At 41.2% G+C, this 139,441-nt stretch overlaps 11 protein-coding genes across 35 annotated transcripts; 7 read left to right on the top strand and 4 right to left on the bottom strand.

The window, feature by feature from the left end:
* Positions 1-581: 581 nt before the first annotated feature.
* On the bottom strand, positions 582-19,562 carry slc43a1a (solute carrier family 43 member 1a). Of its 4 annotated transcripts, none has more exons than XM_026999317.3 (15): positions 19,483-19,562; positions 16,849-17,003; positions 16,270-16,453; positions 15,881-15,936; positions 15,287-15,363; positions 13,214-13,306; positions 12,615-12,751; positions 11,320-11,441; positions 10,394-10,540; positions 10,242-10,277; positions 9,878-9,995; positions 9,644-9,776; positions 4,097-4,170; positions 2,211-2,334; positions 582-1,870 (listed from the first exon to the last, which is right to left on the bottom strand). In XM_026999317.3, exons 2-15 carry the CDS (start codon positions 17,000-17,002, stop codon positions 1,667-1,669), a joined length of 1,659 nt encoding a protein of 552 aa, XP_026855118.2. In that variant the 5' UTR covers position 17,003; positions 19,483-19,562; the 3' UTR covers positions 582-1,666. The 4 variants fall into 4 exon arrangements, with proteins under 4 accessions (XP_026855118.2, XP_026855115.2, XP_026855117.2 ...); XM_026999314.3 differs by having other exon boundaries at positions 19,286-19,558; XM_026999316.3 differs by having other exon boundaries at positions 12,621-12,751; positions 19,286-19,557.
* A 23,022-nt stretch (positions 19,563-42,584) lies between these two features.
* Positions 42,585-56,586, bottom strand: clcf1 (cardiotrophin-like cytokine factor 1). Its single transcript, XM_081698737.1, has 3 exons — positions 56,230-56,586; positions 47,065-47,225; positions 42,585-46,763 (listed from the first exon to the last, which is right to left on the bottom strand). The coding sequence occupies exons 1-3, from the start codon at positions 56,243-56,245 to the stop codon at positions 45,615-45,617; spliced, it is 1,326 nt and encodes a 441-aa protein (XP_081554863.1). The 5' UTR covers positions 56,246-56,586; the 3' UTR covers positions 42,585-45,614.
* A 1,125-nt stretch (positions 56,587-57,711) lies between these two features.
* Positions 57,712-67,678, top strand: ssrp1a (structure specific recognition protein 1a). 4 transcript variants are annotated; one of them, XM_026999308.3, is made up of 18 exons: positions 57,712-57,762; positions 58,290-58,352; positions 58,583-58,768; positions 60,080-60,185; positions 60,317-60,510; positions 61,105-61,205; positions 61,303-61,432; positions 62,156-62,259; positions 62,501-62,629; positions 63,053-63,274; positions 63,386-63,458; positions 63,878-63,995; positions 64,237-64,282; positions 64,411-64,546; positions 65,849-66,013; positions 66,685-66,782; positions 66,886-67,045; positions 67,154-67,678. In XM_026999308.3, exons 2-18 carry the CDS (start codon positions 58,299-58,301, stop codon positions 67,232-67,234), a joined length of 2,103 nt encoding a protein of 700 aa, XP_026855109.2. In that variant the 5' UTR covers positions 57,712-57,762; positions 58,290-58,298; the 3' UTR covers positions 67,235-67,678. The 4 variants fall into 4 exon arrangements, with proteins under 4 accessions (XP_026855109.2, XP_026855107.2, XP_081554851.1 ...); XM_026999306.3 differs by having other exon boundaries at positions 65,846-66,013; XM_081698725.1 differs by lacking the exon at positions 66,886-67,045 and having other exon boundaries at positions 65,846-66,013.
* Positions 67,679-67,828: 150 nt separating this feature from the next.
* On the top strand, positions 67,829-75,540 carry p2rx3a (purinergic receptor P2X, ligand-gated ion channel, 3a). The gene is made up of 12 exons (XM_026999326.3): positions 67,829-70,489; positions 71,442-71,577; positions 71,783-71,854; positions 72,013-72,082; positions 72,208-72,292; positions 72,440-72,517; positions 72,707-72,848; positions 73,155-73,291; positions 73,411-73,501; positions 73,579-73,644; positions 73,737-73,814; positions 74,316-75,540. The coding sequence occupies exons 1-12, from the start codon at positions 70,368-70,370 to the stop codon at positions 74,430-74,432; spliced, it is 1,194 nt and encodes a 397-aa protein (XP_026855127.1). The 5' UTR covers positions 67,829-70,367; the 3' UTR covers positions 74,433-75,540.
* On the bottom strand, positions 75,311-79,871 carry LOC145651671 (uncharacterized). Its single transcript, XM_081698724.1, has 5 exons — positions 78,716-79,871; positions 78,411-78,547; positions 77,550-78,141; positions 76,377-76,682; positions 75,311-76,202 (listed from the first exon to the last, which is right to left on the bottom strand). The coding sequence occupies exons 1-5, from the start codon at positions 79,478-79,480 to the stop codon at positions 75,891-75,893; spliced, it is 2,112 nt and encodes a 703-aa protein (XP_081554850.1). The 5' UTR covers positions 79,481-79,871; the 3' UTR covers positions 75,311-75,890.
* A 4,902-nt stretch (positions 79,872-84,773) lies between these two features.
* Positions 84,774-89,074, top strand: rad9a (RAD9 checkpoint clamp component A). Of its 4 annotated transcripts, XM_026999327.3 has the most exons (11): positions 84,784-85,149; positions 85,547-85,617; positions 85,833-85,955; positions 86,101-86,215; positions 86,360-86,459; positions 86,599-86,705; positions 87,475-87,581; positions 87,685-87,749; positions 87,861-87,968; positions 88,388-88,598; positions 88,700-89,074. In XM_026999327.3, the coding sequence occupies exons 1-11, from the start codon at positions 85,116-85,118 to the stop codon at positions 88,814-88,816; spliced, it is 1,158 nt and encodes a 385-aa protein (XP_026855128.2). In that variant the 5' UTR covers positions 84,784-85,115; the 3' UTR covers positions 88,817-89,074. The 4 variants fall into 4 exon arrangements, with proteins under 4 accessions (XP_081554865.1, XP_081554866.1, XP_081554864.1 ...); XM_081698739.1 differs by having other exon boundaries at positions 84,774-85,149; positions 87,685-87,968; positions 88,388-88,590; XM_081698740.1 differs by having other exon boundaries at positions 84,779-85,149; positions 85,905-85,955; positions 87,685-87,968.
* tbc1d10c (TBC1 domain family, member 10C) lies at positions 88,944-95,777 on the bottom strand. The gene is made up of 10 exons (XM_026999304.3): positions 95,713-95,777; positions 95,312-95,436; positions 93,877-93,973; positions 93,618-93,725; positions 93,400-93,506; positions 93,136-93,250; positions 92,929-92,994; positions 92,654-92,843; positions 92,394-92,554; positions 88,944-91,985 (listed from the first exon to the last, which is right to left on the bottom strand). The coding sequence occupies exons 2-10, from the start codon at positions 95,431-95,433 to the stop codon at positions 89,115-89,117; spliced, it is 3,837 nt and encodes a 1,278-aa protein (XP_026855105.3). The 5' UTR covers positions 95,434-95,436; positions 95,713-95,777; the 3' UTR covers positions 88,944-89,114.
* Positions 95,778-97,382: 1,605 nt separating this feature from the next.
* On the top strand, positions 97,383-100,399 carry ran (RAN, member RAS oncogene family). The gene is made up of 7 exons (XM_026999343.3): positions 97,383-97,486; positions 98,335-98,403; positions 98,586-98,670; positions 98,923-99,048; positions 99,253-99,440; positions 99,655-99,825; positions 99,979-100,399. The coding sequence occupies exons 2-7, from the start codon at positions 98,371-98,373 to the stop codon at positions 100,021-100,023; spliced, it is 648 nt and encodes a 215-aa protein (XP_026855144.1). The 5' UTR covers positions 97,383-97,486; positions 98,335-98,370; the 3' UTR covers positions 100,024-100,399.
* Positions 100,400-102,009: 1,610 nt separating this feature from the next.
* Positions 102,010-115,986, top strand: stx3b (syntaxin 3b). 11 transcript variants are annotated; one of them, XM_081698744.1, is made up of 11 exons: positions 102,010-102,413; positions 105,178-105,252; positions 105,475-105,574; positions 106,930-107,004; positions 107,122-107,192; positions 107,359-107,467; positions 109,568-109,641; positions 110,032-110,166; positions 111,166-111,276; positions 115,149-115,228; positions 115,546-115,682. In XM_081698744.1, exons 1-10 carry the CDS (start codon positions 102,384-102,386, stop codon positions 115,224-115,226), a joined length of 858 nt encoding a protein of 285 aa, XP_081554870.1. In that variant the 5' UTR covers positions 102,010-102,383; the 3' UTR covers positions 115,227-115,228; positions 115,546-115,682. The 11 variants fall into 11 exon arrangements, 8 of the variants coding, with proteins under 8 accessions (XP_081554870.1, XP_026855136.1, XP_081554868.1 ...); XM_081698742.1 differs by lacking the exons at positions 115,149-115,228; positions 115,546-115,682 and adding exons at positions 112,168-112,292; positions 112,941-114,535 and having other exon boundaries at positions 102,011-102,413; XR_014117480.1 differs by lacking the exons at positions 115,149-115,228; positions 115,546-115,682 and adding exons at positions 110,934-111,022; positions 112,168-112,182 and having other exon boundaries at positions 102,014-102,413.
* Positions 115,987-116,500: 514 nt separating this feature from the next.
* Positions 116,501-128,154, top strand: kdm2ab (lysine (K)-specific demethylase 2Ab). Of its 5 annotated transcripts, none has more exons than XM_035532227.2 (23): positions 116,501-116,568; positions 117,733-117,771; positions 118,323-118,461; positions 118,569-118,647; positions 118,832-118,878; positions 119,053-119,231; positions 119,321-119,427; positions 119,610-119,703; positions 119,991-120,144; positions 120,349-120,464; positions 120,556-120,682; positions 120,780-121,075; positions 121,292-121,369; positions 121,711-121,977; positions 122,076-122,207; positions 122,341-122,421; positions 123,467-123,730; positions 123,854-123,886; positions 124,041-124,996; positions 125,116-125,279; positions 125,390-125,536; positions 125,774-125,986; positions 127,244-128,154. In XM_035532227.2, the coding sequence occupies exons 2-23, from the start codon at positions 117,736-117,738 to the stop codon at positions 127,423-127,425; spliced, it is 3,891 nt and encodes a 1,296-aa protein (XP_035388120.1). In that variant the 5' UTR covers positions 116,501-116,568; positions 117,733-117,735; the 3' UTR covers positions 127,426-128,154. The 5 variants fall into 5 exon arrangements, with proteins under 5 accessions (XP_035388120.1, XP_035388121.1, XP_026855102.2 ...); XM_035532228.2 differs by having other exon boundaries at positions 116,507-116,674; positions 124,071-124,996; XM_026999301.3 differs by having other exon boundaries at positions 116,507-116,674.
* A 266-nt stretch (positions 128,155-128,420) lies between these two features.
* Positions 128,421-135,773, top strand: ankrd13d (ankyrin repeat domain 13 family, member D). Of its 2 annotated transcripts, none has more exons than XM_026999310.3 (16): positions 128,421-129,587; positions 129,711-129,846; positions 130,082-130,206; positions 130,323-130,368; positions 130,599-130,742; positions 131,011-131,200; positions 131,506-131,572; positions 131,923-132,004; positions 132,169-132,230; positions 133,086-133,210; positions 133,362-133,519; positions 133,620-133,733; positions 134,149-134,321; positions 134,660-134,742; positions 134,905-135,138; positions 135,237-135,773. In XM_026999310.3, the coding sequence occupies exons 1-16, from the start codon at positions 129,414-129,416 to the stop codon at positions 135,298-135,300; spliced, it is 1,977 nt and encodes a 658-aa protein (XP_026855111.1). In that variant the 5' UTR covers positions 128,421-129,413; the 3' UTR covers positions 135,301-135,773. The 2 variants fall into 2 exon arrangements, with proteins under 2 accessions (XP_026855111.1, XP_026855110.1); XM_026999309.3 differs by having other exon boundaries at positions 133,080-133,210.
* The last annotated feature ends 3,668 nt before the right edge of the window (positions 135,774-139,441 follow it).

Below are 139,441 nucleotides of genomic sequence, written 5' to 3'. Positions count from 1 at the left end.
AACATGGTTTAAAAAAAGAAGTAAACAAACAAAACCCCAAAGAACTTCTCTTAAACAAGACAGAGTTTAGATATTTGTATTTCCTAAAGGTGAAATGGTGTCAAACAGTACTCACAGCAGCTTGTGTAGAACTGCAATTGTGTTTGGAAAATCAGTGTGAACCTCTTCAAACTGTAAGGGTTTTGAATGTATGGGATAATCCTACCAAATGATGGCTGCTACAATGTGAATTTTCTTTTTTTTTTTACTAGAAATTAAATGTTATGCCATAACACAAATATACTTTGCTTGCACAAATTTCAAACAAAAGCCTTAAAGCACAAGGACTGTGCTTTTAATTGCCAAGATAAGCAACTTAATGTGAAACATAATGGCTGTACTCTTAGTGATATAAAAACATCTAAAAACTCCCATTTCACCACGCTCGACTTAACCAACTATTTTCTAGCCTCTGGTAGCACAAAAATGTTAATGACTAATTAAATGAACACACTAATACAAAGCAAACTGTGACTGGTACTTTTTCCTGTACTTTCTGTGGTGCACGTTGTGCTGACAGACACGGAGACATTACACACTGGGCATTTTCAGCTCATTTATTTGGGACATTCCATCATATTCCACATTTCCCAAATGGCTTTATAAGAGACATGGCTTTTCAACACAGGTTAGAATTGCTTTGGTTGTACAGATCAGTCTGTGAGCTTCTATGAACATCCCATGATTCAAAAGCAATCAACCCCACACAAAAGACAACATAGAAATTTGGCTCCAAACACTTAACATGACATGACATATCAGCAGTGGTTGAGTCATACTGTATCTTTTAACAACCAGGGGCTGATAATCACCCAAATCTTTTTAAGCGAGCAAGCAATAAGTAAATATAATGAGTAAATACTGACATTGCCTTTCATACAGCAGCAGTAGCAGAGAGCTCACACAGTTGAGTAACAAAATATTACAATAATAGTATGCATAGAGTAGAAACAAATGTTCCCTTTCAATGGCTAGGCAATGTACAAAAATGAAATACACACAAAAAAAAGCTGCTCAAGGTTTCTGCCCATTACTGTTAAAATTATATGCATATTTTTTACATGCTTTTAAAAGTGTCTTTGGTCTTTCTTGAAATAATTGTGTTGTCCTCATCATTTTTAGGAAACAACCAAAAGGTTTATAACACGGTGTTTGTCTATATTGACTCTTTGGTGAATTGAAACAGGACACAGACAAACCAACTGACCCATAGGTCAGTCTGACAGGGATCACAATCAGCTGAGGTAGCTTGTCCAAACAGTCCAGTGAAGCCTCCTTGATGTGTGACTTGTGTGAATATCAGGGGACTGGGAATATGAGTTTCATTCAATAGTAATCAAACCACAGAATAAATACAAGTTTTTTAAAAAGCAAATATCAGAATTACATAATTCAAACCCTATCCAAAAGATGACAACAAAAAGCAAAACAGATTAATCTTCAGTTTGTATATTTTTAAGTCCTTGTATGAAATCTCATTGCTTTAATGAAATGACACCAAAAAGTGAAGCTATTAAAATGTGCATAAAACTCACTGAAAACATGCCAGCTAACATCTGGATTGCCATATTTGGTGCTGACTTTGCAGTTTTTGTAAAAAAGGGTACAAAAAGATCCTTCATAGGCTCTAGGCATTCTCTGGGACATGAACATTGTTAATGTGATTAATGCCATTGGGTTCCGATTGGTTGACAGCTTGACTCTTCAAGGTAGCCTGTCCAGTTTCCTTGTCTAGTTTTGCTTTCTCTTGCACAAGGTGTCTGCGATGATAAAAAAGGTATCCTGGCAACAGGAAGCCAGCCAATGAGAAGATCAGTAGTCCCATATTGATCTGATTGGAGGACAAAACAAATTTGTTATGCATTAGTTATAAACACATTAATAGACAACCCAGATATGAGCAATATAGCCTGAAAGTCTAAAAAGTCTAAATAAAAGAAATATATAGTTGAATAATCATACATCTAACATCCATCTAGTATCCTTGAATACCAAGCTGCCAAAACATTTTGCTTGTATTACCACATTGTTATATTTAAACTTCAGATCCCTAACTTCATATTGTAATGTAATAGAGCTGTTATACTGTCCAGTCTGAAAATAAACAGTGTATAACAGCATATAAAGTCTTGTAAATTGGATGTGAAATTGTCTGCTTGCATGTGCCTTACCCAGTAGGGATCACCATTCAGAGGTCCCAACATTGCAATAAACAGGGGCTGCTGAAGCAAGGCAAATATGGCACTGATAAGAGACTGCAGCCCCGTCAGAGTACCAAAGTGGTTAGAGGGGTAACTGTGTGAGAAACAGAGACAGAAAATGAATCATCTGAAATAAAATCACCTATCTGAATGTCTCTTGCAACACAAAGTTTTGATGACAAATTGACATGAAATATATGAAACAAGCTGTATGTCAGTGAAAAGTAAGAAGGTCTCATCAAAAGCTAGCTATGCCTAGAAGGTTATGAATACAAGAAGTACTTATAAAAACAGAAATATGACTACCAAGTTAACTTATCATCTTAAAAGATACATGGTCATGGGCAAAAGTTGAGACTAGCACAAATTTTGGTTTTCACAAAGTTTGCTGCTTCAGTTATGGTGGCTATTTGCATTAACTCTAGATTTTGAAGAGAATAGTCATTCCTTGCCATAACGAACTAATCACAAAAATTACTGCATTCCAGTCACTGCATTTCAGCCTGGCCACAAAATGGCCTGCTAACAATTTCAGTGATCTTGTTAGCTCAAGAGAAAGTGTTAAAGAGGATAAGGCAGCTGATATCACTCTGTCATGCTGATTAGAAGAGCAGACTGGTTGATTTAAAGAGGGTGGTTGTGCTTGAAGTTTTCTTCTGTCAACCATGATTACCTCCAAGGAAACGTGCAGTCATCATTGCATTGCATCAAAAGGGCTTCACAGGCAAGGATATTGCTACTTGTAAGATGGCACCTAAATCAACCATTTATCAAGAACTTCAAGGAGAGAGGATCAATTGCAGTAAAGAAGGCTTCAGGGCTTACAAGAAAGACAAGCAAGTGACGGGGCCATCTCCTAAAGAAGATGCAGCTACGGGATCAGATCACTATCAGTGCAGAGCTTGCTGAGGAATGTCAGAAGGCATGTTTGAGTGCATCTGCATGCACAGTGAGGCGAAGGCTTTTGGAGGATGGCTTGGTGTCAAGAAGGGCAGCAAAAAGCCACTTCTCTCAAAGAAAAACATCAAGGACAGACTGACATTCTTGAAGTAAGGGGATTAGAATGCAGAGGAATGGGGTAAAGTTGTTTTTTTTTCTCCGATGAAACCCCCTTCAGACTGTTTGGGTTATCTGGACAAATGACTGTCCGGAAAAGAAAAGGCGAGCGCTACCATGAGTCCTGTGTCATGCCAACAGTGAGGCATCCTGAGACCATTCGTGTGTGGGGTTGCTTCTCATCCAAGGGAGTGGGTTTGCTCAAAATTTTGCCCAAGAACACTGCCATGAATAAGGAATGGTATCAAAACATCCTCCAAGAACAACTTCTCCCAACAATCCAGGAGCAATCTGATGATGAACAATGCTTTTTCCTACAAGACAGAACACAATGCCACAAGGAAAAAGTGATAACCAAGGGGCTCTGAACCAAACATTGAAATTTTGGGTCCATGGCCAGGAAACTCCCCAGATCTCAATCCCATTGAGAAACTGTGGTCAAGCCTCAAAAAGAGGGTGGACAAACTCCAAGCACTGATTAGGCAAGAAGGGGTTGCCATTAGTCATGAATTTGCCCAGAAACTGATGTACAGCATTCCAAGGCAAATTGCAGAAGTCTTAAAAATGAAGGGTCAACACTGTAAATATTAAGTCTTTACTTAAACTGGATGTATTTGTCAATAAAAGGTTTATAAAAAGCCTTATGAAATGGTTATAATTTGTACTTTACTATAGCATAAAAATATCTGACAAAAGGAGCTAAAATTTAAAAAAAAGGGGCAGTAAACTTTGTGAAAGCTAAAATGTGCATCAGTCTCAAAACATTTGACCAAGACTGTAGACTGTGTGTGTACACTTACACTGCAGCATACAGTCCTCCACAGCAAGAGTGGATGAATCCTCTGACCATGGTGTGCAAGATGAATGACAAAATCTAGACCCAAAACACAAAATGTATAGTCTATATTAAATATAGTACAGTGTCCAGCTGTATTGCAACTTTGGGAAGAAAACAAGAAGATTAATACATATAATATAAAAGTTCAAAACATGAAGCTTCATACATTCTATTATACAATGCAAACATGATTATTTTAGTCTGCTAAAATTGTACATGTTGGAGCAAATGTCTGTTGAAATACTATGGCTTTCAAAATGTCATGTCACTGCAATAGTACTGAATATCATTTATTATTTACAATGGTAACTTTTGCTGGTGATCAAAGGAAAAAATAAAGCTTGCAAATTCTGCATGCACAGTATGTTTCAGTTTGGGTTAAGGGTCCAAGAACATATTTACATTAATCCTTGGATTCTGGTGAATTCCACTAGACACCTTTTATTCATTACTGCTATAGTGAATTTACTGTTCATTTACTGATGACATGCATTATATGGAAAAGCTACTTTTGCCAACTAGTCAACCTGATCTGCATGAAATTGGTGTCAATATTCGCAAAAGGTCAAAAACATTTTGACATTTGCAAATAATAGGACTGTCATAAGCCATCAGCAGTCAAAGGTCCAACAGCTATAGTTTCTGGTACAATTTCCATGAAATTTTTTCACCACTTGGCCAGGATCATTTTGGAAAGTAGATGTATTACAATAAAAATAGCAAAGAAAAAAACATACCTGTGTATTCTTATCTCTACAGCAAACAGGTTTTGGGCAGTAGGACACTAGCATTGCTGCCACTCCAGCAGTCAGCTCACCAATCAGCACTCGGTAGCAGAAATGCTAGGCATCCTATTGCCGAAAACCTGTTTGCTGTAGGAAAAAAAAAGGACTCGATGGTCTATACTGTTGACATGCAGTTTTCGATGCAACTGCAGGGGTGATCAAGTTAAATTTTTGCATAAATGTTTCTGTGGGCATACACTGTTTAAAGTGAAGATAGATTACAAGTTATCCCTCTGATGAAACTTTGATCTCGTCACAGTGGGCTTACTCTCAGCCCAAACCTACTCAAAGCAACCAGGTCCCCTCTGGCGGCATGATGCTCAGCAACAAAGCCATAAAATGGCCTAGCTGATGGCTCATCATGCTGGCCTGGCTTTCTGAACCTTCCCCCTCTTCCTACGTGTCAAAGCCACAGATTAGAATACAAGAACCTCTTGCCATAAATTCCTTCAAACTCAAACCCTTACCAGGATGACCAACTTTTCTCATCTCACAGAAAATGTTCACAGATGTTTCACTTTCCCACAGACTCACAAAGTACTACTTTACTATTTTCCTAAGGGCAGTAGTAGCTCAGTGGTTAAGGTACTTGACTATTAATCAGAAAGCTGCCAGTTGAAGCACCACCATTGCCAGGTTGCCACTGTTGGGTCCTTAAGCAAGTCCCTTAATTGTTCAAGTTGTGTTCAGTCAGAATTGTAAATCGCTTTGGATAAACGTGTCAGCTAAATTCCATAAATGAAATGTAAATGTACTACTACTTTACTATGATGTCAAATCAGCTAGTAATATATGGCTATTTTAATATAATCTAATTGTGATGTTTGCTTCTATTATTTGATGTGTCCCATTTTTCCATTCTTTTCATAACTTATTTCTTATTAATTTGCATTCATCCTGATCAATTCACCTGAAGGTTGCTTACCTCATGTTTATTGTAAACACATTGTTAACCACTCCTAATTGTGTTAACTAGAACTCCAAGAATCAATTAGACAAAATGTACTGAAGTCAGTAGTTTGCAACTCAAGAAAAGTGGAAATTAAACTGACAATTGCTTCACTCATCCTAGGGTTTTATAGTGTGTTTACAACCTTTATTCTAAGACCATGAGGTAGAAATCGGTAGAAAATGTATGGATTTTCTTTGTTTAATTGATGAATGGATCTTACTAGAATGTTTTACAGGAATTCCTTTCCCCCCACCATGAAAACAAAGGCTACTGAATATACATGAACCAGGGCACCCCCCCCACATATACCTGGAAAGTTCAACCAACTACTCAGTCTGGCCACATCAGCAAAAAAAGGAATGCTTTATCTAATGTTCACAAATCTTAATACACTTGTCCTTGCGTTCTTGTTGAATCCGTCTACAGACTAGTGCCTTTGGCCTCATTTGCATAATCATAACCTTCATCCTTGCAATCACTTTCATTGCTGCTTGTACTTATATTTGAAATGTTCCAGTTATTAGGGTGCTGGCTAGTGATTAAAGTAGAGAAATGTACTATTAAACCTAGTAATTGAATCAGAAGTGTGCAGGTAGGTGAACGCACCCTGATGCATGATTAGCCTACAGAATAAACATTATCTACCATTATTGACTGATCTAAATGATATTGATACCAAGGCCATTAATTTATGGTGTCGACAGAGGTCACATACTAACCACTAGCATGTGGTTTTGGACACTGATACAGTTGATGTATAGAGGGGGTATGCACCGACGTCACTTTTCCATCAGAATATGCCCCCTTAGTCAGACTGACCAGCAAAATATTCTGAAACATGGCTTTGTTTTTTAGGGGAAATCGGTGAAATCAGGAAATAAAAAATTGACTATGTGCTTTTTATTGATAGCAACATCAGTGCCACTGTCAAGGGCTCTTTTTCAAACTACTGCTGTAGCTCAGAACTGAAAGTGACCAAATGGATAATTGTTAGCAAATACTCTCATCTCACATATATTGTCAATCAAGACCATACTTTTTACCCACCAATATTAACTGCCATTAAATCAGCACTGTGACATATGGAGCCTAAACTGTTCCAAACCATTTATATAAGGTATGCAAACATAATACAGGGCAAACTAATATTGACAGGCCAATTAATTTCCTGCTCTGAAATATACACCAGTCCTTTCCTACAGAAAAAAAACCCCCAAAAAACCTGACGTTCAGTCCTAGGACCAGTTTAATATTGTAATCTAGATCATATAACTAGGGATTGTTACACTACAACCGTTTTTTCCCCTCAAAATGATTACAAATATTACTCAGTTGCTCTCTCTGTCATTGAGAGTTATGGTTAAATAAGGTACTTTTCGATTAAGAGCGCATGCCATCATGTGTTTTATTACGCTACCTTTGCACTGGCACTGCACTTAAACGGCCTAAATGGACAAATTTCTACATCCATGTACCTCCACTTGGTCCTCGACATCCAGTGCTTTGATTCAGTGGGACAACAGTCAAGAAAATTAACACAATCAATATTCAGGAAGTGTTTCTGCATATATTTTCCAGCACAATGAATAGAAACCAAAAAGAAGTGTGTGGCATTGCACATCTGCTCCACACTACACTGACTCACCTGGACGAAGGGAGGGGAAATTATGTTAAAATGCTATTTGTCGACTGCAGTTCAGCATTTAACACCGTCATCCCCTCCCTACTCACTACTAAGTTGGGGGATCTAGGAGTGCATACATCCCTGTGCGACTGGATCTCCAACTTCCTAACAGACAGGCCACAATCAGTACGGGTGGGCAACTGCGCCTCATCCACCCTCACCCTCAGCACTGGAGCTCCTCAGGGTGTGTCCTAAGCCCCCTGCTCAACTCACTGTACACCTACGACTGCACAGCCACTTCCAGCTCCACCATCATTGTCAAGTTTGCTGACGACACCATTGTCATGGGTCTGATCTCGGACAACGACGAGAGGGCCTACCTGGAGGAGATTAAACACCTGGAAAACTGGTGCCAGGAAAATCTCCTCCTAAACGTCAGTAAGACAAAGGAGCTGATCGTGGATTGCAGCAAGAAGCAGGAGCGACACTACCAACCTGTGAGGATCAGTGGAACCACGGTGGAGAGAGTAGATAGTTTCAGGTACCTTGGTGTTCACATCTCGCAGGACCTGTCCTGGTCCCGCCATACCAACTCCCTGGCAAAGAAGGCTCGTCAGCGTCTTTACCACCTCAGACGCCTAAGAGACTTCAGACTGCCCTCCAAAGTACTACGGAACTTCTACACCTGCACTATCGAGAGCATCCTCACGGGGAACATCACAGTCTGGTTTGGGAATAGCACCAAGCAGGACAGACAAGCACTCCAAAGGGTAGTGCGTTCAAGCAGAGCGCATCACTCACACGGAACTTCCTGACCTGCAGACCATCTACTACAAGCGGTGCCAGACCAAGGCCAGGAGAATTGTGAAGGACCCCACCCATCCCAACAATAGACTCTTCTCTCTGTTGAGGTCAGGGAGGCGCTTTCACTCCCTGAAGACCAAGACAGAGAGGCTGAAGAGGAGCTTCTTCCCACAGGCCATTCGGGCCCTGAATCAGGGAAACTGATAAACTGTGGGGACCACCACCACCATGTAACATAACTGTATATCTGAATATATATATATATTTATATTCAATTACCTTGTTACACAACAACTGTAGATATGTTATTATACAAAATGGATCTGTACATTCTGTAGATTGTGTACATATATACACAACCATATACATTGTACATTGTGTATATAATCATAATATACATATATTGTACATACATTGTTAATATATTTTGTATTTCACATATAGAGAACATCTATATTTCTCCATGCACCCCTGTTTTCTTTTCCTCAGTTTGGACAGAGCACTCTCCACCATTTCACTGTGAGTTATACTGTGTATGACTATGTATGTGACGAATAAACCAAACTTGAAACTTAACAACAACAACAACAACAACAAAAAAATCAAGCCAAACAAGCCAAGAAGGAATTTATAGACCAATTATAATGAACAGGCCAACAAACCAAAATTTAAAATGCAAAGTCCTAAATTATACATTTGCAATAACAAATGTAGGGTGATTGAAAAGGCTAGGGGTCCACAAAAATTAATGTCGTCTATTCAGGGTCACGCAAAAGGTTTGGGAACCCTGATCTAGGTACCAACTGACACCAGGGTATTTATGATTAACATAGTGAATATTTTGGCTAGATCACACTTGCACAGAGTGTGGAGATTTTCTGGTCACAGGAACACCCTGTTCTGTGTTTAGCCGAAGGGCTCAGTAATGAACAAATGAGCTGCAATAAATTCAGTTGGTTTCACTAGCAACAATCCCACACCCACAAATGCATTCTGCATGTCAAAAAATGCAAATAGAAGATCTCATAGGGTGTGACCGAGTTACAGGTGATGCAGAGCAGTATGATGTAATGACTGGGGATTTAGATATCTCTCTCATTAACAAATATTAGAAGGACAAGAGAACACATTAGGCCAGGTATTGAACCCGACAATAAAAGCTCTGTGTTGGACCACATATTGATACTGCCTACTGACTTTTTATCTCCATGATCTGACAACTCCTAAGTGAAATATTAACACATTCCTACTCTGGCCCAGGTTTGAGGCAAGTGCTGACTGGGTCAACGATCTAGCACAGCAACTGCCGCTGGCTTACATACGGCTCCAGGGAGCTATACTTACCTGCAGTGGCAGGTTGTCAATGAGCGAGGTGACACCAAACAGGAAGAGCAGCAGGTTAGTGAGGCTGAAGGCTTTCAAAGCGTTCGTCAATTTCTGGATGTTTCGGTCACGCTTGGGCTTGAGGGGAGTGCCACTGTTGGACAAGATGAATGGAAGAATTCACATAGCTGAGAATAAATAGCAATTTATGAGTTTATAAAGAACAAAAAAAAAAAGTGTGCTGATGTGCCCCACCAATGGTCAGTCTTTTCCTCACACTCCTTCATCTTCCAGTCCATGATGTAGCCAATCAGAGGGCAGGTGAGCAGGCACAGGAGCTGCAGTGTGCCAAAGATGGAGGAGTAGAAGCCCACTGCAAAAGCACCATGCACAGAGCCACATCAGCATACACAAAAACTGCATGGTTCATTGTGTATAATCTTGTTCTGGTGGGTTGAAATGGGATGAATATGCACTATATCTGATTTAAGACAAAAAGGTGTCACTGTCTGTATACTTTTCTAGCTCATTCAGCTGGGTACATGGTATGCTCTGAGAATCAGGCATAGTTTAAAGAATTCCCTCTTTAACAAATTTGAATGTGTTACACACATCTCACCTTTCTCCTCAGCCTTTTTCAGAATTTCCTCAGGTACTGCAAAATTGAAAAGAAACAATTAAATGGACCATGACAATAGAAACCAGATAACATTTTTCAGCTGTATGTGTGTACACTCGTGTGCGCTTGTGGCTGCACGTGCGGACACTTACAATGAGGATCATCATGTGTGATAATGAACTCAAGCATTTTGTTCATGGCTCCCATGAAGAACATGATGCGCAGTTGAGTCATTCCCATGGTAATCAGACTCCACAGGAAGATCGGGGAGAAGACTGAGCGCCGAAATGGAATGGAGGCTGAGGAGGAGGAAGGGCAAGGAGGGCAGCAGTCACATTCAAAGCTCAAAGCCTGGGTCATGATGCTGTGATGGTGGTCCTCATCACAACAAACTCACAGGACATTGACAGAAGATCACAGCTTTATAAGCTCTGGGAACAGGTCTTGCATGTTAACATCCAGTCCCCATTGGGAATGCCATTTAATAAAAATAACAGCAATTTATTTTAACAGTGTTCATTGGGATGTCAACACTTATTTGACTCCTAAGAGAGGCTGTAACATGTAAGCCCAAAGGAACTTAAAATGAAAATGTACCGAATAATGTTTGGAATTCAGATATTAAAAATCTGGTTTAGAGGACTAGGTCAGGCTTTTTTTGTCCCCAATGAGGAAGTTATGTCACCGTCTCAGTTGCTTAAGAACTTCATTAGATGTGTATGAACTCTGTGGCTCTGTGACCTACATTGGTCTGCTGCTTTTCTGCAAGCATCTTTCAGAACATTAGACAGACCGGACGACCCTCGCCAAAGTCTACTCTAACCACAACTGTAGTAGCTATTCCCTTGGCAGACGATTTTATGCCGAGCAACTTGCACCTGAGACTAAGTGTAATACAAGCACACCCGAGATGCAGGAGTCGATTGCAGACTCTAGCAAGAAGCACAACTACTCCTTGTTGTTTCTTTCTCTGTCTGGTAGAGGCAGACCACAATCTAGTCAGGTGGGATCAAAGTCTTTGAGTAAAAGCAAGTTGTGTTTTAGTGTGAGTGGGATTGGGCTGATGTGGGCGACTCACGTGGGGCAGCTGGGCCTGTACCCGTCAGCGGCTCAGTCACTTGGTATGGTTTCTCTTCTAGCTTCTCCCCTGATGAGGTAAGCGTGGGATTTTGAGGGGCCTGACCTGAACACACTCTCCTTCTGGAAGGCCAAGAACGAAAGTAAGAGACACAGATAACGAGAGAAATGATAGCTATGTAAACACCTTTCTTTATGACCATGACTGTTTTAAACAGTAAACATATTGGCATAACAAAGCTTATTAATGAAGCATTTGTGGACTGGGCATTGTTCTTGAATCTAAACTTCAGTCCTGTAATTACTGGGGTAGCTTTCTCTCACAGAATGTGAATATTCAAATCATAATCTTCCAGATCCAGTTATTAGATTGTCCACCCTCCCTTTATTTAGAGGTGATGGCTAAATGGTCAATCAGCTTCATTAACACAAGTTCCATGCATAAAATTGCAACCCTTTCTGCATGTGATCCATCATCATTGCTTGGATTCCAAAATACAGCTCAGCAGTCCTCAATATGCAGCTACAGTTGACAAAACAAAAATGGGATGTATGATGCAGGCTAGCTGTTGGCCAGGCATACCTTTTAAAGTTCGTCTTTGCTCTTTGGCCAGGATTTATAGATATCATTGCTAAACCTCGCTGAATTATTATGGGATTTCCACTGAAGGGTAGCCCTGAAAACGGCTTTTACTTAGATACCTCACATATAGTTAGCATTAGAAGTTAGCAGGTGAAGGTAGCATGTACATGGACAGTGACATTTTACTAATAATACCATAGCCCCTTCACAATGCTGAGAAGGGCCAAGGCCAGCCCCATAGTGAAAACCATACAATCCATTGGTCAGATTTCTTGTCACTTTGCTAATAGACTTGCATTACAGAACCCTTCAATATATCACATGAAGGGGTATGTAGGTATGTACACGGCAAGATTACATTTTGTTCATTAAAAATTCAGCATTTCAAAAATACATTTTTTAAAAAAGGTTTTTGGGTTTTTTTTTATATATAAACATAAATGATATCTGGATCTACTGCTATTTCACTCAAAGGCAACCTCAGAATCCCCACTGGTTCCAAGCACCAAAAAGGAGCAGGAAATAGCACTGATACTCATGCTCAAAATCCTACCTGGGCAGATTGCAGAATTAATTAACCTCACCTTATCCTCAACCCTCCCCTATAACAGGTCCTTTTTTTTTTTAAATGTTTAAAAAAAGGCCCTTTTGTTCCTAGTGGCAACCTTGACTATGGCTGTGCCTTGGAAATGAACTTAATAAAAAGGATTTACACTGACATCTCCATCTCTTCTGGTGTGGGGAAGGGCTCAACCGGCCAGTTCAGAAAACAGTTGATGAAGACCAGGACAGCGAGGACTGCCCAGACCCACATTATCACAGTGAATGACACCCCAGCACCATATATCAACTAGAGAGAGAGAGAGAAAACACGAGACAGATAAAGACACAGATATAGAGGGATAAGATGGATCGCATTTCTGTGGTTGACAATTATACAGGTACACCCATTTGTCTGAGGTTTTGCATGACAGCCAACATGATCCTCCCCCACTGCCTCAAAGCACTGAATGACCTCATTTAACTTCCATGATCACCTAAAAATCTTTCAAAGTAAATAAATATATTTGTTTGCAAAGACTGTTTAAGTGATCATGTTTTCCCTTATTTTTTTTATTTTGCGGTTTTGTTAAATAAAAACTTTTACAGTTTAAATATTATTAAGGAAATACATTTATAAAAGCTGATATAATTGTGCGCAGTGTTCTTAAATAAGTGTTGCTTCTTAATGCAAATATAGAGTGCAAATAATGACTCCTTATATATTCTTATACTGATGCCGATATAAGATTGATGTCACATGACCTCATACCTTAACTCCAGGGAAGGTGACAGCAGATGACGCATATGAGCCGATCATCAGTGACATCACTGTGGAACTGAGACTTCCAAACATATTTGGTAACTACAACAGAGGGGACAGCCACGGCATTAACACTACTGAATGCATGCAGGACTGAATAACTTTGGCCCTAGTCCAAACAAATGATTGCACAAAAACATCCAATCACAATTTTTCTGACCAATATTCTGAGTGCAGTTGCAATTAAAATGTATTAATTTAACTCCAGCTGCATATTGATGAGCCATACGGTACCAAATCTACCAAGCATAACCTCAAAGTTAGATGAGGCAGTTACCACTAATGTTCATTTAAAAATATCACACTATAGAACTACTATAATTGTCAAATAACAGTGTACAAGACTTGAAATAAAAATTTAAATATCTTGTATTTCTTGTTGGAATGTTGAGATTATTGTTAATCTATAATTAAAATTACATCCAAAAGTTGGCAAGTTACACTTTAAAAAAAAAAAAATCTCAATTCTGTTCGGAAATCAATTAGTCATTCTGCCCTAACCTAGTCAGTGCTGTTAGGTTTCTCCTTGACATTCCACAGTGTAAACTGTAAAGTTTCACTCTGGCACCGTTTTGCTTTTACTACAGATATTCCAGGAGTTCGCCAAGACCACACATAGGAGTGTCACATAACGACAAGGTGAGAGGTTAGTGCCAAGTAGGTGTGAATGGGTTTGTCCTGCTTTCTGAGGCTACAGCCAGCCACACACACACACACACACACACACACACACTTCCTTCCATCATTTACGCAAACGCATTACTGAAGGAATATAACAGTAAGTACATTTAAATCAGTATAGCCATGGTATCTTCTGACAGTTGTCAGTATGACGTATAGGCTAAACAAACCTGCCAATAAAATAGAAAGTAATCACACACCCTCAGGATTCTTAAAACAATCCCATGTGTGGCTTAACGAATACAAGCCAGGAGTGCATAACAAGTGCTAGAGGAAATGTCTGATTCTATTCATAAAGGGTTCTGCTAATTAGCTAATCATTCAACTTCTCTATGGCATACACTAAACAGCATTCTCCTCACCCACATGCAATCACCCTACAAGATTCACAAGGACATCTTTTTTCCAGTCCCGGCCCAACATTTAAAACATTCCCCTTCGGCTCCAGGTTAGGTATGGTATTAGTCACAAGGCAAAAACAATGCCGTTACACTTTATTTACTGCAGAGCTGTGTGTGTGCGCGCGCGTGCATGCGTGGGAGAGAGACATAAAAAGGCAGAGACAGAAGGTGTCTAAGGTCATAACCTTCAACAACAAAACAGCATGGTGCAATTCTCTCCATACTGGCACAAACCCACATACACAGAGAGAGATAGTGAGAATGAGTGAGAGGTAGAGGGTGAGGGGGAGAGAGGAGGAAGAGAATTGTGTGTTACATTCACCTTCTTAGAAAGGCAGGACACTGTCACTGGACGCAAAGGGCTAATTGTGTTCAGCACGGTGCCTGGGCGCGTGCTTTTCCACTGATCACAATGGAATGTGTGAGGGTTTATAGATGGTGGGAGTGTGTGCCTGCCTGCCAGCAACTGGAGTGTGTATGTGTGCGTGCACATACATAAACTGTCAGCTAATAAATATATCCTCTCATGCCAAATGATCTCAGACATCACACACTTTGTAAATAAAAACATGTCAGATAAAAGGCATCTCTTTTTATGCCAGTCAGGAATACGTAAAGTTCATTACCATAAATAACATTTGGGTATAAGGTGCCTAATGTGTACATGATAGCAAGAAACCAGGGGTGTGTCCTCTTGTGTGTTTTAGTTAAAGGAGTGTGGGTGGCAGTTTGCTGAGAAGGTGTGTACCAAGGTCTGGCTTTGATTGGTTTCCTTTGCAGGTCATCTGCGCCCATCCCAACTCACAAAGACGTGTGCATGCACACACACGTACCTGACTAAACGCACATGGAAATATGCAGAGGACCCCACAACAAAACAAATCTGACATGCCCCCTGTGGTATTCTCCCTAGCCAGCCCCTTCCCTTCCTGGGACTTACCATGAGAGACGTGAAGGTCAGACAGATTCCACCGAAACCGTTGAGTGACAGAGCAAGAAATATAAGGGCAGAGAGGACTGGAAAGAGGAGCAGGGGAATGAGGGTAGGGGAGAGGGCAAAGAAAATACAGTCAGGCACCATTTAACATAAAAGGTTCTTGCAAATAAAGGGGTTGGGGGCCTTTATGCTTGGTTCATTAGGTTGTGTTTCACAGTTAAATAGCAAGTACACAATCACTACCCACTTGACTAGGGAACGTTCTCCTTCCATGCACAGGTTAGAGGTCTGATGAGAAAGTCTCTTGCTAAGAAAGCTTAGCAAGTCTAAATTATATTCTTTTCCCAAGCAACTATTAAACATCTACCAAATCAAGTAGCCAGTACAAGGAAAACATTCCTACTTATGGGGTGCTGAGTGTACACGTGTAATGACTTATGGCTACATAGCAGGGTGATGTTAACAAACCATGTTAATAAGGTTAAGAAATCCGATGCCTTGGGTGTAAATGACAGATCTGTGACTTAGAATGTACAACATCCACTGCTGTATTTAATGCTTTTATGCACTATACTCCTCATGGGTATAAGATCTCACCTTTAGGCTGATATGCTGACACAGATATAACTGCACAGGAGAATGCAAAACACGCACTGAGAGAGAGAGAGAGAGAGAGAGAGAGAGATTGTGGGTTAAAGATGAGTCCAAAGGGCCTAAATTGCAATTCTGTCTTTCACAAGTAAAGTTTCACTCTGGCATTTTAATTGTAAAATTAATGATTTTATAAGCCTAATCTAAAATCAGTTATGCTACATGTTTTATGTATGTCAATACACATCCAACTGGTTTAGCCTTACCGACAACACATTCACAGCACGATATCCACCAGGCTCAAAGACACATGCAGATCCCCATTCATTCATAGAAGGGTTTTGCGGCACTGGTTTCTCCTCACTGTGTGTGCACGTGTCTCTGTGTGTGTGTACCTCCCCAACAGGCGCAGGGGTCTGGGACCATATCGATCCATGAGGATGCCAAGTGGTAGAGTGGCAGCACTGAGTAAGAAGGAGCCAATGGTGAAGCCCAGGTTCAGCATCTCATCCTGGGCCACACAGCTCTGCCAGCCCTCTGTATCATCAGAACTAGCATTAGCCACCTCCAACTCATTCTCTACAATGGGAAGCGAGAAGGAAGATAGAGGCAGGCAGTGACTGAGGGACAAAGAAGAGATGGTGGGACACAAAATACAGGAGAGCGGAAAGAGTGAAGTGCTCAGTTCATAGTTTATTAATGTCTCTGGACAACTGAACAACTCAGGTTGCTCAGAGCCCCTAGGTCATGTTTCAGGGTTTTCCAGCTGTGAATGGCCTGTCTGGCTGTGTTAGTTTTGTAGTGTCTGGTTATGCAACCTCCTAATTGGCTGGACCATGCTTCCAGGAATATTTTAAACCCTTTCATTTCGCCAAGGTTTTTATTCTTCGTTTTATTTTTACCTGTAGCACAGCACGTGATATTGGCACCATGTTAACCAGTTTCTGCGGTCACGGGATTCTGGGGGAATATACCTGTGCAGAGGTGCGAGTAGAAGCCTTCCTTCTTTAGCATGATAAGCAGAGACCCCCAGCCAAGCAGCACAGCCGAAAACCCAAGGTTCTCCACCACAGCCGTGCAGGCCATCCACCACCGCCTTCGAAACGCCACAGAGACCGGCGGGGCCATCCTTCGATCAGACATGACACGGGACAGCGCCAGACATAAAACAGACATAAATCATTTAAGAATGTGTCATTAGCCATGCACAACAGCATAAAAAAAAAAATAAAAAATAAAAAAAAAGATTTCAATTGCTGAATGTCATCATTTCAAAATGGATTTGTACACGCCCCACTCACATTTGGCACACCCGTATGTCCTTGTAAGTGAGAATCCAAGTAATTGGGGAATGGTTTACATAAGAGTGAACATAAGACCATTTTATTTCACCATGTAATTTTATTTGCCGAACCTTACAAATCATTTTGAGGACGACACGCCTGAAAACACACCTCCTGCTCCTGTTAAAAGCGCCTGTGTTTCTGCTCCAGACAGCTGTGTCAGAAGAAGGGCATGTCTAAATACCCAAGAGAAGCACATTACATGTCCTGCAGTACTGGACTCCTACTATCGTTCATCGAAGACATAAATCCAGACCAACATTTCTTAGTCTGTGCTACATTTGCAACACTGCACCATTCAGTTTACGGAGAATAATAGCGCGGAGAATTCTCAGAAACCTCATCCGAAAGAACTCTTCACAAAACAAGACAAGACTCTTTTTTCTTCTCTACCTTACAATTTCATTTTTCCAAATATTTTGTAAAGTGACCTTGAGTGATAGAGAGGTGCCATTTTAAAAGGACAAAGCAATAAAATAACTTAACTACTGCCACCATGTCTCTGCTCTGTGTCTTAGCTGTTCTAGTTGGACATGACAGTTTAGTGAGGTCATTCCAAAACTTCTGGCTAGTTGTTATGGAAACAAAAGCACAGAAAGCGGCAGATCAGAAGACTACAAAAAAAATGTCTTCACTTGAACTAAAGTAAGGTGACAAGGAGAATGTGGAGGTAATCCAGTCAGTGTTGGGACACATTTGTGTTTAACGTGATTAGATGCAGTTCACTGGACTGCTTTGCCCTCAGCTGTCTGGCTTATGAAGGGATTTCTATTGTAATTTACACCATTAGCATACTCACTGTTGTGCCCCAGGACACCCCCCCCCCCCACTGGTACCCCTTAAGCACTAGGCAATAGAGGGCATCTTAAACCCAAAACAAAACATGTCTAACACTTTTTTTAATCTCAGTTCCAGTGTAATGTGTAAAACATGAGAGCATTCCAAAGTTTAGTGGATAAAACTTTGTATCTAGCCTCAGCAGGACTGTATGGCAATTAGGAATCTGGATGTATAGCAGGTAAAGGGTGTGCATGAGTGCAACATTTATGCATTTGTAAAATGTATGCGCAATCTGTCAACGGTTTTTTAACCGTACTGAACACAAACACTTCCACGTGCTACTAACATCTGTAAGCAAGTCTCACTGCCTTGTGATAATAAATCAATGCGTGGATACACTTGTGAGCAAAGGAACTCTCAAGCCGTTTCTACTGACAGAGCACTAGCTACACACCTTTCCTATTACTTTCAGGGTAGTTACTGAATAATTCACAGTCGTAACAGAATAGTGTGCTGTTAGAATGAAGTAACTGAATAATAAGACGGGACTATAAAGACTTCAGAGGTAAAACATGCTCTGTCTGATCACAGATGAGTGTGTCAGCATCCAGCTGTTTAAAGCCAAATGGTTGTGACCTCGCAGTCAGCTCCGGATACCGCAAGAACAAAAAGATACACCACCCCCCAACCTTGGGGAGCAACTTTTTTCGACGAGTTAGGAGACCAGACACTCATACACGTGGTGGGTCGCTTTCTCTAACAGAGATGCCAGGCGAATTATTTTCAGAAAAAAAGCTAGCTAGAATACAGCTGCCTTAAACTTTATTTCTCACAAACGCAACCAAATTATTTTATACCGGCAAACTTCACTTCTGTCTTAGGTAGTCACGTTAGCTCATTCAAATGCCTCCACGTTTAAGTAGCTGCGTGAACAATTACTACGACGATAGAACTTCCAAGTTAAAACTCAGATGATGAACTTAAGTTATCCATTTGGCAAAAAAAAATAAAAATTAAGAGGTTCTGATGTGGTAAAACTCGGCTGATGAAATGGGTGATAGCTAATTTAGTATTTTTCCTAGCTAGTTAACCTAGCCAACAACTTACAGCGCATGTTGGAAGCTTATAAGTGCCACGTGTGTGCTAATGGACCTATAGGTTACTTTGGCTAGTCAACACAGCATCTGTTTAACTGGATAACGCTAGCTAGCCGAGTTTTACTTTTCTAATGTTCGCGCCATTGTTTCACACTTCGTAGCTATGTTTTATAATAAAGACAATAACTTACATCATTGCGTCTTCCCAGTTGTCAGTAGCGCCTATCGTTGCTGAATTCCCGCTTTTATTTTTTTCTAATTAGTGAATAAACTTTGACAATATAATTTTATCCCAGGCGACGCTCAATGTTCGATGTTGCACCCCGCCAAAACAACTTAAAATACATCTCAGGTCGGCGTGGTGGACAGTTTTACTTTTTAGGCCTACCTGATTGCTATTCTCTCACTCCTCCCAAATTCTGACTTACTCGAGTAGTACCAGTCAACTACAAGTCGAAAACTCGGAGCTCTACTTGCGGGCAATGGGATATGCAAATGAGCAGTTTATGACTATAGGGCAAATATTGCCGGAAAAAATAAAACAATCAAATCGATAAGACAGTTGCTTTGCATACATTTTATATAGGATAAATAGCTATTAAACTTGTGACTGAACCTCGTGGTCCCTTAGCTCAGAGATGTACTTAGGAAATAGGCCTATAATCAAGTTTCTATCGGGTCCTGTACGTAGCCCTACAAACACTCACTTTATCGCAAGTAATTGATAAAAACAAAGGTTGAACTGGCCGCCAAAATACGGTTAACTTACCGGTAATTATATAACAAGGAGAGAATAGACTCCTTACTGCATATAGGAAAGACGAAATTCAGACGATACAAAAGGAGATTATAAAATAGTCATTTCAAATAAGTAGTCCATGAAAAGATCAGTACCCACTGTATTAGTCAGTTTAATATGACATTTAGGAAAGATGTTTGTGTTAATATAGCATAACAACTTGAAAGGATTGGTCTTGTTACAACAAACAAAAGGACAGGTGTGAGTGTGCTGACATATGTTCTTGTCCCTTAGGTCAGAATGTGATAGCTACACGAGTGCTTTCACATCTGAACATGTCGAAAATGTGGAACACATTACTCTGAAATTTCATAAATTGATTAATTTTAAAAGCTTGGTGAACATGTATATTAGGAACATGATCTGTTCTCGGTAACCCTCACAGTCACAATACATTTCATTATAGAAAGAAAATACCCAAAACGCTTCATATCAGCATTAATGTGAATAGTAGGCTATCGACATGACCCAACATATTTTAAATCCTTTTTATCCATTTTGTTGCAACCTGCTGCCCAAATAGAGCACTCTCATACGTTGTCATCTGCTGGCTAAATGGAGAACTGCAACTGGAAATATATAGGTGCTTTGACGTCTATGGTGTACGACTTGTCTTGTAGAATTTTCACTGACGTAGATGGAGAACATCTACATCTGTGAAAATATCAGTGTGCATCAGTTAGCATAAGGCAGGAAGACATCCCCTGGGCATCCCCTCAGTTAACTAAGAACATACACTACATTGCCAAAAGTATTCACTTCTCTGCCTTTGTAAGCATTTGAATTTGAGTGACATCCCAATCTTAATCCATAGGGATTAATATGATATTGGTCCACCGTTTGCAGCTATAACAGCTTCAACTCTTCTGGCAAGGCTTTCCACAAGATTTAGGAGTGTGTGTTAGGGAATTTTTGACCATTCTTCCAGAAGCACAGTTGTGAACCCCACACCATAATCCCCCCTCCACTAAACTTTACACTTGGCACAATGCAGTCAGACAAGTACCGTTCACCCGGCAACCGCAAAACTTGGACTCGTCCATCGGATTACCAGACAGAGAAGCATGATTCATCACTCCATAGAACACATCTCCACTACTCTGGAGTCCAGTGGCGGCTTGCTTTACACCACTGCATCCGACGCATTGCATTGCACTTGGTGATGTAAGGCTTGGATGCAGCTGCTCAGCCATGGAAGCTTTCTATACTGTTCTTGAACTAATCTGAAGGTCACATGGAGTTTGGAGGTTTATAGCGATTGACTCTGCAGAAAGTTGCCAACCTCTCTGCACTATGCGCATCAGCATCTGCTGATCCCGTGCTGTCATTGTACGTGGCCCACCACTTTGTGGCCAAGTTGCTGTCATTCCCAATCGCTTCCATTTTGTTATAATAATATCACTGACAGTTGACTGTGGAATATTTAGTAGCAAGTAAATTTCACGACTGGACTTGTTGCACAGGTGGCATCCTATCATGGTACCATGCTGGAAATCAGTGAGCTCCTGAGATTCACCCATTCTTTCACAAATGTTTGTAGAAGCAGTCTGCCTTGCACAGGTGTTTTATACACCTGTGGCCATGGAAGGGATTGGAATACCTGAAATCAATGATTTGGATGGGTGAGCGAATACTTTTGACAATGTAGTGTAGCTACTGGATACCAATATTGGTGAAATAAAAGATAAAGCTAAAAAAAGTTACACAAACCTAAGCTACATTTTCATTCAAGTAGTTTTTTACGAAAACTTCTTTAATGCTTAAAATGTTTGTAGATATATTGGCAATAGGAACTAAAAATCGGTAAAATTCTACTTGTTGACAAAACGTTTTTCTGTTCAAATTTAGCAGAAATTATTTGTACATACCCAAGAGTTTGCAGAAAAACTGCATTGCAAATGTTTGTGTCAATTAAAATAACATTTTGCATAGGCCTAACTGTAGTGTGACAGTTCATTCATGAGCTCAAAAAAAAAAAATAAATATTATATTACTTCTGTCAAAGAAAAAACATCTTTGGTGCCGTGACCCAGTTGTGGTGTGAAGATTGGGTGCTACTTCTATAGACAGCATTGTTTCTCTTGGACTGAATAGCCTTCATTTCACCTTCTAAAGCCTTTAAAAAAATTCTATGGGTGAAGCTGTGCCATAAGGGAACTACTTTCTGGTGCCTAAGTGTTAGAGATTAACGCTGAAGGTCTCATACACTTTGTGGAAAGTGAAGGCTGAAAAATAGTTTGTATAGTGAGTCAGTAACAGTCACTTTTGTTCAGTAGCTGATTGGTTCCTACAAATTCTACCAGGAATTTATAATCTTATTTTTAAATCTTTTTCTTTTGAGATATCTACTCAAACTAACTCTCGTATTGGGCATAGTTTCGTTAGAGATTTGTTGCAGCCTAGCCCATAAACTACACCTTCCTCACACATACACACACACACACACACACACACAACAGGATATTGAAAGCTAACAGAAGTGTTTAGCTACGTAAAGAATAAAAAGGGGGGAGACAAAAGAATAATGTGGGGTGCTCCTCAAATAACCAGGGACAGGGTTCAATTGTGGGAGCTAGCTGAGGGAGAGTTGTCATGGGACTCAGCCAGAATCCCTCAATGGCAAAGTCGACAGAGTACCAGCCACATAGTGGAGATCAAGGTGGAAGAAAATGCCGCAGATGCCAGTATGGGCATTTGATGAGCTGAGCGCTGAATATAGTGATGCCCAGACATCTGTGGACCCCCCTGCAGACTTCTTGTGAGTCACCTTGCTCATATGCTACTGCACTGGAATGAAGGTTACCCTTTCCCAGACCGTGATGTTAAGTTGATTCATCAGTTCTTTCGGGGATTAAATGAGGACCTTTACCTAAAAATGGTGCCAATGAAGTCAAGATTTTCCTCATTTAGAGAGCTCAAGGCAGGAGGTACGTTGCCTAGCCTGTGAAACTATGGAGGTTCCAGACCAAGCCCAAGAAAGCAGTCAGATGCATGCACACAGATCATGGCCCAAAACCTGAGCACACTGGCAAACAAAACCCAGATTTGTCAGAACCTGGTGTTTATGCAACCACCACTCAGAACTGTTATGGCACACCCCTTGTGGGCCCTAGTAATGAAGGGCATGTTGTGGTGAATGGAACTGTGTTGTGACCTGAGATCCTGAATCAATGGGGGCCCAACAATCACTAATATGTTTTGGAAGAAACACCCCCAGCTTTGTTCAATGAGTCTCAGACCCAATGAGGTGCCCATAGAAGGTGTAGCAGGACAGCAGGTTCCATATCATGGTGTGCTGAACATTGTCCCAGCATTTGTTGTTCCAGAAACAGAATTCAGAGAAAGTGTTCCCATACTCATAGGTACCAATGACATTTGTGCTTCAAAGGAGCATTTGCAGACCTCATATGGTGAGCAGTTCATCTGCTGAGTGAAGCAAAGTCACCCTGAATGGTACTCAGCATTGATAGCTGTAGTGAAAATCAACAAGAAAGAAAACAGAAGATAAAACTGGCACTGTAAGGTTTGCAGGACACAAAGCATGTGATTCCCCCAGTAAAGAAATGAGATGCAAGATATAGGGTGTGCCATGTAAAGCATTAGTTGATAGTTTGCCTTCCCAAAAGCTTCCAGATGGGTTGATTGTTGCTCATGTTCTGGCCAATGTAGAAGAGGGATTTGTTCCTGTTAGGGTAATGAACCTTTCAACAAAGCCCATTACTGTTAGGCCACATACCACTATTACAGATGCTATTGTTGTGGAAGATGTGTCCGAGGCTGCTGGTGAGGTGAGTAAGATGAGTGATTCCAAGCATGAAAGTGACACCTGTTTTCCAGAGAGACATAGTACTGAAATGCAAAAAGGAGGTGGGACAGGCCATGGAGGGAGAGGTGAGCGTTCCACGACAAAACGGTTTTGAGGCAAAGTGTACGCCTTTTGGTTTACAGAATGCACCTTCTACCTTTCGAAAGATAGATGACTTTTTGGTGACCTGAATTTTGAGAACTTGCTCATCTATCTAGATGACATCATTGACTTCTCTAAAATGTTTGATGAGCACCTAAAATGGCTGCAGGTGGTGTTCAAGAGGCAGTAAGAGCAGGGTTTGAAATTGAAGCCTCAGAAATGTCAGTTGGTGAGGAAGGAAGTACAGTATTTTAGCCATGTGGTATCAGCTGATGCTATCACGACAGACCCGGGGGGGGGGGGGGGGGGGGAAGCAGCAAAGAGAAAGACTGGCCACTGCCGACAAACCGCAAAGAACTCGAAGTTCCTTGGCTTCTCCCGGTATGCCTCCATAGCAGCCCTTCTTTACTATCTTAGAGTTGATCATACATTTGCACTAGAGAGCTCTTTTATTGACTGCATACGTTTCATGACGTTAAAGTGTGGTGTGAGCAGTGTAAAAGATGTTGCCTCAGGAAAACACCCCTTGCAGGGCTGAGGGCTCCACTGAACAATATTCATATTAGTGTACCCACAGAGTTACTTTGTACAGACTCTCAAACTTGAGAAATCAAAAGGTTGTAGTAGAAATTGTATTGGTGGTGACTGATCATTTCTCTCGGTTCGCTCAAGCCTACTTCACGAAAAAAAACAAAAGGCAAATACAGTAGCAAAACTGTTGTGGAGAAACTTTTCTAGGTTTGGATTTCCAGTCAGTTTATTATCAGATCAAGGGAGAAATTTCAAAACAGCTGTGGTGAAGGAACTGTCACATTGGAGGGGTAAAGAATGTCCGCACAACTATCACCCACAAGGGAATGACACCACTGAAAGGTTCAAAAGAACACTGATGAATATGTTAAGCACACTGCCACCCCACCTGAAGTCCCAATGGCATGAATATGTTGATGAAATGACATGCATACAATTGCACCATCTATAGCTACCGGTTACAGCCCTATTTTCCTAATGTTCTGCAGATATCCACAGCTGCCATTTGATCTGATGTTTGGCCTGTCACCGACTACAGGTGCTTGTGAGTACACAGAGTATGCCGGAGACCTCCGGGAGTGCCTGGCTCATGCATATGATCAGGCCAAATACATGAAAAGACGACAAAAGAAGCACTATGATCGAAAGGCCAGAGCAAGACACTTTGAGCCTGGGGACAGTGCTCTTGATAAGGCATGTCACACTCAGTCTAGGCATAAGCTGGGTGACTGCTGGGAACCCCATCCATATCTGGTAGTAAAAAAAAAAAAAAAAAAAAAAACACAAGCTGGGACGCCAGTGCATGTTGTCCGCTCTGAGGAGGATAGAAGAGAAAGGGTGCTTCATGAGAAGCAAACACAGTGCATGTTTCTCCCAGCCACAGACAAAGAGACACTAGACACCAATGAGTCTGAAGATGTTGCTTAAACAGATGAAAGCGGCATACTTACCGGTTCGGGTGATGGAGGCCAGGTTAAGGTTGACAGTGAGTTGGGAGGAAGAGGAACAAGCCGAGGGGTCAGTGGATGCTATAGACTCTCCATCAAGAGCTGATGACAAGGAGGGGGAAAGAAACGATATGGAGCATGGTTCCCAGGTAGAGACTGATGTGACCCAGACAGACAATTCTGGAGGCATTCTAACCACAGAGCACATTCCTAGTTCTCTAGCAGTGTCTCAGACAGAATCCTGTCAGGATATCATTCAGTTCAAATTTACTTGTATAGTACCTTTTATTATAGGTGTCATCACTAACCAGCTGTACAGACAGAGTCCAATTACAAGGCAACATTAATAAAGAAAAATGTCTTTCAGATCATGAAGAAACCTTGAGAGCAACCAAGAATCAAGTGTATCCCATCCTCGGGTAGACACCAGATATCACAAGCAATGCAAAAAAAGCAATGGGAGTTAGGAACCAATTAAAAAAAAAAAGATGGAAGCATACAGTAATTAGTAATGTATTAGAAAAGATAGATAGCTTAGTCATTAAACAAATCTTAAGATTAATCAGAAGAAACCAATGAATAATGTGTGAGGTTACCTAAAAAGACTGACAATGAGAATTAAGTCCATCATGGCCATGTCAGAGGGTGAAACTGCTGTAGTTGGAGTGCACAGAGGACACAGTCACCACACTAGACAGAATAAAGCTGCTGCTGCTCTAACTACTAAGGTCTCCAGCCCAGTCTTTCAGTCTCTTCAGCAGGGTGAGTGATCATACAGAGGAGGCCTTTGTTTTCAAGTACAGCAGGAGTGTCTCTGACATGCAGGTGACTCCACTGTGGTTAAGGACTTACCTAACCAAGAACACACACATGAATAGCACATAGAATGGGAGACAAAAGCACACCAAACAAACTTTTTTTTTTAATCCACTGTAATGTTTTATAACTTAGAAAAAGAACAGACAAGCCAAATTGACTAGAATGGATGGAGAAAGGACATTTTATATAGATTCTCTCAACAAACATCACAAGGCTTGTACCAATAATTTTAACCATAAGAAAAATCTGAAGTCAGCAACTGCTGTAACAACACTACAAAAACGGACCTCTGATAGCTAGCTAGCCATCAAGTTCGACACAAACGTGCATTTGTTCCTGCAAGAAAAATTTGCTGTCAGTCTAGCGCTAGAAACAACTCATTACTGGCCAACTACAGCTACCTTTGGGTGAGCCTTGTTTTGCAGCCAATTATCAGTTAGCTAGTAATCTCTGGTTAGTATTTTACCAGTTTAATGGACTTGGCGATTAACTCGTTTAAATTGGCCCTTACCTCGTTCATTTTGATTGAATTACATCGGGTCCTGGATTGTGAAGTGCTGTGTCCATCTACGAGGCAAAATGAAGTTCCTCCTCGCCATCTTCCAGCTGCAGGAAATATTGCTAGCTAACTAGTTAGCTAATTGCCTATTTAAAGTACTTGCCCATTTAATTTGCCCATTTAAAAGTACGATGTCCGAAGTACCTAACCATGGTCACTACTTCTAGGTCTGCTAAACTAGCTAACAAGTGTATGAATAAATAAACTGTTGAGCAAATTAACACATATCTAAATCGTAAAAATAAACAAACTTGAGCACTGTTTTATCAGACGACTAAGCTGTAGTGAACTGGTCTGGTCTGACCTTGTTCGTGAGCGATTGGGTGAATAAAGTTCAAGTCTATTGGCTGTCAAAACCAGTAGGAAGAGCTCATTATGTTACTATAAAGCGGCGCTTTAAACGCCGTTGTAGGGACGCCAAAGCGGCGTAAAAAATGCTGTTTTGGACCACTTAAAACGGAGCTTTTTACGGCGTTTTCGATGGTTTTCGCAGCGTATTTTACAGCGTAGTCAAAAATAATGCCATGTTTTGCGTCGTAAAAACGTCCAAAGCGCCACTTTTTTCGCGGTTTTACAAATAAAACGCGTTTCGTTTTCGGCGTATTTTGACCACTTTGGCTTTCCATATATCTGGCTTTTTACCTGCAGTCTCGACCTGATCACATACGTGATGCATACGTGAGCTATTAGCGTATGAATTTTGATACATACATGAGCTTTTAATATAATGTGCGTATTAATTTTTCCCGTTTTAATACATTAAGTCATTTCATAAATATGATGTTTTTATCGGTAGTGACGCATCATCTGTGCTCAGACATGACTTTTCGGATGACGGGTGCATTCACATTAGACAAATACAAGTCACTGTCAGTTAAGAATGTAATCCGTAAATCTGATCTTAATTGACAAATCAAATTGAACAATGTGGCTTGTAATGTGAACCTAGCCCAGTTAACCTCTTGTGTCTAGTGGCGTTTAAAATTATTGTAAATAATTATTTATTCCTTCTCTTTTGGCATATAAGACTCATAACCTAGGATTTCAGCATTGCACTGGTAAATTTCCTGTTTACTGGTAAACACATTACAGAGGAATGGAAAAAGAAGAACATGAAATAGTAAAATATAATTTGCCTCCTTAGACCAATTCTTTTACAGCTATTACATTTGCTCTGGTTTTGGGTAATTCTGTGCTCTGCACAATGCAATAGAGTAACACAATAATTAAAAAAAATAAAGCAAAAAACTATTTAAAATCATGCTTCATATAATGCCTGTAACATGTTGGCGGCACATAGAGAGCACATATGTATGAAACCTTGAAGCTCTTGTGGGGCAGTAGTCCCACGAAAAAGAAGAGAACTGACATTTAAGACCCTGATACGCATATGCAGTGTGATGCTATGAATCATCTTTCGTTCTACTGTAATTGCTGTTTACAATATGAAACTATTATCAAGAAGTTGATACCATTCTCAGTCAGCATCCCATCAAATTGATGTATCGGGGCACAGCATGTCAAAATTTCACAAATTTAAGAATACCCTCATGGGAATTTGAATCAGAATATATCAAAGAGCAGTTTATCCTCTTGTGTTAAGTTGGTGTTACTATTTAAAGTTGGATTCTGCCTGTGTCCACCACCATTTCTATAATTCTGCCAATGTTAACCATGTATGGATTGACTCCTATATATTGATTTAGAATTGCTAGTGCTCAAACATGTTAATGCTTTGTCATCTGCTATTTTTCTCTCAAACATATTTAAATATGCCATAAATGAAACACACATGGAAAATAGCCTTTTTATTCTATTACCTCTAAAATTGTCAGCCAGTAAGAGGGAAGAATTTCATCCTGCTATGGCATACCATTCACTGCAGGGAGATCTTAAATATTTTGTCAAAAAATGCAAGTTTAGATCTCTACATGGTTGACATGTTTGATGATGGATGTGTTTAAATCACATGTCTGTAAGGCAGGTTCTTATTTCAGGACCTACAGGAAGATGTATTGTTTTCATAGGTGAGTTTAAAGTTTTGTTGATCATTGTATATCTCTAAGTAGAGCTTGTACTTATTTCAGTAATGGGTCTGTGAGCTCATCAGAGGGAGGCCCCCTTAACATGCCCAATACCAAACTAAAGCACACAGCTTTTACTGTATGGATCCCTTATGGTGGAAATCCCTCTCAGTTAATAGTAATAATTTTCAACAGGTTATGATTTGTTTGTTTGTTTAATAATTTGTATTCTGCCATCACAACTAGTTCAGTGACTAGACTATTGTGAGACAGCACAAACATTTTCCTGCACACTAGGTGTATGTTACAGCAGGCCAGCTACTTTGTATCATGTACATTTATTTGTAGGTTTCCATTTATTGTGCAACCAGTGAAAGAAGAGTCTGTTGACAGTTGCTTTAGTGGCATGTGTTATTATGATGAAAGTTTGATACAGTCTAAGATAGATAATGATCATAAATGTAATTTAATTATCATTAATGTGCATTAATGTACATTTAATAGAATGCCCCTATGAAGCAGAGTGATATATGCCTAGTTCATACCAGTGCTTTTATACTCTATATCAGCACTCATGGAATGTCTCTTGTTCAATCAAATTATTCTGTCAGAACTAGGCATTATATACACAGCAAAGTCCGCTAGTCAAGTCAAAGTCAAGTCAAATTTATAGAGCTTTTTACAACAGTTGTCACAAAGCAGCTTTATAAATGTCAGAGTCCAAGCCCCCAGTGAGCAAACTGAGGAGCAAGGAAAAGCTCCAAAGGTGGGCCCATTCTCCTGTGGCCAACCACGGACACCACAAAGGAACAATATTGACAATAAGGAGCAGAATAAGTAGTGAAAGAGAAAAAATGAATAAATAATAATAAAATGAAAAAAAAAAAGCAATTAATGTATAGTCCGGGTTTCTAGAAGTCCTAGGCTGGTCCCAGTGGTGTGTGCCAGTCTGAAACCCATCCCGCACAAGAACGACCTTCAAGGCAACAGAGAAGTAGTTGGCTGTGGTGGAGGCGTGTTTGGCTACAGCAGGGGACATCAGGGGATGGTGGGAGTAGACATGGCAGCTGAGACAGGTTGAGGCTCAGTAACATCATGACATCAGGGGTAGGCGTAAAAGAGAATAGATTATTAGGCATGTCCATATATGAGGGTGTGTAAATAAGGGAAATATAATGTGCAAAGTTGGACTCTGGCAGATCTAGTTATGGCAGCAAAGCTAAAAGGAAAGAGCCAGAAAGAACCACAGGCATGAGGGCACCCTGGAACATCAGCATTCTGCCATTCTCAATCAACAAACTTGAGCGACAAAAGAAAGGTGCAGTGACAGCATCATAACACCCCAGTTTACCATAACTCTCAGTGCCCATGGACCCCCAGATCTACACCTTTACCTAAGATGGGAAGTAGTTAATAACATGCCTAGCCTTAACTATTGAGACTGTGTCTGAGTCTCAAACATTCACAGGAAGGTTATTCTATAGTATGGGAGCTTTATAGGTGAAGGCAGTAGATATTCTGCAATAGATATACTTATTCTTGGTACCAGTAAAGAGCCTGCACCTTTTGATCTAAACAGACATGGTGGGTCGTAATACATTAGGAGTTCTCTAAGGTAATGTGGGGCAAGACCATTCATTGCTTTGTAGGTCATTAGAAGTGTTTTATAATCAATATGACATTTTACTGGGAGCCAGTGTAAAGTAGTTAAGTTAGGAGTGATGTGAACAAATTTTCTAGTTCTAGTAAAAACTCTGGCTGTTGCATTTTGAGCTAGCTGGAGCTTGTTTAGGCACTTAGTGGTACAGCCAGATAGTAAGGCATTACAGTAGTCCAATCCTAAAGTGATAAATGCATGGACTACCTTTCCTGTATCATGTGAGGAGAGTATGTTACTAATCTTTGCAATGTTCTTGAGGTGGAGAAAGGTGGTCTTAGAAATATTTACACAATCTTCGAACGAGAGACTGGGAACAATAATCACTCCAAGATCTTTAAGTGTTAGCGAAGATGTGATTGGGAGACCATTGAGGTTCATTGAGTAATTAGAGAACAAGGACCTAGCTGTCTCTGGACCTAATAGAAGCACCTCTGTTTTGTCAGGATTAAGTGAGAGAAAGTTTTGAAACATCCAGTGTCTGATGTCTGATGTCCTTTATGCATTCCTCATGCATGCCCCCTTGTTTGCCTGAGAAATATAGCTGAGTATCATCAGCATAGCAGTGAAGACTATATTTATGGCATTTAGCAGACACTCTTATCCAGAGCGACTTACAAAAGTGCTTTGTCATTTTCTCATAGAATACATCCTAGCCAGTATAGTAGGTTAGAGTCCAATATACCAATGAACCGGAATACTGTAGAAATACAGGGATCAATGCTGATGCCTCGAAGTACAAAATACATAAGGAAACAGAGCAAAACAAGCACATAAGACAGGTTACTAATGGGACTATAACACTAGTGAAAGGGAAGCGTGACAAAATCAAAAGCACCTGGAATCTTCTTCAGATTTCCAAAGAAGATTCAAGGTGTTTCTCTGGAAAACTTGTACACGCACACACACACACAGACACACACACACACACTGACCAGCAAATTTATTAGGTACACCTTGCTAGTACCAGGTTGGACTCCATTTTGGCTTCAAAATTGCCTTAATTCTTCGTGGCATAAATTCAACAAAGTGCTGGAAACATTAGTCAGAGATTTTGGTACATATTCATATGATAGCATCACACAGTTGCTGCAGATTTGTTGGCTACACATCCATGATGCAAATGGCCTCCACAGTCACCAGATCTCAATCCAATAGAGAACCTTTGAGATGTGGTGGCCATTTGAGTACAGTGAATTCAATGTCATGTTCAAGAAACCAGTTTGAAATATTTGAGCTTTGTGACATGCAACTTTATCATGCTGGAAGTAGCCATCAGAAGATGGGTACATTGTGGGGATGGACAAAAAAGAATGGACATGGTCAGCCACAATCCTCTAGGCTGTGGCATTTAAACAATGGTCAATTGGTATTAAAATTCATAGTGTGCCAGGAAAATGTCCCACACACAATTACACCACCACTACCAGCCTGAACCATTAATTCAAGGCAGGATGGATCCATGTTTTCATGTGTTTTAAGGCAAATTCTGACCAACCACCTAAATGTCACAGCAAAAAGTGAGACTCATCAGACCCAGCCACATTCTTCCAATCTTCTATTGTCCAATTTTGGCGAGCCTGTGCGAATTATAGCCTCAGTTGCCTGTTCTTAACTGACAGGAGTAGCACCCGGTGTGGCCTGCTTCAAGGTTAATGTGGGTTCAGAGATGCTCTTCTGCAGAGCTTGATTGTACCAAATGGTTATTTGAGTTACTGTTGCCTTTCTATCAGCTCAAATCAGTCTGACCATTCTCCTCTGATCTCTGGCATGTGTGAAAATCCCAGTAGTTTCTGAAATACTCAGACCAGCCTGTCTAGCTCGCTCAATCCATCCATCCATCCAGCAATCCATCCAACCATTTATCCCCCATTTGCCCAGTCTCTTTTTTTTCTCTAAGCTTGGGTCCTCCACCAGAGGCCTGGCAGCTTAAGGTTCCTGTGTAGAATCTTAGCTGTTTCTAGGATTGCACTTTTCTGGAATGAGAACTCGGATTCTGTTCCTGGGATCTGCTGAGCCATTCTCCCAATTTGGGAGCCACTAGTGATTGGTCTTGATGTTGCTCTCACTTGGGATTGCTACATTTATCACTGTGGCCATCTTCTACTGTGTGTCAGTCTGGATATGGAAGTCCCATAGGATCTTAGCTCTGTCATTCCCCACCGTCTTTGGGGGTGTATCCCATGTTGACCTTGGAACTTCCATCCCAAATTTGGCACAGACTTTTGTGTATACTATGCCAGTCACTTGGTTATGGTGTTCCATATACACCTTTCTTGCTAGCATCTTGCATCCCACTGTTGTGCTGGATTGTCTCAGGGGCACAGCCTGTATCTGGGGTCCTGCCTGACTTGTGTTTAGCACTTGTTCCTGTGCTTCCATGATTAGTGCCTCTGTGTCTTTCAATCCAGCCTTTTCTAGCCATTGGTAGGATTTCTCCATATTGGCCATTCCAGTGTCTGTTGGTGATACATACTGTGCAGGGGTTTTTCCTCCCAAGATAGTTCCTGTTCCTCCTCATACCAGTCCACCTCGGGATCTTTGATGTTTCATCCTGGATAATGGCTCTGATGCTCACTAGTCCTTGGTCCCCCTCCTTCTGCTTAGTGTGTAGTCTCAGAGTGCATTGTGAGGATTTTCCTTGTCTTGATGTCAGTGGCTTTTATCTCCTCCTTTGGTCAGTTTATTATGGTAGCAGGGTATCTGATGACTGGTAGAGCGAAGATGTTGATAGCCCAGATCTTGTTCTTCCCATTCAGCTGACTTCTCAGGACTTGCCTCACTTTTTGTAGATATTTGGTAGTGTAGTAAGATATGCAACAGTTCCACCCTTATCAGATGGCTTAATAACAGTTTTTAAGTACATACATGCTAGCGTGTAGCAAAACAGAATTTGCTAGCAAAGAGACTGCACCCCTAGCAGATATTCTAGGAGGGAGGGAAGTCCTAGATGGACCCAAGTGCAAGGAAAAAGGAATGGAGAAGAGTGGCAGAAGCCAAACAAAAAGATGCAACCACTACAGGGAAAGGGATAGAACTGAAAGAGTTGGGGCATAAGAGCTCACTGCTCTGCCCACTACACTCTTGGGCTGGTGACAGAAACTCAAGAAAAATCAGAAGGAGAAGGGAGTGCTTGTTGCTCTGAGGCAAGGCACATGTGGCTAGCGCAGTCCAGGGATAGAAACAGGGTCCACACCAGTCAAAGACCTCCACCTTAACCACCTCACTGTGAAGGAGGTACGTGAGATACCCAAATGAAACAACCAGTAGAAACAGTAGAACCTTCCCCCGAAAACAACTAGAGAGACACACACACAGAGAGAAGACACAGAATAGGTCACAGAAGAACATCTTCCAAGATAATACCAATTACCTGCAAGCTTAGCACACATGCATCACACACCAAGGCTTCACAAAGAGCAGCCTTTGAGAAGCTGTTATATAGGATGAGGCCACCAGAGGGAGAGTAGGCTAAGGAATCCTGATTAGTTCCCGGCTCATGACTCCCAGTGCTACTGGTATTGCAAGCAACCTCTTACATGCGTCCTATCTCTAATCTTATCTATCCTATCACTAAATAACAATGTGAATAATAATATATGAGAATACAGCACTACTGCTGTGTTTTTCTGCACACTGACGTTGTGAAATGTTTAGAGAGATACTTTTTTAAAGAATGCGGGAAACTCTAAAAAGCATTTAATATTTTGTGGAGAGTATACTTGTCTGAAATATACATTATGGTTAGTTTATAAGTAAAGTAACACATAATGTCTACATTTTCAGATGTAAAAGAGAGTATTAAACAATGACATATCTCAGAAAGTGGCACAGGTAGGCAGTCTTATTTTACTCCATGTAGCTATTGCATTATTGCTAATCACTTTTTAGTGAAGCATTTCTGATTCAATTTGAAATATGATTATTAGTCCTGTAGAAAGGGTTGCAGGCGTTTTGTGTGTTGTACCAGATTGGGTGCTATAGCCAACACCTCAGAATCAGCCAAGAAGTGCTGGCCAAAGCCGTTTCAGTCCAGCAAGCCATGAGGATGCTGGTGAGTCCAGGAGGAATGATCTTCCCATCCAGTTGTCTCTTTAAACCTGTTCTCTATGACTTGTCTGGAACATCTACTTAATTACTTGAAGTGGTGTTTTCTAGCTGTACATTTCTACCTGTTTTTTAGATCTACTTTTGCTGTAGATTGAATAGGTAGTGTTGGCCTTTTAATTGGATGTGATTGGGCACTGACGTGTAACAAATGGTTATTTTGTGAAGTGGTGAAAAATTGCTGAAGTGCTTGTGGAACTTCCCAGTGCTTTACATCCACCCTGAATTTCCCACTGGTTCTGGCAGTGGGGAGCATGTGTCTGTACAGAGGCTACATTTGCAGTGCAGTGTAGTTGGCACAGTACAGAAGCCCAGGGGTTCAGATTAAGATTGCAAGACTTTGTCTTTGCAGATGAGTCTGTAGAACTTCTACAAAGCTTAGTCAAGACAAGTCATATTGGGTAACACTCCTAACACAGTTCAACTTTCCAACTTTGCATTAGTATTGCTCCTTTTTCTTCATGCAGCCCCTATTCTGAAACCTGTCAGTTTCTGCCTTGCCTGTGTATTGGTGGCTACTGAACCACTCCGTCTGATGTCGTGTTCATGTGTGCGGCCTTTTGCCAACCTGTCCCCTGCAGCACTACTGCTGAATGTTGAGTCCTGTATGGTGTTGGGGTCATCTCTGATCAGGCTGATTTGAATCTGAACACCTCTCCACCTTTTTTTTTTTTGAGGGGGGAGGCATGTTCAATTGATCTGCCCCAGTTTCACTTACCTCATATTACCTTTCTGAAGCAGAAAACGTCTTCTCAGACCCCTCAGATTATGTTGTTCCCGCTACCACACACTCATCCGCTCAAATGTTAGTATTTTAAGTGTATGCAGGGCCTTTCTTTCACCATCAGCCACAAAAATGCTTTTCAAATGCACATTATTACAACGTGGAAACATTTTCACTGAGAATGCCAATCCTGTAGTCCTGCTTTATGACATTTAAATAGCACATCATTGTGGATTTGCACTCTCACTGTTCTGCACTATTTCTGTTCATACCATGAATGGGAAAACACCCCTTCTACATTCTCAGCCCACTGGTATAACTAATTCATTCTTTTGTCCCAGGGCTATGAGTCATCATCCTCAGATCCCCGTCCTTCTCTGGAGCCCCTCAGTTATTGGACAGCTCTGACTAAGGCCTTCTCCCTGCTGCACCACCTCAAGACAGAGATGCAAGAACTCCAGTTGGGATGTACAACCTGACACAACCTGTACAACCTAGTTTTGTTACAAGATTGTTTGAAGTTTTTTGGTCAGGTTTTATTTAGATAATATATTTTTAAATCATATTGCATTGTACAGCCTTTGTACTATAAACTGGGGTTTACTAGTTTAGTTTTATTTAAGGTTTTATTTTTTCAATTTGCTTATAGATAAATCTTGTTTTTACATATATCAATATTTTAATATTCTTTTGTATTGTATATTAAGGTGTATATTAACAAGTAGGTAACCAACCAATAAAAATACATCTTGTGGTCAACTAAAATATTGAGGCTGTGAATAATCGGCTAGATTACGCACCTTTCTGTATTTAAAAATATGTGTGAAAACATCAGATAAAGCATGCTGTGCAGAATTCAATGTTGTTATGGATGGCTTTGCGTCCTTGACATACAAATCTGTCAATTCAATAAATTCAAGTTAGCAAGTAGGCAATTATATATTGGGAGAGAAAAGAACAAAATACCTTCAGTATATATAGTTAATATAGTAATGATAATTACTGCATGAAGAAAATGGTCATGCAAAATGTGTAAAGTTTTTTTTTTCCATGGGCTCTAAAAGTTGCAGATAATGTGTTCTATAAAAATGTATTATTGTCACAGATACACTGGCTAAACTTTGAGGGAAAACAAATTTTTACTTCTAAATAACTGGGCATCTGGTCAAAGAGCATTCAGACATTTTACTGGCTCAACATATTTTAATAATAAAGTGAGGTGAAGCACTCACGATGTTTCACCCAGTTAAAAGGCTGGTGGGGGCTCAGTTGAGCAATTTGTCCAGTGGAATAATATTTTAAATAGGAAATCCCAAAAAATTATTAATAACCCATCCAGGCCTGAATGTGGACATATATTCTACATGTAGGGCCTATGGAAAAGTTTTGTATAGTTTAGCTTTACTCATACACCAGTGTGACCATGCCTTGTACAATGGATGTGGAATGGAGAAATTCTAGTTTTATTTAGAATAAAACCACAATTCAATTGCCATTTATTTTATGGAAGTCAAATTAGATGTTATGGAAGTCAAATTAGGCATTAGATCTTGAACTTAATGTCCATTAGTGTTCTGAAAAGTTGCCACTCCGCAATCTTTCTCACAGTTTCTTCCTGTACAGTCCTGCAGCTGTATAAACAACTCTGAAGCCCTAATCAGGATGATTTAAGTATCAATTCTTTTTGGGGCTTTTCCATGTTGCTCATGGCAGAGAGAGAGAGAGAGAGAGAGAGAGAGAGAGAGAGAGAGAGAGAGAGAGAGAGAGAGAGAGAGACCAAAGAGCATGTAGATTACTCTGCTAGATCTTCATTGGGGTAAGCAGTGAAATCTTTGATTTGTTCGATTAGAACCAAATCTAGCATGATCATTATCTAGCATGATTCATCCACCAGCTGTTTTTAATCTATTAAATAATCATATTTTAAAAAGATAGATAGTTTAATGATGGCATGGGTTACATGTTTCTAATTGTCACCTTAGACAATTGTTTCTAATTGTTTATATGTTTCTAATTGTCACCTCAGAACAAAAGAATGGACCTCTTATTTGTACAATTAGACTATATCATATAATGAGTACTGTAAGTTCTTGGAATCATTGTTTAAAAATACAGATTTAGCTAATAACAATGACCTTTAGAGTTTAGAAATTTTGGAGTTTACTTTAGACTGAAGGTTGTACCTAAGCTTAGTCTACATTTATGAAAATATTACACTATACCGTTACTGAGACTGGTATAGCAGAAAGTCAACCACAGAGTTTTTCTTTGCAGTTATCTGGAAATTCTCTTCATTCTATGCAGATTGTGTTTAAATTCAGAAGATCTTGGATGGACACATGAAATACATTGGCTGTCACATGAAATTGGAACGAGGCCCTTAAAACTCAACAGTATTCATTTAAAAAGGTGTTTGGGATCTTATTAACAATGAAGATATCCCAGCAATGTGCACTGTTAAAAATTGATTTGCATTCAGCACTTGGACATGTTAGCACTAGTAGTCCTATTCTCAGAGTGTAGATTAATGTGGGTAATGTGTTCTTTAGCAAGTTTGAGGACAACAGTGTGTCTGAGGATAAACCACAGGGGATGATCAGAGTAGCATTCACTTCTATTTAGTTGTAATTATCATTCCTAAGTTTGTCTCTTGATGACCAGACTGCAATCAGTATGAACATATAAACAGCGCACCCCCCCTGCCCCCCCTGACTCACTCATTCTTTTGCTCTCTCTCTCTTTCTCTCTCTCTTTCTCTCCCTGTCTCTCCATTGCCCCCCCCCCCCCCCCCCCCTCTCTCTCTTTGTCTCTCTCATGTGGTTTTGATTTTCCTCCTCAGGCAGGGGTTGGAGCTTTGGCGGAGCTTGAGTTTCGCTGCAAAACTGGAGGAATTCCACCTTCAAACGCAAACTTAATGGCTATAGTTTATTATTATTTCTCCAAATGGAGGGTGTGTTTAAGATGTGAAACTGCAAAGAGGCAAGTGCCGCATCTACATCGATCATGTTGGCCTGCGTCCACCAGGTGGCAGCAGAGCACCTGAAATTTGTGTAAAGATTTTAATCGATCTGCATTCTTACCGTCTCTTTTCCTCATGCATTCACATTCAGCTGGAAGAAAACTTCAATTGTGCAGTCCAGTTTTTTCTATTGTAAATAATCTTTTGTAGATTGTTAAGGAAGTTTGTTATATAGAGCACTGCCTGTGTGCATTTGTATTACTATCTAATCTCCTACTTAACAAAGCAGATATAATTACTAAAGTCAGGCAATGTTGCCCAGGGTTGAAGCCTTCAGAGACTGTGAACTGTCACATGCCCTACTATGAGAGCAAACAGAGTAACCGCAGGATCAGCACTGGTTACAATGTCCTAGCACCTAATGTTCCCGTACTGCCAGGACGTGTTTTTTTCTGAGAAAGACAGCGAAGAAAGAGAGTGAAAGAAAGAGAGAGAAATTATGATTATCTTAAATGAAAAGATGAGATGGGAGAATGATGGATGGGTTTTGACCCCCAGCGACAGACATGATGGATGACCGTGAAAGACTAGAGAAAAGTGAAGAGAAGCTGAGTATAATGTTAAATTGCAGGAAACAATATAGTCTTAAGAGACTTTCGTTCTGTCGTTAAACCACCTCCTCTTCCCGGATACAGTAGCCTGTATACGCTGATGTATTGTATTATTCACCTTTACATTTAACATTTGTTGGTTGTGTTTAGAGCTGCTCCTACTGAAAGCTTTTTCCCTAAATGTCTGGAACAAGATTGTTATCATCTTTGCACGATTTGTTAAAGGTTATTAAGTTCGACCATTTGAATCATTTTTTGAAGCCACGAACGATCCTTTTAACTCTCTGTACCAGCTGATATTAATAATTTTAAATGGTAGCTATAACTCTTATTGTCATTTGAATTGTACTTGTAAATCTAGAACCATATAAGATATAAACTTATTTGTACATGCTTAAATTAATGTAGCATGTGTCTGTAGTGTGTTGGCAAAGGTTACAAGCAAGTAAATTGAAACAATACCTTTTACATATTCTATGTATCTGTTTATTTTTGTAGTTTTATTGAGAGATTAAGGTATGAATGGTCACATTTGGAATTATGTATTTATTAATTAGTTATTATATAAATATACTATATACTGATATGTTTTACTCCTATTAAAAACTGACAAGATCAGACAATTGTTTTATACCAGTACTCCACTAAGAAAGTGATATGTGTGTTTTAGGGCATGTTGGAGACAAAAATATATTCTTAAGAGAGCAAACACATGCTTGAGTATTTGAGACAGTTGTTTTGAGTTATTTCTGTATCATAAGTTGCATTCAAGAAATAAGATAATAATAACGTTATTGATTTATCTTTAGTCGGATCCCGTACATCCCATGTCTGTAGACTTGACCCTTACCCCAAGGCTGCATCCCCAAGGTCACAACAGGTCATCAACCCTTGCTGGAGGTCATGCAACTGACCTCTTACCCTATGAGCTAACATGTGTCTGCAATTTCACCCCCAGTGTTATCCTAAACTCTGTGTTTCTGTGTGAGTGAGTGTGTGTGTGTGTGTGTGTGTGTGTGTGTGTGTGTGTGTGTGTGTGTGTGTGTGTGTGTGTGTGTGTGTGTGTGTGTGTGTGTGCCTGTGTGCTTGTGTGGCTTACTCCAAAAGCAGGTGTGTTTCCCTAAACAGTATCACTGAAGCATTGAATCTGGAAGAATTTTCATTTTTCATGGTTTCAACAACATGTCTTTACCTTGATGGTTCCCACTAAATGGAACATAACATTTCCTGGACTGAAATTGAATAATTAAAGAATCTCTCTAGCTAGATTCCAGCCAAAAATGGCTCTTATGAAACCACCGCAAACATAATCTACTCAGAAGCTAACACAAAGTGGAAATAACTTATAGATGACTGTTTTGTGTAGCATACATTCAGCAGCTTTCTAAAATAAGCACATACAATCAAGTGACTAAATGATCTGTGTTTTGGTGCTTTAGAGACATTGGGCACAGCTGCAGTACAAGTGCACTGCAGTTCCATGGTTTGTATATAATTCATTTCTCAGATGTTGTTAGCTGTTTTATGTATATTAACAAAAAATACAAAACAAGAACCTTTTTTTGAAACGCTATCTGAACATTTGAATTGTTTCTTTAAATCTGTGTGGAAAGTATTCGTGTGCTCAGAAAACTTTGCAGACACCCGCAGAAAACACAATCTCACACTAACACACACACACACACACAAACAAATCTCTCTCTCTCTCTCTCTCTCTCTCTCTCTCTCTCAAAATTGTAGTGAGGTACACAAAAAAGTACATTTTCGACAGAGGTCCATCATCAGCCGTGCAAGCAAAGTGCTTCTGAATATATCAGAGAGTAACTGCAGTGTACTGTGGTACACAGTATAGATATTTAGGTAGTCAAATGTGAAGTGCATAAGGTTTTCAGAGGAACGGGATGTTTTGGACATAGGTCCTTCATCAGCTGTGCAAATAAAGTGAAACCTTGCGTACTTCACTGCAATTTTTACTACCTCTCTCTCTTGCTCTCTCTCTTTCTCGCAATCTCTCTTTCTTTCTTTCTTTCTCTCTCTCTCTCTCTCTCTCTCTCTCTCTCTCTCTCTCTATATATATATATATATATATATATATATATATATATATATATATATATATATATATATATATATATATATATGGAATATTGAGAATAATAACAGCCAGGCAGTAATAGCCACCCCCTTTGTCTTATGAGATGATGGCTTACAAATGTCAATGACCAGCAGGCTGGAACTCTGCATGGAGAGATTCCAGAGTAGAAGACTCAGGATGTTCCTGGACTGTTCAAGCCAGCACAATATTTGCAGCCTTTTTCAGGTAGTTGTTGGGTAACAGGACTGCACTACTATATAACAGCTCTTATAACAGCTTGTGTCTCCCTCACTAATTCCTGCTCGCACTACTCATATAATGTGTTAGGCTGGGTGGTGTGAACATGAAAATGTTTTTTAGATCGAATAACAAACACAGAAATGAACTCTCACCAAGTATTTGTTATTTGGTTAAAAGCAAAAGTATATGAAAAACAGGTAATAGAACAAAAACAAATCATGTTAATCACTTATTATGTTATCAAGAACCATGAAAAGTGGAAGCAAATTAACTTATGTGTAATGAAAGTGCTCTAACTGCAAAATGTTTTCATGCACTTCTACAAAACATTTGGCAAATGTCAAGAAATTATCTCTTTTATATATTAGTACATTTTACACAACTCCACAACAAATCTCCCATAATTTTCTGGGAACATTTTACTGAGCCTCCAAGGACCTCTTAGCTTGTGTGTAAAATGTTTTATGCAAATGAACAAGGAAACTTTATTGTGGCCTATAACATTTAAAAATGTTTCCACTACATTCTGAAAACCAATTCGTACTTGTTTTCTATTCAAGTAACGTTAATTCAGGTACAATCCCCCCTCCTCTATTTCATGAAGATAAATGAAATCCTATAGGGCCGTGTTGAATGTGCGGTTTTGACGATCCAGTCGATGGAACGTATGTAATTGAATTGCGGTCTACGTGAAATCACTCCAGGGCTTGCGCACAGTTCCACCGAGTTCCTTGCGCAGTCGAATTGAGCGCGCGATCACCTGCTCCCGCTCTCGCAGCGTGAGAAAACCATTCCTCACCTGTCAAATCGTGTTTGGGTCAATGAGAAACAACAGGACGAAACTAGAGAGAGAGAGAGAGAGAGAGAGAGAGAGAGAGAGAGAGAGAGAGAGAGAGAGAGAGAGAGAGAGAGAGAGAGCACAACGGAATGAAGCAACGTTTTGCGTTCGTCCGGATTTAGGAAACCCGCACACAGCTCGTTCGTTTATGTTAAAAATTCTTGGAACTTTTAAAAGCCTCTTAAAATAGGACTGGCCATGTGTGTGTGGGAAAAAAGAGTGTGAGGCAAATATTAGGTTGGATAGGTGTGTGTGTGTGTGTGTGTGTGTGTGTGTGTGTGTGTGTGTGTGTGTGTGTGTGTGTGTGTGTGTGTGTGTGAGAGAGAGAGAGAGAGAGAGTGTAACAGTGTGGGAGGTTTTGGGACTGTAATCTCTGTCGTTCTGTCTGGGACACTAAAAGCTTTTTATTTACCTTTCAGTCACACACACAGTGCTCTTTGTGTGTGTCCTCATGAACTTGTGTTCGTGTGTGTGACTTTCCTGACGACTCGTATTGACAGAGTTCAAGCTCTCCATCTTCCCACTATCCTGCCTTCCTTTTTGCTTTGTTTTGTGTTGCACATGTAAGGGGATTTGAGAAGCTGCCAGCTTACATGTCAGACCTCCCATTAGGTTTCACTGAACATCTATTCTGACATCCTATTTTCTCCTTCACTTGACACTCTCCATCTCTCTCTCTCTCTCTCTCTCTCTCTCTCTCTCTCTCTCTCTCTCTCTCTCACACACACACACACACACACACACACACACACACACACACACACACACACACACACACACACACACACACACACACACACACACACACAGATCTAGTGTAACTAACCCATGAAACACACTGACATCAAAATCTTAATCCATGAGCTCTTTTAAAAACATGTTGAATAAAACAGAAACACACTACAGTACATGAAAGTTTTATACACATATCATACTCATACACACACACACGCACATGTCTGTAGTTACCTGCTGTTATCTGGGTAGATCAATTTAGTAAGCTGTAAATCCATCAGCTGGTGCCTAAGGTGTCCCCCCCCCCCCCCACTAAGTGGTTGGGAAAGTCGGCCCAGCCCTGCAGCAATGGAGGTGGGAGATTCCATTGCAGGGCAGGAGCGGGGGTGGGGGAGTGGCAGGTGAGAGCAGTGAGGTAACAGGAAGGGTTAGGCCAGAGGTAGGAGAGACAGATAAATAGATACAAGAAGACAGAGAGAGGCTCAGTAATAAAACCAGGGCATTCATTCTGGCAAAAGGTACAAAGAAATAAAGCGGCAGATGGGACGACTTGAGGGGTAGGAATGCAGCAACTCCCTGGGAGAGGGTGCAATCCTCTGGAGAGAGAAAAGAGGAATTTTTATGTGCTGCAGGTGAGCAGGATTTCTGTGGATAAGGGAGAGCGAGAAAGCGATAGACTTTAATAATATAGGGTTAATAAGCGAAACAGAAGACGTGGAGGCAGCAGGACACTGAGCCAGTGAGGAGAAAGAATGAGTGGCAGGGGGGAGATAAACAATCACTAAAGATGCAGCCGATGAATTGATGACAGACTGATTGGCAGGAGAAGGGCAGTGGAGATTTGAAAGTAGGACTCTGACGCATATGGCAAAAAGATTGGGAGGGAGACGGGGGGAGAGAATGGGTGTGAGACAGAGAAAACTTGAGGACTGAGCTTTTTAACCAGAACAAATAAAACTAGTTACTTTACAAGAGGAGTGATACATAAACAGTTTCTCTCTCACATGCACAGATATACACATATGCATACACATGCACAGACATAGGTAAACAGACACATACACACACACACACACATACACATACACACACACACACACACACACACACACACACACAGACTAATGGTGATTCAACAAGAGACATTCTCAGTGATTCAGTGAACCCACACATGGTGACACACACACACACACACACACACACACACAAACACACACACATACGTGTGCACACACATACACTAACACAAAGCTGCCTTTGTTGGCTACGTGTGGTCATCTCCTCAGGGCTGTATCCTGCTGGACTCTGCATTACGCGTTTCAGTGACTGCTTGGGCATGTGTGTGTGCATTTGTGTGTATGTGTGTGTGTGTTCGTTTGCATCCTATATATCCTTACAAATAGCTAAAACCTAAAATGGCTTTCTCTTAAAGCGGTTAAAGGTAAAAGTTGAAATTAGGCTTTTTTTTTGCCATAGTATGCATGTGAAATTCATCAGCCTAAAACTTTGTCTTCACTGACAGTTGCACAGTTGGTAAAAGCCCTCTGTGTGTGTGTGTGTGTGTGTGTGTGTGTGTTGTGTTGGGTGTGGCTGCACTAGGAATACATGCACACAGGTGTGTAGCTGGGAGGGAAAACAGAGATTCCCATTATTTCTTCACTTTTACCCCAAGCACAGATTGCGGGGTGGGGGCTGAACCTCCTCTGAACCTGTGTGTGTTTGTGTGTGTGTGTTTTAGTGTGGTGTTATATAGCATACAAATAAAATTTTTTATTATACATCTATAATTTTAAAGATAATCTCTACTTTACTTTTTATATGAGTGTTAAAGGGTCATGGGGGGGGTGTATATGTGACAGAGAGACAGTAGGTGAGTGTGAGGGTAAAAGAGAGGCGTGAGAGAGAGATTGTGAGGAAAAGAGAGAGAGATGAGAGGATGTGGTGTTAGATGAAAGACTGGCCATAAATTTCATTGCGACAGACTATAACTCTGTCCTCAGAGTCCCTTATGTCTTCCCCTCAAGGGCTGAGACCTCTCTCACACAAACAGTGCAGCCAGATGAAAAAGGCTTTAAAGTAGAATTTATAATGTGACATGAGGAAATTATATCAAAAAAAATAAAATAAATAAAACATTTAATAAATATTACAGAATCTATGGAAAAAACAAAATATACAAACACAGAAGGATGTTACTTTGCAAATGAAATTAATTCCTGGGGTAGATGTGCTTCCCTTCTTGGGCTTCAGGTAGGTGCAACACATGTATGGGCACATACACACACACACACACACACACACACACACACACACACACACACACACACACACTCCCAGCCATACATACACCCACACACATCTGCTAACATGGTACAGCAAAAGTTCCCGTATGGAATACTGTTGTTCCCAGATTGACGCTTTGGCCTGAATGATCACACACCGTGTCAGTTACACAGGCTTGTGACCAGCACCATTATGGAAAGTCTGATGGTGTATTGGGGGATGTAGTACAGTGATGGCTAGTGACCAGTTGCTGAGTCAGTTTATGAGATAGCAGAAGCTTTTCTTTCTTTTTGCCTCATCATTTCCTTTCATTCTTTTATTCCTCCGTTCTCCAGTCACCCTTTCACTGCAATGTGATTCACTTTCCCTTAACTGCTCGCTCGGCTGTCACACTGAATGAGCAGTCTGTCTCCCTCTGCTTCCCACTGTCTCACCCTCTGTCTACTTCCTTTTTTTTTGTGGAGGATGAGTTCGTTTTTTCCAGGCACATTCCAAGTGCAAAGTGTGAGACCAAACCGTGTTCTTTTAGTTCCATCCTACCACAAGTTAAATAAAGCACATCTCCTCTCTCTCTCTCTCTTTCTCTCTCTCTCTCTCTCTCTCTCGCTCTCTCTCTCTCTCTGCCTCTTTCTCTCTCTCTCTCTCTCACACACACACACACACACACATACACACACACTCACATTCAGGCACGGAGTCGTTTCTTCAGTCTGGTGAAGTCCTTGGCAGACCGCCACAGCCAACTCTGCAGCTCCCTCAGCACCCAGAAACCTTCAACCTTCCTTGTGAAGTCATTGAGGGCAGGGCGTGGTGAGAGGGCAGGTGTGGTCAGGGGGGCGTGGCCATCAGTAGCTACGCCTTCGTAAGGGTAAAGAAGGGTGAGAGGAGAGAAAGTCGGATGGGGCGAGGGGAGAGATCGTTCTGAGCGCCCGGGATGAATGGACGGCGAGGAAAAGAGGAGAGGGACATTCTCTTGGAATCTTTCAGTGTCCTCTTCCTTGCTTATCCTTCGATCTTGTTTCATTACAGTGGCTGTTGTAAACTGGCCATGGCTGAGTATGCTACTGATGTTAGCATATCTGCCTTCATCATATTGGCGGAAATAGTTCATGGAACTTAGATGGGTGTTGTTCACGTTGCTTTTAGTGCTAGCGTTGATGTTGGCGGTGGTGTTTTTGCTGTAGCTCTGGCTTGCTTGTTTCCCATCTTCCTCAACAGTCAGCAGTTTTCTCCTCCTCCCCCACCTCTCCAACCCTTCTTCCCTCTCGTCTTCCTCTCTCTCAGCCCAGCTCTCTCCCTCTCGCCGCCTCCCCCTCCTCCCCCTCTCGCCCCGCTCCCGCTCTCTGTCCCGCTTTCTCTCCGGCTCTGATCCAGATGCCCTCCCTTTCGCCCCGCCAGTTGCCAGGCCGCCCTGAACACCACGGCTCCGAGGTGCATGACTCCTCAAAGGGGCGGGGCTGTTCAAATTCTCCCGCTGATTTGAGGAGGTCAAGGGCAGAGCATATTTCTGAGAAGGCGGGGCGTTGCCGCGCAAGGGCGGGGTGTAGCCAAGAGCGTTCATTAGCCCCGATATCGAGCCCAGTAGTCCACTGAGCCCAGAACAAAAATGAAGCAGGGAGCTCTGGAGGTATGGGCACAGCGTGGAGCGGGCTAACTCCCTCACCGCGCACAGCAGCACACTGTATGCACGCTGGTTCTGCGCCAGGCGGGCACCGTTCTCCAGGCCGCGCCACAGGTCCACCCGCGTAGCGGCGCTGGGCACTGCCAGGGAAGAGATATTGGGCCGCGGTGGAGAGAAGTCTGGGTCACTGAATGGAGGTCCGAGATACAAGAGCTAAAGGAGAGAGAGAAAAAGCACATCTTACAACCATATGAATTGCATTCTGTCATTTTTGTATTTAAAAAAAAAAAAACTAAACAAAAAACTTATTGTTTCATTCTTTAAAAATAGACAGGGATTTTGGACAGAGATACAGAAATGGAAAATGATTTAGAGACAAAGGCTTTAAAAAAGAGGAGAAATGAGGGTGTGTTTGCATGTATGAGAGAAAGGGAGAGACAGCAACAGAGAAGAAAAAGAGAAAATACACATATAAGCAAAAACATACAAAACCACGAGAATAACTCATGCTCACATAAGTGTCTTTGATCTCTTTCAGCTGGTGGTCCAGGTATTTGGTCAACTCGTATGTTCTCTCTATCGAGTTCCTCTCATTGGACAACGTCACAGCACGGTCCTCCACCTGGACACATCCCACCATGGCAGCCAATAGCAGCATGAGGTGAGCCTGATGTACTGGAAAATAAACCAGTATGAATAGACACTTAGCAGTGTTCAAAACTCCAGGTGGTTGTATTTTACGTTAGGCAGTACAGTTAACTGTGATATAGTCTAAGTGTCAAAATTCATCCTATTCTATGAGAAATACTACACCAATATTATCAAAATTTAAACACATCACAAAAGTATAAAATATATTGGAAACAAAAATGTTGGCCTACGTTTGAGAATCATTTGTTGCAAATCTCAACACAACTGTCAAAATTCAAAACACTTGAATCAAATAAAACAATCAAATCAGGCACACTGTCTAAAATATTAATGGTTTGTTGACTATTCAGAGAACAATCACTAACCCCAGCTGTCATCTCTAAATGTGCAAACTGTCTTTTCAGATCCCATGCTGTGAAGCTTTTGAAAGAAACCTAGAGAGTTTTACTCAGCACAAAACTGTCACTTGTGTCATAATTGGCAGAACAGCTGTTAAGACCAAGAACCAAACCAAAACAAGATGGTCAGATCTCTCTGTTCTTTGGACAAGGCACAAATTAAGGTCAGACACTGCATGTTAGAGTAAAAATCCCTAAAAATCCTACTAATAGATTAGGACTTCAAGAACCACCAGTGTATATGCCACAAGCTTTAGCTTTCTGAGTACACAATCCCCTCAGTTCACACCCCTGTCTGATAATTGTCCCCTCTGATTACACCCTTGTCTGATCACAATCCCATTTGATCACACCCCCATCTGATCACAACACCCTCTAATCTCATAAATGAAATACAGTTTGTCTACATCTGTCCTAGTAATTATTGTATGTGGTATGATAAGAATTTTGTTAAAGCCAGGTAGGTGTTACAAGTGAGCTAATGTCCTGTTGCACTTCTTATAAAACATGTTTGAGCATGAAGCACAATGCATATACAAAACCAGTAAATGCTAAATACTCTAAATTATGTGTAAAAGATGCCCTTGTGTAAAAGAGTTTCAAGAGAACTTGGTATTCAGTTAGAAAGAATTCTTAAATGGAGCAACATTCATGCCTGACTGTGACTGTGTAGGCTGTATCAGTATGACTGAGTAGGCTGTATCAGTATGACTGAGTAGGTTATATCAGTTTGACTGTGAAGGTTATATCAGTATGACTGTGAAGGTTATATCAGTATGACTGAGTAGGCTGTATCAGTATGACTGAGTAGGCTGTATCAGTATGACTGAGTAGGTTATATCAGTTTGACTGTGAAGGTTATATCAGTATGACTGAGTAGGCTGTATCAGTCTGACTGAGTAGGCTGTATCAGTGTGATTGAGAAGGTTATATCAGTATGACTGTGTATGCTGTATCAGTATGATTGAGTACGCTGTATCAATTTGACTGAGTAGGCTGTATCAGTACAACTGAGTATGTTATACCTGTATGACTAAGTAGGCTGTATCAGTATGATTGAGTACGCTGTATGAATTTGACTGAGTAGGCTGTATCAGTATTACTGTGTATGCTGTATCAGTATTACTGTGTATGCTGTATCAGTACAACTGAGTATGTTATACCTGTATGACTGAGTAGGCTGTATCAGTATGAGTAGGTTATATCAGTTTGACTGTGAAGGTTATATCAGTCTGACTGAGTAGGCTGTATCAGTGTGATTGCGTAGGTTATATCAGTATGACTGAGTAGGCTGTATCAGGATTACTGTGTACGCTGTATCAGTATGACTGAGTAGGCTGTATCAGTACAACTGAGTATGTTATATCTGTATGACTAAATAGGCTGTATCAGTATGATTGAGTACGCTGTATCAATTTGATTGAGTAGGCTGTATCAGTATTACTGTATATTCTGCATCAGTATGACTGAGTAAGCTGTATCATTACAACTGAGTATGTTATACCTGTATGACTAAGTAGGCTGTATCAGTATGATTGAGTACGCTGTATCAATTTGACCGAGTAGGCTATATCAGTGTGATTGCGTAGGTTATATCAGTATGACTGAGTAGGCTGTATCAGTATTACTGTGTACGCTGTATCAGTATGACTGAGTAGGCTGTATCAGTACAACTGAGTATGTTATACCTGTATGACTAAGTAGACTGTATCAGTATGATTGAGTACGCTGTATCAATTTGACTGAGTAGGGTGTATCAGTATAACTCAGTATGTTATACCTGTATGACTGAGTAGGCTGTATCAGTATGATTGAGTAGGTTATATCAGTATGACTGAGTAGGCTGTATCAGTATTACTGTGTACGCTGTATCAGTATGACTGAGTAGGCTGTATCAGTACAACTGAGTATGTTATACCTGTATGACTAAGTAGACTGTATCAGTATGATTGAGTACGCTGTATCAATTTGACTGAGTAGGGTGTATCAGTATAACTCAGTATGTTATACCTGTATGACTGAGTAGGCTGTATCAGTATGATTGAGTAGGTTATATCAGTATGACTGAGTAGGCTGTATCAGTATTACTGTGTACGCTGTATCAGTATGACTGAGTAGGCTGTATCAGTACAACTGAGTATGTTATACCTGTATGACTAAGTAGACTGTATCAGTATGATTGAGTACGCTGTATCAATTTGACTGAGTAGGGTGTATCAGTATAACTCAGTATGTTATACCTGTATGACTGAGTAGGCTGTATCAGTATGATTGAGTAGGTTATATCAGTATGACTGTGTAGGCTGTATCAGTATGATTGAGTGCACTGTTATCAGTATGACATGAGTACATGAGCATATGTTCATCCTCGCCATTTCAGCGAAACACTAGATGCCACATTATTAAGATCATAATGCATCAGTTAAATATTTGCATTAGGATAAATTAACAAATTAATTGTACATCATATGTACACATGTTGTGCTGTTGATAGCGTTTACAAACATGTTGGTCTGCTACTAAGAGTAAACAGATTTTTAACTGGTAACATCAAGCCATTTGGTTTTGTCTAACACAGTCTAACATATGCTTGTGGTTCTTGTAATTTTTATATATTTTTTCCTTTTTGTACTTTGCAGTCATATACACAAATAATGAGCAATAAAGTCTTTGGTCTGGTTCTCGGCATTGTGATTTGTGAGATTTTGAGAAATATGGGTTCAAAGGTGCATTTATACATTGTTGTTGCGCTTTGCGAGAAAGTAATGAGAGTTACTACTGTATTTTTTTTAAAAAGCAGTGTTCGTGGGTGTCAGTCATGTGGAAATTCTTTCTGCGATATAAAAAGTGAAAACACTGCAGCAAAACAAAGGATTGGTTTACAATCTGGTTACAATCTCCTAGGCGCTATTTGACAAATTTCTCCCTTGCTGTAGCCAGCACCCTTACATGTGATCAGAAAGACACTTGGGACCACTTGTTTTTTCCAAGTAAACTGACAAAAACAATGATACTGCCTTCAGAGCAACAGCAAATCAAATAGTATGAAAACCAAAAAATGGTAATATGTCAAATCAGTCTGAGTGAAGGCCTGTCCTTAAAATAACTTAAAATGCTCATAATGAACTGATATAGATACAGAGCACTGTAGTAGTGCATGAGAGCAACATAAAGAGTTACTTAATTGTGTCTGTGTGTATCTGTGTGTATGTGTAAGAGAGGGAGAAAGAGAGAGAGAGAATATGTGTGGTCCTGCATGTTGGAGATGTGTTTTTGTTGGGGAGTACATTTACACGTTTTAGTTTGGGATATGGTATCTTTGTCCTAATGCCAATACCCTGTTTACATGCCTCACATTGTGACAGTTTGCTTATCAGGGTGTTTATGATAAGTGTTTATGATGCGTATATGTGTGTGCGCGCGCATGTGCGCGCGCGCGTGTGTGTGTGTGTGTGTGTGTGTGTGTGTGCGTGTGTGCGTGTGTGTGTGATTTTAAGGCCATCATCAATCTAAGAACCCTTTTAAGCCCTAGTCTCTCGAAATCACACAGGGAAAATGGAAAAATGGCAGCAAATTATCTCTTAAACTTCAAAGAGGGCCATAGAGAACTGTGTGTGTGCATGTGTGTCTATGCCCCTGTGAGTGTGTGCGCGCCTCGGGGAGTCCTCCAGCACAAACATCACACACAATTTTCCGCCTCCTTCTTTTGTCAGGCAGTCAGAAGGACACGGCAGAGATGTGTAATTACTTGTTTGAGGCACTGAGTCTTCAGCAGGTGTGAAATATGTGCTCCCTCCCCCCCTGTCGTCAGGCTCTTTTCTTGCCCTGTTTACGCTCTCCGTCATCCTCTCGTCCACCCCAGCTTCTCTCGACCACTCCTTTCCCTCTCACCCTTTCCTTCACCTGCTCACTTTTCTTTCTCTTTCCACTATGTCCATCTTTTTCTCTCCTGCTATCACTCTTTTTCTGTCTCTCGCCCTCTCTCCCTTTTTCCACAGTTCACCAGCTTGTTGTTATGCCTTCTCATGTGCACGCACATGCCCCCCCCCCCCGCGCGCCCCCCAACCTTCGTTTGAAGTGGTTTATCTCTTTTTTTTGCCCCCAGCCAAAATAACAGCAGCTTATTAACCTTTGATTAGTTCTGGCAGTTGTTCCTTCTACCTCTCAGTCTCTATTCTCTTTTCTGTCATTCTCTCCTCTCTCTCTTTTCTTTTCTTACTCTTAATGCAGCAAGGAAAACAATACGCAAAACATCAAACATTTTGTTAAATATTCAAAAGCTTTTTTCATGTCTTAAACAGTGCACTTTAACCAGATAAGCACGCATGCATTCACTCGCTCGCTCTCTCTCTCTCTCACACACACACACACACACACACACACCACTTTACAGTGTACAGTGCCACACCTTTTCCTGACTTTAGGTTATGGTAATTATCCTAGACAGTAGGTTGATAAGAGGCCAATAATGGAAAAGTTCTACACTTGATTAAAACACAGCTTTACTCAGTCTTGTAGACCTACACTGCCTGTATGTTTTTCCTGGCTCTCCAGTGTTATTATTTTTACTTTTCTTTTTTTTTCAAAACTATAATCCAATAATTTTTTTTATTATATGTGTTGGAAAAAGTACAACAAAGCACTATTGATCCTTAACAAGATTATACTATATAATGCTTTTATTGTGTTTTAATGTTTTGATACTTGACAACTGCTGAAGATAAACTAGGTGGTCGCACATGCAGTAAACTTGTTTATTTTGACGTTGGCTTCTCTGCTGTGGAAAATGGGTATTGGTATATGAACTAATTTCTGAAGGCAATCCTTTCAAAAATCCAGTGAATAATGAATCTTTTTGTTAGAAAGTTTGTGTGTGTGTGTGTGTGTGTGTGTGTGTGTGTGTGTGTGTGTGTGTGTGTGTGTGTGTGTGTGTGTGTGTGCGCGCAAGCATGTGTGAATGAGTTTACTTGGGCCAACAGCTGGCAGCAATGATATGATGTCAAATCTGAAGATCGATATGTTATGCTCTCATTCTTGTCTCACACACACACACACACACACACACACACACACACACACACAAATACATGTAGACACACACAAACTTACACACACACATATTCAGATATACAAAGATGCACACAGACATATATACAGACATTTGTAGTAAAATATACTTTTAAGTTTGAATTGTGTTTCTTTCACTAACACAGGAGCCAAAGTTTTCGGAACCATAGTCTGTAATGCCTAGAATTCACCTTTAAGCGCAGTATCATAAAACATGTTCAATATTTCATAGCACATTAAATAATTTTATATGGGCCATACGATGGGTTGGTCAACTCAGTACACAAAGAGTGTAGTGTGTGTGTGTGTGTATGTGTGTGTGTGTGTGTGTATGTACGTGCGTGCGTAAGTGCAAATGTGTGTCTTTAGGGGAGAGTTAGGGTCAGGGTCGATGTTGTGTGTCTGTGTACAGTTAAAGTGGAGATTTATGTGCAGTCTGCACTCAATCAAACGTGCATTCCTTCACTAACTCAACACACACACACACCAACATGTAAAACATGCACTGCACACCCTAGTATATCAGGCACACACATGTACTAACCATCATGTAAAGTTACATCTCATTATATGTGCACGCACACACATGCACACGCACACACACACACACGCGCGTGCGCACACACACACACTTATCTACACATACACATATGTGGGCACAGTCTTCAGTCTCCCTGTAGGCGCACGGGTTGGGTTTGAAATTCAAATTGATCACATTTGGCCTAAAACATCGTCAGCTTTGCCAAGGAACATTGAAACAAAGGGGAGAATAAAAAATGAGAGCAAAACCTATATTTCCAACAGAAACCCATCTTCCCTGTCTGTCCATCCCTCCTTCGCTCACATTCTTCTGCTTCCATTCTTTTCTGAAGCTTTTCCTCCAATTATTTAACAGCCAAGCTTCATTCCCTCTCTCTCTCTCTCTCTCTCCACTGCCTGTCTGATGTAAGTTCTTTTACCTAATTATCTTTCTTTTTTCTCTCTTCCTGTTTTTTAATTATCTACCCCCCCCCCCCCGTCCATTTTTCCATCTTCCAGACTCAACCTTCTATTACCTCCTGACACGACATTTTCATCGATACAAAAACAAAAAAGAACCCAGTACGTCGTCTGCCACGCTGACCATTCATCTCCTGGCAAATGAGAAAAGAGGAAGAGGCAGAAAGCATGGAGAAGAGAAATGCAAAGAAGATAGACAGAGAAAAGGGGAGACCAACAGAGAGAGAGAAAGGGGAGCTGGTAAAGCGAGGGGCCATGTTAATTTGGGAAAAATGTAAACAGCATGTGTAACTGTTCAAACCATGACCAACTCATTTTATATCATTCCCCTGTGCACTCGCTCTTTCTCTGTCTCACTTTCTCAACTCTCTATCTCGTTCTTTCTTTCCCCCTCTCTCTTTCTCTCTCGCACCCTCTCTCTCTGTCTTTTCATTCGTGAAGGAATCTGGGCTGCATTAACCTTCTTTCTCCTTCCCCCTCTCTATCACGCCATCTCTCTATCTCTTTCTTTCAAGCTTAAACTTCTATGCTCTACCTCTCTTACACACTCACCCCTCCTTCCCTCCTTCTTCTGTCCTTCCTCCTTTCCTCTCCATCTTTTTACCCCAAACTGTTTTTTTTTGGCTCAGCTTTGCATGGATAAAAATGCAAATACGTGGTTCACAGTGACATGCTAATAATAGCTCTGCCTTCATTGTCAAATTCATGCCATATGCATGAATTAGAATATGTTTGTCAGTTAGGTCTTTCTGTGATTGCTATGATGGATTAAGTGTGTGCTGTGTATGCATGTGTGGGGAGAGCATAAAAGAGAAGGAAATTAAAAAGACACTTAAGGAGGCGGATGAGAGAGAGATGCAGGAAGTGTGTGTGTGTGTGTGTGTGTGTGTGTGTGTGTGTGTGTGTGTGTGTGTGTGTGTGTGTGTGTGTGGTTGGACTGTTGCTCTGCTGCTTTGTTTTAGTGTAAATCGCATCATTTAGTCACACACTCATCCTCATTTTCACAGACATGGTTCCCTGTAGACAGGTGGTTGTGTGTGTGTGTGTGTGTGTGTGTGTGTGTGTGTGTGTGTGTGTGTGTGAGAGAGAGAGAGAGAGAGAGAGTGAGTATGTGAGTGTGTGGGCGTGGGTGTGTGTCTATGTGTTTGGACCCTGACTAACATGAATCATGTACTTTCTCATATTAGTGTCAGTTAACAAGACAAGGGCAACCCTCGACCAATGAACTCCAGTGCTCCCTCACTGTGCTTGTGCACAAGGTGTATAGACCCAACTTTGGACTACGTGTGTGTGCGCGCGTGCGCGTGTGTGTGTGTGTGTGTGTGTGTGTGTGTGTGTGTGTGTGTGTGTGTGTGTGTGTGTGTGTGTGTGTGTATGAATTTAAACACTCTAAATAGCCCTTCACAAAAGCTCTGATATTGTGTGGAGAAATGATCTTTATAAGGATTTTTTATGCAAACTGTTTTCTTGAAGAACTAAAGGCATTATACTGAAGAACCTTAATCTTAGAATTAGGGTTTAGGCAGGCAGAGCACTTTTATTTGGTTCTGATTTGTTTTGTTTTGTTTTGTAATTTACAGAATTACACAACACGATTAAAAGTCCTTATTAAGATACGTGCCTGTGTCTTTTTCGTTAGAAACTTTCTTAATGACTATCCACCGGTAGGAATCGTTTTTCTGTTCTGAGCATTCAGCTGTAAATCATTGTCAGTGCCAGTTATGTGTAAAATACCAAAGAACCCTGAAACAAAGATATTGCAATAATAAATAATTATTTTGTGTCTGTCTATTTGTTATTAAGCATACGGTTAATTTCAAATACAGCAATAATTTAATTTCCATATTTGAAAATATTCATAATCTATAAGGGCCGATAGGTAAACGGGAAAATTTATGTCCCTACTACTATCGTCGGACAGGGTCAGCCGTGGGGAACGGTTTGTATTTCCTACATTACAAAAACGCTTGGCAATTGAACGATAGAACTGAAATTGTATCAACAATATGTTATGGCTACATCATAAAGCATTCAACAAGAAGAGGCCTTACAAAAACACTCAACTATAAAAGTGAGGGGGAACGAATCCCGCTCTTGATTTTACCCTAGAAAAACTCTAGGCCACACTATCAATATCTTTTATCAAAATATTTTCAACGAAGTTTATTTCTTCAGATCTATTATTGCCATTTAAATTTAAAATATGAGCCTCTAAATACCAAAAAAATCATGAATTACTTTTTGATGATTATTTGATGAATTGTGTAGTATAGGTTCATTCACATTTCATAACAAGATTTCAACTTGACAAAACATAGGTACCTTTTTTTTTTTTAAAAAAAGTGCGCTACATCAGCCGTTTATACTTTGATATTTTAGAAATTCAAAGCCAAGCCTACCTTGAACCAGGATCACTACTACAACCACACCACCACCACAATCAATAATAATAATAATAATACTAATAATAATAATAATAATAAAAAAAAAATAATAATAATACATTTTAATTGCCATATTATACGTCGTTGCATGAAAAAAGGCAAAATCCTCATATCACTTACCTTCCCGACGGTTCATTTTCCCCCTTGTCTATAAACAGAAAGTTGATTTCCTTCAGTATTGCTTTTTGGTTTATTGAGCTCGCCTGTGAAAACTTCTAGCTGGCTGCTCCGCGCACTCCTAAGGCTACTCCCCCGAAGTCCCGCAAACTTTTTCGCTTCGCGCTGTAGGGTAAAGTTCTCCACGGGTAAATATCATTAGCCTGTTTAAAAATTTCTCAATGTATAAACAAGAAGAAGAATGGCTGTGGGATGGTAGTCGCCGAAGCGAATTTGGTTATCCAGGTGTCCCTGTCTGGTTGGGTAAGGAAGCGCGCTTTGGGATGAAGATGACTATGACGGTCCTTTAAAGTTGACGGGCATGCGGTTTGTCTGAATGTGAGTGAGTGACTGACGGTGAAGTGATTTTATACGCAGGGCTGAAAGCTTTGTCCACCCCCCGATCCTTCTAATTTTCTCTCCTCCTCCTCCTCCTCCTCCTCCTCAGTGATTCACTATTGACGCATCGTTTAAAATGTTTAGAAACACAACCTAATTGAATAGGGGCACGAGAATCAAAAACCACAAAGGGCCAGGAGGGATTACTATGATCAGAAATGTAATAATTCAACTAATAGACTATAGCCTATTTCATCTCGTTATCGCCTAAACAGGTTAATAAATCAGAAAATCATTAGGTATTTCCCTATAGCCTCTTCATTGAAATAGTTAGTCTGCTGACATGGCTATTCTTCGATTCGGGAACTTTTAGGAATAATTCAAGTCTGTCCAACCGTACAGTGAATTATGGAACTGTGTAAATTCTTTCTTGATGTATCAGGTCTATGACATTACCTTTAGCTACTAAAAGTGAGATTAGTGATTTCACACCTTTACCTGTCAATCACATTCTGTTTGCGTTTGTGCATGGAGAAGTGACACGGGTGGGGAGGGGTAAAAGAACGAAAGAGGGAAAATGAGGACAGAGAAGAAATATTGCCGTATTAAGTGTTGCTTGGCTCTGTTATTAACCTTTTTTGCGTGCCATTGGACGGTGCTCGGAGTGACAGTGCTTTGCGTAGTGTCCCCAGCGTTAGAGTGACCCTTAGGTGAACGACATAATTTGTAAACTTTGTCGCCCTCTGGTGCCAATGGCAATTGTTTACATTACGAAAACACACGCTTTTAAAAAAAAACTTTAATGATTATGAAGTAGGCCTAATTGTTTCTATTTACTGGAGAAAGTCCCTCAAGGTTATAGTTAAGATGCCATGACACTAGCCAGTCTCACAGCTATGTTAAATGTTTTAATGTAATATAATAATGTAATATAATATAAAATGCATACATAGGATTTGTTATATAACATAAGCAGATACATCTTGTGCTTATTTATTTCATGTTTGACATATGCTGCAGTACAGGTTAACAAGACGTTTCAGGAAGAATAGGCAGAAAACGAAGTCGTGAAAACGGAAGTGTACGTTAATAGAGAACTCTTTCCGGTTCAGTGTACGTAGAACCCGGACGTTTTACGCGGGAAAAGGGGGAGCTGAGGTACAGTACCAATTTATTTTTGTTCTTTTTAATCAGTAAAATATTTAGCTGTAAAGACGATAAACTTTGCTGCGGGCTACTACATGGATTTTATTCTTGATTAATGTAAATTTCATACTCTTTGCCCATGAGAGTGGCCAAGCTAAGATTCATGTTCGCATGGCATTTGGACAAGACTCCGTCCAACATCACCATTATCTAGCTAGCAGTAGGGTAGCAAGCCAGCTAGGTTAGCAGTCTATCTATATGCCTCTCCTTTTAATAACATTCGATATTAATTTGAATTTTAACCTTTAAACTGGAACGTAAAAACATGACAGTTCGTCGGCAGTGGTGATAGAAAGTTGTTGCCGGTTATCGACTCTATGTAGGTAATGACATCACTTATAAAGGACACAAGTGGCGTGTTATATTAGTTGACTAGTTAGGCACACGACTACCTAGCTAGATAGCCTACTTATCTGCCTAATCGTTTAAAGCCAGAATCTGCTTTTTTTGGTCTCCATATGACTGATGTTCTGTATCAGGTAGAGAAGATGGGAGACACACTGGAATTCAATGAAATTTACCAGGAAGTGAAAGGATGCTGGGTAGGACGCACGTTCACAAACACCATTCTCCTCTGCACATCACACATTTAGATCTTTGCATCACACCCTTCATGCGTGTGTATACACATACTCAAGGTCAATCAGTACATACAGTACTTGTTTTTTGTCCTAAATAAGTCAAACAAAACAAATCTAAATAGCATGGTCAGGCTTATAATGCAGTAGTTACACACGAATTGTTTTGTGACCGTTCTTTCGTCTGTTGGCAGAATGATGGCCGTTTGAGGTTCAGCAGGCAGTCTGTGGTCTACAAAAGCAGTAAGACGGGCAAGGTGGACAGCATCTCTGCGCCCGAACTTTCGCTTGCCCAGTGGCGCCGTGTATGCTTTGGCCACGGGATCAAGCTAGCCACCAGCAGCGGGCACGTCTACAAATATGACGGCTTCAAAGACTCGGTGGGTTTGTAGGTTGGCTCAGTCTTTAGGGCAATAAGGGTTTTGCCAGGGGGCTGAAGGCTGTAAAAGGGGCATATCTTCTGCAGTTTGGAGGTCCTTTGCCATCATGGCTGCTCTCCGGTGTCACATAGTTGCCATGATCCATGACACTACCTGCATGGTTCTCCTTTCATCCGCCCAAACCTTTTTCTTTAATCTCGATTGGTTTTTCCACTTCTGAAGCCACTTTGATTTCCATATGGCCATTATATACCTTAGGAGGTAAAGAGCTCTTTTACTGAAGTCATGTCAGTATGTGATTAACGTGGTAGCATGAAGACATGGGAGGGGGGGGGGGGGGGGAGGAAAAAAAACCAGATTGGGATGTTAAGTAGCATGTTTTAAACAACCCCTCACCTATGAAAAATGTTTAGTAGATCTGCCTTGGTCTCTTGATTACTGGGGAGTGTGTGTGTGTAATTCAAGATGCTACAGGAAAGGAATGCTTGTCTCTCTGGGCTTGATCAGCAGCTCCAGAGAGAGAGAGAGAGAGAACGAGAACTAACATTCAGACTGTATTACTAGTATATCATCACTCCAGCAAAATCTGTACTGTTTTGTGATGAACAAAGTGCAGTCTTTGCTCCAGGCCTGCTCTGCGTGCACTGTCAGATACATGGCTCATTCATGGGCCTTGAATCCTAGTACTATCATACTAATTTAGGATGAGTGTAAAGAGTTGTATAATTTAAGAATGGGAAGTGTTTTATAATGAATGTTAGATCAGGTGCATGAGGGAGAGAGAGATGAGAACGGGTGGGCAGGTTGATTGTTGTAATTTTCAAGTGTTTGTGAGGGATCCTGCAACACTGGGCCAAACTGTTGTGTGCACAGATGTGTGTGTGTGTGTGTGTGTGTGTGTGTGTGTGTGTGTGTGTGTGTGTGTGTGTGTGTGTGTGTGTGTGTGTGTGTGTGAGAGAGAGAGAGAAAGTCACAGTCACACACACACACACATACACACGCACAGCCCCGGTAGTGTGACATGTGGAAGCGATTGAGCGGTGCTGGATAAATAAACAGGCTGATTGGGTGCGTTCAGTATGAGCCTCTGGACGGATTACACACACCTCCGCAATCCCAGAGGGCCACGGGGCACAGTGCCGTCAACCACCCCCATATTAATGAGCAAGAGAGACGGAGAGAGGTCATCGAGCTGGGGAAGTGAGGAATTAATGCTGTTTACTTCTTCTTTCTTTACACTCCCTTGGTCTGTCTCTCTCTCTCTCTCTCTCTCTCTCTCTCTTTCTTTCTTTTTCTTACCCTTTGTTTCAGGACTTTGAGAAAATATCTGCATTTTTCAAAGCAAACTACAAAGTTGAACTCACGGAAAAAGACATGTGTGTGAAAGGTTGGAACTGGGGTACAGCTAAATTCTCAGGTACACAAATTCACAAATAATTGATACTGTGCTTGAAGATTTAGTCATCTTTTATTTAGCATATTTTACTTGGCGTACAGTATATATGCATGTGTTTGTGTGTGTGTGTGTGTGTGTGTGTGTTGGTTCAGGGCCATTGTTGTCATTCGACATCAACGATAGCCCTGCTTTCGAGATCCCCCTGGCTAATGTGTCCCAGTGCACCACGGGTAAGAATGAGGTCACGGTGGAGTTCCACCAGAATGACGACGCAGAGGTCTCTCTCATGGAGATGCGCTTCTACGTGCCCCCTACCACCGGCGACGATGGCACAGATCCCGTAGAGGTACGCCAGTACCCCCAAGATGGCTGGGAACATGAGTTAAATGCAGATTGTGGAAAAACCCATCTGTAAGCCCCGGACCTTTGACTGTAGCAGCAGAGGATGTAGTATTATCAGTAATGCTGAGGGCTGCTCGTACTCCCAGTGGGTGTGGATGCCTGTTGGCTCACAGAGCCGGACATGACCTCATAAAGAGAGGACTGGTCTGGAGACGTGCAGATGAAATTGTGGTAGTAGGTTGTGTCTAAGGCTGACGCACATGGTCCTGCACCAGTACTTTTGCGCACAAACACCCACCCTCACTTTCCTGCATTTTGACCATCTGGAGTATAAGCAATGACACAAGAATAGCATAATGCTAGCTAGCGTAAACTAGTTGTTAGCATTATCTTTAAAAAATTCAGAAATCTTTGTAAATTTAGCTCAGAAAAAGGTGTGGTTAAATGGTTTAATCAAATATTCTTTGAGCCCTGTTAGTTAAAAGTATAGAGACCAAGTTGTTGAGTCTGGTGTGGGAGAATGTGTAGAGACTGTTTGTCCATTGAGCCTTGTCTGGGTAAATGTGTAGAGACTGTGTGTCTTTCCCTTTTTCTACAGGTGTTTTCCCAGAATGTTCTGTCACGGGCTGATGTTATCCAGGCTACTGGAGACGCTGTGTGCATCTTCAAGGAGCTGCAGTGCCTTACACCTAGAGGAAGGTAAAGGTGCACACAAACATACACACACAGTCTGTAGCTTTTTTCAATGTGTTCTATCAGGGTCTGTGGTGGTTTTCACTGACTGCCTCCCTTTCAGGTATGATATTCGTATCTACCCCACATTCTTACACCTGCATGGTAAGACGTTTGACTACAAGATCCCGTACACCACCGTCCTGCGCCTCTTTCTGCTGCCACACAAAGATCAGAGACAGATGTTCTTTGTGGTAAGTTCTCCATACAGGTGAACCTGTAAAAGAAACGCGAATCTGCTGCCACCTCCTGGCCTGAAGTGGAATTGTCACTAAGTTGGTGTGGCGGTGTAACTTTGATTTTGGGTGACGGGGTCCTCTGTGAATTACACTGCGGTTAAGCCTTATGTTACCCATGAATATGTTCTAGTCATATGTTTACAGTAATCAGTGTAGCACTAACAGAATACAGCTAACATCTAACAGGATTATGTATTTAAATACACACAATAACAAACAAAATTGTAATGTTACAATTCCCAAAAAATCCTTTTGAAAAATAAAAGCATTACATGTAGAATTATATCAATGTTTTAAACAAGACAAGACATTGTAGCGACATGGGGATTTTTTTTGTTAGTTTTTTGTCGCTTGCTTTTTTTTGTAAACAAAAAAAAAGGCCGCAGACTTTCCATGTACCCAAGATACAATGTCAACAAAAGCAAATGAAATCCAGTGGTGCAGCAGGGCATTGTTAGAGAACCATATCTGCTGTGGTAAAGACTTCAGCTGTCAGGCCAGGCCTCTGTTTCACACCGTCCACTGGACTCAAAGCGTGGGTCAGTACGTAGCCCTTAAAGACACGGGTCAGGTTTTTACTGCGTCTCAGTGTGTTGTTGTCGCCACCTTGCCCCCCCCCCCCCCCCCCACAGGCCTGCACACTTCTGATGTCCCTCATCCATTGTGTGTCTGTTTCAGATCAGTCTGGATCCACCCATTAAACAGGGACAGACCCGCTATCATTTCCTCATCCTCCTCTTCTCTAAAGATGAAGATGTCAGCCTTACCCTCAACATGAGCGAGTGAGTAGCTCAGCTCGTCAGTCTCTCTTGCGCTCGCTCTCTCTCGCTTGCTCTCTGTGGGTGGGGGAAGGCCTTGGTTACAGTTTTTCAAATAATTTTGTCAGCTTCACAGGACGTCTCTATCAAGCTTATTAACACAAGATTTGTTTTGTTTTTCTTTCTTCCATCCCTCCCTATCTTTCTCCCACTCTCTTTTTCTTTCTTTCTTTCAACACCCACCCCCATCCCCCGCCTTCTGCAGGGAGGAGGTGGAGAGGCGTTTTGATGGAAAGCTGAATAAGAACATGTCTGGCTCTCTCTATGAGATGGTCAGCAGGGTTATGAAAGCTCTGGTCAACAGGAAGATCACAGTGCCTGGAAACTTCCAGGGGTAAGAGACCAGACGCACACACATCTTGTGCAGTGCAGCGGCTGAGCCTCTGAATACGTTAGCAGTGGTTTTGTGGAGTTTGGATGTAAACAGCTGTTTTCTTGGAAGGCATTCTTTAACTGGCTTTCTTTGCTGTCGGGATATGGATCTGGTGATGATCAGTTTACACAGTCATCTGAATGTTATTTCCTTTGTTTTTGTTTATTTTTAAGGAAGAAATGTTTTACATTGAGCAATAGAAAAAAAGAAAACTGACTTTGTTAATTTTTAGTGCAAATAAATAAAAGTCCAAATCAGAAAACATAATGCAATGTATATTCTATCTCTCTTTTTCTCTCTCCGTCACGCTCTGTTTTTCTTTCTCTTTCTTGCACTCTGTCTATCTTTCTCTCAATCTCTCTCTCCCTCTCTCTCTCTCTGCAGTCATTCAGGAGCTCAGTGCATCACATGTTCGTATAAGGCCAGCTCAGGGCTGCTCTATCCTCTGGAGAGGGGATTCATCTACGTGCACAAGCCCCCCGTTCACCTGCGCTTCGAGGAGATCTCCTGCGTGAACTTCGCCCGAGGCACCACCACCACCCGCTCTTTCGACTTTGAGATTGAGACCAAGCAGGGCAACCAGTACACGTTCAGCAGCATTGAGAGGTAAGTGCACCACCCACAATGATTCACTAATCACTGAAACAGCCATACACCGCACAACCCCTTCTCATCCTAATGCCTCTTCTCTAATACCTGAATGTCTGTCTCTCGTAGGGAAGAATATGGCAAGCTGTTTGATTTTGTCAATGCCAAGAAACTGAGCATAAAAAACAGAGGGTTAAAGGAGGTAACACGTATTGCTTGCTTTACAAAAACAGACTGTACAAAAATCACTGTTACCAAGAACCAGGAGTACACATTTGTAGCAGGTGGTGTGCGTGCGTGCGTGCGTGCGTGTGAGAGATCAGGAAAAAACCATTAAGTACTATGAAAGCTGAATCTACCCAAAACAAATACACTCCACTCTGGAGTTTTGGGATTTTGTGGTTTAATTGACTCCATGCTTTCTAAATGCTGGGCATTTTTAGAATTTTGTGTCTCCCATTCAGAGTTAAATAGCACATGTTTTAAACAAACTCTTGCTTTTTCTTATTAAAACTGTTTAGTAGATCTGCCTTGGTCTCGTAATGATGTGTGTGTGTGTGTGTGTGTGTGTGTGTGTGTGTGTGTGTGTGTGTGTGTGTGTGTGTGTGTGTGTGTGTGTAGGAAATTAAAGCCAAAGATGGGTACAGTGATTCAGATGAGGATGAGCATGATGCTTATCTGGAGAGGATGAAGGAGGAAGGAAAGATCAGAGAGGAAGGAGACTCGGAGGGTGATAGTGGTGAGTGACAGCTCTGCCAGCCAATCACCACACATGTCCTAAAGTTGTTGGTGGCTGTTGGAAAGGTTTCTTCTTTTGAAAAACGAGCCAAGCCTTCCGTTATTCTGGAAGTTCTCGTTGACTGTGTTGTTATTTTTAGCGCTTTGTAGCTGGCTGAATGGTGTTTTTGGAATCGATTGTACAGCTTTGCACGTCAGGTCTTTCACACATTGTTTATTGGTTTGCTTCTTTACCTTTGCAGATGAGTCCTTCAATCCAGGAGAAGAGGAGGATGATATTGCAGAAGAGTGGGTTGCATTTGCTCTTGTTTGGGTTTCTGCTTTGTTTTCTTCTCAAATTTAGAGGTAGTTCAGTTAAACGTCATTTGTCCCGCTGTTTCATTCGTGCGCGCGTGCTTCTGTGTGTGTGCTCGCAGATATGACAGTAATGCCTCCGAGAGCGACAGTGAGGCTGAGGATGGCGAAAGCGAGGATGAGGGAAAGAAGAAGAAAGTCGAGAAGAAGCCCAAGAAAGCAGTGAAAGAGAAAAAAGAGCGGAAACCTCGCAAAGAGGTGAGAGCAGGAGAGCCTGGAATACGAGGTCCCGCACACTTCCACTTCAACCCCTCCAAGTCCTTGTTTACAGAAGCTCTTTTGAGTTACCAAGTCATATTTAGATGTCTGTAATTACTTCCCGAGTCTGCGTTGTGGTACAGTGTGTTTACAGAGCACTGGCTCGGGGCCTGCTCACGCAGGGACCTGTGATGTAAGACGGCAACGCAGCTCGCATCTTTTTGTGGTTGCGCTGTGGCTGACTGCTTCCCAGTACACACTCTGGGAATGAGAAAACGCTTGGGATCTGTTAGCGTTTAGCTTCTCCCAAGAGGAGTGCATTTGTGAACAAGTCCCTTCCTAAGGAAACCTTCGCTGATGATCCCCAGACCAGCTTCTCCCTAGCACTCGGGAGGGCCCTTTCCCACTTGTTCGACACACACACTCTTACTTGCATCTGAGGGAATGAATCTAATTGTAATTAATACAGGCCATGTGGGCAGCGTAATTACTTCCCTGTGCGTCGGTGAAATCAGGTTGGTTCCTGTTCTGGTGTTCATGTATCCTGCAGATGCTCAGATGAGGACATCACCCTGGGTCTGGAAATGACACAGCTCTCGCACTCTATCTGCCGCACAGCTTTCTGCCTGTAATGGCGTGAAAAGATGACTACAGAATTATATCAATAAGTCCACATACAGAGGTTTTTAAGAGGATTGCACATTGCAAACCCTCTACATTAGAAACACCTACTTTGTGCCTTCATCTTGTAGGTGAATTTCGTAAGTACAGTTCCAGATTGTACTGGCACAGTAGTGGCTCTGATGCAGGAATGAGGGTGTAAAGCAACAGTAAAGTGTTCCTGGGGTACAGTGTCACTCTCAGTACTGTGGGTTAGGAGTAGTCCTGCCTACTAGAGCTGGCAAAAAGCTGGCAGAGGAGGGCTAACGCAAACTGCACCGTGCACCAGCTGGCCTGTAGTCTCTAAAGGTCCACCTACAAGATGTTTCAGATACAATTATCATATACTTTATTAGAAATAATAAATATTAAATACAATGTATGTGACCCAGAAAGGGTGGGTGTAAATGTTCTCTAATCCCGGGATGTTGGGTTGGTCATTTTTGTTTGAGTTAAAGCTTGGTGTTCATTTTCGCACTGCATAAATTTGTTTTCAGAGTCCCAGTCCAGCAGGGGGAAATTTCTACAAGTCAAAGCCTTAATCAGAGCAGTGTATACCAATGCTAAAGGCGGTGTTTAGATAGCCTTTAAAGTACACGGTTGGTGAAGTGGGAAGCTATCTCGCTGTGTCTCTGGCAGAAGAAAGCCAAAGACGCCGGAGCACCCAAACGCCCGATGAGCGCCTACATGCTGTGGCTGAACTCGAGCAGGGAGCGCATCAAGGCCGAGAACCCCGGCATCTCCGTCACGGAGATCTCCAAGAAGGCAGGAGAGATGTGGAAACAGCTGGACCGAGGACGCCGCGAGGTTGGTAAACGGCACACTCAGTTCCAGCGCAGCTCACACCACCGCGTGCCACATCCGCTTCACACCACCTGGTGCTCCACATAGTGGAAATCTATTATGCTTTCCTAAATCTCAAGGCCTCCTTGAAGACGTGTAGCTACACTATTCCACAACCAGCTCGAACATAAGCAACTTTACCAAGACCTTTACCGAGCACCAGGGATGTTTATGCTGAGAAACTTTGCCCTGTTGACTATAAGCATCATCAGCTGGCATTCAGTCAGTTACTTTAAGCAGAAACGTAGCCGCTGCTTTTATGCCTGCTAGCTATGACATTTAAGTAAATATTGAAGAGATCTTTCCAAAATGTAAATGATTTATGTGTATGTATTAACCTAATAATTTAAAATGAGTAAATTTTTTTGAGAAGCTCGTCCACCCTAAATGATTCTGGGAACACAAACCCACATGCGTCCCACAATGCCCCACTCTCTATCTCCTGTACATTATCATCCCAGCTTCCTGCTGGCCCCTCCTTCTATTAACTAACCACCTTCACTCAGGCCATGCAGACACAGGGCCCTCGGGGGAGTCTGTAGGGGCGTGGGCGTCAGTGGGGGTGTTGGAGCAAGGGCGGAGGTTGAAGTAGCACGCGTCTCACGTCCATGCCGCACGTCCCTCTCTCCCCGTAGGAGTGGGAGAAGAAGGCTGAAGAGGCAAAGAGGCAGTATGACAAAGCAGTGAAGGAGTACAAGGAGAGCGGCAGAGGAGCGGCCGCGTCCGCTGGGAAGTGAGTTGACTGTGCGCACGCACACAGATATGCGCACACGCGCCCGGGCTCATGGGGTGTCGGCGTGAGGGAACCCGTGGCTTCCATGTGCACTCTCTGACAGGGAGAAAAAAAAGAAAGGAGGGAAAGCAGAGGAGAAAAGGAAGAGTGCGGCAGAGAAGGAGAGAGAGAAAGGAGGAAATGAGAGCTTTAAGAGCAAAGAGTTCATCTCCAGCGAAGAGAGCTCATCGGAGTCAGAGCACGGCAAAGGGAAAAAGCGCAAGGTGAAGTCTGGGGAGGAGGGGCCACCTTGGCATTCATCTGCTATCATTGGTCAACAATATAGGAGTCATTTAAGAGGAACAAGAAGTGATATTTTCTCTCTCTTATAGGCTCACGAAAATGATGATGATGATGATGAAGAAATTGCTTCCACGCCACCAAGTTCAGAAGAGGAGTCGGGGTCTGATTAAGGTTATTCAGCTGTAACGACGCACACTTACACCTCCTCTCAGGCTTCACACTCTTACAGTACGAACACACATGCACACAGTTCTCTGGACCAAGGTTTTGTGCCACACCTCATGATGTGCATTTTTGGCACAAGTTTACATTCACTGTTTTTCCATTTTATGGACCGAGACCATGGAAAGGCAGGTAGCTAAAACCTTTTTTTGTTTTTGTTTTTTGTTAAATAAATGCAATTGTGTACGAAGGCCATCTGAAGCTCTTTGATGAATTCATTTTTGGTTTTGTAGGTAGCTTTGAAAACAAATTCAGGGAACTGTAGATCCATCAGCTTGTTTGTTTGTTTGTGTTTGTGTGTGTGTGTGTGTGTGTGTGTGTGTGTGTGTGTGTGTGTGTGTGTGTGTGTGTGTGTGTGTGTGTGTGTGTGTGTGTGTGTGTGTTTTTTTTAATGACTATGCTATACTTAAGGCAACATCACTTTGTTTAAATGAAATGGATTTTCTGCTTTTCAGCGGTCATTGTATCTCCAAATAAATAAATGTTTTGTTATTAAGTTTGAAGTCTATCTGCCTGGGTTGGATCTTCCCATCAGGTCGAACCAGAGACAGTTTTGTCTCAGTGGTGAGGGAGGGTTATCAGTATTTTGTAGTAGCATATGGCTCCAAGTGATTTCCTAATTTACTAGTTCTTTATTTTAAAAGGCTAACTGCTTTGTTTGCTTTCATATGCTTTTAATTAGCCAAATTTAAGGACTTTGCAGTATTGTACTCCTTACATTAAAGGTTTCATCCATGAGTGTTGATTCTATACTGTCTTATAAGAGGACTAATTTCTGCTTTTGCATCTGAATGTCTTTGGCAGGCTGCAATAAGTCATCAATCACAACTACACATGACAAACATTTACACTATACTTGGGTGCCATTAAGTGAAAATCAACTAAGCATACCAAAAATAAAATGGTAAAAACAATGTATAATCTAAAAAGGGCTTGAGTTGCTTAACAAAGCAGTTGCGAATTTTGTCAGAGCAAGGTTGAAACAAAATCCTCTAGGCAGGCGGTCCCCAGGAGCAGGTTTGAAACTAAACTTTGTTGGCAAAATGTCTCATTGAACTGTAAGATCTTAAGCTTGATGACTGAGACAAAAGGGAATGCTCTCTAATTTTTGAGAGATGATATGGATTCCAGCTTGTGTGTGAGTGCAGAGCCATACCTAGCTATGAGGACACTGACAATTTCAGCTTCTCCCTCTCTCATCTTCAGTTATGAGATTGAATATGGAAACTGTTCTTATTATGTTGTGGCAAAGTATAGCAAGTCTACGACAAATTTGATTCTCAACTGACCTCAAAGCAGATGACAATATTCTTGACTGTTTCACTTAACTGCTCAGCTAGAACTAGCCTAATGGTATAGAAATGTTCCCCTCAAAATAACCTAGTCAAATACCAAACTGAAAGAAACATCATATAACGTTTTATCATTTAGGGGTTTTTGAGATCTGATCACTTTAAAAATATTGCACAGAGAAAGAGAGAGACTCATTGGCTAGCTAAACATCAGGTGTAAATTAAAATAAATAATATTTTCTCATGAAAATAATTTATCTACAAAAATAGTATCTAAACTTAATAATTAATGAATTTAAATTTTAAAAAACACCTACATCACGCAGTCTAACCTGAGCAATAATTTATGAATAAAGTGATGAGAAATGTAAAAAAATTAGTATAGTACTACATAATTTCATGTTCCATGTTAAACAGTTTGTACTGAATGTACATTAGGGACCTTATGATGAAAGCAAAGGAAAAGTGAAGTGCAAAACAAACGAACGTGTAGTACCACACCTACACAAATCTGGCAGTGTGGTTTATTACTGTATATGAGTATGGCTCTCACTTAAATTTTTATCCCTGTTAGAGCCCTGTATGTGTGTTGGTAGAACACATACAAGAGATATCAGATGATAAAAGCCTGTCCTGTGTTTACAAAGTTAAGAATCTTTCCCTATAAAGACACACCAAACTAATGGGTCTGAGAGTGCGTATGTGGTTTTTAATTTGATACACTGGCCGAAAGGAGTAGAAAGAACCGGGATGCTTTTTAATATGTCACAGGAAGAATGGGAGGCTGAGAGGCAGTGTGGGTAAAAAAAAATAAAAAATAAAAATACTATAGTGAAAATGGGGATGGAGCCATTTCCATGTTCTCTCCAGCACTAATCGAATTTGGGAATGTCGGGGGAGTGTTTATTTCATAATTTTGCTGTCCACCTCTCTGCCTGTTTTTCTGCTCTCTTGGTGTGGCATTTCAAGAATAATGCCATTACAAGAAGAAGTACGTGTTAATGTTTCGCCCTCGCACTCTCTCCAGGTCCTTTGTTGTCTCATGGGTGTCCCAGCGATTCAGTGCTGTGCTACACCCCCAAAATGTACAGTCACTAATGTGTGCATGTGCCCGTCTTCATGTTATATAATTTATGGGAAGTCGAGCCTGTTCTACCCCACCAGCTGCTTGAAAGCGTTTTTAACATGTAATTGGCTAGGCAGTCAACCACAAACATAATGGGCCCACTTCAGCACAGAGGAAGTGTGTTGTCACTCCACAGTAAGTACGCAATTTGCTGATTACAGTAGTCCTTTCAGAATTCACCCATTTCAAGATGTGAGGGTAATCTCATGGGATTAAGGGTTAATGTAGGGTAGAGTACTTTTTCACAATTACCTTTGTGTTAGTCTATGTTTTATTTGCTTATTTTATTTATTTAATTTGATAAAACTGTGTCTGTGGATAGCGGCAAGACGTAGGCTGAGGTCATGTTCAACCTTTGTTTTGATGTGTCCCAGAGGATGGCTAATGTATGCATTGTTAAAGAAATGGAGATTTCCCCAGAGACAGGAGAGATTGGAGATAGAGAGAGAGAGAGGGAGGGTGATAAAGGAGGGAGGAGAGACTAGTGGCACAGTAATTTAACCCTCTTTCCCTTTTTTCATTGCTGCATTTATTGGAAGAAGCAGAAGACTTGGGAAGTCACACGTGGTTCAGCCATCTTTCCAAATCATCTGGGCACAAACAGGACCTTATTCTCAGACTTGTTCACACCTGATTAGCAAGTGAATCCTGCCTGGTCCGAGGATGTTGGGCTGCGTAGCCGGTTTCTTCACCTATGAAACGACCAAGTCTGTGGTGGTCAAGAGCTGGCAGGTGGGAATCATCTACAGATTCGCCCAACTCCTCATCATCCTTTATTTCGTTGGGTAAGAACAAACTGAAAGTTGCGCAACTGTGTGTGATGGCAGCAATAAAGTGTGTGCACGTGTCTGTGCACATGCACCTGTCTGAGTGGTTGTGCTGGCAGTGATGGAGAAAGCCCACAAGCTCAGTGCAAGCGAGTTTGGGTTACAGTAAAAGTGGAGTCACTACCAGTCTCAGAAGCAAAATGGTGCTTAAGTTTAGGACTAAGAGAAGCCTTTGACATATTTAAAACCTTTTTATCTTGTCAGAATAATTAATAGAGAAGCCTACTTTTGATGTGGAAATTCAGTTAGTGGTACAGTATTGATGTAAGAGTGCTATCTAAATACTTTGTAATGGCATTTGATCGGACTTGTTGCTTTGATAAAAAGTTGCTCTTAGGTTGAAATAGTTTCTCTATTAAAATTACTTGTCTGAAAGGGCAAAAATTTACAGAAGATCAAGGGATTACAGAGGAGAATGTTATTATCAAAAAAATGTGTAATCGCAGAATATGTGAACACAGAACAAATGGGGGAAGATTTAATATTTAATGTCTAAATATATGGATTAACTACAGATTGGATGAGGCTTGCAGTGCAAATTCAAACAAATTGTCTTGTTTTTTGTCTCTTGCTCAGTAGTTATGCCGCAACCTCAGTAGTCTTCATTTCACCATGTTGTGAACCATTGTACAGTATGAACATCCTTTACATCCATGTTGACTGGCTACAATCATCTTTATAATCAGTGTGGTCCCTGACTGATACTCTCATATAAGTCATGAGTCACTTTCAATGCATTTGTCCCATATAAGCTTTCTGTCTGAGTGGGACATAACGAGTTTAAATTCAATTAGGTGTCTGCCTTTCTTCTCAGCTAATCTGAAAATGAAAGAGTTACATGATTCCTGATGAGAAATCAAATGACAAAAAATGCATGGGACCATGTGTGCATGTGTATTTATATTTGTAGTTGGGTGTTTCTTCATGAGAAAGCCTACCAGGTGCGTGACACGGGGATCGAGTCAGCGGTCATGACTAAGGTGAAAGGCTTCGGCTTCTATAACGGATCTCTGATGGACGTTGCTGATTATGTGGCTCCCCAGCAGGTCAGCAAATGAATATACTCTCATTTGTTTTGACTGGCTACAACCAGCCTCCTAATCACCACAGTCATTGGTTGCAGATATATTTATAAATGAGACATGAACCACTGACACTGCATTTGTCTAAGTGTCAGATAGTTGCTTTGCCTGAGGGTGATATATGTCTAAGAGTGGCGTAACATGCAAACCCAGCTGTGGTGTTTCACAGGGGGCTGCCATGTTCTGTATCATCACCAAAATGATCATCACACCCAGTCAGTCACAGGGACTCTGTGCCGAGGTCAGTCTTCTACAAACAACATGAGCCATAATCACGTATTTATGCTGTCATTTCACTTTTAATAGCACAAACTACATATCTAACCAAATCCAAGTTCTGCCTGTCCTGCCTGTGTCTCCCCCTCTGTATATCACTCACTGTCCATCTCTGTGTCTTAGCCTGACAAGAAATTCAGCTGTGCCACTGATGAAGACTGCACAAAACATCTGTCCTCGAATCTGGGAAGCGGTATGGTCTCTTTCTTTCGCTTTCTCCTTCTTCTGTTATTTCCCTGTGCTTTTCCTTCTGTCATTAGCCTCGTTTTGCGCTTCAACCCTGGTAGTCACTTCCTGTCCCCCTTCCTGCCTTTGTAGGCAGGATAACAGGCAGGTGTTTGACTTCTGAGAAACAGTGTCAGATAGAAGGCTGGTGCCCAGCAGAGAATGACAACCAGACAATGTAAGAAGTGCGCGTACGCACACTGCCCTTGTACTTTCTAATAAACACCTACATGAGACGTTCATGGATGGAATGTAGGAGAAAGTGCTGGTTGTGCAGAAGGAATCTTATTGTCACTTTTCTGTTTTGTCTCTCGATCTTTTCTAGGACACCCATGAGAGAGGTGGAGAATTTCACAATCTTCATAAAGAACAGTATTCGCTTCCCTCTCTTTAATGTCACAAGGTGAGATATAGTCACAAGTTGTGGTAACAGTGCACAAGGTGCAGGATCACCACAGAAAGGGTAAGGTTAGCTAGGATCTTAGATCTAAACCAGAATTCTCTTTCTTTTTCTCTCTCTGTCTGTCTGTCTCTCTTTCTCTCTGTCTTTTTGTCCTCGCTGTCTTTTTCCCTGTCTGTTTCTCTCTTTTAGGGGAAATATCTTATCCTCAGTGAATGCCCAGAAAATCCAAACCTGCCTGTATCACCCATATAAGGATCCATACTGCCCCATCTTCCGAGTGGGAGATGTTCTTGAGTATGCTAATGAAAATTTAGATAGCATCATGGACAGAGTAAGTCCTCCACACTCCACATCTTTTCCCCCTTTGTTTGAGAGAGACTGTTGTTTCTTTACACCTCCTTCTGAATAGGCTCAGTCACAGTAATCCTGTGTTCATTTGCCTTTTACTTTGGTTCTTCAGTGATATAATCATATAATCATGGAATTACTAGATGAGTAACAGTAAATTTAAGAACAGCTACACTTACAGCAGTAGTCATTAAGAAATATGTGTGTGTGTGTGTGTGTGTGTGTGTGTGTGTGTGTGTGTGTCTCTGTCTCTGTCTGTCTGTCTGTCTGTCTGTGCCCATTACATTAGGGAGGAGAGATTGGGATTAACATTGCCTGGAAATGTAATCTGGATTTGCATGTGAACAACTGCTTGCCCAACTATACATTCACACGGCTGGATGCTCCATTTAAACACAGTCATGTCACCAAAGGCTATAACTTCAGGTAATATAACAAACATAACAAACTAATGCAAATACACATGGACACACACACACAATAATAATAATAATAATAATAATAATAATAATAATAATAATAATAATGTCTCTTTTTTATTTTAGGTTTGCAAAGTACTATAGGTCACAAAACCAGGAAGTTCGCACACTTCATAAAGCTTTTGCCATCCGTTTTGACATAATTGTTTCTGGAAGTGTAAGTATGTTGTGTGTGTATGTGAGGGGATTTGAGAGTGTGAAGACATACGTTGGTAACTCTGGTTTTTATTTTAGGCTGGAAAATTTTCAGTAATCCCCACATTAATTAATGTTGTTGCAGCATGCACTTCAGTTGGTCTGGTAAGATTACTACCATACACATACACACTCCAAAAATACCTTAATAAAATTTTTTACTTCACTCTACTGACCATAATTCCTATTGGCTGCAGGCAACAGTACTCTGTGACATCATTCTGTTAAACTTCCTGAAAGGAGCAGAACAATATAAGGCAAAGAAATTTGAAGAGGTGATGAGTTTATGTTTTAAGATGATTTACTATTAACTGTAGTTAATCTTGTGCTGGGCATATCTGCTTCAAATGCTAATCATTTAGCCAATTTTCTGTGATTTCTGTAAACCACCAAATGATGACTCATTCTGTTTTGGCAGGAGCTAGTACAAGACAGTCATCTGGTACCAAATTTAGACAGACTGAATGCAAATAATTTACTTTACAACTTTTAATTTACAACTGCTTTTTTTTCCACCAAACATTTCCACAATTACAGAATTGATCTGATTAAGGCAGAAAATATATTTACATATGATGGAAATGAAGAAAATAGTTTTTCACAGCGGTATATGACAGTCATGATTTTATGCATTCTCTCTCTCTCTCTCTCTTTCTCTCTCACTCTATCTCTCTCTCTCTCTCTCTCTCTCTCTCTCTCTCTCTCTCTCTCTAGCTCTCTCTTTTTTTTCCTGTGTCTCTCTCTTCATGGATGTTTCTGTCTCCCTCCCTCCTCAGGTATCAGATTCTGCATTTAAATGTAAAGAATTCAAGCAGGCGAGCCACATAACAATCAAAGCAGAGGAAAAGAACTCAGATGATTCAGGTGCTTTTTCTATTGGCTATCAGCTGTGAGTGAGAGGACTTCTCTGCCAATAGGAGACTGAAATGCCAAAGCTATTAATGGCATTCAACATTCTGACCTCAAATCTCTTCATCTGCAGGGCAATGCTATTACTGTCAACATTTAATTCCTCTAAAAATTTCTAGTATCCTCATAACTATCACACACATAAAAACAAATATATACATATATATTCTATCCTGTAAATCTTGTGTAAAAAAAAAAAGGTGGTGACATTCACTCATCAAAATTCCAAGTGCTTAGCAATGCCAACACTTATTAAAACTTCATAATGTCCTAAGACTTACAGTAGTAAAGATCATCAGATCCACATTTATTGGTACTCATAGCTACAAGAAAAAAAAGTTACCAAACTATATTGTGTTTCTACAATATGTAAAGCCCCACACAGCTGATTACAGACAAAATGAAGCAGGCCAAATGGTGAAAGAGGTCTAGCTAAGCTTCTTGCCAAGTTACTCTTAACAGCTTCTTCCCAGCATTGCTTCTGCAGGGGTCAGAAAGCTGACATGGTGTACAGAACAGTGCTGGCTGGTTGGCTGGCTCCTGTTCTGAACTCACATATGGCAGACTCAGCATGGCACAGACACATTTATGTGGCCAGAAGCAGAAAATGTAAACGCAATCTACTTACTGCTCACTGACTGTGCACTTAGATGCTGGAACCATACGTATTAGGTTTCATTTCCTACTGTACTGTATAGAGGACAAAGCTCATGTTATGTCACATTCTGTCCCTTGAATATAATGAATTGGAATAGCTGCATGTTTGCAATTATTATATTCAGTGAGGTCTATATGCAGTTTTAGACATCCAGGACCTTTAGACATCCAGGACCTAATATTTTAATGTATTAAACTAAATAACTTAAAATATAGCACATACCACCCATACCAAAAATCATGAATAATATGCACATTTATGAAGATACATTTTATTGTGTTCAGTGGTATAATTGCTTTCTTTGGTATATTTGACATTTTTAAAAGTATCTGTTATTTTTAACTTTTATAAGTATTTTATAAGTATATTTTAACTTTTCTTTCACTGCTCTTTACATAGTTTAAATGTACTCAATAAATTTCAATTTGATCTTCCTTTATTGCTCATTGTTATTTATTCCACATCCCTCCCTTGCTAGTCATGGATTGAGCTTTTTTAAATATGCCTCCTAAAATGTGGGAACCTATAGAGAGTGAAGGCAAACTGTTGCCTCCATTGGCTATGGCTCCAGTGGTTGTAGTTTACTGCACTGCCATGTTCAATTATCATTTAGTTTAGTTCAGTGTACACATATATTGTAACTTATTTGATTCATTTTAATTAGTAACGATAGTGTTGTTCAGGCACAGGTATTTGCAGTAATTATGAAGCTGTATTTACTAAGTGAAAGTACTACAATACACCGTGAAAGTGTTAGCACAGTACTTAATGTAAACAATGTTTTTTAGTGATTCTGGGGGTTGAGTGAGGGCCAGTTATGTTTTAGTTTTAGTTTGGCTTTCTTCTTAGCCTTGCTCCTGAGTGCAAAAATCCAGCTTGAGACGGAGGGACGAGGCAATGGTTCTTCTTGACACTCTTCATCACTTTGATCACCTTCATCATCGCCATCGTCATCGTCATCTACATCGTCAAAATCATTATCATCATCATCATCATTATCATGCTCATTCTCATTCTCATCCTCGGACAGAATAAGGGGTGGCAAAATGACCACCTCCTTTGCGAATCGCACGTGACGGGTGTTCTCCATTCTTCTCTGATAAAGGAAATGAGGAAAATGATCAAGACACATACGTGACAGGACATGTATCTGAATGTATCTAAATGTTAACATAGTCCACAGCACTATTTAGAGGTATCATCTCAAATGTGAGTATATAAAAAGCTTGTTTACTGTGAAACACCGCATTTCGATCAAGGACTGCCGTACCTTTTTGACCACAGTTTCTGTATTTGTGGATAAATCAGAATCCTGGGAAATGGAGTATTGGAGAGAGGAGATGAAGGAAGTGGGTGAGAGGCTTGGAGGTAGGTGTGGAGAATAGATGGGCCTCGTGGTGTCTTCTGTCCAGTTGTCTGGGTGTGGAGAATAAACGGGACGGAAGGCATCTTCTCTCCAGTCGTTCACCTCTCCACTCTGTGACCCACCTTGCTCACTCACGTTTCTGCTTAGTGCGCAGTGTCCTCTCTTTCGGTTCAGAGACCCATGTGCCCTCAGAGAGGAGCTGTCTTTCGGCTGGGAGCGTGACATAGGATGAAATGAGAAAGATAGTAATGAAACAACACAGAGATGTCGAAGTATATGACAGGAGAACACTAAGGAAGAGCTGAAATAGAAACCTGCTTCTGGGGTAAGGCCATATATGTGGCCCAACTGCTGTGTAGCACATGCTTTACAGACACACTGGAAAAATCACAGAATTAGAAGGAAACAGTTGACCAGGTGTCACTGGAACCCATTCTTCCAATTTGAATATTTCTTCCTTTATAAATTTACACACTAATAACACAGTTTATCATCCTCCAACAAAAATTTCTCTGTATTCATTTGGCCATGTTTCATGAATTACTGAGGGACCATCAGTTATGTGGTAACCAAAGTAATTTTTAAAATGTGGGTTGCATGGGCAAGGTTTCTTATTTGAGATTTATTTATATGCATTGACTAATAACTTTACTAGTCACATTTAGTCTATAGCTGTAAGTTTATAGTGAATTGTAATCTCACTCTTGTACTCTGAAACTGACTGAGCCCTGTCCGCTGTATACGTTCTGTTAACCTTTAATGGCCTTTTTCCTTTATGGTTTTGACCAAAGGCAAAGCCTTTGCTAGATGCTTATAATAAACATTTATACGCTAAGAAAATTTAGTAAGTAAATACCGCTTATGTAAACATTTATAAATACAGCATAAACTGATATGCATTTGTTACTGGCTGCTTTAAGTTTATAGATCCCTCACAAGCTTTGAGTCACCTCTGTATGGGACTGACAACAACTAATGTGAATCGTGATTGGTAGGTTGCAGGTCCAGCAAACATTTCATGACTATGGTATAAACCACAAGTAGTGTTCAGATGTGCTCCACTCTTCCTATTCTTACCTGAAGATATGACATGTCAAAAAGAGGGAGAAATTCTTCATACATGCCCTCAGACTGGTTATGATCTTGGTCAGAATGGTTGAGACTGTGATCACCAGACAGCAATTGAGTTACATCTGTCTGTGATTGATTACTGAGATTGTGGTCCAGGAATTGGGACTGGTCTTTTGTTAGTTCAGAGTTTTGTGAATGGCTGAAATACTGATCCATGCTCTTTGCTCTTTGGTTTGACCCACTTGGGTCAGACAGTTCTAAATACCCTTTAGGTAATAAAGGCAAACAGAAATCTGAGGCTTTTGTTTGTTTGTAAAAATTTGTATCCATGTCTTGCTGTAAACCTCCAGAGTTCATTTGTGATGGAGCCATATTCAAATTTGATTCTGTGGTATCTTTGTAATCCCATTGTCTGATGGTAGTCTGCTTTTCTTGACATAATTGGCTAATACTGCTTGAAGACTCTATGGCTTGATCCTGTGTGGTGCAGCTGGACTCTGATCGGCTGCTGGTACTTGCTGGAAAGAATTTGGCCCACTCCTGACCAGAGAAAATCTCTTCCATCAGGTTAATAGTGCCAAATGTAAGCATGGATTCACTGAAAAAAAGATGGGACATAAATGTATTGCCATTCATTTAGATTTGCAATAAATTCTCAATGAAAATGAATTCTGAACTGTCATAGCAGTCATTCTTTCTTTTATTGCTTTAGCATTAATGTTCTAACACCATCACTCTCATTCTTTCTTTTTTGTGGTCACATTTAGGGTGTGTTAGTTTCTAAGAGTGACAGAGGTGTTCTGAAAGTTGACACTGTGGTATGACAACTATGTTTCATCCAAAGTTATTGCAAAGAACTCCCTCTACCTCAGGTGATCAAGTGGACTGGGAGGAGCTTCGTCTGCGCCACTGCTGAATGGATGGTGCTGAAGACCATCCTCCACCCTGAGTGCTGTAGCTGTGATGTCATCATTGGTTTGAGTGAAGGTTGCAGAGTGGCAAGCCTTAATAAACAGTACATTGTGCATTAGATTTTCCAAATGATTGTAATTGTATTAGACATAAAGGGGTTCACGTTTGTATGCAATATGCTTATTAGATTAAATAAAAGATGAATTAGACAATTTTGTTATTCTATTATTTGAATGAAGTTGAAAAGTAGAGAAACTCACTTTTGCCACTTCATTCTGTTCTTGCTTATCTCTGTTGTTTCTCCTCTCCCTCCATCTTTCCTTAACCTTCTGGGTCCATCTCTTGTGTCCGGGATTGGCCCTCTTCTTTTTCCTTGATGTTCGTGGTTGTGTGGTGCTCTCAGAAACACTGATAGTGCCCCCCATTCCATTGCCTGCAGTCCCACTCCATATGGCCTCCTGGTCTTGCGCCTCTGATACCTTGTAGCCTGGTGTAGCTGATGCAGGTGACAGGAGTGAAAGGTCAGGGGGATTCAAGGTGTCGTCTGTGGTAGGGAATGATGGCACACTAGAGTTGTCTTCGTTCGCCTTTCTACGTAAAAAATTGAATTGCTTCTTAATCCGCCTGGGTGTACTAGCAACATCAGTGCTAGAAATGGCACCACTGTTTCTTTCTGAACTAAACCCCCAAGTGGAAACCCCTGAATTATGAACTTTGATCTCTCTAGCAGGTTGTTTGGGAGGAGTCTGGGTTGCACTCTTCAAACCTGATGACTGGAAAGTCCGTGGGCTGTCCGGCTTGGTGTAAATGGACGCTATCCTGCCCTGCTGCTTTGTCTCCAGAGAAGCACCAAACTGGTAAATTGGGGTTTCGGATGAACTCTCTGTTGTCCTGACATTACCTTCTATGAGTGCAAAAGGTGTTGACTCCAACATGCTTGTGCCAGAATGTGTTTGGAGCTTCAGTCTTTGAAGCATAGACTGCAATAAGGCCTGAGTGTCTGAAACAGGGCTTAACTCTGCCATTTACACAAGTTCAAAGTGAAAGGCTGGATTACATGTCTAACACACACGTTCACAAAAGCAGTCTCACAGGACTACCAAAGAGAGTGTTATAACGGCATATAACACATATAATGACACAAACATTATGTTCAGGTTTTTCTTCACACAAAAAGCCAAAGTCAATGGTAAGATTATATAATTTCATGAGGTATGTTTGAATTCTGTAATCGCTCACTCAGGTCTTCGACTCCTCTTTGTCAGGTTCAAGCATATTTGCAGGTTTCTCCCTTACTCAGTCTGTGATTTCAGAATAACAGCATCTTCATAGCATTTAAATCCATCCTGCATTTCGTTCAACTTTTTGAATATGGAAGAGCTCTTTGTTGTACCTACTTGGCCCCAGAGAGAAAGGCCAGGCAGAGAGGTGTGTTCAGCTATGACAGACAGACCTAGACAGACAAGAAAGACAAGTGTATCAGGTTAACATCCCTCAATCTCAATCTTTTCCTCTATGGGTTCACTCAATGCAAAACCCATAAAATTAACTTGTGGTTCTATAAATGTCTCAAATATCCAAATATGTAAGTAAAATGTAAAGCATTAAGCACACTGGGAGTTACGATTGTGATATTTTAAAAAATTTAATTGGAATCAATTGCAGTGGTTCTGTGTTATACCACGTGATATGTGTATGTGTGTGTGAGAGAGAGAGAGAGAGAGAGAGAGAGAGAGAGAGAGAGAGAGAGAGAGAGAGAGAGAAAGAAAGAAAGAAAGAAAGAAAGAAAGAAAGAAAGAAAGAAAGAAAGAGAGACCTCTAGAAGGACACAGAGAAGCACCAGATAGAACCTCTGGGGCTGTTTTTGCTTGTAATTCTCTCTACAACCTAGCACAGATATATTGACCCAACCTGAGTATTGGGGTGAATGAAACATTTGTAGATCAGATAATTGACACCTACCCAAATGTTTTCATCATCATTTTGCAAAACTAGGTACTGGTGAGTGTCAAAACTCAATCCCATTGCCACGATCAGTCCCTCCTGGATTCCGTGTTTGCCCTGTCTTGTGTTTTTTTTAGTTCCATGCCATAGTTTCGTTTTCTCCGCCCCTCGTTTAATTTTCCACACCTGTCCTTGGTTAAGTTCATGTATTTAAACCATGTCTTGAGGCCTGTGTTTTTGCTGTTCATTGAATTTGTGAATGTGTTTAGTTCCTTGCGTTTGCATGTTTATTCTAATGGTTGTTTCTTTGTACTCCGTGCTTCCTGGTCTTTGTTATAGCCTGCTTCCCCTGTTTGCCTCCGTGTGTTTGTTTTGTTTAGTCATGTATCCCCGTACTCTCCGTGTTGGGGCTCTATGACCCTGGACTACGACTACGACTCTGACTCTGATTCTGGATTTGCCCTGAATAAATCTCGCTCTTCTCCGCCTCCTTACCGCTCACCCTTACACCCTCAGCAATAATGTTGTTGGCATTTTGCAAAAATCAGGTACTGAAAGTGTTAGTGACAATAAATATTTCTCAGAATTCATATGAATTGTTTGAAAGATAATGAGAAGAAGGACCTTGTTTGTGATTTGACACTGAATGCTTATTTATTTAGAACTGATTTGATACTGAACGCTTATTTATTTAGAACTGAAATCACAAACAAGGTTGTCCTTCTCCATATCTCAGATAACATTATCTTAACAAAGTGTCCACTAAGTAATGAGAAAAACTTTGCTGATTTGTCAGTTTGCTAGTTTACATGTGATGTGAGTGCTTGGTGACGTTAGCAACACCTATCACTGCAGGTATACCGGCTAACATCATCTTGTTATCTAGTTATATAATTCCACAGTTAGCTTGATAGTGCGAAGTCAAATGAACAAACAGGATATACACAGCTTTCCTCTGGAACATGAGTTTGCAGCTCCAATCCTGGGACCCCAGTGCTCTGCAGTTACCAGTTTCCTCTGCTTAACCACACCTGATCCAGCTCCTGAAGGGCTCGATATTTAACAGATGTGCTGTATCAGGTGTGTAAGAGCAAGGAACATGTGAAACTCCTCAGGGTAATAAGGCCCAGAAAAGAACCCCTGTTCTATATGTATTGATATGCAAGATAATTGTTTCAACAAATGTCCACTTTTATTTTTTAAGAGCTTTTATACTTTTTTGTTATGTTATTTCTTCCCTTTCGCAGACGCACACAGTGTGTATACCCGGCTGATATAGGTTCATGCAATTTCGTCCCTTTCGCAGATGCAAAATAAGCTATTTGAAGGCTCAATAGCGCCTCCCTGTGGAGATCGTCAAATTCTTAAGCATGTGGTGAGTGGGTAAGCTATAAACCAGGTTCATGAGATGCTTCACTTTTTTTTTTTTTAAAGAAGTTATAAATGTTTTATGATGGCTTTTATGCTTATTAGACTGTTTACTTGATTTATTGTATATATATATATATATATATATCATAGCACCAACACAGAGTCCGAGATAGCATAGTAAACACAAACTATACACGCGGGCTATAAGGAAAAACACGACCTACGTAGGCAGGGATATGCACAAATAACTAGGACAAGCGAACACAACGGAGGCCGGATAACAAATACAGGCCTTAGAACAGATGCCTGAACTCACAATGACCACCGACGAGACTGAAGAAACACGGGGTTTATGTGCATAGTATAATGCGCATTAAACACGGGGTATATATGCGTAGTATAACGTGCATTAAACAACACGCAGATGATAGAAATGAAACTTAAACGAGGAGCGAAACAGGGAACGAAGCGAAATAAAGACATGCGACGCCAGGGAGGGGCCAATAGTGGCAAATATACAGTGTTGCTTATGTTATGCAGAAAACTCTAACCAAAAAACTGTCTATGTTTATGTAGAAAGGGTGTTAATTAACTTTCCATAATTTCTCTGTTATAACTGTCAGATCCTGAAGTCTCAGAGGCAAAACTTTCCCCATGATAAACAAAAAATGAAGACCGATTAGTGTTGTTAGAATTTTTCAGAAAAAACTGCACACCCACATAAACCCTCCTTGCTTAATGTCAATGTCACAGACTCATTGGCAAGTGGCCATTGAAGCTGAGGCCTGTTAAAATGACTCGAGCAGTAAGCAGTGGGGTTAATTTGTCAATTTTGAGATCAATTGGACTTTTACTCACTGAAGGTGGATTAACACTGACCCTCACAGAAAGAAATCATGTATATTGCTATGGATTTAATTCATGTGCACTGTAACCAGTAGCAAGATAATAAAGCTAATAAAACCATTTGTCAATCAAAAAAATTTAATTATTTTTATTTCAGTACAGGGAGTAGTGCTTTTTAAGATTTTACACTTTAAAAAATCAGGGGCAACCTGTGAGTTTACAATTTGTGTTGTGAGAGAAACTAAGCATAACTATCCACTGAACCAAAGTCAAGATATTTTAACAGAAAATGCAACACCAGTTTGTCTAGAGAAGACTGGAGTCCAAGCACTGGTGTGGGTTTTATAACATGTATGTGGAGATAAGGCATCAGAGACACTTCAGAATCTTGATGTGCAGAGAAATTCTTCTGTCTCTGTTATTTTGAGCCAGTGCTTTTCAGTGTATTTGCAGCTTCCTCCCCAGTATTTTAGCCATCAATGCCATGACCTATGTTAAGGCAACACTAATAGTCTTGTTTTGCCTAAAACCTTTGCAACCATCCTGTTCTGTTTAAATTTTTTATAAAAAAAAAAAAAATCTTTTCATTTATTGCACTGGAACACACATTAGTGAGACCACAGTCTTCCAGCAGACTGACTCAGACAAGTGATTAATTTAGTAGCATTTCCGGGCTCTCGTTTCATCTTGCATTTAGACTTCTTAACATGTAATGTGAGCCTTTTATGCCATTCTAAACGTTTTAATTTCATTTATCAGTGTATTTTGTGTAATTTGAAGCAAACTAAAGTGTTCAGCACATATATGGGTGTCATCGTTGATTTTCTGGTCTAATCCTATGAGTCCTGCCACACCCAAATTCTCAAGACACCAGTTCTTACATTGTTCTCCATCAGAGACTCACTTTCAGGCCTTTAATGGGAGACATTAAGATCCAAGGTAGAAGACATGGACTGGGTCAAACAGAGCTCTGACAACTCCACAACTTTGCTGTAATGGTCAGTACCAATACCATCATTATTGCAATTTTGACAGTGAGGAAAGCTGAACAAAATCAACATCCATTGCCTCAGCCACATCGCCATCATCAATCACTATTTTTGGCACCATCAGCAACAGCTTTGGTTACCAATAGCAGCAGCATCACTACTGCCAAGATGATCATGCTTATCAGAATTGTCATTGTTATTGTACTTGAGCTGTGGAGCAGCCAGTGGACGTGACTTCATTGAATCTGCAGACAGCATCTTATCAACCAGCTCATTGCCATTTGTATTAAAGGAATGCATCTGTTTTGTCTCATGTGTATGGACTTTGAGACAGAAGTCTTTTTAGCCTAGGTGCTACACTGCTGGTTGGTCCATTTTTTTTTTTTTTATCTCTGTCTGTAACTAACAGTTTGGAACCCATGCTAAGACTGCTTTCTTTATTATTCATATGAATGAATTCTGACTTTTACAAGAATCGAACATATTACCATAATTCAGAAAATAATAATTGTATAATCTAGGCAAGGTTTTGAGAGTTTTCCTCTATTACATTTTAACATGATGGTATATAAATTGTATTAGTGCAGTAGTTATAACAACCTTATGAATCATTTCCAGTAAAGTCTCACACTATTTTCTAATGGCAAAGGAATTGTTTTGTCTTTTCGTTAGTTGCTCTCAAACATTCCTCTTATTCTTCTTTTTTATCATTTATTACATTAGTGTGTTTCAGGCTTTCTGGATATACTTTAATTAAATTTCATAATAATCAGACCGTTGAACTAATACTGTTTGAGGGATTTTGTATTTTCATGAATGGTTACTCATGTGGGCCAACTATTACTGTATTAAGTTGTATAGCTACAAAAGAATGTAAAACTGGACCCATTTCTTTAATCTAAATATGGCTATTATAATCATTTTAAACTAGATGTCTGTGATCTGAAATGCGTCACTTATTTCATGTTTTTTAACTGAACTGAGTGAATTGGTTCTCACACACAATATATTCACATGCATTCAAAATTGGATTGAGCTTCATGGAACAGGCAGCCGCGGAGCTGATTTCTATCATAGTGTACAAAAACCAATAGACACACACGAACATGTACACATGTCTGTTCAAACACCTGCCTCATGAAATCGTCACTGCAGGACAGCGTTGACGTGGCGCATTTATACTACGCAGAGCGACTGTATTGGTGTCGTTGAGAATTGCGCGCGACAGGGCGATTCGAAGTAAACATCGTCGAGGGCAGTGGTTAGAGCTGGCGGCGTAGCTTTGGAAACAAGCTGTAGATCGCATGTTAGATGTTTTGCTTATTTAAATGCCTGTTGATGAGAAAAATGACTTTTGCATTAGCAGTGGCGTTTCGCCAGATGGAACCGGAAGGAGTCAAAATATAAATTCCTCATTATATTTATGTGTAGGCATGTAAGCTAGAGTTAGTTAGCTATATTTTAGGTTACACCATTAAGAATCCCTTGGAGTTAATCCAGTATTTTTAGAATGGACTGCGTCTCGACCGGAGGCAATGTAAAAGGTAACTTAACGCCAAGTCAATAAATGCTGACTCGTAATGCAAGTTAGAGACGTCTAACTAACTATTATAAATAGCCAGCCACTATGATAATTTCAGTTTGAATATTACAACATTGCATTACCTTCAAGTCCATATTCAGATGTCGCTCTCCCAGCAGACAGAAATGAAATTGATTAGCTAAGCTGTACTTGATCTAACTAACATTTAAATACTTTCTGCTTTTTCTCAATTGTTTTTAGAGAAGCATTTTCATATCGTAACCTGTATAGCTAGCCTACCTAAAGTAGCAGATTCTCTGACAGTAGTTTTTCAGTTTATATTGTGGATATCAGTGTGGTTTTATGTATTATGTAGCGTGTATCTTGTATGTATGTAACATATAATTCATATCTTGTAGTGCTGGCAAAAGCAATACACTCCCTTTCAAGGATTGGAGAAGAACTTTACTTGGAACCCATGGAGGATGGGGTTAGTGTGTGTGGTCAGGAGCTCAAATTAAACTCAATGTATGGTGCAAGAAAATGCTTTTGGATGAAGGAATTTGTGTATTATACATTATGCATGACATATTTGCCAAATTATATTAATATGGGTGATATAGCTCTTCTTTTTGTCGTTGTATGTGCACGTGTGTTCACATGTTTACACATGCTTGTTTCCATGCATGGTTTTGTGTTTTACAGCTAACTCTTCGTGCTGTGAACTCATCCCGATCAGCCTTCGCCTGCTTCATGCTGTCTCCACTGTTTTTCCAGAGGTACCAGGCTCCTCCAGACCAAGCCTTCCACTGCAAAATGCCCATTAAGGTAAGCTCCACTCCACAGTCTTCTCTTGTACAGCAGACTGGTTAGTGCTGGACTTCTCAACTCTCTGTGTTTGGTCTTATAAATAATTCTCTCTCTCTCTCTCTCTCTCTCTCTCTCTCTCTCTCTCTCTCTCTCTCTCTCTCAGAGTGTACAGGCAGTGTTCAGGTCTCTGTCCTCCCTTGAACGCTCAGTGGAGAAGTGCCGTATTCAGATGAACAGTGAGAAGAGTCGTCTGACCATCACACTACACTGCAAACATGGTAAAAATAAAGAATTTTACAAATTATGAGTGAAGTCCTCAAATTCTCTTTAAACAAGAAACATGTTCAAGTAATTTATTTTACTTTTCTGAATTTTGGTGGACATTTGTATAAAATGTGTGTATGTGTGTGTTTGTATTTCAGGGCTTTTAAAAACACACAACCTGTCCTTTCAAGATTGTGAGAGCTTGCAGGCAGTGTTTGACAAAGAGAGTCGTGGCAATGTGCTACAAGCCCAACCCAGGTTCTGTAACCCCTACCGCCCCATCCCCTCATTTTGCATTCTGACTGGTGATTTTTGCAACATCACAGTTGCAGCATCACCTTCAATTTGAGTCTCTTTCCTGCGCTTTCATTTCGCACTCCGCTTCCTGTTTGTGTAGGTTGTGGGTGGATACAGTTCTGCACTTTCCACCTTCTCTGGAAGAAGTGTGTGTGTCAGTAAGTGGTGAGCGGGTGTGGCTCAAGAACCATGTGGAGGATGATGCAGGTTAGTTTTGGGGGAATTCATGGATATTTTCAGAGCAATAGCCAAATCCTGCTGGGAATCATTAGTGTTTTGTTCAATCACTTTTTGGTTTAAAACAAAAAATCTAAACAAAAAACACGATATGCAGCCTCGATAAACTAACAGAAATAGCAGAGTTGTCTGTGGTGGTAACTTTGGAGGGACGTCGTATTATATACAGCATTTGTAAAAAAAAAAAAAAAAAAAAAAAAAAGGAAGTAAAATAAAAGCAAACTATTTGACCTACAAAAAATGGTAAAGCTTGAAGATGAGGAGTGATCAAGCAGATAACAGACCAGGTGCTATCAGTTACATAACATATTGACATTCAACACAAAGCCAGTAAGCTGTTACTGAGTATATAGAATACACAAATGTATTTGCGAATATATACTTATGTGCATGCTTGTGTATAAATAAAAACATCATCTTGAAATGCACAGCAAAGTACAAATCTATGGACATTGATTTTATAGTACACATGTAACTCGAAACTAACTTTGAACAGAGAAACTGAATAACTCAACTGCTACTTAAGCACCGGCTACATGACTCCGTTCAGTTTCTTAGTTTGACAGTCGTATCTTGTTTTAGAAAATTCTCAAAGCATTAATTTCAATGTCTAAAAAAAGTTACATAACATATTGGGGGGGGGGAGATGAATGTATTCATTTTCATTGAAGACTTTTTGCTTTCTCCCTCTTTGTATACTGACTCTCACTCTGTCGCTCTTCCCCCTTTCCTTCATAAGACCCATCACGAGCAATGATGACTGAGTTGTGTTTGAGTTCAGAGGAGTTTGATCATTTTGCTATCAGCTCTCAGAACAGCATTACTTTCTGCCTCAAAGAGCTCAGGGTGAGCTTAAACACACACACACACACACACACACACACACACACACACAGTAACACATTAGTTTGGCTATGCTACTTTTTAGTGCTTTCTGTATGCCTGACAGGGTTTGCTGACATTTGCGGAGTCATCTGGTCTCCCAGTCTCTATGTACTTTGATGACCCTGGCAGGTATATATCAGAGTCTCCATTCAAACTGATCCCTGCCTTTCACACATCAGAATTACTGTGTGTGTGTGTGTGTGTGTGTGTGTGTGTGTGTGTGTGTGTGTGTGACTTTAGCCCAGTGGTCCTGAGTGTGTCAGACAGTGTTCTGGAGGCTAACTTTGTACTCGCCACTTTGTCTGAAGACTCACACCAACACAGCCATAGCAACAGCAAAGCAGAGAGGTAACTAGTTCCCTTCATGAGCTCCAGCTGTGTAATGAAGTAAACAAAATAGTGTGGGATGATGTAATGGCGTATAGTAGAGCCACTTCGCACATTAAAAATCCTCTACATAAATTATTGAATGAATACATATTATAAAAATAATAATGGTAAAATACATTAAGTATACATTATAAAATGTATTTAGTATACATAACAAAATAAGCATTTATTTTTTGTTATTAATAAAATTAACTACTTCTAACCATCATACAGAACCCATACAAATGGACATTTTAATGAAATTTCATTAACTTGTCAAATGAGTAATCATGATTAACTACAAAAATTATATTTATTCACTGATCATTTTTATTTATTTATTTGAACAGTATTGTTAGTCTGTGTTTGAGTATTGCCTGTTGCTCATGCTCTCTTAGGTGCAAGGCCCAGCCCCCACCTGATGACTTCATGAGTGATGACATGGACTCATACCTCATTGCTATGGAGACAAGTGAACTTGCTGTACCATCCTATGAGCCTGCCCCCCATCCCTGTTCCACCAATCACAGAGCTCGACTGTCCAGCACGAGGCAAGAAGAAGAGGAGGAGGAGGAGGAGGAACTGCTAGACAGACCGCCAAGTAAAAAGGTTTTTAAGAAAAAAAGTTATTGCTTTGATCAATTTTTTAAAAGCCTATCTGACCCACAAATAATGCTTTAATTCAACACACTCTCATTTTCCATTCTCAGTTCTGTTCGCTTTTCTTTGGCTCTGTACTACCTGCTTCCACTCAACTGACCAGTCAGACAACACGGAGCCAGGAAGTGCTTGCCAGTGACAGCGAGGATGAGGGAGAAAAGGAATAACCACAACAGTCATCAGTCATGTACGTGGAAAAGACATAATGGACAAAGAAAATCTGTAAAATGAAGAAACTTCACTAGACCCTATAGAAATAAAGACTGAGGTGGAAGAACCATATCAAACTGGAAATACAATCCTTCTATTTTATTGTTCTTCGAAGCTGTCTTTTAAAGGCTGAATCAGTGATGGAGCAGTGAAAATAATACACATCATATATAAATCATTGTTCTGGACATTAAAATATAGCCCCTGCTGCCTTATCTCTGTGGTCAAGTCCTTTTTTTACACTGAAAATTGCACTCAGAAATAATTGTTCGCATAAGATGCAGTGTTCCTTTCAGGCCCTGATGTTTGAGAGCCGCTGTTTCCCGGGGTCATGTCGTTATTGTCACACTTCCTGCTGAGCCTCTGAAAACTCTTCCTCCTCATCTGAGGTGTTTTCCTTTCCCTCTCTTTCTCCTTTTCCAGCTCCTTCTCCCTTTTCTTCCTCTCCTTCTCCTCTTCCTTATTTCTCCTCTCCTGCTCCCTCCTCCTCCTCCTGCGCTCCTTAGAGCTCAGTTTCTCCTCTCCCTCGCTGAAGTCCTGGATGAGGATTTTTGGGACCGTGGATTTGGGGGCTGCTTCACCTTTGAAGCGGTGGAACAGCCCCTTGCGCTTGGGTTTATTTGCTGGAGTCTGCATGGCGGAACCAGGGAGAGCATGCGTTTTGCTTTTGCATGTGTCCTGCGACATATCCGGTTCAGTTGTATGCTTTTGCTGTGCGCTATCTGGGATGGGTGCTTCTGTGGACAAGCATGCAGAGTTTGCCTTTGGAATTTGTGCATTGGAATGCTGAGATGCGAGTTGTTGCTCAGTTTCATGTGGATCCCTAAATGTCTCCTCAGAGAGAATTGTGGGATAGGAGGTATTGGAGCTGGAGGACCTGCGTAAGCGGAGATGAGTGTGAGGGTTTGAGGTGGAACCTGGGCAGGGATGGTTTGGAGGGCTTGTCTGGGTTGTGGACTGCACTAAAACAGGGGTATTTTCTACTTGCATCTCACTAGGCATAACACTTTCAGCTTCCTGCTGAGGTTCTGGGTTGCCACATCCACTATTTTTATCAAATTTGCCATGGTCACAAACTACTGTTTGAGTCTCAGGTGTGACACCCTCAGAGATTCTTTGTGCTTCTGGGGAACATTCCTCTAGCAGGTCAGCTGAGTCCTGAAGAGGCTCAGGTGTTCCAGAAGGTTCTATTTCTCTCTCTTTTTGCATGTGTGTGCAGGCTGAAGATGACCTTGCCACTGTTTGTGATGCATCTTCCCCTGTTGTGGAATCGTTGCTATTCTTCTCCTCTTTCTCCCTCTCCCTCTCTACCTTCTCTTCCTGTACCATGACTGCTGCCTCACTCACTCCCTTAGACTCCTCTGGTGGGTCTGTTATGTGGGCTTCCTTCTCTGTCTCCTCTGAGAGCTCGCTCTTCCCTGCCTGCTCTTCCTGTGCTCCCTCCACCTCCTTTTTGCTTAGACACATCTGGAGTTCAACCATTTCTTCCATTTGAAGAGACTGTTTTTCTCGTTCTCCTTCCTCTGGAGATTGTAAACATAAGTACTGCTCTTCAGATGTACAAATTTCTGAGCTTTGCTGAGCTGTGCATGTCTTTTCTTCTGGTTGGTTACTAGCTCTCTCTTCTGAGTCTTGGTGTTGGATCTCTTCAGGTATGTCTTGCTGTTGTATGAGACATATTGGTTGGATTTTTTCTTCTTTATTACTGCTTTGTGCTTTCATCTCTTCTTGTTTACTGCTGTTGATCTGTATTTCTACTTCCTGCTCAGTTGTGTTTATTTCTGTTTCCTTTTTCTGTTCCTCTTCCTGTTCATTGCTATCTGATTGTGTTTCTTGTTTTTTGTTATATATCTCTATCTCCTCTTCCTGTTTACTGGTGTCCATTTGTATTTCTTCCTTCTGTTTATTGCTGTTTATCTCTTCCTCTTCCTGCTTGCAAATATTCATCTGTGTTGCCTCTTCCTCTATGTTAATAATAACTTCGACTTCAGCTGCCTCTTCAGTGCTTTTTATTTGTAATTCCACCACTTTCCATTCACTGGTATTCTGCTTTTTCGCCTCTTCCTGTTTAGTTCTGTTAATGTCCATTTCCTCTTCCTGTTCACATCTCCTGTTTCCTGTTTCATTTCCTTCTTTACTATTGTACAGTTCCTCTTCCTGTGTACTGTTCTTGATGTCATTTTCTTGTTCCTGTATGCTACTTTTAATGTCCTTTTCCTCATCTGGTTTTCTGCTGTTCGCATGTATATCCTCTTCACATTTACTGCTGGTGGCAAGTGTTTCCTTCTCTAGCTGAGAGGTTTGTGATTCCTCCAGTTGTTGAGTCTCATTCGTGTGTTCATCTTGAAGCACTGATATGCACTCCTGATAATCTGTTTCTATGTGCATTTCTTTTTCTTCTTTGTCTTCATCTTGATGTGTCATCATGCTATCTACTGATTGACCAGTAACTGTCTCCTTTTCCATTTCCTGTTGACATTGTCCTGTTTGTACCTCTTCTTCCAGGCTTGAAGACAGCCCCATCTCCTTGTCTTGTCCGTGGTCTTTGCATGATGCGTCCTGGAGTGGTGCAGCAGTGTCAGCAATATCATTCTTTTCCTCCTCAAACACAGGCATGTTGTGATTGGACAGTTCTGAACTGGAGCCCGATTCCACGGCTATGACACACGCGTGCATGACTGTGTCACAGTCTTTCTGGAACTGGCCGCCAAGCCCCTGAGGTTTCTTACCCGCCCCTACCCTCAGCTCCCCAGATGTTCCGCACACGCTCCTCCTCCTCCTCTCTCCCTCGTCACTCTCCTCCTTTATGCCATGGGAGAACCTTCTTGCGCTCCCCTCCCACTCCTCTGTCTCCACTTTACTCCCCCTCTTCCTCCATTTTTTGCGAATGACTGCGGGAGATAGAGACGAGTGCGAGCGCGTTAGCGAAACACTCAGGTTTGCGCTCTGCTTATCCTTCTTATTTTGCTCCTTCTCATGTTCCCTCTCTTTTTCCCACACCATGTAGTATCCATGACATCGAAACCGAGGGTCAAAGGTTGAGCCAGGCCGCTCTTTCCTCCATTTCTCGAACTCTTTGTCTGTCTGTTTCTGGAGGTCGTCCAAGGACAGGGGTACTGAGCACACCTGTAAAGAAAGGGTGAACAATGTTAGTAGGGACAGCCCCCACTATGAACACAGTCCTCCTGCAGACCAAAGGAGCGTCTCCAATACTGATTGTCCAAACCTTCAATTGTTAGAAGTAGCAATAGTAGTACCAGCAGTAGTCATTTATTATTATTATTATTATTATTATTATTATTATTATTATTACTCTATACAATAATGTGCACAATTACTGCATCAAGGCTCCTTGTACATGAAAGCATAATATTACACTGAAATCCTGATGAATCCACTCCACTCAAAATGAAAGTAGTCTAAGGTGCAAGCTTGCAAACGTGCTCTAAAACAGCAAGTATGTAACTGGGTGTTAATTTATGGTTTAGTTGCAACCAGGGGTTTAGGTCCACCCTAAGTGCCCAGAGTGCCCACCTCTTGAATGAAGGAGTCGGCATGTTCGTGTTGTACACGCCCCCGAACAGCCCGTAGTTGCTCAAGAGTCTCCATCTGACCCTCACACTCCTTTCGTTGCCGAGCCTCTCCCAAACAACGGCGTACAAGAACCACAGCCACCTGGAACAGCACACGGACACCTGAAACACGCAAGCATTGACACTGTTAGAAAAATACTGCTGCACCCACATGTGCTTTACTGAGTTAAAGCATGTAAACATACATATATAAGCCCTGACCATAGCAGAAGAAAAGGTCCCACACTCTAAGCAAGGTGTTGAAAGGCAGATGACGGCTGTACAGGCACATCAACCAATCAGTGGCAAACATAAGAGGCTCCACTCCCTGACTCTCCATGTGTTTGTGTGCAGCTGGACATGTCCTTTTTAACACACTCGAAAGAATGGCGGCGTCAAACAAAACTCCCTCCTGCAAAAAGAGAGCAAGGGAGGGACAATAAACACAATGACACTTCACACCACCACGTATTGTATTTGTGGTAACAATGCCCTACCAACAGGGTGCTGTAGTAGCCAGGGAGGTAGAGTTCACTGATCTGCACCAAACACCAGAAAGCTTCCTGAAATTGTAAGGAACAAGCAGTATTAGTTTCAGATTTATATCTCTTTTCTTAATGCTGTTTTTCTTGTGTACTAACTTCATTTCAAGAGATCCACTCAGTCTAAAATGTTTGAATTTGTTTGGCTGCCATCTGCCATACCTCCAAAGGCATGTTCATCAGCAGCACAGCTGCAACAGGGCCCTGAGCCTGGCAGTAGCCTTCCTCTGGCTGAAACTCTGTGTACGCCTTCAGAACCCGCAACAGGCCCTGCTGACTGTTCCAGCAAATTCAGAAAAATATGATAAACAAAAAATTGTCATCACTCAAATACGAACGACTGATCGCTATTTAAAACGTGTGCTGTCCATGTAGTGTTGCAAGATGAAGGGAAAAGTGATCAGACCAACGGGAAGGTGGCATTACCCATGGCTTTCCTTCGACTGAAACATTTCATGGAAGGGAAACTGCCTGTCTGTGTCTCTTTTGATTACATCGATCCAGCTCTGCTGACCAGGAGCTAACTCCAGAGCCTTGCAGAGAAAATGTAAAATAAACACAGCCAACAAGTCACAGTTCTGTCCAGTAACGAGGTCACATGAAAATTCTACTCACCGTTATATCCCACTCGGTCAATGACTCACCTTGTAGAGATCTTTGTTTTTTTCCTTCCTGTGTGTAGCACCACACAGTAATGGCCAACACTTAGCCCTGAGGGATGCTGGGATACCTTTCTGACACTGCGTTTTGATCTGTAAGCCAATGGTGAAGACTGAGGACTTATAACTTTTTGACAATTTAGACATTATACTAATAGTTATTATGTATTCATTTAATACTTAAAGTTTGTGTTTCTCTCTCTCTCCTCTCTCTCTCACTCACACACACACACACACAACTTACCTTACTGGTCTTCCGCTCGAGCACCTGATCCCAATGTTTAATGAGGCTGATCCATTTCATTTCACGATGTCTCACAACCCGGGGGCAAAGGTCATCACTGTTCAGGATTGGGAGGGTTACTTTTAAAATTTATTCCATTACAGATTACTGATCACCTATTTAAAATTATCTAACCTATGGATTTTGTATTAAAGTAACATAATCTGATTAGCGTCAGTTACTTTGGGGTTACTGTTTAACCTATTAACTGCCAAAGGGTTTCAGAACAGTAGTCCTCTACAGTGCTAGCCTGTATGTCTACCAACAAGCTCCCAGAAGCCTCTGTGTTTTATCTTATGAACAGCTGAACAGATGTGTAAAAGTTGTGCCTTCCCCACCAGTCCAGCTCTGCTGAGAAGGCTGTTTGCTGTAGAAAGCCCAATCCCTACACTCCTATCAAATGGTAGTGACAACCTTCCAGATAGCCATAGAATCTTTTAGCATCAGTGAGGAAAAAATACATACAGAACCTGTGGCATTTTGTATACTCATTAAAAACACTCTTCCCTTATAGGAGATTGTGGACATGTCTATTTTAAAATGTATCTAAGATAGTAGACCTGCTCCCAGCAGAAATTGTGTTTAAAAGTGGGTCGTAATTCAGGTACTTTATTGACATCACATTAGGCCTGTGACTGGTGTGTAAGCAGGAGCCTATCATCTGATAACGATTACAGGACGAAACATAAAACATTTGGCAACAAAGAATGGTGTTTGAACTCTAATAGGCTGTTTCAACTCCGGTACTGGTAACTACATACAAAAATATTGTCATAAATTAGGCCTACCTTCATACCATCATTATTGCTCTTTAAAGCCTTTTCTGTTATTAAAAGATTTTACTTGATTAAGGTATTACATATTCTTCTAAACATTTTGCAATCTAATTCAAGGAAATTACAAATAAAGTAGGCTATTTACATGTAATATTTAAGATTAAAAAAAGAAAAATATAAAACTATGATTTTTCATTAAATACAATATGTCTTCTTCAGTTTTCTGAAGAAGACATTTACTAGAACTTTTGCCAACTTTTGGTGTCCACGTCTTCATATCTCAATAAAATAGTATCACTGTCCACAGCAATCCAGTTGTCACAATGTTGCATGAAAGTCATAATAAACATAAAGACAGGCACATACACAAAACAGGAAACCACACTCTGTCAGAGCCGATATCACTATGGTAACATGGCAGGATGTTGAGACCGAGAGAAAAAGGAGCTGTAGGTAACAGTTGAGAACAGCACACGATATTCATATAGCAGTGTCTCATCAGGAGCTATAACTCAGAGCTCACGGTGAGCCTACAAAATAGCATGTATATCCATAAGCACACACACTTGCACTGAACACAGTTTGTGCTGAATGTGTGTATATATGGCTGGTATGCTGACCTGTAGCTGTGTGTATCTCCATTATCTAGCAGGAATCCATAACGGTCTGTTTTAGCTACTTGCAGCTCTATGGATTCAGAGCTCCCTATTCCATCTCCTCTCTGCTCTGGAAGAAGAGACATCACCTGAGAGAGAGGGGGGGGGGGATTAAAAGTTTACTTCAACAAACATATCTGTGCATTACATATTATTTTCTGCTGTGCTACATATGGTAACAGATGTCTAATATTAAAGTGATGAGTAAAGTGACCTACAACCCCTGAATACAGCGTGTAGTGTTATTTTGCCAGAGTGTGTATGTGTGTCAGATGCAAAGTTGTTTTGTGTCTGAGATATGAGAGGTGAGCGATGAAAAGGAGAGATGTGTGAGACGAAGACTGTTATGGTTTTAAGGAACTTACCTTTGGATACACTGTCTAACTGATAGGTGCCGTTGTGCTACAGTGGGAGGAAAGACAGAACTGAGAAAATTACTCTTCCGCTGTAGGGTGTGTGTGTGTGTGCACTTGCGTGCGTGCGTGCGTGTGCGTGTGTGTGTGTGTGTGTGTGTGTGTGTGTGTGTGTGTGTGTGTGTGTGTGTGTGTGTGTGTGTGTGTTTACATGTAGAAAGGTCACTATGCTTAAATGAAATCAGTCTTTGATAACCACATTGGCAGAAATCATCTGAGAAAAGAACAAATTTCCTTTATAGTGTTTTAGCAGTCTTGAGGGAGCAAAATAAATTAATTAATTAAACTGAGTATCATCTGATAATGGATTTGCTGGATAGTCCCTGACTATAACCACATTTAAAGGAAGTGATCACAATACATCAAATACATTTATGGCATGGTGTCGTAGATCTTATAGTATATTCATAGGTTACTTTGTAATAAGCTTGGTAACTCCCTAACCCAAGATGGCAATGAAGCGAAGCATAGAAGAACCATTCGTAGGAGCAAATTAGAAAATTATAACGAGATCATTTTTTCTGTTCATTTTTTTCAGTACCTATCTCAAGATCTCACTCAGCAGATGGCAGCAACGGGCTATTCAAGCACCATTCCTTTACGCATTATCCCACAAGTCTATTATCAGTTTCCACTGGCCGTTTCTCAATGCGCGCGCACACAAAAGCCCACTTAGCTTTAATACAGAACAGAATAATATTCCACATTGTCATGCAGTGTATTTATGTTCATACCTGTGTTTGTATGTGTGTGTGTGTGTGTGTGTGTGTGTGTGTGTGTGTGTGTGTGTGTGTGTGTGTGTGTGTGTGTGTGTGTGTGTGTGTGTGTGTGTCCTGCAACTGAAATCCATACCTATGGTGATGACAACAGGAAAACATCTCACTTTCATACTGACCTGACATCATATGTCTACTGTAGATTTTGCAAACTCATATATATGGAGCTTGCATTTAACTGTGTTCAGTATTCTGCCATCTTTAACCCCCACCCACACTACGCCCCACCATCTGTTCATCCATCCATGTGTGTATCTGTCCATCCATTTCTTTAATTCCTCTTCTCTTGGTCGGGGTATTGATTTTGAGTTCTCTGTGGAATATCTGGGAAATAATGGGGACTTTTACTTTCATGCTGACAACATATACAGATGAACATCCACCAAAACACAGCATTATACTAAAATGCCCATAATATAAATATGTATACACACATAGCATGGGGAATGTATCATATTAAAACATGTACCAAAGCAATGCACCGAAACCTTACTAATCTAATTCTCAGGATATGACAAAGCACACACAAATATACAAAAGTAGACTAAAAAGTGTGAATATATGCTCATATACACACAGCAATTTTTTTCAGAAATAAAGGATTTAAATGTTTTCACATGGTGCTATTTATGAGCTACACTGAAATGTGTTTTCAATGTCAAGTGCTTTTTGTTTAGAAAATTCTAGGTTCGCTATACGTCGATTATTGAAAATAATGAATTGTATGCAGCGCAGTTGCTTCTATCTGCGTCTTTACCGTCATGGCCAAGTAAAACACTTCTTTCGATATTAAATGTCACGGGAATTGTAGTTATGAGCGCGGATAGTGATGGTCACGTGGTGTGGGCGGAAGCGTTTATGTGACCCACGCTGAAGCCCGCGCGGGCGCTGCCATTTGCTCTTTTCTTATATCACTTCTACGCCGGTGTGTGCGGAACACAAGTGCTGATGTAAGACTACGGGCGTTTTACGGAAAACCTAAGCTCTGATCCTGATGAATGCCGTCTTAAGGCTTTGATATGTAGCTTATATTGGCGTGTGTTGACCAATTTGTGTGTCTGCATTCTTGTAGTAAAGTTAATGTCTTTCTGCATAACCGGACTATGTAATGCTAGCGTGTTAGCATCGTGTGTTGTTGGGCAGGCTAAGCTACTTAGCATGTTGCTAGCGTTAGAAGCCGCGGGAGACCACATCCATTCGTCTTATTTGCTTTGTTACTCTTACTGCTCTCTTTTTGTTTAGTAAGCATTTGTTGCGCTGTGCTGAGAACCTTTATTCGTTGTGTATTGTGGTTTCAGTGCCACTGCGACAGCGCAAGGCCTTGTGTACTTTTGATCAGTTTTAGGACGGCCAGTTAGCGGTAGCGAGGGAAGAGATTTGAGTGTAGGACTGAATGTGTTCCAGTCGAAACTAGAAAAGTGCGGCAGCGCGACATGGCGCACAGCTTTCATCACAACAGCGATGCGCTGTGTGGCTATTAAGCTAAATGCTAACACGTTCAGCAATTCATGTTAGCTAGGTAGCTGCATCAATTTCGGTTGCGATGTGCCGATTTTTTTGACATTACACCGACGTGTTGGTCTGCTGAATCCCGTTTTAATGCGCACTTGTCAATCGGTTTGTTTATTAGAACTTGATTGTCCCGGAATAGACTGTGTGCGTGCGAGCTAGCTAGTTAGCCAATGCTACACTCCTAGGCCCATCCGTAGTTAACAATTTTAGTGTGCTGTGTCTGTAGTCTGTGTTCCGGCCTTTTGTCTGCGCTTCCTCGCTAACCCTCCCGCCATCTCCCCTTTAGAGTCTCGCTGCGTCAGAAATACATACAGATTCAGCAATGGCAGAGAACGACCCACAGGTTCAGTTTAAGGTGAGTCTTAAACTTTTTTTCCCTCTTCACACCCTTTTTTGAGACTTCTCAGATGGAGAAACGATATATTGCTTTTACAAAGTAAAATGTTGTTAAATGAGAAAAATGGAGCTAGACTTAAAAATATGCAGCGTTCACCTTAGGCAGATTATGTAATCGTATCTCCCCCAACACCACCACAGCTGGTTCTCGTAGGAGATGGAGGCACAGGGAAAACAACCTTTGTGAAAAGACATTTGACAGGGGAGTTTGAGAAAAAATACGTTGGTAAGTTTCTGTATAATGTTCACTGACAATAGTAAACATTAAGCATATTATGAAGTTAGTCTTTGCCATTAAACACTCACAATTTGAGTAATACTAATCTGGAATGTGTGAGCAGGGTGTGACATCACATTATACACCATGGGAGGTTTTAGTCAAACCTAGACTGAGTGGAGTATCTTATCTGATACTGGACTTCTTTTCAGTGCCAGAGTGAAAAATCTTGTAGATCTCAAAGTGCTCATTTCCCTGCAGCCACACTTGGGGTTGAGGTACACCCGTTGGTCTTCCACACTAACAGAGGAGCCATCAAATACAATGTATGGGACACAGCTGGACAGGAGAAGTTTGGAGGCCTAAGAGACGGATACTATATCCAAGGTACGCTTTTGGCTTTTGCTCACCTAGTACATGTTGTCTTTGACAGTACATGCTCAGCTCCATTTAGGATATAGCTCCATTAAGTTATGGCTTTTCTAAATTCGATGTTCTGTTTTGTTGTAATGATGCTTAGCCATGAGTTGACTGATTTAATGCTTGCATTAAAATGGCTTGTTAATCTTGTCCTTCTGCTTCACTCTCCAGCTCAGTGTGCAATCATCATGTTTGACGTGACCTCTCGAGTGACCTATAAGAACGTCCCCAACTGGCATCGCGATCTGGTGCGTGTGTGCGAGAACATTCCTATAGTGTTGTGTGGCAACAAAGTGGACATCAAGGACAGGAAGGTTAAAGCTAAGAGCATCGTGTTCCACCGCAAGAAGAATCTACAGGTAGACGCAGTGCCATGTACCTTTTTCTCCCTATGACCCTAAACGTGTATCCCACAGAAAGCACATCATATCTAATACTGTGCAGGTGCAATAGTGTGCTTTATTGGCATGAGTTTTATCCTGTTTGAGGTTGGGTAGACCTTATGGACCTTCAGTGGGATCAGTTTTTACCTACAGCGATGGATTGCTCGATCTGTATTTCCTGTCCTTTCAGTACTACGACATCTCTGCCAAGAGTAATTATAACTTTGAGAAGCCCTTCCTGTGGCTTGCACGGAAGCTGATTGGTGATCCCAACCTGGAGTTTGTGGAGATGCCTGCCCTTGCCCCACCTGAAATTGCCATGGACCCATCACTTGCTGCACAGTATGAGCACGACCTGAAAGTAAGTCCATGCTTGACACTAAATGCCCAAGTCCTGCATGTTTCAGCTGTTAACAGTGAAGCCTGATCAGATTGTATTCAGGGTTCTCTGCTGCGTACACCCATGATTGTCGTTCTGATGTTAACGATTATGATTTCCCCCTTCTACTCTCAGGTGGCATCAGAAACAGCTCTCCCAGATGAGGATGATGACCTTTAACCTGTTTTCCTTTGACTTTTCCTTGTGGCGTTGTTGCCTGGTTGTCCCTAGCAACAGGAGTTTGACACACCCCATCCCCTTTTACTGTACAACCTCCGGCTCAGACTATTTTTATTTTTCAACTTTGTTTCGTTTTTGTGTTTCAAATTGAATAAAAAGTGAAGTTGTGTGGTTCTTGGATTTCAGCGTAGACATGCTAACCCTAACGCCACCGTGCAGACTTACTCTAGGACACATCAACACATTGCCTACACTGACACACGTGCAAACATTCACTCAAAAGCGTATGAACAGTTTACTGTGTGTCCCAGTGCTTAATCTCTGTATGGCGCCAAGCACTTAGAGCGCAACTTTGAATAAAAACGTTCTCAATACAGCATGTTTCTTGGACTCTTCCTTTGAGTTTCTGCTCATTCAATTTTGCAATTCACAATGTGCAAGCACATGTACATGAACAAGTACAGCATCCCTAACAGTATACAAAGCTATTACCTGTCATTTTTACATTGGCTATAAATTCATAGGTATGAGCAGTTTGTGTGGTCCACAATCTTAGTTCCACAGTGCTTTCTATATTTCTTGATTCGATGACACTTAACTTCTAGTTCATTCAAAAATAAAGATGCAGATTCAATTACTGGTTGAGAATAGCTAGCCTGTTCTTTATTGCAGGTCAAAGTTGACAAGCATTATTGTGGCATACTCCAGAAAATGTCTGACCAGTACACAACTCAAATTCTTATAGTTTTTAGAGGTTATAATATAGTTGCACCATTTTCTTTTTTACATCTGAACTTCTGAAATCCCCACCATTATATCCAAACCATACATGTGTTAAATTGAAACCCAGTAGCGTGCAAGTTACCGTTTATTATGCCAATTGGATCCGGTGCTCCAAGATGGAATTTGGTACCCTTATATCCAAGTGAAGGATACCCCCCTGCCTTTAGTTTTTTGGGTTAAAAAAATGTTCTTTAGTTGAATCACCACACACCTGCAGGAGTTGTTTTTCTGCATCACGCTGTCCTTGGTGAAGACAATGAACATTTCGCAGAGGCTTACAGAGAGGATGGCCACTGCATTGTAAGTCCACTTTATAGTCAGTGTAGGCTCGTTGATTGGCTAATGACTGTGTTCTGTTCTTAGGGAAATACTAACATGGCTACTTAAGGAATTACAGATTACAGAAACTAAACACAATGCCGCGTTAAAATCATTTTCCTTTTTGAACGCGACATTATTCTTTGTATCAATGAAAAAAGGAAAACGAGGAAACGATTTTGACAGTTGTCGCCGCCAGAGGACGCAAAAACCTAATCCATTTGAGGAAAAACGGAACGCTCACCTCTGACATACCACGAATAGCGTGCACAATTAACATTTAATTGGTAGTAGTAAATATACTATGACATTTGAAAATATAAACAAGTACATGTCATTGCCGTCTTATAACGATAATGGCACAGGCAGATGTCTCGTTTACTCCTCTTTAGTGATGGCCCTCACACAGTTATAGACAGAGTGATATTTGTGGTGCTTGCTTATCCGCTTAGGAGATAGGTGGCAGGATGGTTTGTTCATGGGTTACCATGGGTTTGTTCATTGTTAATGAATACCAGCTCTCGTGGCAAATGGGTGTAGTAGCGGCCTATAAACATTGATCCAAGATTTAGAGTACACTGAGACAGACCACGCTCGGTTCACAGAGTATGTTGGGAGTCTGAAAGTGATAGGCAAGTCTAGAAATAATTCACATCGAGGCACCCAACACATCCACCCACAGATGGCACAGCAGCTTCATCTGAAGAATGTTAGGCAAATTTCCATACGTGAGCTTGCTACCTGTCAGGTGAAGAACCTGAGAGCAGAGTGTGCCCTTTAAGACATTGGACATGAGCCCACGCCGTCGGTATACACACAGGTAGGCTACAACAACAGGGCGTGTCTGTCTTTACCGTCAAGCGCAAGGGGTTTGCATAGGTGTGAGGGAGCATGCGTGAACAACGCGCATTTTGCGTTTTAGAATGATTACAAAGAGAGAGAAAGAAAGAGAGCGAGAGAGAGAGAGAGAGAGAGAGAGAGAGAGAGAGAGAGAGAGATTATGCGTATACAACCCTTGTCTTAATCCTATGAGCGGATAGATTTAGAGTAAAAAAACTACTGGTTTGGAGCAAAACAGCCATATTTTATGGACCATTCGCGGAATAACTCAACTTCCAGCAGCGTGGGAGAACAGGTCGAAACTTTTCTGGCTGCTACGGGATTCGCTTCGCAGATGGCCCTTTAGCTAGCTGCCAACCCAGCTCCTCCGTTTTTATTTATTCAATACATTGTAAATTGTGAAAGCCGTAGATACAGCGATGAAGGACCGCTTGGAGCAGTTGAAGGCGGTGAGTGGAGTGATTAGATTATGTTTAGATATTTTACTCGTCGACTGAAAGTGGAAGTTTTATGAGTCGTTATATATACTGTAATAAACGTTACTACATAGCACTACTAGTTATATTAGCTGTGTAATTCGATGGCCCGAGGTTTTTGCGTATCCCATTAAAAAGACGTTAAAAGGTCTGTCATTTTATCGAACTCCACAGTAAAACCCAGAAGCCATTATCTGACACCAGGTCCGGTGTAAAAGTTTAATTGATTTAAGATAACCTATTATAAATTAACAGTTATACCCAAAAGGAAATATCAACGACGACGGCAAATGTGTCACGTAGCGAGGTTTATAATCGCTGATCTAAAATAGAAATAGTTTTTTTTCCCTCGATTTTTCTCCCTGTGTGTTACATCGCCTATTGGACAGAGTCAGTAAAAAATGGCCTGGATAACTGAATGAGCAACCAGATGATGTGGTCAGCTGACAGGAGTGGTGGGGTGGTAGAGGAAGAGGCATAGAGTTAGAGATACGCATTAAGGTTATCATGATTTAACGACAGCATGGATGTGCAATACTCAGAAAGGCCAGTACACACGCACACCGAGAGATCCTAAAAGCGAAGCAGGATTTGTTGCTGTGGTGACGGTCAAATATTTCCCCTATTGCCTTTGTTACATTGAGTTCTAACAATAAGCAAAAATCCATGACTAAAAAGCGAATGTTTGTGTTGGGGTGTGTGCACAGGCGTGCGTGTGTGTGGGTGTGTGCACAGGTGTGTGTGTGTGTGTGTGTGTGCGCGCGCATGTGGGTGTTTAGTGTTATTTGCATAGGTCAGAGATGAGTTTCAGAATTAAAAGTAATACAAAGAGTTATCTTTCCTCATTTTACTATCGGTATTTCTGCTTTTGGATGTTTTTTTTTTTTTGGTGGGCAGCATAAATAAGTTACAAGGCAATGTGTGCATCTGGGTATGTCAATGTGTGGGAACAGTGTTTGTAATATTGTATAATTAGCGTTAGTCTCTATGTTTTTATGTTTCTCTCCATCTCTCTACCTATTTCTGTAATATTTAACCTGCTGGAGTGGGTGTATTATTGTGTTAATGTTTGCGTGTAAGTTTGTTTTGAGCACACACACACACACACACACACACACACACTCCTCTTGTAAGAATTGTAAAGAAACTGGGACACTAAACAGCTGAAGTGTGTGTGTGTGTGTGTGTGTGTGTGTGTGTGTGTGTGTGTGTGTGTGTGTGCATGCACGCACACATGTATTCATGAGTACACATGTGTATTTACACATTCTGTGTCTTCCCACTAATAAAAACATCATATTTTAAGTGTATTTACCTTTAAGTGAAACTGTTCATCTGCCTACACTTTATATCTCTTTATCTTTGTACACTTAAAACATATTTTCCTGACACATAACATAACTCACACAGAGCATTCTTATTTTCAAGAATCCGTACATAAAACTCAGTCATACACACTGCTGTGTAACGTTGTTCTAGTTTTTGTTGCATGAGAGGGAGTGACATGTTAAACTACTTTTAAGAGAATCCTCTCTCTCCCCCTGCCTCTCTCACATACATTCAGCCACCTCAGGAAGTCTTGTGTAGTCTTATCTCCCTGCCTCAGCTTTTCCACTACACTGTGTGTGTGTGTCTCTTTTTGACCTTCACACAGGCCTGTTCTGTTCCCAGTTTTCTAACAGTGCTCAGCAAAATTAGCCTTGGGATCCTTTTTTGAGTAATTGTCACTTTCTGTTATTTACCTGAGGTTGTATGGAGATAGTTTGCTGAGAAATCAAGATGATAGCATTTCTGTATTATAGCATTATTTTTTACATTTTTGCAATCATTGGCTTGATTTAACTGAAATCTTTGTGCACTATAAACCTAAAAATCAGCTTTAGTGAGACTAGATTAGCTGAGTGTGTGGGGATGTCTGTGAGTGCACATATTAGATTATTACAATGTGCTTCAGGGAGCCGTCTCACCAAACTGATGACAGGAGAGTAAAATGACACAAGCAATGACAAAGTATCAAGTCTCTTGGACTTCGAACCCCACCACTTGTGGTCTGTGTTGTAAAAATAAGTGCTCACCACTAAGTTCCTTACATGTGTGTTAGCTGATTTTTGTTGCTCTATGCTAAATCATTTTTGAAAGCCCTGTCAAGGTATATTTCAAATGAAAGGAGGCTGGAAGTTGTCAGCTGTTAAAAACTGTCATATTAATATGTTCAGGAAGCTCACATTAACAGTTTCAAGGCAAAGGGATTTATTGTTCATGTAAAGGCTCAGGACATAAAACAAGTGCTGACATGTGGCAGTCAGAGAGGCATCATAATGAAGGCGTCTTCCGCCCTCCTCCTGGAGGTACCAATCTACGGATCTTAGTTTAATCCCTAGTCTAACACACCTAATCCAGTTAATCAAGGTCTCAGAGCCAGTTTGGTTAGGTGAGTGCTGCAGCAAAAGACTTTAAGAGGGTAGCTTTTCATGGAGCACTTTGGAGTGTTACCCTTTGACAGAATAAAACAAAACAAAAAACAAACAATAAGAAAAAAAGAATGTTAGTGTGTTCAGATCACCTCCCCCTTAGAGAGCTTTACTATTCATCAGTCTGTCATGAACAGGAAATGCCACATCATGTTACTAGCGATTGTTGCTTGCATTTATTACAATTATAATTTCATTTTAAGTTAGACATGCATATCTCCAATTCAGCATAGTGTAGTCTCTTTTATTTCCTTTTGCTTTAACAGACATGTGATCATGACGATGAAGATGTTGAGATTGCTGTGGATAATCCTGCCTTCATGGACGAGTTCTTTGGCCAGGTAATGCACTTTTGTGTCCTCTCAAAAGCACAATTTAGTATGAAAAATATACTTTCCGTAAATTAAAGATGGTTTTTCATTTGAAGTCGTGATTTTCAAAGCAAAATTCCCACTCTGTGGCCTGGAGTCCAAAGCAAATGTTAACCTGTGTGAACAAATGCATCTGGACACAGATCATTCAAATGCATCTTGTGTAGAAGGCTGTGTGTTGGTTTATTTCAGATTGAAGATATCAAAATCAGCATTGATAAGATTGATGAAAATGTTGCTGAAGTGAAGAAACTTTACTCAGTTATTCTGTCTGCACCAACATCTGATCAGAGTAAGACACACAGAGCCCTACAGATACACTCCACACACATGCGCAAGCAGTGGGAAGGCCAGTTTGGTTCATCACAAGTGTTCAAATCACCATGTAAATAATTCTATTGCCCTGTCTCTGAAGTGTGTTAATTTGGGTAATCTCTGTAAATTCATCTAACAGCGCATTCAGTTTAAGTCCTGTACAGAGCTGTACCATTCATCTGAACATACATTTATTTAAACATATTTTAAAAATTAAAATCTATGTGTAACTTTGTGAAAAACACCAAAGCAGAAGAAAGACTGAAGAAAGTCTAATGTCTGACTAGCTGACGGCATATTTGCTTAGCCTAACCTAAACCTTAGCTGTCACATGAGGAAGGAGCCCACACAGGAATGGCTGACTTGACTGCCTGCTCATGCTCAGCTTTGCTGCCTGCCAGTATTGACAGTCAACAAAAATCTGCTATCAGATAGTCAACTCCCTTTTAGTACAGCACTGTAAAGAAGAGAACTTATAGAGATTGTAAAGATTCTAGTGGATGATAATAATGTTGTAATAGATTATTTAAGCAGGCTAAGGTGTCTTTTTAAATCCTAATAGCAATTGCTAAAGATAGATGCTCTGAGGGAAAAGCTGAAAACAGATCTGATATCAGCTAGTGAAAAATTGAGCATGGCCTGGTTTGATATATGGCATCATCTGTACTTCCTGATTTTTGCATCATTGATTAGCCTTTCATTCTTTAGTCTTGTGTTCTACAGGAACAACCCTTATAGGAATGCCTCAGCAAAACCTTCTCTTTACAACAAATGAAGTCAAATAGCTGAGTCATATTTGGTGTTTGAAGTTTTCTTCTTAGGTTTTTCACTGGATTTACAAAGCTAATGTAATAAATAGTGAAAGTCTGTCACCAGGTATTTTTTTTAGTAAATACATGTCCTAAATCTTAATAAAAATTAATTTTTTGAATAGCAGTGATAAGTACATATTTACAAATTAAGGTTAATAGTTGAATATTAGTGTCATCTTCATAACTTCCTATATTCTGAAACAATTCTTATATGGAGAATAGGGCATAGAATAAAACAGAATTATGTGCTAAGGAAAATATTCTGGTTTTCCAAGATGGCAGCCCTATAAGATTAACATTTCAGTTTTGTGAGTTTTTTTTTTTGTTTTTTTTTTTGAGGTTTTTTTTTTTTTTTAAGAGAACTATAAGTTATATTATGCCCTAAACTATATCAGCAAACGTGCATGACCCTTACCTAAGAACTGGTTTGAAGCAGCTGTGGCAACATTTGTTCTTTGTATCTTGGCATTAACCAACACAAAATACTAAGTGTACTTCTCATTGTAATTCCATTTTGCAGAAACACAAGATGACTTGGAGGCCCTTACTAATGACATTAAGAAAATGGCCAACAACGCTCGAAACAAGCTGAAGAGTAAGTTTATCTTTTATGTGCATTCTTTGTTGTGTAGTGAAAGAAATATGTAGCAAAATGTAGCATGTCTTTAAATATGTTTCTTTAATGAATGTGTTCGTGCATACATACGAGCAGCCATTGAAAGGAATCTTGAGGCAGATGAGGAGCAGAGAGTGTCAGCTGACATGAGGATACGCAAATCACAGGTTTGGGGATGCCTTCTTGTTTTGTGGCATGCACACACACGTATACATGCACATACATACATGCATGCCCCACACACAGACACATACATGTACACCCATGTGCACACTCACTGAGAAACACACATATACATCCACAGAGATATCATATCAACTCTTTTCCTCCCAGCATGCTGTTCTATCTAGAAAGTTTGTGGATGTGATGACAAAATACAACGAGGCTCAGGTGGACTTCAGAGAGAAGAGCAAAGGACGCATCCAGAGGCAGTTAGAGATCAGTGAGTCCAACACACACACACGTTTAATTCACATAACTAAGCCATTTTGGCATGGGAATGGTATCGGTTTAAACTCTAATGTTTATTCAATTTCAGTTTTAAACACCACATCACTAAATGCCTCTGTGTCCTTCCTCATTACAGCTAGGCGAGATATACAATGGCCCCTCTTCTTGATGAAATGCATTAACCATAACTGCTTTTCCTGTGCAATCTCTAACTGTTTCCTCTCTTGCACTTGTGGTATGAGAGTGTCAAACAGACTTTTTTTTTTCTAAACTGTTCTCTATCTCCATCCCTGCCTCTCAGTTTCTAAATCACATTCTTTTAGCACAGACCATGTCTTTGTGGGCTGAAGTTCTAGGTGTGCATGGAGAAGATGCCATGTATGAATGATGGGTGTGCACCAGGAATGTTCTAGCTAAGGGGAAGGAGTTTCAAGTGTTTCTCTCAAACCTAAGTGTGTGAGTGCAAACTGTGCCAACAGTGAAGTGGTTATAGTTTGTGGAGTTAACATGAACCTGCAGGGGGAGGTGGGGGGGCATGTTGGCTGGTGTTAATGGCAGTGTCTGCCTCGGGCAGTTATGTACAAATAGGAGTGGTTTCTTGCAATCTCTATTGGGATACCAAGCCAATACTTTACATGAAGCATAACATGTAATATACACTGGGTCAAACACTGACAACAGAACCACAGAACAAGAGGGGGTTAAATACCTGTGCTAAAAATGAAAAAAACTAAGAGCAGGTGTGACGAGAGCAATTAACATGGTAAGTTCATGATGATGGAAACAAACACACACACACCCGCCTTCATACGCACACACGGGGAGGAGTCTAGGAGAGAACGGCCATGCCATGATAGGTGAGGCTTTCACCTCCACGCAGGAGTCTGCGGAATGCTCCGACTCCACATCCGAGAGAGCCTCCAGGGGAAGCTCCTCTATGCCTTGAGAGGCAAGCGTGCGATCAGATCCTGCATCCAAGCTAAAGTTGCAGTGAAACTCCTGGCCCTCAGCATAGCTCTCATCATCTTGGGCCATGGAGGACTGGTCGACCACCATAGTGTCCGACCCAGAAACCCCAGGATCCTTTTTTAACCCCTTGGGATACTCTTCCTCATCCAAGCAAGGACAGAGTGAGCCAATATGGAGTACAGGCTCCACTTCCAGGCAGAGACAAATCCTCTTGGAGGACGGGCTGTACTACACAAGAGGGGTCAAAAGCAGTACTGTCTCTCTTCTTCCCCGTCTTCTTTCCTGAGGGGGTGGTAGAGTCGATTCCTTCCCCTTAGAGCTGTTGAGGGGGGTGCTAGAGGGAATCTTTAGGACACTACGAGGGGCTTCTAATGGGGCTTCACCTGTCTCATCTTCATGGAGGAGCCTCTCCAGGTCCGTGCTGCTGCAGGTCAGCCTTGCATCCCCAATACTAGTAGTGTCCTTCCCGAGGTATGTGTCCAGCGTGTTGGCAGACACTTGAGCTGCGCTTCTCTTGTCCTCACGTGCCTGCTCGGTGTCCTCGGGGAGCAACACCAAGTACTCGGCCTCTGCTAGTAGACCTCGTAATGAAAAGAAGGCGCGCTGCATCTCTTGGCAGCCGGTGTTTGTGTAACAAGACGTCATGAGGGAGTAGGATGCCGAGGCAAGTCTCCGTAACGAAAAAAGATGTTTATTGACAATACAAACAAAACCGAAACCAAAATGTGAAGAACAGCACAAAACACACTAAGTCACACACTAAGCATAGGAACTAGCAAAACCAGACAATACTTCACGTGAAGCGCAGCATGTAATGTACACAGAGTCAAACACAGACAACAGAACAACGGGTTTAAATACCTGTGCTAACAATGAACATAACTAAGAGCAGGTGTGACAAATCAAAACAGCTCATTTATTTTATATTCGTCTTAAAGGGGCAGTAACAAAGACAGTCTGTTCTAATTCTAAGCGATGAGGAGAGGTTGGAAAATGATTGTGTAAAAATGAATTATACCTGGTTTTGGATCGTATATAGGACATTCAGCCTTTAATCTTCCCATGAAGTTCAAGTGTCTTAAAGAGTCACACATTTCCTAACACTCCAACACTTTGTCTCTAGCTGGGAAAGCCACAACTGATGAGGAGCTAGAAGAGATGTTGGAGGGAGGGAATGCAGCTGTTTTCACTGCAGGGGTAAATAATTGTGTGCGTGTGCATGTGCCCAAGTGTGTATGTGTGTTTTTATGTGCGTGTGTGCATGCTGAACATGTTTACATGTGAAGGCATTTTATCTGTTTGATGGTTTCCATCTGATTTTTCATGTGTCGTTAAGCTAAAGGACCACATCTGTCCTTCATTTGATAAGGAAGACCTTGGTGGGATTTTTAATCTTAAAAAAGCATTAAGGGGTTATAACACATCGGCTGGTTGTAGAACAAGACTCTTAGGTTGTGATTGTCATAACTCCCTCACATTCATTTTCACCTTTAATTTGAAAGAGCACTGTTAGTTATTGTCATGACTTGAATGAAGCCAACCTGCTCTGTGTGTGCGTGCGTGCGTGCATATGCATGCATGTTTCAGATTGTAGATTTGGGGATCTCCAAGCAGGCACTAAATGAAATTGAGTCACGGCACAAAGACATTGTGCGTCTGGAGGGAAGCATCAAGGAGCTGCATGACATGTTCGTAGACATCGCCATGCTCGTGGAGAGTCAGGTATGTTCTTCCAGCCCATCGCTGGGGCCTACCATCCTATCGTGCCATCATTCAAACCCTCTCTGTACACATCACATAGTCAGTCCCAAAAAAAAACATCTTTCCACCCATCTCTACAAATGGACTTCCCTGCGCCTTGATGCCTCGCTTGGTCCTGAACTCTGACCCGTTGCTTGGAATTTCAGCTGATCTATATCCTGCTGTGAGTTTCCCCATCCAGGACTCCTCCCCCTGACATGTCGTGACCTTGTCTCTTGGCCACATTCCTTTTTTACTGGTAGTATAAATGGTAGTTAATGGTAGTTTTTACCATTCACATGGTATATTTATTATCTACAAAACATAGCGTTGATCAAGTTGCCTTTATGTTGCTTGTTATATGCTGTCTGAGGAGAACAGCTGAGAGGTAAGAGGTTGTATTTTAGGAAAGTAATGTAAAAATGCTGCCATTCTGTTATTGGACCAACGTGCGTGTGTGTATAAGACAGAGTGCTAGATACAGATATTGACAGTGAATTTCCAGTAGCATGTTGTTAGGGCATGATGTTGGTATGTATGATTTGTATGGAATAGAGTGGAATGATTTTGGAGAAAAAAGATCTTATTAGAATTAGATTTCTCTACATAGCAACATCATCATCTCTAAATAATAAACAACTATATATATATATATATATATTAGTGTGTGTGTGTGTGTGAAGTCTGTATATGGATGCATGCAGATGTGTGTGTGTGTGTGTGTCTGATCTAGTGTGTTCGTGTTTCAGGGTGACATAGTTGATAATATAGAGGTGAATGTATCAAAAGCAGTGGATCATGTTGCAGTGGCAAAGGCTGAAACCAAGAAAGCAGTCAGGTATCAGAGCAAAGCACGGAAGGTATGAAAGCACACACACACTCGCACACCTTTCTCACACACTAACGCGCTGCTGGTCCTCCCTCTTTCTCGTCCTTTTCATGCTCCTCTTTGACCTCCTTCCTTGGCGTGCCACATGGCAGGGTGGCATGATTGACAGGATCGAGAGCAACATGGACCAATCGGTGGGCTTTGTGGAGAGGGCAGTGGCTGACACTAAAAAAGCTGCCAAATTTCAGCAGGAGACACGGCGTGTGAGTGGCTGAGAAAGATTTGACTCGCCCCTTTCCTCCCGCCCCCTCTGCCCATGCCTTTCCACAAAACTCTCTTCCTTGTGCCATCACTATGCACCACCCCCAAAATATATATCGTGCGCACACACACACACACACACACACACACACACACTCACGGACACACACGCACGGACACACACGCACACACAAACAAATTGTTTTATGCCTTTTGATTGACAGCAAGTCCCTAACGTGATTTAACTGGGTACCATATAAAATGAATTTTAGTTAACAAGCATTGCTCTAAAATGAGTTTGCATTTATGTTGCTGAGGTACCTCAGCCCTGCCTATTCCTCCACCCACTTTTGTTTAGAGCAACAGAAACCTGCTACAACCCTTCCAGCCTGTATCCATAGAAATTCTCTATACCACTCCATTACAGATAGTTCCTGCTGCAGTAGTTGTACTGCTGTACTTCAGTGTGAGAAATGCGCCCACTGGTGGGGCAAATTTGAAACTGCACTGCATTGTCAAAAGGGTTTTGGGACTGCAATCTTTATAGAACACACTGATTTTTCATGGTTTTTGCTATGTTTTAAAATAATGAGCAATTTTTAATGCATATTGTTTTTCTGAAATTATTTTAGAGTGTCCAGGTAGGTCAGTACTTTGTTACTCTGGTTACATTATGTGTAGTGGTATTCTGTTGCATGTGGTTTTAGTTGAAGATGTCATGGTATTGGTTGAACTGCCAGTTATATGAATTTTTGTTAATACAGAGAGCTTATTATGATCAATCAATTTATGATCTGAAATTAATCATTTCATGTGTGTGTGTGTGTGTGTGTGTGTGTGTGTGTGTGTGTGTGTGCGTGTGTGCGTGTGTGCATGTATGTTTGTTTTCACAGAAAGTTTTAATTATCGTGTGTGTAGTATTGGTGATTCTTGCCATTATTGCTTTGATATTAGGTCTGTCTTTAGGACTTAAAAAGTAAAAACAAAAAAGCCATATGTCACAAATATCACCTCTCTGGTGAGTAAATATTTAAAAACTCTGGTATACATCTGTGTGTGTGTGTTGAAAATGGGAAGTAGTGACTACAGATGTAGGAAGGCTGTGTGCATGTTAGTGTGGTGGCAGGTCATGTGAGTAATGCTTTAGGTGAAGCTGGGTTTCAGGTGCATTTTCTAGTGCTCATTCTCTCTTCTTGGACATTGGGACAAAGGTTTATCCTAAATTTGGAGCAATATTTGATATTTATTAATGTGATATTTATCATAACACTAGGGATTATAAATGACAGGTGTGGGTGCTAGTATAAGGTGCATAATGTTTTCTAGTTATGTGTGTTATAGCTGTTATAGCTCCTATAGCGCATCTACTAGAGCAGGTAGAGCATGGTGCTAATGGCATCAAGCACACATACTGATATACTGATAAATGTAAAATCATATTTATAACTGAAATATTACAATTAGAAAATATGTTACTTTTGATAGAAAAACCGAAATGCTGGAAATCGGATATTGCCTAAGTCTAGTTGACACCTTGTCCTCTTCATTCAGTGTATTTCTTTCCTATGGTTCCGGTGGGTTGCCTGCTGTAATTATCTGCTTATTGGAGGTTAAATGTTGTGGATACTGATTGTGCCTTGTCATCTCTCTCTTTCCTCCCATGTAGAAAATTATCATATTGGGTGTGGTGTGTCTTGTGGTTGTGGTTATCATCATTATCATCATCCTCACACAGACACTCTGAGAACATGCACCTACGTGTCACCACACGCACCCTTCAGCTGTGTCCCCGCCGTGCTTTCATACATCCCTGACATCCCTGTCTCTATTTATAATGCTGTCCATCTTCAACCCCTACTAAAAGTCAAGAGGTGAAACAGAAGACAAACACCCCCATCTCCCATCTGCCAATCTGCCCCTTGCTCTCCATGTCAAGTGGACAACGACTCCAGTGGATGCCTAAAGCTGGGCATATCATGAAGGGAATTTGTTTTGGAAAATGGACAGGATCAATACCCAGAAAAGAAGGATTTTATTTAAGTATGGAGAGGAACATAAAGACCTAAACATTTACAAATTTTAGAGTGTATTTTTATAGTGTGGTGTCAAAACGGACAATGCCAAAGACTTTGTCCTTAAATGTTGGAATCTACAAGTGGTCTCATACTTCTTTCTTTAACTTATTTTTCTATTTAAACAGTTCTTTACCCCACATTCTCCCAAAGACATCAAACTTAAGAATTAACACCCATCATTTCACATATAGTGACCATTTCACATCACTGAGTGAAGAATGAGACTGGAGTGTATGAAGCAGGAGTATGACCTGCCTGACTTCCTGCCTTGAAGTGCTCTCAGTGCAAACTTGTTAGTTACTGATTTGAGTGAAGAGATTCTAGGTGTTGTAATGGACACTTCTTGTGTTCAGTTGAACATCTGTTGGGCTGTACACTGCTACACAATATGGTATGGATTTTCTTAGTATGATTCCAGGGATTGTGAATCGAAACTCGTCCCCAAAGTTCTCAACATGACTGCATACAGTGAAATGGATTTGAAGTGTGCCTACCTTTTATGTGTGCACAGATGAGCAAGAGAGAGAAAATCCACTGTTTTGGTTACTGACAAATGCCTCCCTCCATACTACAAATATCAGTGGTCTGGCACTGTTGTACTTTGGAGAAAATAGAAAACAAAGCACAGCATAACATTTTGGACAATTCTTTTGTGTGTGAAATGAACTTTTGGAATTCGTGCGATTAATCCTCAACATCCTGAATCGGAGTCATTACCAAAATCTATGGGATCAAATAGCCCTATTAAGCAGTTATTAATCAGTTTCCATATTTGAATTAAAGCCGTATATCGTGACGTGATCAGTGGTCTGCCAGTTTGCATCGAATATGTTCTCATTGTCTCAGTTTTATGGTCATTTTAACATTGGCTAATAAGTATAAAAATAATGATTGTAAATCAAGCAATCAAATTAGTAATGCTGTTTGCCCAGTTGGTAATGGTCATTAGGTCATCCTTAACTAAGACCAGCCACTAAGACTGATAAATGATTTACATTAGGTTTAAATAATTATTTTGTGTTTAAATCTTTACTCTTGTCTGTGTACACCTAATACATCATTTAATGAATAAATGAGTTTGTAATTTTAAGTGCTGGAGAATAAATAAATGAGTGAAGGAGTCTATTTAGCACAATAGAAGGAAGATGACCTCTAAAACTCTACCCAAACGAGCCACACCTCTAAGGTAGGAGACCTATAAGGAATTTGGTTTAGAATTTTTTTCATTTAAACACATTTTGAGTGACTGAATATGTTAAAGGAACAATGAGCTTTGGGACAGTGAGATGTGAGATGCTGGAATTTTCCAGGAGCACTTGCCTATATAATAAGATAATTGCACTAATAATAAGAATATTAATAATAATAAGAAGAAGAATAACACAATTTTTTAAAATGATATGTTATTTCTATAGTAATTATATATAATACCCTAATGAGTTATCATGGACAGCTATAAATCTAAAGTACGGTAGAAAATGTTTGCATCGTATCATGTAGGCTACTAAAAACTAACCTAATATGCGTTTATCTGTCCATCTCCTTTCTTCTCTCTCTCTCACACACTACCCTCACCCAGAACATCTTATGTTCCTTTGTCTTTTTCCTTTTTCTCATTTACAGAATATAATGATACATTTTAAGATTGTTATGTCCTAAACTCATGATTGAGAAATAGAATTTTAAAAGCAGCAGATGCTTTCCTCATAGTGTTTTTGTTATGTTTCGTCCTATGTGTCAGGTCTCCACCATCTCTCTTTGTGCGTACTTCTAACCTCTGTTTTTCTCTCTGCCCGTAGAAGAAAATGATGATAATGTTGTGTTGTGTCATTCTGGGGATAGTTGTCTTTTCCTATTTATACAGCTTCTTCTCATAAAGGTGTGTTTAGAAAAAAATGCATATGCTGTTTGTGTGTGTTTAAAATGTAAAAAGCTCCTTCACAGTAGTCTAGAGGATAATTTATGCAAAACAACCTCTTAAATTAATCAACTGTATGTGTGTCTGTGTCTGGCTGGCGGGCTCTGATTTACACTAATCTGATTAGATTACATTTAGATTGTAATTTTGAGAACTCAAACAGGCTGAGAGCTCACTTTTTAATTTTCAAGTGTCCTTTTGGGTAATATATCTGACTTGATGCACAGTTAGGCTGCACATGCACCCTCTATGATGCGTTCAAACATTTACCTTTCCAGGCTCCCAGAAAGCCCACCAGAAGGAACCCTTTGACTCAGCTTGTTTCATCAGCCACTGTCTCCTCCTGTGGGGTTTTGCCTTTGAAATATCTTCTAGTTTTGTTCTGCAGCTTTAACATCACCCTTACATCTCCCCATCTTCCAACATGAAGACAAACCAGCTCGGTCAGTGTATTCACAATTATGCTGTATGAAATTTTAGACAACAATCGAAGTATAACTGACTGAATAACTAAAACAATATCAGTTCCTCAAAAACCACATTCAGTTTCAGGGATTTTTGTGGGAGTGGGGGTATTTTGAGTCAATTAAGAGTTGTGTATGTGAAATATCTTTGTAGAAAATAAAAATATAGAAGTGCTTGCCAAAACCATGCCATGTTTTGGTGTGGCTCTTACTGTTTCTATGGGCATGTGATGTAATAAACTTAATGTCAAACTACTATTAAATCTTTTTTGTTTACTTGTTTTACATTAATCACTTGTTCACTATGTTGACATGGATTATTTAATATTTGTAATTTGCAGTAATATGAACAACCAAAGATAGATCAATAGCATCTTTTAAAACAATGAAAAAACTGAAAATTTATAGTTAAAATTATGATCACTTCCACCTAATCCCCTCCATATATCCTCCATCATCCTAGATTTCACAATACATTGTTAATTTAATCCAACAGGTAATGACGTTTGCGTTTTTCGATCCTGGACAATTATTGGTTAATCTAATAATTCCAGTATTCGGCCAATAAATTATGTTTCACACATCAAACCTTCCATTGTCATTTACTGGTTCTATAATAAAAGACACTAGGCGGGGTTAATCCGAGAACTATAGAGAAGCGTGGGTGTTATCCACTCATGACTTGATTGTTCCACCTTGCTGTTTCTTCATTGGATAATGTCTTAAATCTAGGGCGGGCCTAATAGATGCTCGTGCTGTGTGTGTGTAATGACAATCTGAAAATGGCGGATGGAAGCGGACTCCTTTAACTTTATCGCACAATAACAAGCATACTAAGTGAGCACGGCAAGATTACACAGAATGAGTTTTCAGTTCAACTAGGATAACCTGTTTTCTTCGCATTAACAAACCTCTCCAGTACTACACAGAAGCTGAACGATAGGTATTTGTTAAAGGTCTTCCAACATTATTGGTTGCTAGCTTGCTGGCTTGTTTTGTTCCCTGCTAGCTAACGCTGTCTGTGTAGCTAGCTAGCAGGCGTTTTTGGGTGTCAATGAAAATGCTAGCTAGCTAACTCGCTATTTATAAGCCGATGCCTGTTAGTAATGTTCTTACCTGTCTCTTCGCTTAGATAACGTAAACTAAACAAGCTAGTTAGTTAGCGAGCTGTTTTTCCTCTAGGGGTGTCAGGGAAACTAAGACGACAGGGTTCTGTCTGGATAACTGATATTAATATTAACGAAGGTTGTATAATTGTAATAAAATAACAGACAGTGTGGAAGAGGCAGTTGAAGACAGTCTGCAACATAGCCTAGCTAGGTATGTTAGCTAGGTTAGCTAAGAGAGCCAGCTAACTGAAGTTCGTATACAGTCGGTTCGTTTCGGCCGCTAGTGAGTTGGCTGTCATGGAGAGTTAAGCAAATATTATAGATATCAGTAACTTAGGGACTTTAGGCTATTAAAGTTTTACGTGTAGAATAAAATTTAGCTAGCCAGTTAAATGTTTGAGCTGGTTAATTTCAATAGCAAGTTCAGCTAGCTCACTGTTGGCTTATATTAAGTTATCCAAATAAGATTAACACAGCTGGTTTTGATGAGCTGTCCAAGTCTTTATCTCTTAAATTACTTGGAGTAAGTGTGTTTATCCCTTCTTAAACTCTTGTAACTAATCTGACTAATCTGGTTAACTGTATAAGAGTTTAAATCATCATAATCACAGTTTGCCATTGGGGAACCGGGTAATTTAGCGTTAATGTTGGTTAAGCAGCCATGCTATCCTAGATAAATTGATAAAATAATGAGGCCTCCCAAGTGCTACTGTTTAGTGCTGGTCCCTTTCGAACCCAGAAAACTTTGCCCTAGTTGCCCTAACTCAATAGGTTTCATACTTTACCTCGCATTAATTACTCAGTGTTAGTTTATTTCAGAGACAGTCATCTGTAATAGATCACGCGTGCGAATTTAGGGTTAGTGTACATAATACGTGTATTCCGTTTCTAGGCAATGGAGGAGTCCAAGTCCCGTTACAGCAAGCGCCTGGTAAGTTTCTTTTACTCTACGCGTCGGATCAGAGTAATTAAATACACCCGGTTCCTAAAGGGCTAGTTTTTAGGTCTAACGCTACAAGAAAAGGTACGTCTAGCAATAACTAAGGCTACATCAGAGACTGTGTTGGCACGATAATAGACGCCTCTGTGATAATGGAGCTCAAGTTTTTCTAGTGCCATTGAATTGGTACCGTATTGTTGGAATGTAAGTTGCACAAAGTAGGCAAAACATAACTTTTTTTTTTTTTTTTTTTTTTTTAATGTGTGTATGCTCTGCAACCCTTACTGCAAAAAACATTAAGTTTACTAAAGGCTTCACACCACAGACAATTTCTGGATTTTGCATATCAAAAAAAACGTTTGGATAAAAATGTCAAAATTGGCACTATCCTGGTCATGGTGACTTATAAGGGTGCCATTATTGTCATGATGGCATGTTTTCTCTGTGCAAGAATATTTACTTTCATTTTATTTGCACTATGTGTAGCTCAGATGTATGTGTTGGAGTATATTGTTGTTTAAACTCTGGCACTATTTGTGCAGCGAACAGGAACACGGCGGCGTTACCAAGACGATGGAATCTCAGATGATGAGATTGAGGGGAAGAGGACTTTTGACTTGGAAGAAAAAATTAAAAGCAAACAATTTGATTCGAACCTGGTCAAAATTATGGATGGAAAAGGTTGTTATTAAAGCTTTTGATGTACTCCTAACTAAAATCACAGCCTATGGTGCATACAAGTGCTAATTGCTTTTAAAATATATGCGAATGTGTTTTGTTCTCCACAGACTTCACTTTTGAGTACATCCAGCGTGAGGGGCTTCGAGACCCCATCATCTTTCCTAAGTCAGATGGTCTTGGCCTTCAGTAGGTTTTTTTTGTCACCTATTTGGTCCACAGTCTGGTCTTTTGCTGTAGTTTATAATTTGCTGAAGGCACATGAATAAAAAGGGTGCTTATATTGAATACGTCAAGCAGCTGACTTTTTGACTGTGCTTAACTGTGGTGTGATTCTCATAAGTAGTCTAAATTGAGATGTTCTGTCCCTAAGGATGCCCGATCCAGACTTCAGTGTGAGTGATGTGAAACTGTTTGTAGGTAAGAAGGTCCTCTCTCTCCCTCACGCTCCCTTTCTCTCACCTCTTCTTTTGCATCTAGTCTCCAGTATTAACACCAGGTTTTCTTTATTAAGAAAATCCAGACAGTTGTTTTTGCCATGCACCTGCTTTGTAACAGCCAATATATTGCCTATTCTCTCCACCTTTCCAATAGGCAGTCGACGAGTGATTGACGTAATGGATGTAACCACTCAGAAGGGCATAGAGATGTCAATGGGGCAGTGGAGGCGGTACTATGAAACCCCGGCCTCTGAAAGGGAAAAGCTCTATAACGTTATCAGTCTCGAGTTCAGTCATACCAAACTAGAGCATCTTGTCAAAAGACCTAACGCAGTATGTATGCTTGCAAGCGTACACGGATACAAAGGTACACACTGTAGTTATTCTGTTATAAACGCCTGAACATACATTGCCTTTGTCAGGTTGATGTGGTTGACTGGGTAGACAACATGTGGCCACGGCACTTGAAGGAGAGACAGAGAGACTCTACTAATGCCATCATAGACATGCAATACCCAAAAGTACAGAAGTGAGTTAGTGTTTCTTATTGTACATGATTGTTACTTCCTTCCTGCTGTGAAGTCCTGACATGATATATGAGGCTGTATTAGTGTCACTATAGCTAAATTCATTTGTTTTCTTTTTTGTGACATTTGATCTTGTTTCTTTTTGTCTTTCATTCTTTAACTTTTCTGCCCTCTTGCCTTGCAGGTATTGTCTTATGAGTGTAAAGGGCTGCTTCACAGACTTCCACATAGACTTTGGCGGCACATCAGTATGGTACCACGTCCTTAGAGGGGGCAAGGTGAGAATCATGTGTGGTAGGCATGTGCGTGTAACTGTCATTTCCTCCTGCCTTCATGCTTATCTTCATGCCAGAGCCTCTTCATACAATAAAGTGCTGCTTTTAGCTTTGATAGTATTGTACTGAGATTCTGTACTTTGCTGCAGAACTGCCTTACTTACACAGGTTGTATTCCAAGTAGATGGAGAAATTTCACACTGGCAGTGATTTTGAATGCTGTTGCTGTTTGTGGTGATTGTATTAGTCCTGTCCCATTCTGAGTTCTGTGCTCCCTGGATGAATCACAGATGTTCTGGCTGATCCCGCCCACACCACAAAACCTGGAGCTCTATGAGAACTGGGTGCTGTCAGGGAAACAGGGTGACATCTTCCTCGGAGACAAAGCCAATTCCTGTCAGCGGATTGAACTAAAACAGGGCTACACCTTCTTGATCCCTTCAGGTATGTACTTGCACACGCAAAGCCAAAATTAACAACTAATTCACTGAATGTAATAAAATATGCAGGAAAAGTGAATGAGAAATTTTAGTTCTATTATAATCAAGTGTAGCGATTTTGTCTACAGTCATTTTGGAAGGCTAGCAGAATTTGCACTGGTGCTGGATGGTCCCAGTATGTTCTGTTTTTTTCAATGTGTGTATGCAGGCTGGATCCATGCTGTGTACACTCCTGAGGATACTCTGGTGTTTGGTGGCAATTTTCTGCACAGTTTCAACATTCCAATGCAGCTGAACATCTACAACATTGAGGACCGCACACGGGTAATGTTTTCTCATAATGGATATGCATTGAAAGTTATCAAGCGTAGCGATGCTTAGTTAAACTCTCGTTATCTTTGTCTCTGTGTCTTAGGTCCCATCTAAGTTCCGCTACCCCTTCTACTATGAGATGTGCTGGTATGTGTTGGAACGGTACCTTTACTGTTTGACGAACATCTCTCATCTAACGCCAGAGTTTCAGAAACACTCACTGGGTATCGGTCAGTACACACAAACAAGTGCACCCACAAATACATACATTTCCACTTTGCCATACACAACCTATAACATACCATGACCAATATATTTGGCACACAGGGTTAAAGGAGGACGACATCACCAAACCAGACAAACTCAACGGCCACACACGAAATGGACAGACAGCAGAGGATGATGAAATGGAGGAGGAGGAAGAGGAGGAGGTTAAGCAGGGAGTTGACGATGAGGAGTCCATACCATCCCCCCCAGCACGGCCGGGGGTGAAGGTCCATCTCACGCCGTTTGAGCTTGAGGGCCTCTGGCAGCTGCTGCACAAACTTGAGGAGCTGCCGGCTCATAAGAAGTGCGTCCCCGTGGGCATCAGAAACGCTCCTGCCCTCCTTAATGACATACGGGTACACGTCCCCCTCTGCCCCTCACTGTACATTCTTACACCACTTAATGTTGTTATGCATGGAAGATCATTGTATAGGGATTGTTTGATCCATGTAATAATGCGCTTGCAAGCCAGTTCTGAAGTTGTCACCACCATAGTATAAATGACTAATCAATCTGTCATAATATGATGCAATTGCCATTAAATGTGTTCTCCCTTCCCCGGCCATGCACAGGCCTTGCTAAAGGAGCATGCCAACGATGATCCCAAACAGTCTTACACTGGAAAACCCATTGTCATGTGGCCCAAAAGGGTAAGACCACACACTAGTCATTATCTCTCCCCACCGACTGGAGTCCATAACAGTTGATTGATTTTCCCATTCAAACACAAACCTACTAGATCGAGTCATTAACTATTGAGTTGAATCAGGTGCATTTGAGCAAATTGCCAAACTGGAAGGCTGGACAGGTCCGCTGTAGACTGCAGCCTGCACACACGCTCCTTTTTTTTTTCTTTTTCTCTCTTTCTCTGTCTCATACACACCACACACAGACAATCTTTCTCTCCCTCTCTCTCTCTCTCACTCACTCCCTCACTCACTCACATACACATGGTCTCACTTGATCTCTCTTCCTATTCCTGTGCCGGCAGCCCTCGTGGTACAGCCCACCCCCCGCCCCCCTCTCTCTGCTGTACCGTCCGCGGCCGCCGGGATCAAGCCCCATTCTCCCGCCCGTGCCACGGCCTGTAAAGCCTCCGTCCTCACTCATGCGGCTGCGGCGGCGGCGGGTACGCTGCAAGCGCTGTGAGGCCTGCCTGCGCTCCGAGTGCGGAGACTGCACCTACTGCAGGGACATGAAGAAGTTCGGCGGGCCAGGCCGCCTCAAGAAGACCTGCGTCCTCAGACAGTGTCTGGCTGTGAGTGGGCTGCTTGTGCCTCTGTGTGGGGATCGGGTGTGCATTGTGTGTGTCTTACCCCACATGCTCGCTCTCTCTTCCCCACCCCCCACCCCCAGCCCGGCCTGCCCCTCTCCGCTGTTTGTGCCATATGTAAGGAGGGCAGCCAGGAGGCAGAAGGCTCCCAGGCCACCCAGGCTCTGATGGAGTGCTCCGAATGCGCACAGATCACACACCCGGAATGTATAAAGGTACAAACACAAGGGCGTGTATATGTCCGATAGTAAATGCACGGAGCTTAAACTTGTATTCAGAATGGTTGTGTGCTGGTGTACTATTTATTTGTTTGTTTGTTTGTTGTCTCTGCATGTTCGTGTGTGTCAGATGCCAGGGGATGGTGTGATCAACAAGGACCTGCCCAGTTGCTGGGAATGTCCCAAATGTGTCCATCATAAGAACACAGAGGTATGGTAGACCATGCAGTCCTTATACCGCAGCTCTGCTTCTCAGGGGCTGTGCGTTTTTTTTTCCCCTCATGAGGGTGAGATGGTGTGTAGGCACCTGGGTGCCATGAAGCTGTATAGCGCAATGTCCTCTCAGCAGCAGGGTTAAAAGCCGCTGCCTTAGAGAAATGGCAGTGCTCAATCGTATATTCTGTCGACCTCAAATTCAGCACCCATCTTGAACCATGGCACAGCATGACGCGCTTAAAGTTCAAGTTCAAAGAGGTTTTATTGTCATTTCAGCTATATACAAGTACACAACAAAAACGAGACCGTGTTCCTCCAGGACCATGGTGCAACACAAAACAACAGTGCAACAGACAACATGCTACACAAGTGGAAACAGTCCAATATAGTGCAAAAATGTCATTAAATAAACAATAATAAATACAGAACAGGACAAATACAAAATGAGTAGACAGTGCAATTATTTAGTGCAGTACACAGTACTGGGAATATGTAAAGTGAGTTGTGCATAGGAGTCAGTGACATGCTACACTGAACATAGGTGTCACTGGTAGCAGCCAGAACAGTTCAGAGTACAGTGCTGGTTTAGTACATTACTCTAGCAGCAAGTAGGATAATGTGCAAGACTGCAGCAGGAGTGCATAGTTTATTTGTGTGAGGTTTGACTTCAGCACTAGTCCGATGCAAAACAATGTGTGAGTGTGTATATAGATATGTATGTATGTGTATCTATGTGTGACTGTGTATAAGCATGTATAAAAGTGCCGATATTGGAATTGGAGTTAGCCAGAGTTCAGGAGTCTAATGGCTTCTGGGAAGAAGCTGTTGCACAGCCTGGTGGTGCGGGACTGGATGCTGCGGTACCTTCTTCCAGATGGCAAAAGGGTGAACAGTTCATGTGAGGGGTGTGTGGGGTTACCTGTGCAGCTCCAGCCCCGGCTTGTATCGTCAACAGCAGTGACGGACTGTGAAACGAAGCCCGTCGTTTAGTCTGCATATTTCTTTCAGTTGAAACATTGATGTTCTTTTCTACCATTCAGTCTTCCAGCAGCAGTTCAGCAGAAGAGGGTGACGGTGCCACGATGACGGGCTTGCCGTCCTCAGGCCCACCGGCTAAGCGGGCGTACAGGGAGGGCATCGGGGTGGGCGGGCTGCGCTTGGGACGCAGAGGTCGGCCGGCCCTCTCACTCTCCTTGCCCCTGACCCGCTCGCGGCGCCAGCCCCCACCCTCGCAGAGGATCCTTCTGCAGCACCAACAGAGCCGCAAGAGAGCTGGGGCATTGGAGCTACAGCACCGAAGGAGGGTAAGAGCTTGCACACACGCACACAAACACTATCTTTTTTTCTTTCTTTCTCTCACATTGGATTTATTGTTCTTTGCTGCCAGTGTGGTTGATTGTGATTGTGATTGTTGTTTTCTGCTGCAGGTGAAATTAGAACGGAACAAAATCCTCCATTCGGTGAGAATGTATTCCTTGTGTCACTCAAGTCTTCCTGCCTGTGATTATTGCGCACGCATTGCTCTCACATGCTCCGTGTGGCTTTTACTCTTTTCGTTCTCCTCCTTCCTCCTGCTTGTTCGCATCTCGTTCTCTCTTTTTTTCTGTCTCTCAGACTCGTTCATCTGTCTCTCTTTCTCCAAAGCTCCTGCGTCAGCGGAGTTTGGAGAGAGGTGGCGTGATCGGGGCAGGACTTGGCAGGGGATCATCCCGCGGGAGAGGGGCAATGTCCTGTCGGGGACGAGGCGTGAGGCTCCGAGGTGGAGGACGAGGTGGCGCTCTGAGAGGAAGGCGCGAGAGAGATGAAGACAGGGATGATAGTGAAGAGGAGGGAGATGGGCGTGACAAAGAGGAGAGGAGGGAGAATGGCCGGGGAGGCAAAGAGAACCGACCGCACAGGCACGGAGGGCGGCCAAAGGAAGAGGAGAACAGAGACGGGCAGCAGAACGGAGAGCATGAGCGGGAGAGAGACGAGGATGGAGAGCAGGCTCAGCCAGACACTTCTGTGGTGCTCAGCGACGAGACTCTGGTTCAGAGGTCGTGTGTTACTGTGACCTTGCAGCCTACAAGGGGCAGGCGGGACCCCAGCACCATCGTACCTAAGCTAGAGGCCAACGTGTCATCAAGAAGCCTCCCCCGAAGCCACGGTGAAATGCAGGGCAAGTCTTTGCTCCGCCCCCCGCTCCGGAATGGGGCCCGCCGCACAGACAGGGCTCACCCCCATACAGAGCACCCACACACACCTATGGCCACACCGCGGCCATACAGTGGCAGCCCGCACCTCCAGTCCCACACTCTGACAAGGAGCACCTCCAAACACTCCCAGATGAGCCGCAGCCTAAGATGTAATTCCAGAGAGTCTCACCATGGCGCCAGGGGTGGGAAGAGGCCACGGCCGGAGAAGGGGAGGCCCCCTGCCTCCTCAACCAGCCCTGCCTCACATGCGTCACCAGAGTTGAACGGGGCCAGCGAGCCTGGCTGGGAAAGAGTGGTGTGGGTATCTGTCTTCCGTTACCTGACTCGAGTCGAACTGTGCATCTGTATGGCCGTCTGTAAGAGCTGGTACAAATGGTGAGCGCTCGAAATTATGAATATCAAAATGTCATATGATTTTGGAATTCAGATGAAAATTTATGGATGCGACTGCCAGAGGGATTCGTGTGTGCTCTGACCGGTATTTGTTGTACCAGGGGGTGTGATAAGCGGTTGTGGACGCGGATCAGTTTGAGCCGTTGCCAGTCTATCAGTCCACAGGCCCTTTCTGGCATCATCAAACGCCAGCCAGTCACACTGGATCTGTCCTGGACCAACATATCCAAGAAGCAGCTCACCTGGCTTATCAACCGATTGCCAGGTACCAATAGTGGACATAGCGTGGGCTCATACTGGTGCTGTTTTGCCAGAGCATTTTAGCAGTTTACATGGTCCGGTCCCTGTCTTGACCCTCTCACTCTACTTTGCCAGGGCTGAAAGATCTGGTGTTGTCAGGTTGTACCTGGGCATCAGTCTCTGCTCTAAGCTCTCCCAGCTGTCCTTTACTGCGCTCATTAGATCTGCGCTGGGCAGATGGGGTCAAAGACACCCAGATCCGCGAACTGCTCAACCCACCAGGTAAGGGAATCGTGCACACACCCTTTCATTGTGTCAATGATGTTCACCTAGCACTCCAAAAGAAAGAAAAGTCCAAGGACACAGTGAAGCATCTTAGAAGTCATAAATGCAGAGAAGAGTAAATTATATTGCCTTTTAGATTTAATATAAGAGATGTTGGAGTAAAGGGTTAGCACAGCAGTCCACTTGCATCTTGCATTACTGAATTTTCACTTCTGTGTATATGTGTAAATGCAGGCAGTAATAACCGGTCCCAGCTGCGCAACATGCAGTGTCTGAGGCTGTGTGGTCTGGAGGTGACTGAGGCCACCCTGAGGCTTATCATCAGGCACATGCCCCAGCTGACAAGGCTGGAGCTCTCACACTGCCCTCTGACCGATAACGCCCTCAACCTCCTCACTGCCGTGGGCTCCTCCACACGCAACACACTCACACATCTCAACCTGGCAGGTACACACGCGCGCACGGCCGTGCACTTGCACATCCACCAGCTCAGTCTGGCCAGTACGCAATTGCATGCTTGTGCAATTACGCAGTCTAGTAGGTGTGTATGCTGCATGCTTGTATAGGGAATGTGGAGCTGTGGTGTGCAGCGTGGAATTCTGGGCGGAGCAGCCATGTTATGAGGCACACTTAGGCTACACAAACTGCAACACATCTACCTTTCTCTACAACATAAGAAACCAACAATTAAACGTAGAATGAGAGAGAGGATGAGGGCAGATCATGAAGACTGAAGTGGTATGCAAACCAGTGCTATTTAGAAAAACAACCACAAATACTGTGACTAGACTTCTCAAATGATTATTTATTTCCCCCCCCCCCCCCCCCCAAAAAAAAATTTCCCTTTTCCAGCACCAACTTCTGCATTTACATTTACGGCATTTAGCTGACACTTTTTTTTTATCCAGAGCGACTTGCAATTATGACTGAAAACAACTTCAGCAATTGAGGGTTAAGGGCCTTGCTCAGGGGCCCAACAGTGGCAAATTTGTGGTGGTGGGGCTTGACATGGCAGCCTTCTGATTACTAGTTTTGTACCTTAAACACTGAGCTAGCACAGCTCATACTCTTTTTTTTCTCTTTAACATTAGTTATTCCCTCAGTAACCTGGGCTATTATTGGTGTACATTGCCTACTCTAAGCAATCCTAACATAATACTCATACATAATAAGTATTAATGAGTGGTTACATAAATGGAAAAGTGGTTGTATAAATATTTTTACATTAACTACTGAAAGTGTAAAACAGGATCTCCTTCTCCCTTTCAGTTTTGAGTACAACCCAAATGTAACACGCTTGATTCATTTATTGACTAGGGACATGTTGAACAAACTGGCATCCGAATATTCAAAGCATTCAAAGATATTTGAAGATATAGCCACATTTGTTCACGTATATAGTTTGTGAATGGTTAGTGCAACGTACACTTAGACCATAATGGGCCACACATTTTTGCTATGCGTCAGCTATGTATATGACTATACTGGCTAATTAGGTATATCAGTGCGAGAAAGCTTGTTTGTCAAGTTGAAAGAAGAGGCACAACTGTTGGTTGGCAATAAGCTGGCATCATCCACAACAACTCCACGTTCCCTACACCCACATGTACAACGATGACCTACACAAGTTCCATATGAATAGCGAGTAAACTCGCACATGCATGGGGGTTCACCACCATGACCTTCGCTATCTCTCCTTCTCAGGTTGCAGTCGGTTGACGGACGGCTGTCTCAGCTACCTGCAGCGGTTGTCCTGTTTGTCTGTTTTGGACCTTCGCAGCTGCAAAGGAGTCTCTCGGCAGGCCTGCGAGAACTTCATCTCAGAGCTGTCTGTCAACACCCTCTACTGCCTATCAGATGACAAGCTCATCCAGAGGATATCATAGAGCTTCCCTTCGCTGGGAGATGCAGAGGGGTGTGGTTGTGTGGGTGTGAATGCAGCATGTCTGTTAGAATGTATGTGTGCTTACATATGTATAAGAAAGTTGGTGAGGGTTCTCTGTTTGACAGAGGAAGTCTTTCATGTATAGAACATTTAGAGTGGAGGAGCTCAAAGCATCCATGGTGGGGCATATTTGTAAATACAACTCAGCAATGGGTAACCCTTATTTGTACTTAACTATTTCCCTTTGTTCCATGGACACACAAGTACTGCAATTGGCAATCAGATCGATTCTCAGGCCTGTAATGCCATGGGCTCTTCCAATAGGAGATTAAACAGGTGCTATTCCTCAACAGCCTCTTTTCTATTCCAGGGCAGGCCTGTTGCTTGCATGCCTCTCCTGAAACCATCCCCTTCTTTTTGACTCTCTAACTTTTTTTGTCTCCGTTTCTGAAATACTTCTTAGCAGCATTAAGGTGTTTCAATTTGTTTCACTCCTCTTTCTCCACTTTATTTTTCAAGAGGAATACCTTTCTGTTCTTGATTCCTGTCCTTCAAAAGAGTATAGATATATATAAAAAATTTATATATATATACACGCCCTTGTGTAAATGTATTCCTCTCCTGTAGTAAACCAGAAAAAAATCTGTAGCATTATAATTATTTTCAGAGGCTTGTTTTTCACTTTTTTGTGTTTTGTTTTGTTTTTCAAAAAAATAAAGAAATGATCAAGTATTTTCTACATTCATTTGATTTAGATAACCTGGGAATGTGTGTGTGTGTGTGTGTGTGTGTGTGTATATTTAAACTTCATCTTCACCTTTACTTAAGCAAAAAAAAAAAAAAAACCTTGATTACCAATTGATATTTTGTAAACTAAGCTGAGCTTAGTTCTCCGTTTTCAGAGTTGCACTTCAAATTTTGTTATTACAGTTTGACTTTTGTGGTTGTGAAGCAGATGTGTAGATAATGAGTAAAACATGTATTCCCTCGTTCCATTCTAGTTTTGGTGAATGATGGAAGTGTTGCCTGTGCTGCGCACTCACACAGATCTCCGTTTAACCTCGTACCGAAGTGAAAACGATGCGTAAAAATAAATAAATAAACAGTTTGTTCGTGGAGTAGATGTGCGAGCTCGACCAGTTCCGCTGTTTTTTCCTACCTAATGCAACATTTCAGACTACTTCGCCATAACGCTCTGGTCCTATTCCTGCCGATCCAGCTGAACTGAACATCTGGATTCTTCACTGAAGACTTATGAAGAGGAGAGCCAAGTAGCTAGCGGTCTTCGACAGCTTGCTTCATCCAGCTTTGTTGACCTGGATGCGGAGGGGAAATTAGGCCGCTCCTGGGTTTTCCTAATGAGTTGTTAGCGTTTGCTCACAGATCCAAGCATAGTGATGCGAATATATTTTTATGGCTTGGTTCAGTTAAAATGGAATTTTGTTGTTGTTTAGAGTAGCACTGCTTAACTAAATGTGGCAGCGGGTATGCAACCATAACGATGGAAAGCTCTTTGCTACCTATAGTAGCTAGCTAGCGGTTAGCTGGCTACCGAAAACCCACGCTTCTTTTAGCTAGCTAGTTTTGGATATGAAACATGATTTGTTGCAAAACAAACGATTCGCTTCATGCAGGCCCTTTATTTTAACCCATTAAATGGAATTTATTATATTACGTAATAGCTATACAGATTTTCCACTAAAATGGGAAAACTCTAAAAGCCTTCAAAAATAATAACTCGCATTGCTAGCTTTTAATCGCCTACCAGTCGGAGGTTTGCTTCAGTCGCCTAATCTACCAGTGGGAGCTAACTACCTAGCTTACTTAAAGCAGAATATTTATAGCTCATTTTGTTAAGGTACAGGAGGTTTCGACTCGTCGACAATGAATGGTACTGATTATGGAGTTTGGTATGTCATCCAGTTTAAGGACCACAAACATTTCATGACCCTTAACGGAATTTGTTTGTAAGGTGGCCAGCAGCCCTTCATGCAGCAAATCGTTTCACCGACAATACCGGCACTTGCTACGCTGCAGATTGTAACAGAAACGGGGAAAAATAATAATCATTTGTGCAAAATGGCTCAAGAGGCGTTTCCTTTGCATTACCTAGTCTGGAACAACCAGTACCTGGAATTAGATCGAGAACTAAAGAAAAAGCAGGTAAACGAATACAGACAGCTGCACTATGCACGTACAGTTGTGTCGTGTTATCAAGACTCTTCCATCTGTCTAGCTGTTAACTGGATGAGGGACTGAACTTGGGTGTTTTGTTCAATCATAAAGCACGACGTGGAGCGCCTGGACCCGCGCGGGCGCACGCCACTAGAGTTGGCGGTCTGCCTTGGTCACCTGGAATCGACTCGCGTGCTGCTGAGGCACAATGCCGATCCCACGCACTGCAACGCACAGGGCTGGACGGGTGAATTTCCCTTTTTTAAACCACCTTTCACATCTATATTAAGAATAGCACTATTTAACTAATTCTGGCGGCAGGTATGCAACCATAACGATGGAAAGCTATTTGCTGCCTATCGTAGCTACCTAGCACTCACTACTCAGTACAGCGTACCATAACGCTTTAAAATATTCCCTTTTTTTGGTGGATAACGTATGCGTTGGTGATTAAACGTTGGTATTTTAAATTATGTGTGTAGTATTGCAGGAAGCGGTTAGTACAGGAGACCCTGAGCTGGTGCAGCTGGTGCTTCAATACAGAGACTTCAAAAGAGCCACTGAGAGGCTTGCAGGCATTCCAGAGCTTCTCAGCAAACTGAGACAGGTAATGCTCATACAAACTCTGACATACAGTGAAGTTTATGATATGCTAATATGTGGGGGTGGTTTAACCGTTTAATCCTCAAAAAGATTCCACAGTTAAGGTCTGGTATATTACAGGCCAGGGATTTCTATGTGGAGATGAAGTGGGAGTTTACAAGCTGGGGTAAGCCCTGATCCAGCACATGACACTACACACAACTGATCATTACGCCAATACATAACACACATTCACACACACTGTTCCTCTCTCTCTCTATCTCAGTGTGGCCCTGGGACGTAGTTAACTATTTCAGCACCACATAAATGGACAGCTCCATAGATGCCTTCCTTTAAAGACAACGTTCTTTTTGTCTTTCTTTCTATTCTTCTTTCTCTTCCTCACTCTCTCACCAGTGCCACTGGTATCAAAGGTGTGTCCAAGTGATGTGTATCGTGTTTGGAAGAGTGGTTCGTGTTTGCGTGTGGACACTACACTCCTGGGCTTTGAGCACATGACTTGGCTCAAGGGGCGACGCAGCTACATCTTTAAGGGAGGAGGTAACCTCTTCACTCGTGGCAGAACAGCACTTTCACCTGTAAGAACACCCTGTACACTTACAATGTCTGATGAATATTTTTAGGGCTATGTACTATATGTTTCTATGAAAGAAGTTTGGCAAAAAATGTCTCAGTGGCAAACCTTTGCTGAAAAGTCGTAGTCACAGATCGGCATGATTTTAGTTTGCGTAATGCTGGTTAGTAGCTACCGGTTTCCATTTGTTACTGATTTAATTTGTGCTACTGGTTCTATTTGTGTGTGTTCCAGAGGGCGGGGCCATGGTGATGGAGGTGGACCACGAGAAGCAGGTCGTGTACACAGAGCCACTGTCTCTGTCTCCACGTGACGCCCCCTCCCTTCTGGCCGCCATGCTCCCCTCGCAGGAGAACACAGCACAAAGGCTCACCTCTCCCATTGTCTCCACACACCTCAACACACGCAACATTGCCTTCGAGAGGTACACACGCACACCCAGCACTGCACATGCCTCTCACCCAGGAATCTAATCTGCAAAGGGCCAACGTAGCTGCAGCGTTTTTTTTCCGACAAAGCAGGAGCACACCTGATACTGAGACCAAATAAGTTGAGTAAACAAGTGGAATCAGGTGTGCACCTGCCTGTTCAGAAGGAAACAGCAGAGGCCTTACTGCGCGTTTCTGGAGAAAGTTCGCCTAATTATAATAGGATTTCTCAGAAGCATGCTTATTGGACCACCCGCACTCTCATACATCAGCGACTGACTGCACTTTACAATGTTTCCAGGAACAAGTCTGGGATTTGGGGCTGGCGCTCCGAGAAGACGGAGGTGGTGAGTGGATATGAAGCAAAGGTAAGGCTCCTGCCTTTCAGAATACAGGGCAAACCATGGTTTTCTTAATTCCATGTATTTTCCAAGGGATAAAGAATTAAATATTTGTTCACTCATAATAAAAAAAGAAGTTTCCATTTTTAATAATTTACATAATAATATGCATTATGTATACATAATATTACGGGCCCTTTGAAGAGGTTCTGTGTGGGACATATTCAAAGGAGCACTTGCTGAACTTCATTCTGTAGAAACTGATAAAGGGGTAGTTGTGTTATAGCCTGTTTATCATTGCTTACCCCTGTTGGTGTGTACTGTGTAGTGATGTTAATATATAATTGATGATGTATTGTGATATCGACATAATAAAGGTTTACAGTGCCAGTAATGTGGAGCTGGTGACACGCTCTCGAACTGAACACCTCTCTGATCAGGACAAATCCAGGTGCAAAGGTACACACACTCGCGCGCGCGCGCGCACACACACATACACATACACACACACACACACACCAAAAAAAAAACACACACACACATCACTAAAATGAACAATGACTTTTACTGTCACACTAACAGCTGAAGAGCATTTGCGTGCTCTCACACTTTCGTTCCCCCAGGATCCAGAACTCCACTTCAGTCTTTCCTGGGCATCGCGGAGCAGCATGTGTCGAACAGTGGGGTGAGGACAAGCATGGCCCGCATTCTCCTCGTGCTGTGATGATATGGAACACTGCATTCCTGATCAGTAGACTGAATGTATTGATCCTTGCGGGCCTTATGCCAGTACTGACTGTGTATCCTTGCCAGTCCAAGAAAAAGTGTGGGTCAGCACTCCACAAATACATTTAACATCCCATGTAATGCTCAGAATGTGTTCAAGAAACATTTGGTGCATATTTGTGTGGCATTTGCAGGTTTTTGCTTTGCTATTAGCGAATTGCAAAAGGCCCTAGCAAGCAGATACCATGCACAGTAACATGCATGCTGGATTAAAATGAAACAGTCAGAGGAGTAAGCAGCGCTACAGGGACTAAGGTGCTCTCCCAAGCTTCAGTCATTACTGTGTGCCACAAGTGTGCAGACCAGCCTCATTCCCATCACTCTCCCTGTGTTTGATGCCCGTGAAGCGCTCATGTAAGCAACCTCTAACTTAAAATGCACTCTCGTTGTTAATTGCTGAAAAGTTGAACAGCTTTGGACATTTGGCAACCTTAAAAATAGTACCATCAAGTCTAATGAGTGTTGCTGCCTGGTGCCTGGTGTTGATCCAGAGAGGTGTGGCACAGTATGTCATATAAGACGTGATCAGTACTATATGTGTGGATTGCTCAGATGAATGTGAATCATTTTCACCTTCCCGAAAGAATCTTAAGCATCTTAAGTTTCTGCATTCCTCACTGATAGAAAATGCCACAAAGCATTTGTGATGACAGGCTTGCTTTATTGCACTGCTTGATTTATTGTATATATTTGTTCCTGCATCAGTAATTCACGTTGCTGATTTTTTTCTACTTATGTTGGCTGTCAGAGTCAGGTGTCTCAGTGTGCTAGCCCCCACAACCCGACAGCCATCACTGCGGAGGAGTACTTCGACCCCGACTTTAATCTGAACGGCAGAGACATCGGCCGGCCAGTCGAGCTCACCAGCAAAGTGCAGAGGTTCCGTCTCTATGGCAACCCCCCAGTGGTTATGGTTTAACAGGAGTTAGCTGAAATGAAGCACACTGATGCTCTTGATCTCTCTCACTCCAGAGAGTGAGTCTCCAACATACTGCCTTACTGTCATTCCTTTTCTCTCTCACTCTCTCAGGTTTAAGGCCACGCTGTGGTTAAGTGAGGCCCACCCTCTCTCATTGGCTGAGCAGGTGACACCCATCATTGACCTCATGGCCATCTCCAATGCCCACTTTGCCAAACTGCGCGACTTCATAACCCTGCGCCTGCCCCCCGGCTTCCCCATCAAGATCGGTGAGGCAGACCAGCAGCAAATGCCTTCAGACCACCAGAACTGCTATGGTGCGGCGTTCTCTCACTTTTATTTGCTCCTTCTCTTTTTAATGCCTGCCAGAGATCCCCCTCTTCCATGTGTTGAATGCACGAGTGACCTTTAGTAACCTGTGCGGCTGTGATGAGCCAGTCAGCTCTGTGACGGTACACTCCCCCCAGGGAGCCCCAGACACAGGTACTGCCATCCACCTCCATCCTGCCCCACCATTCAATGTCAGTGTCAGCACATCAACAATGTCACAACCTCACCATAGACAATGTCATGACCAGCAGTAACTTTTAAACAACTAGTAATACAAATGTTTATATCTACATTTACATTTTCAGCATTTGGCAGACACTCTTATCCAGAGCGTCTTACGTATATTTAATATATGACATAATGTGAGCTTGCTGGGTATTGAACCTATGCTCTTTGTGTTGCTCTACCTGCTCTACCAGTTGAGTGTTTCACACGACTCTCAGATGTAACTTTGTTGAGCAAATATGACAGAGAATTAAAGTAAATGGAGGGGATCAGTGTATGTGTTTTCTAAAATTATTATTCATTTACTGTGTAATATCTATGTGACACCTTTGTTTCCTTCCAGGTCAGAGCCCTCCTCCACTGCACTGTGAGGTGGATCCTTCTGTGTTCGAGCCTCCCCCAGATTACACGACACTTGGTCCTGGCCGCAGTGAGCCAATGAGAGATGAGGATGACAATCTCCTGCAGTTTGCCATCCAGCAGAGTCTGCTGGACGCAGGGACAGAAAGTGACCAGGTAACCTCCAGGAAGGGCAGAATGCACTGAAATAAAGACATTGATGTTCGATGTGGCATAATATGTGGCATTGCTTCTCTTGAAATGGCAAACTGCAGTGGTGCTTGTCAATTAAGAGAACCAGCCTTCACTCTCTCAGACCAACCAGCATTGCTTTCTGCCACTACATGCAGCTTTGAAATGAAATTAATTGTTTTGTAACCTGTGAACACTGTAAGAACCCATATTAAGATGCATGTGTTTGATGGCATGTGCATGACTTTGAAATAAGGCCATTTAGGGCACTAACATTGCACTCATTCTTCTGTCTCTCCTTTTCTTTCACTTCTTTTCTACAGGTGACCATATGGGAGGCTCTCACTAACACTCGTCCAATATCTTCTCAGCCTCCGCTTTATGAGGAGGACTCTCAGCTTGAGAGGTGTGCATGCAGGAGTGTGTGTGCATGTGCGTGTGTGTGTGTGTGTGTGTGTGTGTGTGTGTTCATGTATTCAAGATCAGTGCTGGATTGTGTTTCAGTGCATGTCTATTCCAGAGTGTCTTTAAATTAACATTTGTGGATCTGTTTCTCTGTCTCTCATAGGGCAATTCAGGAGTCCCTTTCTTTGTCGTTGACAGAGGGCGAGGGTGGGGAACTGACAGATCCTGTTCAGACTCTGACAGGGTCCTCTCCAGACCCCGCCCTGAACTCTCCTCCCTCCTACAGTTCATTGGCTGACCCACAGGAAACAGGAGCATTTGCTGTGGCAACCAGTTTTGACGAGCAGCTACGGCTTGCTATGGAGCTTTCATGCAGAGAGCAGGAGGAGCTTGACAGGTGATACAGAAAGGAATGTGTAAATCCCAGAAGGGTAATTACAGAAAGATCTTATTACTTTGAACACCAAAAGTATTCCTGCAATTGGTTCCCAACAGGAAGAGAAGAGAAGAGGAGGAGGAGCTGGAAAGGATACTTCAGCTGTCACTCACAGAGAAGTGACCTCAGCAACAGTATTGGCAGGTTTAAAGGGTTAACTTATTGTTTGTGCTTTTTCTGCCATGTTAAATTATTCTTAAAGATTTATCCTTCTGTTTTTCTTTTATAAAATATTTAAAATGTAACAGAGGGCTTGATCAAGGGACCAGAAAGAGAGAGATGAGGAAGCAACAGGTTATGAAAGCTAAACGGGAAACAGATGACAAACTGGTTAATAAATACCATGTATACAAAGAGCATGATGAGACTACTGTTGCAGCGTGAACGACATCCTTTCAATTCCAATGTCATCACTCTGAGTGAAAAATGTTTAATCTTTATCTTCATTATATCATATTAATAAAGTGAATATCAAATATTGATGACTATGGTAATGCATAAAGTGATGAAAATAATATTGCATAAAATTAGTTAATTATGGAGATTGATAACAACATGGAAGTATGATTATTAAATGTTCCTGAAACCCTTTTAAACCCTGAAACAATTTTAAATTATTTGTTCATGCAATGTGTGCATTAAGCTTACATGCAGTATGTATTTCTCCCCTTACCGATGTCTTACTCTATACAATTTAAGGGTTTGTTTTTTAACTCATTTTTAAATAGAATATCAATACACTTCTGACATTCAATTGGGTGTTCTTGTATCCAAATCTCCTGCTAGCAGTTCTTCATCCCTTAATTCTGATTTCTCACAACCCATAAGGAAATGCTGCTATTTTGTCAGGTCAAAGCCTGACAGAAAGAGGTAGACAGGAAACGGTAGCTCATTTGCACTTATGGGAAACTTAGTTATATAATGCAAGATCAGTTCAAGCTGGCTTGAATTTTTGTTAAGTTTATATTTTTAACAATGGTGGGCTATAGTTCTATTTTTCAAGTAGGCTGTGCTGTCTTTTCCATGATTTATGTTTACTGTTAAAAGTGAACCGTAAAGGTTCTCCCTCTCCTTTTGATTTAAATCACACAAATTGGAAGTCAGCATAACAGTACAAATGGGTGTTCTATGATGGCTAATTCAAAGCCCAAATTCAGTTGATTGATGAGTTGAATCAGGTGTGTTAATATTAGTTAATGAATGTAGCACTGTGTCAAACCTCCTTCTAGGATGGCCAGAGACCAGTGTAGTTTGGTGTTTGCCAGGTTTAGTAGATCAATAATAGATTAGGTGTGTCTGAGCAGAGCAATCACTAAACTTTGCAGGACTCTGGCCTTCCAGAACCGGACTTGAACACCCCTGTTTTAAATCCTTATCCTGAACGCTTTATCTGGTGCCAGAAATTCAAATTCTTTAAATCTTTATAGGTTCATATGTGAATGGTTGTATGCAGGGAGCATCACTAGACCTAATTTAATGGGGCTCGTGCCCCAGTAAAATGTTTCCATGCCCCGTGATAATCGTGGGTAAAAAGTCAATGCAAAATCCTTAATGCTTTAAATTCTAACCTGCATTGTTGAGCAGAACTACACAGCACAAACATTAGCATCATGCAAATTCACTATAGGTACTACGTTTCCCAAAATCACCCAGCATCTTGCCAAACACTTACGTGATTAACACTCAGAACTAGTTTCTTTCAGGTACTGAAAGAAATTGACCTGTGCTAGTATTTAAAAGCAAGTCAACCTCATGTAAGACAAGATGATTATGCATAGCATTATGCGTATGCAAAGCTGTAGCAACCTATGACCATTTAACATATCAAAAACACATATTAGACCACTAAAGCAAAGTCATTGGTTATGTTAACAAAAGGGGGTAACAAGCTTGTAAATGTGAACTATAACCAATAAACGAGCTTGTGTTATCTAGATAGCATGAACTGATGACGCATAAACAAAATAACACTCATGTAGTTTTATGTATCGAAATAATTATTTAACATGAATGTGAGACAATATTAAAATGAAATGTAAATGAATATAAAAAAACCTCATGAGAAAAGAGAGCAGTCAGAAAATGAGCAGGGAACAAAAATGAAAAGAGAACAGGAGCAGTGAAAAGAAACAGATAAAAGCAGTAAGAGAGTAAAACAAAATAAAGGAGTAACTGAACATGGAGAAGTTGACTTCTGATTAACTTTGCCTGGCAAGATAAATGGCATGCAAGACATGGTCTGTGTGCACAAGGTAATAACACACATGGTCTGTGGGCACAAGGTAGGTTATACAAGATTATATGCAATAACTTTAATAAAACAATGTAATGTAATAATAGTGTAGTAACATACAATAATAAACAAATAACATTGTAATACCACAATGTAATAAGTATGTAATAACAAAGTAATAACATAATAACTATATAATATGTAATAACTATGCAATAAGACATTGCAATAATGCATTGTAATGACAGTATTCAAAAATGAAACTAAACACATTGTAATACATAACAAAATGTAATAACAGTAATAAATAAATGTTATAACAGTGCTATAACTGTCAATGTGGTTGTTTAATAATGTAACAACTGTGTAATAACACACTAATAACTATGTAATAAACTAATAATGCGGCATAATAACTATGTAATAACACCAGTAATAACCATATAATAACACACTCTAATAACTATGTACTAACTACTGTTCTAATAACTAGCATATAACATAGTAACAAATTGTAGTAACCAAGTAATAACAGTATAATAACAACTTGTGATAGCACATTGCATAATAGCTATGTGATAACATTGTAATAACATTGTATGGGACAGGCTTGCATGGCATGAATGGAGCCACCAATGAGGGGATTTTCAATGTTATATCTTTCAAAAAAATGTTTAAATGATAAAAAAATAAAAGGGCCTCCAGGCTGCCTCTTGTGGTAGGGCCTCAGAATTTTGCACTTCTTCTGCCCCAGTACAACAGTTAGCCTCGAAATACCCTGGTTGTATCAGCTCCTCTGCACCAAGACACTTGCACGCATTCAGTAGCTAACTAGTGGAATAGCAAAATAAAAGTGAGAAAATTTGAGTTAGGCTATAGTTCATCTGATGCTACATTGAATTTAATGATGGCTCATTTTTATTGCACCAAGTTCATAATTTTTCACATATGAACAATACAGTGAAAAATATGACACAGTGAATCAACTACTATGTGGATGGATGCAACCTTTATCATTATTTGTAATTTCATCTTATCCTCTGATCTTTTTTTAAATCTTGATCAAAAAACCTTTAAAATGTGTTTTTTAAAAATATATCATCTTTAAAAATATTTATTGCTTATTGTTTGATTTTGCTGTGGATTTCTGAGTATTTCTACGATGTTTAATTTAAATACATACAATAAGTTTTATAAGTCATCTCTCTTTCCCTCCTGTTTGTCTTCACTGCCTGCAGGTCCAGTGCCATAAATATGGAAAGCATAATGTGTAAACATATAAATGGCTGTGTCTGTTACATGCTATGCGCTGCTTTGAAAGCAATGGCTTTTAAATTAAATCTTTCTCAAACCTTAAGATTTTACATTTTAAGCAGTTGCTCTGATTTTAAGCAATTGCATTTAATCATTTGCACTGAGTTATAAATGGAAGGGGAGGATTGTGCCACTATTTAAAAATTGCATCGAAAGCGTGGTGATGAGCATGATCGCAGGGACAGAGACGGAGGCATTTTGCCATTCTTCCATCATGACATACTTCCATTCTAGACCTCAACCTACCCACACTGTTCTCTGAGCAGTACACTGTCCCTCCAGTCCATCCCCCAGTTCTAGCTCATTTAGGTTGCTCTCCATCAGCAAATCCACTTCTTGGAAAAACAATTGGCTCTCACTTTTTATCCACCTGTTTCTCAGAGGTTAGAAGAGCTTTTGTCATTTTCTTCCTTCTTTCCTAGCTACAAACAATTAATGTCAAGCAAAGGGCAGTAGGAACTTCTGTATCCTTTAAAAAGTCAGCCTATCAGAATCAAACAAACAAAATTAGCATTTGATTTAGACAAGCTCTGGAGAGCACTCTCGGTGTAAACTATCCTGCAAATCAAGTCTTCTGTAGCATCTGAATATTAGTGCAGCTCTCTTAAAATAGATTTGGAACTAAACTTCACAGGGTAGTGAACCTGCTTAGTGTAAATGTATCTTGCATAAATGTATCTTTATTTAAAGTGTGGAAGAATAATCCACTAATGAGAA

The sequence above is a fragment of the Electrophorus electricus genome, chromosome 16 (assembly GCF_041902795.1).
Source record: "Electrophorus electricus isolate QZ-2024a chromosome 16, ASM4190279v1, whole genome shotgun sequence".
NCBI classification, from domain to species: Eukaryota; Metazoa; Chordata; class Actinopteri; order Gymnotiformes; family Gymnotidae; genus Electrophorus; species Electrophorus electricus.
Note: the sequence above shows the minus strand (reverse complement) of the source record. Positions and strands in the feature narration are given on the sequence as shown.

What these genes read in the sequence shown, in the direction of transcription:
- slc43a1a (XM_026999314.3), bottom strand. An exon ending in CTACTCGCACCTCTGCACAG is followed by an intron (nt 16,454 to 16,848) that starts GTATATTCCCCC and finishes TTCCCATTGTAG; the next exon opens with AGAATGAGTTGGAGGTGGCT. An exon ending in CACACATGATGATCCTCATT is followed by an intron (nt 10,278 to 10,393) that starts GTAAGTGTCCGC and finishes TCAATTTTGCAG; the next exon opens with TACCTGAGGAAATTCTGAAA.
- clcf1 (XM_081698737.1), bottom strand. An exon ending in AAGAGATCAAAGACACTTAT is followed by an intron (nt 46,764 to 47,064) that starts GTGAGCATGAGT and finishes TCTCTCCTTTAG; the next exon opens with CTCTTGTATCTCGGACCTCC.
- ssrp1a (XM_026999306.3), top strand. Translation starts at nt 58,299, where the DNA reads ATGGGAGACACACTGGAATTCAATGAAATTTACCAGGAAGTGAAAGGA. An exon ending in GGGTACAGCTAAATTCTCAG is followed by an intron (nt 60,186 to 60,316) that starts GTACACAAATTC and finishes GTGTTGGTTCAG; the next exon opens with GGCCATTGTTGTCATTCGAC. An exon ending in GCAAAGGGAAAAAGCGCAAG is followed by an intron (nt 67,046 to 67,153) that starts GTGAAGTCTGGG and finishes TCTCTCTTATAG; the next exon opens with GCTCACGAAAATGATGATGA.
- p2rx3a (XM_026999326.3), top strand. Translation starts at nt 70,368, where the DNA reads ATGTTGGGCTGCGTAGCCGGTTTCTTCACCTATGAAACGACCAAGTCT. An exon ending in GTCCTCGAATCTGGGAAGCG is followed by an intron (nt 72,083 to 72,207) that starts GTATGGTCTCTT and finishes CTGCCTTTGTAG; the next exon opens with GCAGGATAACAGGCAGGTGT. An exon ending in CATGCACTTCAGTTGGTCTG is followed by an intron (nt 73,645 to 73,736) that starts GTAAGATTACTA and finishes TATTGGCTGCAG; the next exon opens with GCAACAGTACTCTGTGACAT.
- LOC145651671 (XM_081698724.1), bottom strand. Translation starts at nt 79,480, where the DNA reads ATGGCAGAGTTAAGCCCTGTTTCAGACACTCAGGCCTTATTGCAGTCT. An exon ending in AACAGAATGAAGTGGCAAAA is followed by an intron (nt 78,548 to 78,715) that starts GTGAGTTTCTCT and finishes CTGTTTATTAAG; the next exon opens with GCTTGCCACTCTGCAACCTT. An exon ending in TTGACATGTCATATCTTCAG is followed by an intron (nt 76,683 to 77,549) that starts GTAAGAATAGGA and finishes TCACGCTCCCAG; the next exon opens with CCGAAAGACAGCTCCTCTCT.
- rad9a (XM_081698738.1), top strand. Translation starts at nt 85,116, where the DNA reads ATGGACTGCGTCTCGACCGGAGGCAATGTAAAAG. An exon ending in CACACTACACTGCAAACATG is followed by an intron (nt 86,216 to 86,359) that starts GTAAAAATAAAG and finishes TTTGTATTTCAG; the next exon opens with GGCTTTTAAAAACACACAAC. An exon ending in AGCAACAGCAAAGCAGAGAG is followed by an intron (nt 87,969 to 88,387) that starts GTAACTAGTTCC and finishes ATGCTCTCTTAG; the next exon opens with GTGCAAGGCCCAGCCCCCAC.
- tbc1d10c (XM_026999304.3), bottom strand. Translation starts at nt 95,433, where the DNA reads ATGTCTCTTCTTCCAGAGCAGAGAGGAGATGGAATAGGGAGCTCTGAA. An exon ending in AAAACAAAGATCTCTACAAG is followed by an intron (nt 93,507 to 93,617) that starts GTGAGTCATTGA and finishes TTTCTCTGCAAG; the next exon opens with GCTCTGGAGTTAGCTCCTGG. An exon ending in GCTACTACAGCACCCTGTTG is followed by an intron (nt 92,844 to 92,928) that starts GTAGGGCATTGT and finishes CTCTTTTTGCAG; the next exon opens with GAGGGAGTTTTGTTTGACGC.
- ran (XM_026999343.3), top strand. Translation starts at nt 98,371, where the DNA reads ATGGCAGAGAACGACCCACAGGTTCAGTTTAAG. An exon ending in AGACGGATACTATATCCAAG is followed by an intron (nt 99,049 to 99,252) that starts GTACGCTTTTGG and finishes TTCACTCTCCAG; the next exon opens with CTCAGTGTGCAATCATCATG. An exon ending in AGTATGAGCACGACCTGAAA is followed by an intron (nt 99,826 to 99,978) that starts GTAAGTCCATGC and finishes TTCTACTCTCAG; the next exon opens with GTGGCATCAGAAACAGCTCT.
- stx3b (XM_026999332.3), top strand. Translation starts at nt 102,384, where the DNA reads ATGAAGGACCGCTTGGAGCAGTTGAAGGCG. An exon ending in TGGACGAGTTCTTTGGCCAG is followed by an intron (nt 105,253 to 105,474) that starts GTAATGCACTTT and finishes GGTTTATTTCAG; the next exon opens with ATTGAAGATATCAAAATCAG. An exon ending in CAGCTGTTTTCACTGCAGGG is followed by an intron (nt 109,642 to 110,031) that starts GTAAATAATTGT and finishes TGCATGTTTCAG; the next exon opens with ATTGTAGATTTGGGGATCTC.
- kdm2ab (XM_035532227.2), top strand. Translation starts at nt 117,736, where the DNA reads ATGGAGGAGTCCAAGTCCCGTTACAGCAAGCGCCTG. An exon ending in GAAACACTCACTGGGTATCG is followed by an intron (nt 120,683 to 120,779) that starts GTCAGTACACAC and finishes TTTGGCACACAG; the next exon opens with GGTTAAAGGAGGACGACATC. An exon ending in TGTAAGAGCTGGTACAAATG is followed by an intron (nt 124,997 to 125,115) that starts GTGAGCGCTCGA and finishes TTGTTGTACCAG; the next exon opens with GGGGTGTGATAAGCGGTTGT.
- ankrd13d (XM_026999309.3), top strand. Translation starts at nt 129,414, where the DNA reads ATGCAGCAAATCGTTTCACCGACAATACCGGCACTTGCTACGCTGCAG. An exon ending in GTGGGAGTTTACAAGCTGGG is followed by an intron (nt 130,369 to 130,598) that starts GTAAGCCCTGAT and finishes CTCTCTCACCAG; the next exon opens with TGCCACTGGTATCAAAGGTG. An exon ending in GAGCAGGAGGAGCTTGACAG is followed by an intron (nt 135,139 to 135,236) that starts GTGATACAGAAA and finishes GGTTCCCAACAG; the next exon opens with GAAGAGAAGAGAAGAGGAGG.